The sequence below is a fragment of the Tinamus guttatus genome, unplaced genomic scaffold, assembly GCF_059628265.1.
Source record: "Tinamus guttatus ecotype Peru unplaced genomic scaffold, ASM5962826v1 Tinamus_guttatus_pri_ptg000287l, whole genome shotgun sequence".
NCBI classification, from domain to species: domain Eukaryota; kingdom Metazoa; phylum Chordata; class Aves; order Tinamiformes; family Tinamidae; genus Tinamus; species Tinamus guttatus.
The window spans coordinates 8,310,750-8,452,406 of NW_028288821.1; the positions used below are offsets into that span (position 1 = coordinate 8,310,750).

At 45.4% G+C, this 141,657-nt stretch overlaps 6 protein-coding genes and 1 non-coding gene across 7 annotated transcripts; 3 read left to right on the forward strand and 4 right to left on the reverse strand.

Moving 5' to 3' along the window:
- The first annotated feature begins 23,557 nt into the window (after positions 1-23,557).
- C1GALT1C1 (C1GALT1 specific chaperone 1) lies at positions 23,558-24,731 on the forward strand. Its single transcript, XM_010226588.2, has one exon. The coding sequence runs from the start codon at positions 23,575-23,577 to the stop codon at positions 24,523-24,525; it is 951 nt and encodes a 316-aa protein (XP_010224890.2). The 5' UTR covers positions 23,558-23,574; the 3' UTR covers positions 24,526-24,731.
- Positions 24,732-27,770: 3,039 nt separating this feature from the next.
- Positions 27,771-34,124, reverse strand: MCTS1 (MCTS1 re-initiation and release factor). The gene is made up of 6 exons (XM_088527556.1): positions 34,082-34,124; positions 33,356-33,508; positions 32,504-32,601; positions 31,204-31,337; positions 30,113-30,180; positions 27,771-27,995 (listed from the first exon to the last, which is right to left on the reverse strand). The coding sequence occupies exons 1-6, from the start codon at positions 34,090-34,092 to the stop codon at positions 27,914-27,916; spliced, it is 546 nt and encodes a 181-aa protein (XP_088383682.1). The 5' UTR covers positions 34,093-34,124; the 3' UTR covers positions 27,771-27,913.
- A 10,706-nt stretch (positions 34,125-44,830) lies between these two features.
- CD40LG (CD40 ligand) lies at positions 44,831-48,947 on the forward strand. Its single transcript, XM_010226589.2, has 6 exons — positions 44,831-45,154; positions 46,364-46,501; positions 46,990-47,035; positions 47,176-47,223; positions 47,443-47,505; positions 48,435-48,947. Exons 1-6 carry the CDS (start codon positions 44,999-45,001, stop codon positions 48,800-48,802), a joined length of 819 nt encoding a protein of 272 aa, XP_010224891.2. The 5' UTR covers positions 44,831-44,998; the 3' UTR covers positions 48,803-48,947.
- A 4,157-nt stretch (positions 48,948-53,104) lies between these two features.
- On the reverse strand, positions 53,105-86,609 carry ARHGEF6 (Rac/Cdc42 guanine nucleotide exchange factor 6). Its single transcript, XM_010226590.2, has 22 exons — positions 86,380-86,609; positions 85,327-85,410; positions 79,582-79,666; positions 74,734-74,861; positions 74,139-74,340; positions 71,701-71,771; positions 70,170-70,264; positions 68,482-68,577; positions 67,954-68,076; positions 66,480-66,618; positions 64,540-64,599; positions 62,265-62,411; positions 61,234-61,320; positions 60,136-60,214; positions 59,540-59,673; positions 59,084-59,209; positions 57,043-57,063; positions 56,110-56,203; positions 55,103-55,192; positions 54,231-54,330; positions 54,084-54,138; positions 53,105-53,527 (listed from the first exon to the last, which is right to left on the reverse strand). The coding sequence occupies exons 1-22, from the start codon at positions 86,542-86,544 to the stop codon at positions 53,387-53,389; spliced, it is 2,322 nt and encodes a 773-aa protein (XP_010224892.2). The 5' UTR covers positions 86,545-86,609; the 3' UTR covers positions 53,105-53,386.
- A 6,344-nt stretch (positions 86,610-92,953) lies between these two features.
- Positions 92,954-103,238, reverse strand: RBMX (RNA binding motif protein X-linked). The gene is made up of 8 exons (XM_010226592.2): positions 103,081-103,238; positions 102,768-102,874; positions 97,351-97,522; positions 96,139-96,255; positions 95,701-95,815; positions 95,471-95,596; positions 95,291-95,394; positions 92,954-94,797 (listed from the first exon to the last, which is right to left on the reverse strand). The coding sequence occupies exons 1-8, from the start codon at positions 103,217-103,219 to the stop codon at positions 94,490-94,492; spliced, it is 1,188 nt and encodes a 395-aa protein (XP_010224894.1). The 5' UTR covers positions 103,220-103,238; the 3' UTR covers positions 92,954-94,489.
- Positions 102,946-103,015, reverse strand: LOC148594197 (small nucleolar RNA SNORD61). Its single transcript, XR_015913555.1, has one exon. It is a non-coding gene; the product is annotated as a small nucleolar RNA SNORD61 (small nucleolar RNA).
- A 4,079-nt stretch (positions 103,239-107,317) lies between the features above and the next one.
- LOC104579008 (transmembrane 9 superfamily member 2) lies at positions 107,318-135,275 on the forward strand. Its single transcript, XM_088527557.1, has 17 exons — positions 107,318-107,467; positions 107,901-107,968; positions 109,250-109,343; positions 111,016-111,143; positions 111,369-111,498; positions 113,420-113,547; positions 115,666-115,777; positions 117,995-118,074; positions 119,438-119,546; positions 121,764-121,896; positions 123,088-123,207; positions 123,380-123,437; positions 126,137-126,296; positions 126,802-126,953; positions 127,747-127,858; positions 128,413-128,584; positions 135,015-135,275. The coding sequence occupies exons 1-17, from the start codon at positions 107,351-107,353 to the stop codon at positions 135,080-135,082; spliced, it is 1,941 nt and encodes a 646-aa protein (XP_088383683.1). The 5' UTR covers positions 107,318-107,350; the 3' UTR covers positions 135,083-135,275.
- The last annotated feature ends 6,382 nt before the right edge of the window (positions 135,276-141,657 follow it).

Sequence of the window (141,657 nt, forward strand, 5' to 3'; positions counted from 1 at the left end):
GGAAGATGCTCTGGCCACCAGGCTATTTAGGACAAGGGAAGGGCGACAATACCTACATTCACATAAGCTATGGCTAAACTACCCTACACTGATTAATTAGACATTCACTGACCACAAGGTGCAGCACCCAGGATACACTAGCAGAGGAAGACAGCAGGATCACAGGCCCTAGATATGTTGCTGTTTTATATTATTCAGCAGCCTGGAATCCCAGTTTCTCCCTTTCCAAATCACCCTTGCCAAAGCACCCAGGCAAAGCCATCGAACTTACTCTTTCCCCTCCTAGTTGTCCCCTGCTCCCCTTTCTGGAGGATGCACAGTGTAGCAGTCAGGGTGCTCACCTAGAAGGTGGGCAAAGGTGTCAGATACTCACAAACAGAAGAGAGAAGGAACTTTTCTAGGCCCCCTTTTGCACAGGGGCTCCGTGGGCTCTAACAGCGCCCAGGGGCTCCGAGGCTGCAATGGGACTGGTGGCTGCAGCGGGCGCTTGGCTGCACAGCTGTGACTCTGCTGCCAGGGCTGAGCAGCAGGACTGGAAGCACCTGTGGCACTTCAGCAACAACAAATTCAGCCCAAGAGATGGGTTCCTCCCAAGTGCTAAGGATCTTAATGTTGAACTTGGGAGTCCCAACAGCACCTTGTCCCACATCGGCTTTCCTGGGGAACTAAGCCCAAGTAAATGCAGAAATGAGGGAAATAAGCTTTGTTAGGCACCTCTGAGTCCCTTCGGTTCTTAAGCATCATTCATAGGGCTCACTGCAAATGGAGGCCCTTTGAGGAATACCCACCATCAGCCTTGTCCTGCACCCACTGACCTTGGCAACCTTATACCGCCAATTTTCAGTCAGAGATGATGGATTAATCAAGGCTGATTTGAACTGGCTGCTCTATCAAAGAGTCTCTGCTCTGATCTTCACGCTGCAGTAACTTTCCATTTTAACTGATTCTGTCGGGTGAGGCTGTTAAGGCAGCAAAGTGCTCTCTGACTCCCTTCCACCACACACACACACACACACACACACACACACACACGAAAAAAAAAAAAAGGCATCTTTCACTAATACTGCTAAGGAATTTTGCTGCAATAGTGAAACAACCGCTGTGACCCAATTTCTGCCAAATGCTTGTGCACGCGTCCGCATTTCATAGAATCATAGAATGCTTAAGGTTGGAAGGGACCTCTAGAGATCATCTAGTCCAATCCCCCTGCACACACAGGGTGTAACTTTCAAATACCAGGTTTGGTTTTAAAATCAATGCTAGTAACTAACACCTGCTCTTCCAGCCATGCTCCAGAATGATGGGAGATGCAAAACAACACCACTAGGCCAAGGGGGTCTCTGCAGGAAACCCACATGTGATAAGAAGGGCCTGCAGGTGCCTACGTGCCAGGGACATCACCACCGGCTTGCACAGAGCTAGGCTGTTAGAGCTTGGGAGGCCGACATCAAATTTTAAGTTCAACAGACCAGGGAGCAGGAAGAAAGGCTCACACCACAAAGACTCACATCTACAGAAGATTATTCACCACTCCCTCAGATCATCCTGTGCAAATCCATTTTAATGCTTGCTGTCTTGCACAGGGAGGAAATATTACTGTCCCCATTCTCTACCCCAAGCAGCCTCCACCACAACAGTTGCCACAAACGCAGCTTGCTGCTTATGCATCCCAGAGAGCACATTCTGGGGGTTGTACACCCCCAAAGCCTAAACCAATTGCACTGGATACCAGTCTTCCAGCTGTGCTGTCCCTCTCCCGTCCCGTGGCTGCCCCTCCAGCACTGGATGTGCTACTGCTGCCTCCCAACTTGCTGGCCCTTCTCTTCCTGCACTCAGTGCTCCCCCAGGCTTAGTGCATCCTAGACCCCTGCATTAGCAGCCAACCTCCGGCTCAGCCACCGCCTCCGTCCTCTCTAGAGCACCGCGGATGCAGCCGCACTGCCGCGAACTGAGGATTAAGAGTCACTTCCCTGACACAGGCACTTAGATCCTGGAAGGGTCCTGGGAACTGGCAGCATTTCCCAATCACTAAATTAAATTGTTTATCAGCCTGTTTGCACAGGGTCTGATTTAAGGCACTCTGCAGGACAGCATGTAAAGAACTATTAGCTCTCAAGCCAATACTTGACTTATGGTAAAAGCACTGGCGTCGGGCACTGCGAGAGCAGCCGCGGCACCTCTGATCCCATGGGAGCAGCCCCCTCGCAAGCAGGGGAAGGGCTCAGCACCTTCCTGAACTGAACGCACACACAACCAAGGGACCCGTATAACCCCATTCCCACACATCTACACAGCTGCCCAACCAGATTTGCTGGCTTTATTCAGTTTAAATACTAGACTGCAATACTGGAATATGTCAAGAAAAGGCTTAGACTCTCCACAACAAAGTCTTCCCAACTTTCTGGGTTCTTCCGGAAAAGCTTAAAACAATCTGAACACCAATCAGGTAGTGTTTAAAATGTCTTTGAAATCATCATAGCCTTTTTTTTCAAAGAGGGTAGGAGCTAGACCGGGTTTTTTGAATCCCAGGAACTGCAAGGCCTAGACATAAAACAGCCCCTAAAACAACTTCAGAAAAAGGTAAGTTAAGGTACGTAATTGGACAAAATGCTTTTAAATGCTACTCTCAAAGAAGCTTATCTGAAACTTTTGATACTGACCATGCAAGCTCTGAAGGCACCTCTGATCCTTGCATAAGGATCAGAAAGAATAAATAAATAAAATGATGGTCTCCACCAGGTGGATTTGGACCAAGGGACACCTCTGATGAGCTCTAAAGAACAGCTTCTCTCTTTGCGGTCCAGGCAGGGATCAAAGCAGAAAGAAATCAGGATACGCACATGCCCCAACAAGCGCTGCCTGCAACGTGAAAGAGATGCCACATGTGCAGCCTCTTCCAGCACATGAACAAAGCCACCTCCTCCCTCCCTGTGTCTTTTGACTGTGGTTGAAGTAGCTTACTAGCATCATTCAAATCTTTATACAAATTTTGGAATTAACTCATCACGGCATAAATCTCTGCAGTCCATTTCCTCAAATGTTTATCATTTTGGGCTAACTGCAAGAACAAGGCATTGCTTACAGGCAGTTCACATTTTTAATAGCAGCTTTATGAAGAATAGAGACATTTTACTTTTAGCAAAAATTTAGTTTTTAGGACACAGTGCAGCAGTTACCAGAAAAAAAAAAAGAAAAGAAAATAGTACTCTGTCAGGCCACTGTACTATATCCTGGTTTGGCCCCTGGGTCTAGCATAAGGACCAGCACCTGTGCAAATGCTGGGATCCCAGCAGTCTCAGGAATCCCGGCAAGTCACTTAATCAGGCGGTGCCTCCATCTCCTGCCGGAATAACTCACAGCTACTTCACTGGGATAAGGCAAAGCCGGTGTCATTAGCATTCACGAGCTGCTTTCTGCCAGCAGAAGAAAGTATTAGGGAAGCATTAAGAATCTCTACTGCTGGGCTTCTCTTCTGAACTAGTGCCTCTCATAAGTTATTTCCTACCAAGCATGCAAAAAATTCCTTCGAACCTTGTTAATCCTGAAAGCAAACACACCCTCAGCTGCCAAACCCTGGCTTTGAGGCAAGGACAGCACTTACACACATTAACATTGCCATGACCAAGAGATAACAGCACCGTTCACACGTCCCCATGCAAGTGACAGTGTGCAGCCAGGCAAACGCCTGGAAAGTCAGCCATGGGGCTCATTAAACTTTTTTCTTTTTTTTTTGTTTGTTTGCAAGACAAATGAAACCAAGAAGAAGCTTAAAGAACACTGCAGTAACCGGAGTGAGCAAAGGGACAGTGGTGTTTTAGTGCACTAGATATATTCTAAGCTATCTATCCAAATTGGCCCCAGGTACCTATAGAAGACACTTACTGGACTGCTAGACAGCTGTGAAGAAGCAGTTGACCTTCTAATCGCTGCCTCACCCGCTCCAGACAGAAAAACCACCTCAGAGAGCAGAGGGGCCTCGGTAAGCAAGGACGGCAAGGGGCAGCACAGGAGCCCCTAACCCGCCCGTGCTGGCGGCAGGGCACCCGCAGGAGGTGCCCAGCGTGGGGGCGAACCACGTCCCTCTGCTCCTGCCACAGACCAGGGAACAGCCTGGCACCATGCTGCCCATCCTGAATTAGCTTCCTTTCCAACCCCCCCTTTATTACAACAAGCTTATCTTTCCAATAATAATTTCTCAGCACGCCAGGTTAGCATATTATCTCCCGTTATTTCCAGCTATGCTGATTTTAGGAAATATAGAAGTAATCCCACGGCTGCTCCTTTGCTTCCAGACTCCATGACAAACAGCCTGCTACACACTGCCCAAGTGTAAATGATTTATTTATACAGAGTGCCAAGTCAAACGCCTTCCAGCAATTTCGGCTGCTACGGACTGTCAAGAGATTATATGTATTTGTACTACGAGATATAATAAACATTAGGTTCAACAGTTAAAGGCCTAGTTTCACTTCCAAAATAAAATAAAATAAAATCACAGAATCACAAAGTTACTTGGGTTGGAGGAGACCTCAGGAGGGAGAAGACTCGGTGCTCAGGGACTCGTCCAGCTGGGGTTTGAAGCCTCCAAGGATGGAGGTCCCACAGCCTCTCTGGGCACTCTGATCTGGTGCTTGACTGTCCTTGTGGTAAAATAAATAAGAGCTTCCCCTTGCCCAACCAGAATTTCTTAGTTTCCAAGCTATGCCTATGGCCTCTTGTGCTGTTGCTGCACAATCTCCAAGAAGGATTTGGACTCATCTTCCTCGTATCCTCCGATCAGGAAGTGACCCTGGGCCTTCTCTTCCTACTAGAAGTTTAGCGAGTAGAAAGTTGCCAGACTTGCAGTTCTTGTTAAACCAATTCCCCACCACCAATATGAAACAGGGAGATTTCTCTTGGCTTTGAATAGACAAACAGGGACAAAGTGGTTCACCTAGTCTTAGGCACAAAACTAAGCAGGTTGCTGTAGCCACATCTCCAGTATTCTAGCCACAGATGACTGTTCTCTACCAATAGCTACACATTAGGTGAATCTTTCTCTGAGGGACATGCAAGACAAAGCCCTTTCACTTTAGCAAAGGTTAAGATTAAACAAATGCAAAGCACTTGGATCTTTTTCTAAAACAAATTACAGGCCCAATATACTTCAGTAGATCTGGGAAATACAGGATATTTCTCTACACTAAAAGCAATATTGTTTTGGTTGTGCAATATTGCTACAGCTCAGTTACTCCAACTCCGTATTGGCACCTTCCAATATCTTTAAAGTTCCATCATGTTGCAAGGCTTTAATCATTTTCCTAGGTTTTTATCATTGTTGCATTGTTGATCTGCTACTCTCATTGCTTTATAAGTAATGCAGAACAGAGACATGACACGGGCAAATACTACTGACGGGGAGTTCTGGAGGGGGAGAGGAAAAAAAAAAAAAAAAAAAAACACACACACCTTGGTTACATTAATAAGCTTTCCCATAAAGCAAACTTAGCTCAAGCTGCTGTAGTCTTAATTTCTAATTTGTTTGGAATCTGTTTTGATTTTCTGTCTCCTGCTAAATGTAATTCTCTTCTGAACTCTCCTTTATGCATTGATTTTTGCAATTGCATCCATATCACACTGGGACCTAAATCTACAGCTCTGTAACTCAGGTTATACATCAAAGTTTAGCAAATAAACCACTTTTTTTTAATTGGGGAAATACTTTGTCTCTTGAACACAATGGGACTCTTATTAATTACAGCACCATTGGTTCCCATCATCAAGGATATATATCAAGAAAGGATAGAGAGGTGAATTTTTAAAAGTATACTATTAAAAAAAAAAAAAACTCTTATCTTTGAACCATACATTATACTGGAGAAACTTATGGCTTAATGAAGCAATCAAACTATTAGTTCAAGTAGCTCTGCTCCAGAATAGTTCTCGATGCTACACCAGGAGAGAACACAGACACTCTCCTAAAATCTCTTCCCCCAGGCCTCACCTGCAGAGCGGAACACGATGATTTTTCCTTCTAAATACCGAGAAGTAGGTTTGACACCTACATTTTAAGCAGGGTAATTCTTACTGATGTTTATGGTTCCGACATTAGTTTTAGCATGTATTCATCTTGCTAATACACGTGGAGAAATGAAAGATCATCATTACTGCATGAACCCGGTTTCTGTTCTGGCAAATCATCTGGGGCTTTCTGGAACATGTGGGCGAGACAGAGCCCAAGTCCTCTCCACTGCTCTTAGCCCAGTAACTCCTCTGCTGAAAGCTGCTCTCAGGTCAGCACAGCACTTCATCCACACAAATCCAGGTATATCCCAACTTGGAACGAGCCCCTCCAGCTACCCTTGTCTTCAGCTGGAATTGTAAGAAGACAACAGCCCTGAATCCGGAAAACTTCAAATTAATTGGGCTTGAGACTGTCTCATCTGTAAGGGGCAAATACCATTATCTGCTCCTTTGTGTCTGAAAGCTGAAGTTAGTGGTCAGCAAAAGTACTTGGAGGCTATGAAACGGAGGATGATATGCAAATAGACAAAAAAAGTAATATAGATTTTTCCTCCATTTTATCAAGTAAGAATCCCAGCTAGCAGCTGGCAATTTCTGCTGATGTAGAACAAGCTGTTTCAAAGGCAATGAAATCTTTATACCTAAACAACTTCCTTCATTGCCTGTATTCACAGGATGTGATACAATAGCTTTTGATCCCTTCTTACATTCAGTACATAGAAACATTTTCAATCAAAGACCAGAATACTGTCAAAGAGAAGAGTCTCCTTCCTCTTTCTCTTCTCTCCTGTGGTTTCTTCCTGCAATAAATATGCCACAAGTCAGAGATGCCAATGGGACTATTCCACTGCTCTGATATTAAAACAGATTTGGTTTCCCTTCACTCTGGAAATAGTCGATGAGGACTAGATGTGTTGCTTGCTTTCAGAATGACAAAGAAATTTCCTGATGGGGCTTTGAGGGTTTTGTTTTTCTTTTTTTGGAGGTGTAAATTGTGGGTCCCTTCTCACCCTTCTTCCAGCAGGACAAGTTCCGTATGCTCTTCTGATATCCTGTTAGTTGTCTCCATTTACTCATCACGTTGATCAAGGAGCCTGCAGTCAAAGTACCCTCAGTGCCTTGTCGGGGTTATGCAGAGCTCATCTTAATTTCAGAGATTGCCCTCTTTCCATCACCCCAGACAGAAGCAAGCAGAGCAGTCAGTGTGATGTGCTGCCCTGTCCTTGCCCTGATCAATCACACAGCAAAAGGCAGTGTGCATATTTTTCAAGCCAACTGATTTTTTTATTGCTCCACCACAGTGATTATTTTTGTGTCTCATTATTTCAAGTCCTTTCCATTTCATTATAAAAACACCATTAGCTCGAGTTAAGGTAACTAGCACAACAGCATTTCAAGACAGCAGGAATTAATCAATAGAGTCTCCACAGCTGAGCTGCACAGCATCGTGCTCAGTGGGAAGGTAGAGGTTTCATTTCAAGTTGCTCTCCACCCTCCTAATTAAGCCCTTTCTAACTCATCCTCTACAAAAGGTCTCAGCTCCCAGCTGTAAAAACAAACATCTCTGTTCAGAAACAGATCTTCAGGAGAAAAAAAAAAAAAAAAAAAAGGAAGAGAGCCCAACATGACAATCCTTACTTCACCTAGAATAGTTAGGTCTGACCCCCACTCACCTGCTGTTTTCTACACAGTGTTTCCAAGCCTCAGGATCACTTGTTTGATCTCATAAGCACAAGAGTGGTTTCTCATCTATCCTTTTCACTCTCTAAAGCTCCATTCCCCTTCCCCAGAGCTCCTGTTCTGGTACAGGGCTGTTGGGAGAGCACAGAGCACACAGACCAGTGCTCAACAGAATGAGGCACACATACTTCTATTTGCAATGCAGCCATTGAGCCAGGAAACTCTTAAGGGTTAAGGCTCATGGTGTCATTTCAGCTTCACTGAGCAACCTGTGTGAGCTCTACATCAGAATTTAGGCTGTTATTACCTGTACTTGCAGAAAATTGATTTTTGTTTTTATAATAGCATACTGCATCCAACTGCACCTTGAGATAATCTCCAACCCCCAAACCATTCAGAGCAAACCAGCCCAGCAGGTGCCAGCAGAGCCCAGAATTACACCCTGCAGGAGCTGCACAGCCCCAGGGGCACAGGCACCCCCGGCACACAGAACCCCTCCACCCACACAGGGACCAGGCCGCGGGTCTGCAGTCCCACACGGGCTCTTGTTAACTGCCCGGCCAGGAACCAGGGCGAGCAGCGCCAGCCTGCAGCGCGGGGCCGGTTCCCACCTCCAGCACTGTAGCCATATGGCAGCATCCTGCCTCAGGAGCAGCTCCCAGGAGCCAGGCCTCTCCTCATTGAAGGAGGAATCTGGCAAACACTTTGACCTCAGTCATCATACTGGTAAATGGGAAAACACATCCCATCTCCCTTTCCTCCCAATCTTTCTATTTATTCCGCAGTCAAGCACAAGAGAAAGGGATGCTGCAACCAGCACTTTAACAAGAAGTCTCCCCAAGTGCTTTTGTTCAACTGTGCTGTGTGCACATCTGTATCCAACCTCTCAGCCAGGGCAGGTAAGCAAGCAGGTATTTAAAATTGGTTCCGGGTCTTTTAGAAGGCAGTGCAGAGCTGAGAGAGGCAGCCTCACGTTGTTATTTACTTGCTTTGTGGAAATGCTCCCCACAGCCCGTGACTAACTTCACTCTGGGTACTGCATCGCATGGCGCTGCAGTCTGTCGGGTGTCATGCTGCTAGTTTCCACATTTAAATTAATGCAAGGGATTTTATCACTGGTCATTCAACAAGAGATTTCAAGCAGCCCAAATGAAATGGTTTACAAGATCTCTTACTGCTGAGAGCTTAGATGTGGGTTTGAAGGACAACTGGAGTTAAACTACAGCAGGCAGCAGACTAACTCATAGCTTAACAAAGCGTAAAGGCTTCCAGGCAGTTCCTTCTCTCGCAGGAGAGAGTCAGCTCCTTGGGAGTCCTTTTTGCCCACAGCATGGAAAGGTTTGTAACTACGTCCTAGCCCAGCCTTGGTGGCTGGCTCAGAACAAGATACAGCACTGACCACAAAGCCTGGGGTAAGAGGAACATTTTCCATTCAGCAAAAGCTCTGTGAGGGTCATGTTTTCCCTTCAGAAAGGGACATGCTTGGGAGCAAATGCAATATAGATACCAGACTGCTGACCAATTTCCATAAGATGGAAAGCATCTCAGCCCAATTAAGCAATCTGCTACACTTCAGCCATCCCACCACAATTCAAGGAAAAGTTTCATTTGCTTAAGTTTTCCAAGGCTACCTCAAAGCACTCTTCCATGCAACTGTTTTAACCTCTGCTGGAAGGTTTAAGAAGCAAATAGCTCTGGACAGGTCTGGACATTTTTTGGTACTTCAAAATTATCATGACCACTTTCAAGCCAAGAAATCTCCTTTCCTGGGCTCTGTCAGCTGTGGTAAACATGTGTTCTCCTTGGAGTTGCTTTTTAGTAGGGACAGTGCTATCAGCTCCTCATCATCCCTTAGTTTCTTTCTTACCAGTGGGAGCTCCACTTCCAAGTGATCTGAATTTTAACTTAGTACATGTTCCTATTCAGTGTCACAACAGAACTATATAAGCAAGGGCTGGACCTAGAAACTGCTACAGAGAGAGGGAATAGAAGCCTAGTCCTCTGTAAACATGATGATAGAAATAGTTATCTTCCAAGATAATTCTTGCAGGGCACATCTCACATATCATATGACAAAAGGGATACATAAGAGGAATAAAATAGTCAGGCATCCCAGTGGTCCAAGACTGACAACTGAGACAACCAGGGAAGGAAGATGTCATGGCCATATTTCCCTCCGTGGGGAATGATCCCTCACTCCTCATGCTGGATGCTCACTGACAGACCACGGGGCGCCCAAGCAGCGTCAAGGGAAGGAACTGAGCCAGGCAGGCAGCCCTCCCTCGCAAGCCGCTCTCTGCCTGGCAGCACAGGAGCAAACAGCCTCTCACTTTGGGTAGCCAGGCTAGCTCCCCTGTGCCAGCCTGAGAAGGGCAGTGACACCTCCTCCTGCCAGGCCATGATGGCACCCGCACAGCCCTGAAGCCTCGGTGGGCACAGCGTGGTCACTGCTCCAGCACCACAAACCCCATCTCCACGGGCAGCTGTGCAGCTGCCACGCCGCCCTCCTGTGCTGAGGCAGCCCCGTCCGCCTCACGCCATCCCTAGGCACGCCTGCGGCAGTGAACACAGTACAGGGGTAGCTGGAGCCGCCATGGGCCTGCGAGATGCAGCTTTGGCCACCCTGCCCTAACCGCAGAGGCATCCGTGCAGCACCTCCATGCCTGAGGCAGCACAGGTGCGCGCCAGGCGGGATACCCGGCCTGCAAGCAACGTGCTGTTTGCTGATCAGTGCTGGACAGCACGGGAGCTACTGCACCAAAATCCAGCTTTAACCCCCCTTGCAGGGAGACCAGGTGGGCTCAGCGAGGAGCCTCTATCATTATTACACATCTCCTGGGACACGGCGAGGCAAGTAAATCAGGAGAAGTGTCATTACTAACCCATAAAGGAATACGTTAGGGCTGGGCTGGTTTTCTAACTACAGCCTCAATTCACCTGTTTTCCTCAGCCCTGTCTCATCTGTCAGGCTCTCCAACCCGCTCTCCTCTCAGTGCCTAGCTGAGCTAAAGCTTCCACTATTTCTTATTCCACTTACTGCAGCACTCAGGCCTCTGCACTTCAAGCTGTGGTGGCACAGGGAGAGAATGGCTACATTTAAGTTTAACGCTTGCTACATCTAACCACCATTTATGTTAATAGACATTTTCTTAGCATTAATCTTCCCTTAGGATATTTTTGGGGGCCTAAGTCAGGAAGGATTATTTCCTTTATGATTCAGAACTGTCTTCTCAGATACTAAGAGCAGAGAAAGCCAAATCACAAGCAATTAAATTACCATATCCTAATGAATTACCAGTTGTCAGCTGAGACAGAAGAGTTGACCATCTGCAGTCCCCTCCTTGCCTGCACATAGCAGGTAAACCTCTGAAAGGCTTAAGGAAGGTCATTAAAGCCAATACGTTTAATTGTGCATTTTTAGGGGGCTGAAAGGGCAAGTACAGCCAGTGACAGTAGCTTGTCTTGGAGTCTATCAGTTGCAATCTCATCCCTTATGCGTTTTCATCCCAGCCTTTTCTGACCCTCCCAACCCTGGCAACCCCGGTCCCTTCCTGCTGAATTTCCCCTTGGCCTCTGAGCACAGGGGAGCACCTATTGCAGAGCAATCTTCTGAGGGCTGAATCAAGAATAACTGCAATGTGTCCGGCAATTCTGGGTAAGCCCTGAAGAAAGACACTGTCCTGGGAGGACAGGACATCATGACAAGGGTGTCACAAGGGTGACATCATGAATGAACTGCTGCAAAGACTCATATTTGAGACCACAGTCACCAAAAAAAAGAAATCCTCCTCTTCTGTCCAATAACGGGTTAAAGGATCAAAAAAATAGACTTAGCAATTCTAGGTGCAATATTAGTTCAGACACATGAGCTGAATCCATATGGCATATTAATGATTCCCAGCAAGGAAACAATTTCAGGAGCTATTCATTTAAGCAATAGTTTTCATTCTATCTAAATATTGGAAGCAATAAAGGCTTGCTCCTACACACTCAGGAAAATAGATGAGGAAATGGCATGGTATAAAAATCAAAGAATAGGAAACAGATGTCAGAGCTCCAAGGAATAGAAGGCATTATTTTTCCTACTCTGGCTTTGTGTGCATGAAAGGGGTACACACACAGCCTGTCTAGGTATCCAATTTCAAAAATGCATCAAAAGACAGGAGTTTATATTCCTCCTACCTTCTGTGGAGATGGGTGGGTGTTTCCAGCAGGGCCAGAACATGATTCAGAGGCCTGAATTACATGCCTAAAACAGGGAATGGGTGAATAATTCTGTCGCCTGTAAAGCAGCTGGACCTGTCTCAGCACCATCCCTTTAGATACTCCAAACGCTAGGGAAGTCTTGGGGCAGGCACTGCCCCACACACAGCATGGCAGCAACGGGGCAAGCTTAGCCTGGGTCTGTCACTATCCATCTGAACTGCCCTCCGCAAGGTCCCATCCACAGGGCCACGCCTCCCTGCTGGGAAAGACCTGATCTTGCAGGCAACAGAGGACTACAGGATGGTTCAAGGAACATACAGCTGGTCCATACAAGAAGTGTCTTACAGATGTGGAACACAAGTCACAGAATATCTACTTCTCCAGAGAATGATTTTTTCCTAAAAAGATCTGATCATACTCTGCTTTCCACAGTACCTGTGGAAGCAGTGCAGAAGCCATCACAGCATACTTCAGCTACAAACACTAAGGATCTGATCTTTCTGCCATAGAAAAGTGTCATCTCATACTGTCACAGAAAAGTTTGTGGGTATTTCTGCATCATATCTAACAGAAGCTGGGTCAAAAACAGCATGGAGGCCTACATTCCCAGCTGCAACAAAAGGCAACCGCGACCCAGAGCCATTTAATCTCCTCTCCCTCAGACCATCTCACTACTTTCATCAGCACTGCCCAGACAGAAAGAGGTTTTGTCCTGGTTTTAGTCACAGCAGGAATAACCACATCTCACTCACTCTCTCTCTCTCTCCATCTCCAGAGGATTATGCAGAATGCTGCAAGGTCACAAACCTCCCACCACTAATGCAAAACCAGCTAAATACTTGACTTTCTTCTGCTTGCTGTTGGGCCACCACTTTCGGCCACAAATAGAGGTAGGGTCCTAGATTTGATGGGTTCAAGGGTACCATGCTGCTTCTGCTTATAGGGTTTATATATACCACCCTTCTTCAAAAAGAACAATAACAAAACCAAATATTCAGAAATTCTGAGGCATTCAAAAAGCCTGCAGTGCTGTTCCCCAAATGCAGCGCTGTTAGTGCCTTGCTGTGTCTTTTCCCCTGCCCAGCAGACAGGCCGAGCTGGGCTTCGAACACCAGCTACTTCTGGAATCACCTCAGATATTCTTCTTGTTCCAGGAACACTGCACTGATGTTTTCCTCAACATTATCTCAGTCTTGCTGCCACCTAATCAGACTAAACAGATCAGCACCGAGGTTCCCCAGAGTCTGTAGAAATGAGCCTTTTAAATTCTAAGAGAAGGCTAAGGGCTCCCGATAAGAGCTGAAGCCTCCTCTGTCATGAGCCTCAGGAGGGACCGAAACCATTGAACATCTTGCAGAGAAATCTGTCTACATTTAGCAACCAAGCTCTGGGGTAGAATGTGCACGTGTTGTACACAAGAGCCTAATAAATTCACTTGCAACTTCTTTAATGTTATCATTGCAGGGAGGAAAGAGCACATAAAGAAGTCTCTTTTGTAAAACTCCCTTCAAACTAACAAAAAAAAAAAAAAAAAAGCAGGGGCAGGTGGAAAACAGACACTTACCACAGCCTCTGAAAAGGCTCTCCTCCTTCAGGAGCCACAGACACTTTTTACTTGTAAAAATGTGCAGTGCTGAGCTATAGCAAGGAAAGCTAAAGACGCTTTCTGCAATGCCACTTTCATGTCCTATTTTTCCCCCATCTCTTCTCTGCCCCCAGCACTCTGCTCCCCTTCTCCAGATCAGGGTCCTCTCTGAACAGCCCTTCTCTTCCCACAGTTGGGAGAGGGAAAACACGCTCCCCTCTTCCAACCTGCTCCTCTTCCCCACAAGCAAGGCTTCCATAGCTGCCCTGCAGGGTGTCAGGACGGAGCAGATCACATCTGCGGGAAGGGCTGCTCTCAACGGTAACCCCTGCACCTTGGGTGGCTGGGAGAGAATAGGGGAGAGGAACATTTCAAGAACGTGGCTCTGTGGCTTGGCAAAAGAGCAGCAGGGGCTGGAGAGCGGCTGGGAGGGAAGGAGAAAGCCCAAACACCACATGCAGAAGCCTGAGCACTATCATGGAGAGACAGTGCTGCTTCTGGGGAGGTTCAGTTGTCATTGCCCGTCCAGGCAGTGAATGGGTAAGGAATGCGTACGCACCGGCTACCCGCGCTCCTGTGGAACATGAAAACCAGGGGACAAACAAGGGAAATGAAGATTGGCCTCCCCTGTTCACTTCATAACTATTGTCAACACCGTCGCGCTGCCTTCAGGTCCTGCAAGCTTGGCGACATACAGCGTATGCTCCATCACACTGACACGTGGCATGGAGGCCTCGCACACAGATTTACACTCTCCAGAGCAAAGGCTACCTGTACTGCAATGCTGATTTCTGCAAGCTCCAACTTCCGGCCTTACTCAGCAGTTACAGGGATGTTGAGAGTATATTCCTGCCAAGAACCCCAACCACGAAAACAAAAGCCAAAAGGCTGAAAATAGGGATATTGCCAAAGGAAAAATCAGACCTTTCTTATTATAAGTCTCTGGCATATCATGAGCACTATATATGTTAAATGATTCTGCTCAAACCACTTGAAATTCAGCCATTAACTATTTTACAGTAAATCAAGTGCTGACTCGCTGCCCAGCACTGCAACTTCTTCCTAAGCTTAAGAGGCCTTACAAAAAGTTAGAGCAGAGGGACCTGAGGCCAACCATCACGCAGAGAAACGTCTCCATTTAAAAAGGGGACAGGACATTGACACATCCAGCAAACCTGACCTTGTGGGGAACACCACCCACCAGGAAGCCCAAATCCAGCGCAGTCACACGGCCTCGCGCGTCTCTGTGTCCTTGGTCCCTTCCTTTGAAACAAGTTACACATGGTCACAAAGCACTGAGCACATCACTCAAGACTTGCAAATTTAGGCTTAAACTAGCAAGGAAGCTTATTCCCAGTGCTCTATGAATACAGCATTCACGATATTAGTGCTCTGATGGGTAACTGGTTCTATAGAGTTTTTAGGAAGTTTTATATAATGCTTATTCTCTTTACAGCTCTACCTGCAAAGTGCCTCAAAAGACCCTCTGTTAAGACTACTGTGGTAAACCTGCTGACTCCATAATACAAATTCTAAGTAATTCCAGGTCAAACCTTTGATTAAAGAGACCTTCCTAAGCTTCTTCTCACCCTTATTAAAGGGATTTACAAAACCATGAAGGAGGTTGGAGAGTTAATGATGTGCCATTTAAAAAGGCTCTATTAAGATTTGGGTATTTTTATCTTTTAGAAAAATGCATTTGCAGATTATAATTCTAAAGAGACAATTATAAGAGCATTCTGAGAGTCTTTTCACTTGATCTATAAAGGCGAGAAATGGCACAGCGGAGTATAGCAAAGAAAATACACTGCCTAAGCCTTTTTCATGAATAGGATCCTAACTAGTCTCGTTGCAGCTGCAGTGGAGTGTCTTATGTTACTGTGATTTATTGCTGCTGGGGCCGCATCTTCTGCCCAAGTGCGCTTGAAAGAAATGAAATGGTTTCCAGAGGAAGCCATAGAATGGGACAGAATTTAGATTTGCGTTTTTAGCCTGATTAGTGCCTGTGAAGTTCCTTTGAAAAACTTTTGTATCAAACACAAATACAAAATTATTGCCAAACACAGTTTGCATTTAGAAAGGTTTCAGGAAGGAAGGCCAGTTACCATATGAAGTGGATGGGGAGGATGCTTACAGGAGTGGAAGCACAGAACAGACCTAAAAGAGAAATGGCAAACTTCCAACACGCTGTGCCCTAGACCAAATTGCTTTCTGTCTAACAAGTTGTTCGCAGACGGCGAGTTATTCTGTTAACCTCTTAGCTCGGCCTTGGACACTAAGCTTCAAATCAAATGCAAGTAACAAATTAAGAGCTTGATCATGTACTCCTACTTCTCTTTCATTTCAAATGGAGGAAGCAGGAAAGAGATTGGGTCCAACATTAATGTTTACATCCAAACAGAAAAAAAAAAAAAATCACCAAAAGGAAATCTCCCACAGTTAACATTGTTAGTCCTCACAGACAACTTGGAATCATCGCACAAGACAGAATGGTAATATTACAATAACATCCAAGAGCCTCAGACAGCCAACCTTGTTCCTGCAAGATGTTTGTATGTATTATAAGCATTTCTGTCAACTTTTACCAGTGTCTTGATTTCAAAAGGGAAGGAATTCAATCTCACTATTTTTTTTTCCTCACAATTATAGTCTAGATGACCAAGCCAAACTATGACAGAAGCGCCAATACTTCCATCAGAAAGACCTCAGGAATTTACAGTACACATCTTATACGCCTTTGTATTGGCCATTAAAGCATAGAAAGAGCGAAAACAAAATGCAAAGACACAGAAGGGGAAAAAAATACACAATAAGCTGAACAAATTGGCAAGCTGAAGTCATGGGTATTCTGGCACAAACACCTGGAAGTTCACAACTACTGACTGGCCAGAGAAGCTACCTGGTCAGTATCAGCTTGAGCTGCGTGGCACAAAATAGTGAAACACCAGCAGCGTGCAAGTCCTGACATCTTGCTGCCTGCCTAAGGAGGTGACTTGACTTGTAGATCTGTCAGTAAATTGCTCTGGCAAATTACTGCTGTCCCAAATAGCACAGCATCATTTAGTATAATTGCTAACTTTAATTTTCAAGGATAGCTATCATAAAGCACAAATATAGCTGCCATGAGACACTGAGAACAAAGCAGCTCTGGTAGTTAACAGTACTGAGCAGAAATCCACCCAAATCTCCCCTGAGTTTATATAGTCTTCAGATGGGATATAAAAAAAAAAAAAAAAAAAAAAAAAACAGGGAAATAGTCAAGGCAGGTACAAGTGCAAATATGTGACTGATCATTAAATAGATTTCTTTATGACCTGGGTCTTCCCACTCTTATGTGGATTCTTCCTAGAGTTTTGCAGGGTTTCTACAAGGACTTTTTTCTGGGTTTGGATCTGTGATGTGTGTGTCGCAGCCAAGAGCGCCTCTCCTTGCAAGCCATGAATACCTGCACGCACGTTCAAGGAGCACCTCAATCCGTTTGTTCTAACACCAGCCTACAAAGTGGTGATCTGCCAACTGTTCAGTCTCCCACCCACTTCCATTTCTCAGTTCACAGTTAAAGCAAGAACCTTACCTAAAATATTGCATATTTCTTCGGGTAGGTAGGACCACACTATGAATAGGCCTATCAGATTTATTTTAGAACTATAGCAGGCTCAGTCCATTGTAATCCTAATGCAGTTCTTATACATTATTTCTACAGGCCCATTCTAATTACCATGTCCCAAAGCCTTTTCACATAAAGCCTTTTCCAAAGCCACCTCATATTGAGAGGACAGATAACAAGAGAATCCACTGAAACTGTTTCAGCTGCCTTGTCTGGTAAGTGTCCAGGACATGCTGGTGACAGTAAATTTTTAAATATTTAGAATTAATAACTAAAACTGAGTCAGGACTAAGAATCTTCTAACTTTGTTCTGATCAGGAAAAAAAAGTCATGTTCAGCTATAAGATGAGTACTATCATAAAAATTATATTTCAGAGAACCACTGTTAAAAGATAATTCTGCTCTTCAAATTAGGAGAGAGAATTAATAATTGAATCCAAAGACCTAGTTATATATTTGGTGGGTTTGTTTCCTAATAGAGAGAATGATTTGAACAGAAATCCATTAATTTTTTCAGTATTCCCATGCTAGTCCGATTCTGAGATTTTCCATTAAGTAGCAGTCATAATGGCATTAAACCACTTTAGCAGCAAAAACAGCACATAATTATCACTTTTAATTCAATCTTTTAGAGTGTGAATAGATTCTGTATATCACTAACAATTCACAGTCATAAAGAGATTTTTTTCTGCTCTTTCATAGCTGCTTTGCAGCCTCTTACCTAAAGATAACTGACCCAAACATGCATAATTTATTCTCATGAAAAAATCCTTAAATCCTAAAATAATTGAGTCCTAGCCCAGAGGAAAGGTGGTGTAGCAATCAGCTACTGGGAAAAAGGGCACTATTATCCACCTATCAGTATACCAGCAACTGAAACTGAGTGCAGTCTCAGGATTTAAATAATGCACATATTTAAAAGGGAAAAAAAAATCCACATGTAGAGGATAAAATACACGAATGCTCTATGGAAAAGATGAGGAGAAAGCGGACTACAGAGCATGTAACAATCCTTCCTCTGCCTCTCACCAGATCCCTTGTATTTACCCCGCGATCCGATTCCCTTGGGAATCGGGGAGTGCGATGTCTCCTCTCTGCATGCTGGCCCGAGTGGCAGGGACAAGTGCTCGTCCCCTGCCAGCAAAGGGCAGCTGGGACGGTGCAACCAGTGCAAGAGAGACAATATCCACTGGGCTGCGCAGCCCTGCCAGCACTGCAGAGCCGGGGGCAGAGCCGAGCGCTGTGGGCTCAGAAACCCCTTGGGTGCCTTTCTCCTAGGTCTCTCCTTATAGGATTACACCGTATCTGAGGGACCCCATTTAAGCACTGCAGTGCTGAAGAGCAGAGTGGTACCTTTTTATTTGTATACAAGATACATAAAGTAAACAAATGGCAGAGCTGAGGAGCACCGTGGCTGCGTTCCGGACAGCGGCGCCACTGCTCAAGGCTGCAGCGCAGGAGCTGCAGTAACGGAAGGCTGTGCGGGGCAGGGGGGCTAAGGGCAGCCCCCCGTTTCCAAGCCGAGCGGCAGGAGGGCAGGCAGCGCGGCAGGGCCGGCCATGGCGAGCCAGCCCTGCCAGCAAGGAGCCAGGGTCTGACAGTCGCTCCCTGCTCACGCCGCCTTCCCGAGAGGGAGAAGCCCCAGGCTCCCCGCTGCCCTCCAAGCTGCAGTCCCTGAGCAGCAGCAGCCCTTCCCACACACAGCAAACTCTAGCGCAGCGCTCAGCTACCAGGTGGGGATGGAGCAGTTCTTTCCGCATCCCAGGGCAGGCACAGGATGTTTGCAGCACATCTGCACCACACTAAATCACAGACCTACAGCTGCAGTGCAGGGCTCCAAGTTGCATCGTTAATATCTCCAGTTTGCTGAAAACACATGTATCTGGCAGACACCTCTGCTTTGCCTCTGCACACACAGCTTGGGACTCTCCTATTTCAACATCAGGAAAGAAAAACAAACGTCTACTTTGAGTAGCTCGTGCCTCAGACCCCTCTCTTTCCCTGGGGGATGAGGAGGCACATCAGCATTTGCTGCACAACGCATCTCATGGAAGGCAAGCACACACACACAAGCCTGTCAAACTCTGCTATTTCCTCCCTTCCTCTTGCTCCCCGTCCCTTAACAGGATAATGTCAACAGAACTCCAAAGGCTATTCCATCTATTTACAGTAACTCCTCACTCACCACAACCCTTTTTGCAACAAACACTGTGCCAGAAACACCTGCATCCTTGAGATGCTAGTAACAAAACTGAGACCAAGGTCTAAGTAAGATTTTTATCAGACCCTGGATCAGGATTTCTGTAATCCAAAATGTGGATCTAGTCCTGCTCTAGACCCAAGACTCCTCACCTGGACCTTGTCACTGCTGCTCAAAGCGATGCCACCCATCAGTGCCAGCTTAGCCCAGAACCCTCCGAGAGGCACCATTTTGTGCAGAAGCACCTTTCAAACACTGGAGCCTCACACTGAGGAAAACAAGTGCCTTCAAGGCGCAGTGAAACCATTTCATCACCCATTTTTTACTTTAAAACATGATTAAGGACCCATTCTTTTCAATAGAATTCTATTTTTCTGCTCCACATTTTTTTTTTCTTTGAAAGCTTGACAAAATAAGATTTCTTTACCCCTGGCTTTTTTTTCCTCTCCCTGTCTGTGTTTGATCAATAACGATTCTTTTTTTCCCCCCACCATGTTTCTGAGGGAGATGACATGAACACAGCTAGTTTCTATTCTCTTTCCCTTGTATTTGAGCATCGGAGCCATGCGCAGGGACGTCAGCTCTGCTCTGGGCATTGTCTTCACTAGTTCAATTCCAGCAGAACTGCTGGAGCTGGGAGGACTTTGGCATTCACCCAGCATAGCCAGAGAACAAGGTGGCTTTTACATTCAGCTGCCCACATTAAAACAGAAGGAATTATAAAACAGTTCAAAGTGAGCACAGTCCGAGTCCCACATCTTTTGCTTCTCATATATCTTTCTGTGCTTGAGGTCATCATTTAAATAATGCCATTTTCTACGTCAAGCCTTTCCTTGACTAGGCTCATGGATGAAAAAATGAGAGAAAAACATTTTAAAACTACTGTTTAACATAACTTAGCAACTTAATAGATCTAAAAGTTAAAAAAGCCTATTATGTATCATCCCCTACATACACAGGCTATAACATTTCATTCAGTAATGCTTGCACTTAGTCCAGCATTTGGAGAGAACACTTTTTCAAAAGTGAACACCTCAACCTGGGTATTAAAATTAATATTTAAAAAAGAAAAAGTACCTCTTGCTTTCTTCCTATGTCCAGTGCCTACCACTGTTGAACTGCCACAGGATGACATGAGGCTGCACACACTTGCTGAAGATGCACATGACCCACAAAGAGCCCATCTTTACTGCCCACCTCCTGCTCAAAGGCAGCTGCCGATCCTTATCACCACTTGGAGATAATGAAGTTCAGGTGCTCCCCTCTTCTCCTGGCCAGGCAGGTGATTGCTTCAAGCTGACTCACAACAACCAGGGTCTGCTGTGGTATTCCTCTTCAGTGCAGCTTGCATGGATTACAGATCTTGACTGTAAAACCAAACTGGAGAGAGGGATGGAGGGCAAAAATTCAGGAGGGCTAAAATTTAGCTCCAGAATCCATACTCACCCAAAAGAAATGCTGAGTAGCATCCTGTGAAGTCAATTAAAAAATGTGGCTCTACATGGCTGCTAATCAGGATCTCCATTCCATCGATTTGAGGTTCCAGAACAAGGATTCCCAAACTTCTTCTACAGACCTGAGGGGCCACAGTTTGTTTGATTATGCACAGCAAAACAGAGAAAGTACCAGGCAGGTAACAGAGCTGTGATACTATGGCCTCTTTGTAAAAGCTGCTCCCTGTCTGCATTTTCCTGCTAACTGTAGTGGGAGTTTGTCCATCAGTGAGCGTGTGTAAACCTGGCAGGATAACTGTGCTTGACCGTCTTTCTTCAATCTGTACTCCAACAGCTTCACAGCCCTTTGAGACGCATGGTGCAGGGGGTTGTGTGTATTAGGGGCTCCAGCACATCCTCAAAACACCTAAATGTGGCTGGCAGGAGAGCCCGAGCATTTCCACACCATTTTACTCCTTTTAACACCAATTTTGAGCACCACAGTAGCCGGAAAAGTCTTTTCAGATTTATAACATGTTTTACATGCTGCTTAAGCTTTCTCTTCACTGATCTGCTGCTGGATAAAAGCAATGTTGAAAATATATTAACATGACACTCAAAATCCACGGCTACATTAGTCATTCTGTCAGAGCCCTGGAAAGAACCTCACTGAAGTCAAGCAGGGAAACAATTTGTTGGAGCATCAACCAAAGCGGTAAGTTGCATCTCACCAAGATATTTCTAAATACATGATTGAGCAACTGCAGAAGCTATAAAAGCCACAGCTAGTGCTGCAAGGAGGGGATACATAACCACCTGATTCTTCCTATTTATACTTCAAAGGCAGCCAGGTGGGAAAAGAGGATGAGCGATGTTCCTTCAGGGTAGCAACAAGGCTCCCAGAACATACAAACTGACAGTATATTCCCCTCCACCATAGTGTGCAGGTGGGGATTAGTCCAACTGAATAGAATCATTCTGGAGATACCCTGAGCTAACCAGAATCACCATTTTGTAATCCCTGAACGGTTTCCAGGCCCAGAAGAGTCAGGCAATCAATGTTCTTAAGAACTTTTTGCCAAAGATTACATTGTTAAATCACGCTGTATGCAGTATAGCCACTAGCCTAGAAAGACTCCTAGCCTAGAAAGAAGCTTATCTGAATAATCGAAGCATCTGGGGAAGCCAGCTAGATGCCAAGGAATCCAGAACAGTCGAGTTGTAAATTGACTTGAATGAAATCCACTAGGTTCAGCGAACCAGGGATAAAAAAAAGAATTATATACCTTCCAGTATAGGCAAACCCCAGATGGGACTTTATCCTATATACACTACGTTGGCCTTGGGGCACACTGCAAATAACTAATAAAGGGGAAAAATCTGCAAAACCTTTTTTATAAGAGGCTGAAAAGGAGCTCCGAAAGAGAGCAAATTGTTGTTCCTGCCTGCCCCTTCCAGACAGATGGCGGTTCTAAGTTTTTGAGAGGTGATGTATACAAAGCAATTCTGACATACTTATTTCAACCTGGAGCTCAGGAATAGTTATTATTGAAGGAAAGGTTAGGGTAGGTTAGTAAAAAAAATGTTCTTGCTTTGCTCCTTAAACATTAACTAATCATATGTGTGTGCATTGTGCTCTATTCTAGGGGCAGGAAAACAACTGATATATACTGTTGTTATAGTGTGCCTCCAGCACTGAATATTGTACTGGTTTTAGAATGCAGGGCAATAAATCCAATAGGGGTCAGCAAATTTATCCTGGGTACGGTTTAAGGCCGGTTCCTTCTTTCATTTGCTGTCCTGCCCCATTCATGTACCTTCTTATTTAAGACCAGTGAGTTTGTGACAGAAAATTAAACTGCCTTCCTAGCTAGTCACGTAAATACGTTCTGAAAGATTCAGAAGAGGAATATAGTAAACGGAATGCTAACCAACCTCCGCAATCGCTATTTTGCTGGTACAGCTCGCTAGCAAAGAGGGGAGCAGCCCTTGGCTTTTCTCGGTATTTCAGGCTTGGGAGTCTGTTTTTACTCCACGCTGACCGACAAATTCAGCGCGGAAGGAGCTGCAAGCCGTCCCTGCCCACGAGGTGGCAGCGTTTCTCTGCCTGTGCTTCTCTCCTGCAGTGAATTTGCTACGAGCCCCGCAGCTCGGGCTCGTTCATCTCCGTGGCAGCCACTTTGCGGGCAGCGAGCTGGGGGTGCGGGCCGCACTTCACACGTCTGCTCAAGCCACAAGGACACCCCGAGGCCGCCTCCCGCCCGCAGCTCCCTCACGGGCCCTGCCGGCGCGGCCTGGCCGGGACCAAGGGGATGCCCGTGAGCAGCGCGGGGCGGCCCCTCGCCGCGGGCCAACGCGCCGGGCGCCCTCGGGGTGAGGCGGGCACCGACTGCGCCCAGGGCAGCGCCGGGCGCGCGGGGGGGTGCAGGCCGCCACGACGGCGGGGAGCAGCCGCACCGGCAGCGTAAACGGCGGCCACGGGGCGGCAGCGGCGGCTCCGCGGCGGCCGCGGGCGGTGCTGGGGGCGGCGCTGCGGGGCGGCCCCGGGGCGGGCGGAGGGACGGGACGGCGGCCCCACAAGATGGCGGCCGCGCGGGGGCGGGCGGCACCGCGGCGCTTCCGGGGCGGCGCTGCGGGTGTCGGTTCCGGCGAGTGCCGGGCCGCGGGGCGGCGACGTGGCGGCTCCAGCGCCGGTGGAAACGGCCCCTGATTCGTTTTGTTCCGTTTTCTTTCCTCCCCTTTTCTCCGCCGCTCCTCAGCACGGCCCGGCGAGCAAGCCCCTGAGCGGCCGTGAGGCGGGCAGAGGCCCGTCCCGCTGGCGGCAGCGCTTCCCAACGGCCGCCGCGCGCCCGAGGACGCGATGACTTCGGAAAGCGGCTCCTTCGTGAAGGGGCTGGTGCTGGGCGGCATCTTCTGCGCCCTGGTCACGCTGCTGGGACACGTGCGCCTGGGCCCCGGCCCCCGCCAGCACGAGCATCACCACCTGCAGGCGCCCAACAAGGAGGACGTGCTCAACCTGTCGGAAGGGGAGCGCATGGAGCTCAGCCGCACCATCCGCGTCTACTGCATCATCCTGGTGCGGCCCAAGGACCTGGGCCACTGGGCTGCTGTGAAGGAGACGTGGAGCAAGCACTGCGACCAGGCCGACTTCTTCAGCTCCGAGAACGTGAAGGTGTTCGACTCCGTCGTCCTCGACACGAGCGACATGTGGGTGATGATGAGGAAAGCCTACAAAATAACTTACGAGCGCTATAAAAATGAGTTCAACTGGTTCTTCCTCGCACACCCGACAACGTTTGCCATTATTGAGAATCTCAAGTATTTCTTGCTGAAAAAAGACCCCTCACAGCCCTTTTATATAGGTCACACTGTGAAATCTGGTGACCTTGAATATGTAGATGGTAATGGAGGAATTGTCTTAAGTATTGAATCACTAAGACGACTTTCCACCGTTTTTGAGGACACCGACAAGTGTCCAGAGCAAGGCGGAATGATTTGGAAACTTTCCGAGGATAAACAGCTCGCCGTCTGCCTGAAGTACACGGGAGTGTTTGCTGAAAACGCAGAAGACTCGGAAGGAAAAGATGTCTTCAACACCAAATCAGTCGGTGCCCTCATTAAAGAGGCCATGTCCAGCCACCCGGACCAAGTGGTCGAAGGCTGCTGCTCGGACATGGCCATCACCTTCAGCGGCCTGGCCCCCAACCACATGCACGTGATGATGTACGGGGTGTACAGGCTCAGGCCCTACGGCCACACTTACAACGACGCCCTGGTCTTCTTGCCGCCTCCGGGTTCAGACAATGATTGAGGTCCCCTCGGACAACATGTCACTGTGAAGGGAGCCCTTCTTGGGACATGCATCTGGACAGACATTCAGTTTTTGGATCAGGTGGTACTGATGAACACTTTTGCACAGTGGTTTGGCAAAGTTTTACATTTTAAAAGTGGAAAGGAGAACTTTTTTCTAAGTCTTTTATACAGAAATGCTTATGGCTTTTGACAGTGCTGGACTGAAATGATGAAGGAGGTGTTAATGTTTGTGATAAAGGAAATTAAATTTATAGGGGGTGTTTATATATGTAAATATTTATTAATGAAAACTCAAGCAGACAGTCTACCGCTACAAATATATTTTTGCAGAATTTTGATCCTTTGATTCTTTCAGGCATTTCTAGAATGTCTTTATATCTTTCTAAGCTGTACCAATAAAACTGACTACAGATTCGTTATCAGAGGTTTACTTTAAGCTACTTCCATTTCATTAACCTAAAAATTCTTTACCAAAAAAAAAAAAAGCATTGTGCTCTTCTCAAGAATCACATAGCAGCAAAAGAATCAACTTACGATATTGCACATACTACTATCTACTCTCAGGGGGACCGCAACCAAGGGTGCATATAGATGGGAAGTTTATATAGTTATATATAAGTTTAAGAAAGTATATCAAGTGCCACCTTAAACCTAAAACTGGGGTATTTGGGCTGCAGTAAAAATCAAGCTCTGCACTCTGTTTTGGGGAGCATGATGAGAAACCAAGCAAGCTTTCTTTGCCCTAGGCACTAACACCTACAGTGCTGAGCTGAAATCGTGGATTCTCCACTATTACTTGATGCTGTCCTAACACACAATTAAAAAGGGTTCCCTCTATGAAATGCTTTAAACTCACAGCTTCCCCCCTGCCCCCCCCCCCAAAAAAAAAAAATAGGCACTAGTGCCAATATGCTTCTACTTATAGAAAAGTGGAGGGGGGAAAGTACTTGAGCAATGAGCAATGAAAAGACATGTGTCTTGTGATGGAAAAATTTCTCAAGAAAAATCTCATGGCTTCTTCTCTACACAAGCTTGAGCTATGCTGGTTGTGCAGCAGTGGCTCCTCTCACCTTATGTCCAATTTTTTTTTAAACAGACGAGCAGGAAGCAAGCAGGGTTATAGAACAACCTTAACAAACTTTAAAAGTGACCTTTGGACTTTCATTCTTAAGTGACCAAAAGAAAGATAAGCAAAATCAAATAAATATTAACAGGGCTAGGTGGCCTGTTAACACAGGAGTAATTGTGCATTTTAAGTTTTGCTTGATATATAAGCATATTAAAATTCAGGTCTATTAGATTTCACTCGTGTTAGTGGCGCTAGTAGTATTACAAGGAAGAAGCTGCTTAGCTGTCAATGAAAGTGTAGAATACAAATGTATTTACAGATATTTTCAACACCAAACAGCAGCGTACCCTTGCACTCTCAAGCCTTTCCTTGAGAGTGATTCAAAATAGATAATTGCACAACAAAGCAAGAGGCAAAACTCCAGTGCCCTTTTTTTTAAAAAAAAAAGGAAATAAATGCATTTGAAAGTGCACTAAAAGTTTTAGATAAATTACTACTACAAGTGGCAATGAACAAACTTCAATAAGTTTACTCCATTTAAAATTCACCTAGATGACCTATACATTTCAAGGTTTAAGGAGAGTCCTGAAACTGTAAACTGCCTCTAGGAGCATTACAGGCACTGTTACTATTACAGAATCCCTTAAACACACAGGGAGGTACAGATACTAGTTTACAACACCTTTAGCAGACCTTCTGTGGTATCTCCTTTAATCTTCAACTGCAGGGAAATACACAGTTGTGAAATGGCTGCTTCAGACCTGATGAGAATAACACTGTTTATCTTGATGGTGACAAATCCCTCGTTCTCTACAGGAAAGACAGCCAAGCAAGCTCTTGTGCTGATTCCCCACCGAGCTAACAAGGAACACATTTACAGCAGTCTTTAAACTGCAGATAAGTGCTCACCAGCATTCCAAAGGGAAGGTCTGACTGAACTTCCTTTTCCTGGGACACTACTGTAACAATCAGCTTAACCTGTGTATTCCTACATTAGTAAACAGCTATATAGCCTGTCATTTTCTGTTCAGATGTTATAAACCTTTGCAGGGAGAAAAAAAAAATAGCACAGATTAGGTAATACATCACATCTTCCCTGTTGTAACTTGCCTTTCGGACCAGACTGAGAAGACCTCTGCACTGGGTTCTGCAGTGGTCATAGTGCAGGGAAATGAAACGTGCAGAACAGCACTGAGACTGCATGCACAATACAGCCCTGTCATTAACAAAACACAGTGTTAGAACAGAGGCTTGAAACATTAATAAATGCTTCCAGAGACAGAGTGGTGAGTGGTAACCTTGAAGTTTCCTTACTTTATTAAACGATTCCACGGCACAGGCTGTTTTCCACACGCACAGCTCTGGGTATGCGGTCCCTGCCCAGAGGCGGGCTGGCTGGACAAGCACAGTGCTCCTCAGCTGGCACTGCAGACACAGCGTGTGTGGCAGTGTGCACAAACCAACGTCTCTTCTGCAGCTCCACCTGAAGAAGAAACTCCTGGCTACATTGATAACCACACTTGCTATCATGCCTTTGTTAAGCAGCAATTTTGTTTCTGCTCCTAAGATACGAAGGCAAATAAGGAGTAGAGCATCAGGCACTGATTGGCACGTATTCCGTTTGGTGCATGCCCACCATTACCATGAGTTCCACTGTAAGGAGTGATATCAGACAGTGTCAGCAGGTAGAAACTCAAACATATATGTTCTTTAGATATGAACTAGCAAAAAAGAATTTATAGTTCACAAACTATCTTAAGTTCATCAATCCTATGCAGATAGATGCATCTTAAAAAGAGAAAATTCTGAAGTAAAAAAAAATGAAGTTAATGCTGTTAATAAATTAGATTAAAAATAACCCTTTTTTAAAAAAAGATGTTTCTATTTTCAGTAAACAGGTAGACTAAAGAGATGTTATTCAGAAACAAAAACCCTAAAGTGTCAGTTGTATAAGCTGTATTAATTATATTTCATAAATGCTTTACATTACTGTTAGAAGAGCATAAAATGTAAACATTTCTTGGCTTTTTCACCTTCTTAGTTTGAAACATTCTACTCAGACCATGAGTGATCTTTCCGTCAGATATCTTCAATGACTGAAGACTTGGGTTTAAGACAAAACAAGTAAGAACTATAACAAAAAACCCTAGAAAACTATTATAGCCTAACAGTACTTTCGCATTCACTTGATTTATTTAGCATAGCCACAGAACAAAGTAATTTGTACATTCAGTCACATTAAAAAACAGAAGGAATTACAAAGCAGTCCACATTTAATCTAAGTGCATTCCTTTGGAGTAACACAGTTCCTTTTGTTTCACTTGTACGTCTTCATATGCCAAAGGCCATCATTTAAATAATGAATATTTTCAATACCAATCCCTTTGTTGACCTTCTCACTGTAGAAAAAGATATAGAAGCATGAGTCAGTTACGTTAAACACTAAAGCAGTAAAAAGACAATAGTTAAAGTGAAAATATAGTATTTATCAATTGAATAGGCAGAATCTATCATCCCTAGTGTCATAATATCACACAGGGGATATAGAAGAAACAACATTTGTTATTACACGTAACCATATTGCTGTATGACATTTCCTTCCAGGCTGTCAGCAACTACACACCAGTATTTTTTTTTTTTAAACTGGTTCTTTGTGGAAGGCAGTTCCTCACACAATCCTTCTGCTACTTTGTTAACAGTTTCATTCCTCTATCCTATTAGTCCAGCAGCTGCAAGCACCCTGCAAGCAACACTGGAAAGCAGAATGTGACAAGTTCTGGTTCTAGATGTGCCACTGAATCAACACTGGCCGTCTGCTTTGCTGCTCCTTGCAGGACATCTAGCTGCTTCGCAGAGAACTGCAAACACTACATTTGCACACTAAGGACTTGCTACATGTTACAGTAGTTGGAGATCATCCCTCAAACTTTTGTAAACATGGTCTGCTGCAGCTCCACGGGATTTGTGTTCATCTTTTCTCCATCAGACTAGCGCATGGGAGTCTAGCTTCAACACAATAAGCAAGACCTTCTGAGGCTGAGAACAGGTTTCATTCTCCTGCACATCATTTATTGCATTTGCACTAGAACACTCCATTACCCTGACAACTTGCTCAAGAGTAAACAGGAGAATAAAAAAAAAAAAAAAAAAAGGCTTACTGGAAATAACTAACATGATGCTTTATACTCCAAACTGCAGAAATCACACAATCTCAGGTTTTAGTTTTAGAGTATACTATGCAAAACATTATTCTAACAGACTACACAGATAAGTATCATTCCATTTTCTTCTCCATGCATTTTTTCCCCTCTTCATTTTATACTGCTTCTCAGAGGAAGTGGCTATTAGGCTGCTGAATCTGAACATGGGATCAGGATTAGAGATATTCCAGCCCTGCAGTGATATGAACAGGCCACACATGTCAGGACACAAGTAGCTATTCTGAGCCTTTTGAAGGGACTAAGAGCATCCTGAGGACTGTATGAGCTCCTCAGTAGCTGAAGCAGATCCAAATCCATGTGGCCACTGCCCTGCTCTGCCCTTGTCCTCACTGACACTCTCCCTTGTGCTCCCCTTACCATCTACGTCAGAGCAGTGACCCCAGGCAGGAGATGACCCAGCTGACAATTAGCCTCAAGAAGAGTGACTTGTTTTCATCCTGGTCACCTTTCTCACACGCTGGAAGGGGCTGGGACCAAAGCAGGCTAGACCTGCTGGGGGAAACTTGCATCTTACTGCTACAAGTCACAGAATTTTTTAAAAAAATAAAATAATAATAAAATAATAATAAAAAAAAACACAAAAGGATTTAGTTTAGTCCTGTTAACTTAGCATTTTGAATGCTAAGGACAATTAGCATCCATTGCCTTCTAATTAACATCCTCTTGGCCTTCTCAGGCAATTTTCACTTGATATTTATCCCTTGGATGAGCATTTCACAAGTAGCTTAGCTAAGCTATTATACATGTCAGGCAGGAATGCTGCATGGGCGAATAAGGCAAAGACAGACAGAAGGTCACAGAGAAAAGCCTGGCTGGTCGACCAAGAGCCAGCAGGACTTTAATCTCTGCTATCCCTGCAAACAAAAGCACTTCAGTGTTTTCAGCCCCTCAATTCAAATGGCATCTCTTGCTCAGTCCTGCTGGTAACTACTCCATGTAGGCTCCACTTTTGTTCAATTGCTGAATAAGAATTGTTCAGCAAGATCTTTGAAAGAATACAATCAGTGAGGAAGAAATATTAACATTCAAGGGCATTGCTCATGTGTGTTTTAAAATCCATATTCACATAAAAGAGCTGTTTTGATTCCATTTGGTAGATAAATGAGTAAGGAAGATACTCTCTTCTTTTCCAGATTGAATATTAACCAACAGACTGAAGGTCTAAATAAATTCTGTATTTGAAAGAAGTGTGCTGCAACAGTGATTCAGTACCTTGGCAGTGCTGCTTCTATACCAAACTAACAAAGGAATTATGACACAGGACAGCTAATATTTCAATTTTTTAAGATACTTACATATCCTCAGCTGACATCTTCATTACTCCCACACATAATGCATGCTGCTTTCCCTCTGCCATTATTGCCTACAAATCACTGCTAAGGAAAATAGATTTTTTTTTTAAACTATTACAGAAAAATAAAAGCAATAACATTAGAGAAAAATGGCTTCTCAAAAAGTATCAAAATGCCCAGTTGAACTTTGCCCTTCTGGTAATTCTAGAGCACTAGATTTTAGGGATAAACAAAATAACATTCAATATTTAACAGATGAATAACCAAGCACAGAACATAAAACATTCGTGATGTTCAAACAGCAATTACCTTAAGAAAAGTGTGTGTGTATATATGTCTATCAGCACTACACTTGATTTCCTCCTTTGTGCCAAACAAGGAGATGATAGTGCCTCCCTTTTACAACAGGGTTGTAACTACACAGAGGTCTATTTTAGATACCAAGGTAGAGGACTAGGAAAAAAAAATACCTCGAAGAAGTATTGAAATCAGCTGTGTCTTTTGTAATGCTCAACAACATGAGATGCTAACTGCTAATCTTTCCCTACAGCGTCCGAGTAACAACAAAAGCAGCAGGGTCTGGGATTATCGAGGCTGCTTTTGCTCCTAGTTCCTTTCCCAGTAAGATAATAGGCGGACTGAATTAGAATACACAAGTCCATCAGACGCACGGAGCAAAGTTCTGAATACAGCAAAATTTAGCACCAACCTCTCTTCAAATTCAGTCAGAACAGGACCAAGTTCTTCTACAATTGTAGAGGTAGAAGACTAAGGGGAGGGGGGAGCACAGATTCTACTGTACCTCATTTCTTTGCATAATTCTGCATAAACTCACAAATGGGCTCCACCTGCCCATTAAATCAGTGGGAGAAGCAGCAACAGTTATTCTCAGCTTGGAACACCACAATAAGTAGAAAGAATTAAGAACAATGTTACCTTGCTAAGTAACATCACATTATCTGCATCTCTTTTCAGGTTATTAGTTATTCTGTGAAATACTGCAACAACCCAGAGTAATTTGGACTACAATCAGCTGAGAGAACACAAAAATTCATTCATCTCGCAGCAAGCAGCAATTCCTCATTAAAGGATACAACAACTGTATCAATGGCAGCAGGGTAAAGTTTTGCTCCAGGAGATGTCAGGCCAGGACACATTATATTTGCTCCACTTAGTACAAATTTAATCGCTCCTTTATCGACCTGCTGATGTGGCAGAATAAATGGATCTAGGAGGGGAAAAACACAGCATTACAATTAATACGTTACGATTAAGATGACAATATGAACAACTCCTGACCACTTCAGGTTGTAAGGGGCAGATAGTTGTTTCTGTAACTCCTGACTCCATCTACCAGAGCTCCTGGGCACAATACTGTTCCCAAAGGGCAGCAGTTCTGCTTTCACTGCTCACATCTTTTTTCCTCAGAACCAAAGATTAACCAAAAACTAAGCCTCCTGAAAACATCTGCAGCCTCTACACAGAGCAGCAACTTCAATAACCTTTCACAAATTAAAACAAGCACTTAAGTGCCCACATGCAACAAGCCTTGAATTCCCCAAGCTACAGGTATAACCTCTTAAAAATATAATTTAATGCTAATATGACAAAAAAGGCAAAAGACTTAAGTTTTCAAGGCTGACTGTCAGCCCTCACAGCTATTCCTCAAGTGTTCACAACTGCTTGAACTGTACCAAACAGCTTTAAAACATAGGAATCTGACTGAGTATCTTCTTTAGCAAGACCTGAGCTCATCAGAACCACCGCAACACCATCAAGAACAGCAATAAGTTCTATGAAGTTAAAACCATGCAGTATAAAATCTTGAAGAAGCATAATAATAAAACACAGACTGATAATTAAAGAATGTTTTTGTAGAAAGAACCTAGAAGCATTTGAAGACAACAAAGACAAGAAAAAAAAAAAAAAAAAAAAAAAAAAGGAGGAAGGGGTTAGAGAACATCGCAACAATAAAAATATATAGCATGGGGCAACAGGCCCAACAAGAAGAAATTTAGACTCAGTCTTAGGGAAAACTCTCCCAAGAATTTTTATTGCACTTTAATTCTTTAAATTATTTTGCAATTGCAATTTAATTCTTTTTTTTTTTTTTTTTTTTTTTTTTTTTTTTTTTTTTTTTTAAGTCTGGGCTGATTAACATCTTCCATTGCAATAATTCTGGAAAACAGAAGCAAACATAGAAAAACATATATGCAGCTGAAATATCAAAGCAATACAGTACATCATCTAACCCCAATCTTATCCTTAAGATCTAATCTGGAAATTGTATATGCACGTAAAAAAGTTCTTTTTAATTCAATAATACAGATGTCTTACTGATTCATCCACTTACTCTTTCACCTCCCTCCCAGAACTGTCCTCAGAAAAACTTACATTTGTGGAGTAACCTCAGTGTTGGGTAAAAAATCCCTTCTCTTTGCCTGAAGAACAGCAACTCCCCATTCACAGTGAGGATTTCTATATGTTCATGACTGCAAGACAAAAAAAGATATTTGAATAACTGATTAACTCTTTGATATTTTAAGTGAAATACTTTAGTTTATTCAGTTCAGTCAGTTCATTCTATCTTAGCATCTGGGAGATAGTAAACTAAGAGGAAAAAAATGGAACAAAAAAGATATCCTGTAGTATGCTCTATTCTTCAACATTTGCCCCCTGCACATTTTCTTCCTGTCAAAAAAAGATATGCGGAAAAACATCCAGCAATGCTCAAGCTGTTTTTCCATATCCTCCCACCCCCAATTCCATATAGGGGGAATGCAGGGGAAATATATGTATATATACACACACAAACATACTACACCCTGTATTTAAAAAAGAAATGACAATCACATTAAAAAAAAAATCTAATCATGTAAGAAAATGTAAAGTTGGTTAATAATAATAATAACAGTGCAGCAGAGGCTATCCAAATAAGTTTGAGCTTTTGTAGCCATAAAGCTGAAAGCTTCACTTGACAGACTGATAGCTGAGGAGCCCCTCAATGTGCTGCACGTGTGTTCACTACTAAGTGATATTTTGAATCTCTTCAAGCATCCTCCTAACAGCCAAAAGCACACACAAACTTTATGGTTTGGTCATAACATACATATAAGAAATGATACACATTTCTCAAAAACATTCAATTAATTTACCATCAAAAAGGGAGCACACAGACAAAGCAAGCTAAATACCATAAAAGCACAGGTTCGGAGAAGGAAAAACAAACAAACAACAACAACTTACCATCTTACTATTTTGACGGGGTCTTTCTTTGGCATAATCTGGTTTAGCCATGGTTCAATAACAGGAAACTGATCTATCAGCTGATTCTTAATACCTTTAATAACCGATGTCTTCAGCTGGATGCAGTTTGATACATTCTCCTTTTCATCAAATCTATCAAATCAGAGAGAATATTAAAAAAAAAAAAAGGCAGAATTTACTGCCCAAGAGAGGCCACACCCGAGCTGCACGTTAAGAAATGCAGGTAACCTGCCTGCAGGATGTCACAGTTGCCCAACCTCAAGGCTCAGGGACTGTTTAGGGGGCTTAATTTGGCCCCTGAGCCACTGGACTGGAGTCGGGGGGAAAGGCGGAAAGAAACGTTTCACTAGCAGCCTGGTTTCACCTCAGAACTTCGCGCACACTCATAAAGAGTTTTTACTGCTCTTTAAGCTACTTAACGACCCCCACTTAAATGAATGAATAAGTAAATGGATGAATAGGAATAAAACCAGCCCCGAGACGGCCCGGCCAAAGTCGAGGGCCCGGGGGCAGCGCCCCGGGCCCGGGGGCAGCGCCGTGGGCGCCCGCGACCCCGCAGAGGCCGAAGCGGCGCCAGGCCGGAGCCCGGGGCCTGGAGCACGGGGCCCGGTGCAGCGGCGGCCCCGGCGGCGGGTGCAGCCCCGGCCCGAGCCCCCCGCACGCTCGCCCCGGGCAGGGCGGCGGGGGTGGCGCTCCCGCACTCACTTCTTGAACATCCTGGGGGCGGCGGGGGCCGGGCGGGCGGCGCGGGCGGGCGGGCGGCAGCTCCTCACACGAGGCTCCCGCCCCGGCCCTCCCTCCGCGCCAGCCGGAAGCGCCGCGCGCTTTACGGCCCGTCGCGCGCTCGCGGCGCGCGCAGCCTCCGCGGCGGGGACTACCGCTCCCAGCGGCGCGCGCGGCGCCCCGCGCATGCGCGGTCACCTCCCACCGCCGCGCGCGCCCAACGGTCGCCCCCTGCTGGCCCGCGGCGGCTCCGTGAGGTAACGGCCTCGCGCGCCGCGGTCACTGAAAACCCTGCGCGAGAACAGAATTCCCACTTGCCTTTTCAGGAGTCGAAACTCAAATTCTCAGGAAAACTGGGAAAAAAAAAAAAAGAGAAATTCACACCAGACACCCCAGCACCCTGCAGTCGCCTGTATTTATCTACATTCTTTTAACCAGAAAAGCCTGTCTGCATACTTTTGGCTATGACACAACTGCTTTAAAACTCAGCAGATACCAATGAGTATATCAAAGGGAAACATTTTATTGTGATTTCTCATTGCTGGTCAGCGCAATGTTAAAACATTTGCATTTACCAGCAAGCTGCACAGTTCAGATAATCACATAGAGGCTAGTGTGAAAGGGTGAAAAAGTCTGATCTACCTCTCCACCAAAATAAGATCTGTTCCTGCATTGAACATCAGTGCTTATTTTCTACCTAAACTTCCAGTCAGTTGCATTAGGCCAGTAAACTCTACAAAAGAAATAGTAAAAATCTTTTTTCCTGACTCATGCACACACCCAAATTATTTTTCTTTCTTCACAGTCCGTAAAAATTACTTTGTTCCGCAGCAGGCTACATCTCACCTGGGCTGCCAACACATTGCTCTCCTCATCCCAGTATGTTCTCAAGCTCCCTCACAATAAACTACCTGGAGGACCTGATTTACCCCAAAGCTGTAATCAACCCTGTCGCCCCTCAAATAGGAGGGTAGAGCAGCCCAGGGAGCAGGTTCAGAGAGCTCCATCTCTTCGGCAAAGGATGGGGGACTTGTGAGCAGGGCTGCAGCCGAGGCCCTCTGCAGAGAGCGAGAGGCAGCCTGACTTCAAACCTGGCATCGCCCTATTAAGAAACTATTATTATGCAGTCATTTTTGAAAGAATAATCATGTTTTCTTTTTTAGTACCTTTTTTTTTTCCACAAAAGGAATCTCAAACATGGCACTTTAAACATGAGTTAAACTGTTTACATTGCATTACATACGGCTTTTCTGTTTTGCTCCTTGGAGGCACCTGTGACCTCAAGCTCTTTCTCCACCTGTCCGGTGTGACACTGTGTGTCCTGGTCATGCAGAACGTGCTTCACATCTTCCCTCTTAACTCAGGGATGAGGGAGAAGGAGATTTGGGAGCTGCTTGGCTTAACTCCCAGAGCTTGCAGGATTCTTTGGAGGCTAGATCTCAGCATTAGAGTCCTGAATTCTGTTTTCCTACCCTTCAGGATAAGCTCAGAGGCTTTTTCTGGCAAAAGCAGGCCAAGAGGTCATTTCTACCCCCAAAAGCCTCTGAGTGCATTTTGAGCAGCAGCTGATGCTGGGAAGCGGAGCCTGGTTAGCAGTAGAAGAAGATTGTGTAATTGCCTGGTTTTGTGGTTCATCATAGTTTTGCATGGGTGGGCACTGTGGTGTGAACCTACTTTCAGTTCCATTGATGTTCTTGCTTGCAAAACTAAAGAAAACGAAAAGAAAAAAAAAAACCCAAGAGGCCCCTTCTCCAAGATGCTGATGACCTCCTCCAAGGCTGCGCATTCTGCTAATATATATGTGGTGGGAGAGGGAATCGAGGAAAACCCGCCTTCCTGCATCAAATCCTGTCTGCCATTGTGATTTGTTGCATTGCATGCAGACACCCTTGCAGCCAGGACCCTGGCTAACAGCAGCGAGTGCTTCAGGAGCAGATGTGCGGAGCAGTGTGTGAAAGCACGAGACCTGCTGTGGCAGTCGGTCGTGATTACCTCCAGTGCTTCTGCTTGGTTCTTCAAGGATGATGGCGAATTTGCTGGCCGGGGACCCTGCGAGGGCACTAGTGCTCTTTAGCAATTCAATTAAGTGTGGGAAGCAAGTGAAGCTCTGGGGAGGGCTGAGATCTGCAAGGAGATGAGCTAAGTATACTGAGAATCGTTCCTTATTTTTCACCAGAGTGTGCACATGCTGACGGAGCCCATTGCGCTACCTTGAAGACCCGGTGTGGGAAGATACAGGCTCTGCATGCCCTAGGTCCTGTCCTGGAGAAGCCCTTGGCTTGCAATGTTTCCAGCAGGCTTCCACTACAGAATCTCTCAATGCAAGAAGAAGTAAGGGGTAAATCCAGCACAACGTGTAGCTCCCCACAGGCTGCATCTGCCATTTGAACTGAGAAGGTGGGAATTTTTCTGCTTCATGGAGCAATTCTTGCGCTTTGGGTGTGTTTGTGCCATCCGTTTCTGGATTCGTCTGTAGCTCTGCTAGTCCTGCAGCCTTGCTTTTACACACCCTGAAATAATAATACCCTTAAGCTTAGAACTGGCATGGTGATGTTTTTCTAAATACCTCAAATATATTTGGCTGTTTCCCTCTCTGGACCGTTAGCTGACCAGCATTAGCAGACCTAATATGGAGATGTCCCATTTTACTGGAGATGAAATTGAGACTAGTTGACTGACTTACGCAACACCACGTGAGTGACCAGACACAGACGGGAAGGGAAAGCCAATGTCCTGCTTTCCAGATCTGCTTGTCAGTGACTCAAATCTTTTTCACCTCTAGGCATAGCAATAATCGAGGCAAAAAATGCCCAATCTTTCCATAAGCCATCAAGAAGCTGCCAGTTGCTAGTCTAATGTGAGCTGTGTTTTCCTCCTCAGTGGGTCATCTCTCCACCTGGTGCCTGCAAGTCTGGGTGAGAAGGTTCATCCATCTGGGCTCCTAATGGAGTAGGGAGCGTGAGGCCGAGACTGGGAACTGCTTTGGGTTAATTTTCCTTTCTCTCATGTAGCCATTTCCTGCACAGTCCCCCCCAGTTATGGTCATAAGGCTGACGACACTCAATATTTTTGTGGGTAGGTTTGCTTGTGGCTCAGCAAGGTGATGATGCTTTCTTGAGCACCTCAATTATACCCTGAATAATCGAGGGAAACGTGCAAACCCCGACAGGCATGTTTGCAAACTGACTTTCTTCAGCTGACACAGGCAATACAGGGGGGCCCAAAGGGACATGGGGACATGCTGAGAATATGAACTAAGGACGTGCCCCCTGAACGTGGGCCGATCAGCGGCACCTCCCTGGGAGGCACGTAGTTCTGTCTCGATTTGTCATGCAGGAGATGGAGCTTGGAGCAGTGCTTTCTGGATGGAGCTTGCTCCTCTAGTGTGACTTGACTCTGGAGGAACTAGTCATGGATAGATGTTACCTGCTTCATTTAAGGTTTTTGGCTCTATCCTCTCCTAAACTGGAGTGTTAAAACAAACCAAGTTTTTTTCTATAGTTCCCCCAGGGCCTCATTGCTCCAATAAAACGTGTCCGATGCCCTTGTGCCTGAGGACCCCGCTGTGGCTTCACGGCATAGCTGGCGTGGCGAGGAAGTAGGTGGAGGCAAGAGAAGCTATGAACCAGGCAAGAGAAGCTATGAACTTGAGTGGTTCAGTGGCAAAGTCTTGATCCACAGGGTGCTTCGGTTGTTCCTGTGCTGTCACCCAGCAGAGCAGAAGGAAGGTGATGTGGCCCTTCCTGAGGTCTTTGGAGCTCCATGCTGAGAGCCCAAGCTTGCCAAGGAGCCATCCCGAGGCCCCAGTGCCACAGTCCAACCCATGTGAGCTGGTGCCGTGTGGGGCTCCCTGCAGCGTCGCTGCCCCTCGGGGCTCCCCTGGCCGCGTGCCCAGCCCCTGCGGTAAACGTGAGACGAGCTGAAGCATCGCGGCCTCTGTGAACGAGGTACAGGCAACCGCAGAGTGCGCCCTGGGAAGTCGCACTTCGTTTGCACCATGTCGCTGCGGGTCACGGGGCCCTCTCTTAAACCGGCAGCAGTGCAAGAGGAGCAGGAGAGTTTCATGCTCTAGATCTGCCCTCGAGCTGGGGCTCCTGTGATGATGGTATCTGTGCGAGCTCTGAGAAGTCCTGCGCATCTGCTGGGCAGGCTGCTTCTACCTAGAAACAGCAGCAATTTTTTTCAAAAGTTCAGAGGGTCTGTAGAATTTCGTGTGTGTGATGTTCCTGGAAGGACAGGAGACGTCCTGTCCATGCAGCAGGGAGAGCTTGCACGGAGGCTGGAGACACCCTTCTTGGAAATGCCTCTCCCTGTATAGTGAGCATAGGGAGGCCAGGGTGAGCCCTGTGCTGTGCAGAATTGCTCTGTTCCATCCCTGTGGCTCTTCAGAGGAGCCAGGGCAGGAATTGCAGTGTTCACAGTGCCCAGCATCGAGCTGCTGTTGAGTCCCAGTGGCTGCTACCGAGGCTCCTCCATGCTCCTGACACCCTGCATGGAGGACCCTGGACAGAGACGGTGGCTCTTGGACCTGTGGTAGGATGTGGTTTGAGTGGCAAAGAGAGAGATGAGTATTAAAATCACCCAAACTGTGCGCTGTGTCCCCTCCCTGCACGAGCCCCTTTTACTCCTGAAACGCAGGTGACAGAGGAGATTAGCCCGGGGGAGACGCCTTTGCAGAGGGGACACACAGCACAGGCAGGTGCAGGGGCGCCCAGCCCCGCGTGGCGCCAGGCAGTTCCAAGCAGAGCTTCTTCCCTGGGGACAAACGTGCCTGGCTGAGGGAAGTGCTGCACCAAGAGGAGGGAGAGCTGCCTCTGCACAGTCCTGGGTCGGAGGTGCCTGTGGTGAAAAGAATGAAAAATAGCTGAAAAATACTGAATTTGTGAGGCAGCCTGGCTACATACACACAATTTTAGCTTTGTGCTACCATGTTTTTAGCTTTGTGGTGCTGCCCTCAGCTGTGGCCTCCCAGGGAACACAACGAACCCCAAAGGAAAGGCTGCCACGGCCAGCGCTGAGCCGCGGCCGCCGTCGCTGCCTCCTGGTACAAGCTCAGGGCTGTGCCGGGGCTGCTCCCATCTGGAAAAGGGGACGTCTTGACATCCCTCGCGTTGATGCTCCTGGTGTGTGAGGGTCTACCCTCACCTGGCACCTCCCGCGGGGGCTGCGTGGGGAGCCAGAACTTGGTCCCCAAAGCTGAGTTTGGTATTTGGCGTCGTAGATCTGCCTTCCTCTGCCGAGGAGCCCCGGGCTGCTGGGGCCTGCGGGTCGGAGGCTGGGGGCTGTGCTGTGAGGCCGTGGCTCTCTCTGGAGTGGGGCATTGATGCAGAACAGCCTACAAACCATCTCCACAAGCTCCTCTGCTCTCCATTTGTAGCTAGGAGCTGCCTTGCTGGAGAGCAAGTGTGGGTGGTGCATGGGATGCAGGGAGAGAGAGAGGGATGCAGGGAGCAAGGGAAGGGAGCCCAAGGAGTCAGTAGATGGCAGAGTTGGTTTAGCATCTGTTCCCTGCCATGTCCCCAGGCAGCTAGCAGGGTTTTCATGATGGATTTGTTAGCAGAAGCCCTTTCTGGAGCTCGGGCCATTGCAGGTGGCCGAGGAGCAAGTGTCTGAGACTTCTGCAAAGCGGCTGCGCTGGGGCAAGTGCTGAAGCACGAGGGTGCCAGCATGGGCCGGGCTAGCACGGCTCACACTGGGCTCCTCGCCTGCCTGTGATGGCAGGGGCTCCGCGCTGCCTTTCCTCGCCTCACGAGCCATCACTAACTCGTGTTTTGGTCAGCTCTGGCCAATTGTATCATCCTGAGGGGCTGGGCCGCACGTGGAGCCAAGCGGAGCTGCATTGAGTTTATTGCAAAAGATGTGAGAAGAGCAATTTGCATGAAGATTGTTTGCAGAGGGGCAGCATGGGCCTGGAAGATCCCTTAGCACGGGAAAGAAAGGCTGGTAATTAAATCTGTGGCTGCCGTGGATGGTGGAATTTCCAGCTGCTGGTGTTTTGAACCCACATCCCAGGCATGGGACCATGGCTGGGAATTTGGGCAGGGGCCTGGGCTGTGGGCCCTGCTGTCGGGCTGAGGCAGCTCCATCCCGGCTTTAAGCTGAGCCAAGCTCGGAAATTACAAAGGATGTTTAAAGATCCTCACCAGCCGGGCAAGGATTTGTGTTATGGCACCAGAATGGGGAGAATCGGTCTTGCTTCCGTGCGCTCCTTCTTTCCCATTTCCCCTCTGCAATGGATGGGGCTGCCCGGGGCTTTGCTGGAAGGAGGAGCTGGTTCCCAAATCCAAAGGGCTCCAGTGCAGCTGCAGCAGCAGCAGCGCCTGGCTCCGCTCGCCCTTGTTTTGCTTGGAGTCGGATGCAGAGCCGCGGCCACGTTCTGGTGCCGGGGCGGGAGGGAGGCGGAGGCGCCACCAGGATGGGACGGGACCCCCCCCGCCACCGCGTCTCCCTCATGCCGAGGGCGGCAGCGCCCCAGCCCTGCGCTATTTTTAGGGAGCCGGGAGCGATGGGCGCAGCGAGAAGTTTCTGGTTGCGGTTTCACAGCCTCGGCAAGGCTCGGCGCTGGCGGGGGCAGGCGCAGAGCTCGCCCGTGGCTCAGAGCAGTGCAGCCCACGTGTGGCACCCCTTTGGGGACATCCATCCTCTGAGACACTCCTCATTTCCCTGCTCTGCATCTAGCTGGATCCCCCGGGGAATGGCCAGCTCCATGGATGGAGGGACAGAGATAGGGTGGGGGCAGAGGGACTACTGCATCCTAGTGCCATCTCTGGCAGTCTTTTCCTACTGGCCCTCCATGCTCTATGGGGTGGCAGCAAGGAACACGTGTCCCTCTGCGCTCCTCAGCCCGGGCTGCCCTGTCCCCCTGGTCTGGCCACCTCAGATCTGGGGACGCTGCAGAGGCACCAGGTACCACGTGCCAGGAGCCGCCAAGGCTTTTGGTGGCCTCTGTGTACAGACCATGGGTGCAGAGTGCAGAGGCTGCAGCCGCTGCCATGGCAGCTATCACCCCTATTCCCCTGGCTTTTCCTCCCAAAAGAGCTGTGCTCATCCCAGTAGCAACACTTTCTCCCATTCCCGATGCTCTGGGCTCTGCAACCTTTCTCTAATTAATACCAGATTAAAAAAAAAAAAAAGAACGGAAACTGCACTATAACCTTTCTCCGGATGCTGGTGATGTTTGCTGTGGGTTTCTGGCTAGATCTGTCCTCTCCTTCTATTGGCAAGGTTAATCCTGGAGATATTAGATCTCTGCAGATGCAGGAGAGGGAAAACTGAAAGAAATTACAGAAGAAAACATGGAAAGCTCATATTTCCCTTCTGACCATAGTCCTATGCTGGAGGGACTAATTTAGATCTCACAGGTTCCCTTCCGAATCCCTCCCACGGTGCTGTAGGCAAATGCCCTTTGTGACTCAGAATAAAATCTTCTTTCTGAATGTATTGTTCTCAATACCCAAACTTCATTAATTGTAAAGAATGTGTAGGATAAGCACATTTGAAATAGCCAGTTCCAAAACCACAGAGAGCGCCCAGAAAAAAAATCACTCTCTTTTCATCAGCTTTCACCTTACAGCTCAGAAATGCAGCCGGCATTTGACAGATCACCAGCGCAGGCAACCGGATATTTTCTCGGTAAACAAAACTCTGCGCGCCGAGCGCAGCGGAGGCAACTTGCTGATCAGCGGAAATACCACAACTAGGTCAGTAGGAATGCAAGCGATGGATCACATTTTCCCATCGTCTCACCCGGCGGTTTTCTGGCTGTAGGAACCGTGTGGCTTGGGGCTCACGGGTGCATGGAGAGCTGTGTTGGGAGGACTGAGCCCTCTGAACGTAGCCGTAACGCTGTTGGTTTCCTGGTGATGGGCTCGCATTGAGCAGGCTTCACCTTCCCTGGAAAACGTCACATGGGCAGGCACTTTGCTCCAGCATCTCATCGTCTTCCCACTGCCAGCGTCTCTGTGGACCATGTCCCTCTCTCCCCAGGGATGTGTCCCCTCCGCTCTGCTTTCACTGGTATCTACAACAGCCAAGCGGCCCAGGAGGAGCAAGCGCAGAATTGCCTTGAGCCACCACAGGCTAGCACCAGCTTTGGTCTTGTTCCAGACCGTGGGGACACAGGGTGTCTCTCCTCACCCCCAGCCCTGTGAGCAGAGAGGGGCATCAGAGCATGTTCCCTGGGCCACACGGTGGCTTGAGAGCCAGTGATGCAGCAACCCCTGCTCTGTCTCTGCAGGTCCTCCGCTGTTGGATGACCAAGGTGACGGGCTGGTCCCAAGGGACCTGCCTCCCCGCCCTGACGTAGCCCTGCCAGGATCCCCTGTGTCATATTTTCCACGCGTTTCTGTTCGTCAGGGTGCTAATGACGAGCAAGTCTCAGTTTCCTTGTTTGCAGAACACGCTTGCCAGCCCTCCTTGCTTCAGGTACCCCAAACGGGAGCTTTCGCCCGGCACCGCATCAAACTCTCCGGCCCCTGCGGGCAGGAGCCCCCTGCTCCGGCCTCCCTAGCAAGGTGCGTGCTATGCGGGTAGCAAAATGCTGAGGTTTCCGCTGTTACTTACGGGTTCTTCTCATTTCGGTGAAACGGAGACGGGCAGCTATCCAGAACTGCCCGAAACAAGTTTCATGTGCAGGTGACAGCCAGAGCTTAGGAATATCTGTGCAAGACCTCACTTGCAGTTCTCTGCACGACTCATCACTGTGGTTTCACACATTTCAAGACTACCTTGATACCCAGGATTTGAGGAAGGTACTAAGTAATGACTATACATGTCATTTTGTTTCTCATTTAAAGAGTTTCCCCAAATATGACTGTTACTTTTGGAGGAAACGCTGAAGAGCCTTGGAAAATGCTGATGAAGTTGACCTGAAGTGGTTGAGCCACAGCACTAGGACCCGGAGAGCAGGAGAGGATGGTGATCCGTGGCATCCTTTTGCCTGTGAGGGTGGCAGGCTGCCTGTGCTGGGGCAGTGTCTTGTTTCACCTCTGATCCCAGGCGGCCGGGGTGGGCGTTCCCAAAGACGACGCCAGCTGCGGGGCCAAAGGGAAGGAAGCCCCTGGCTTGGCCATGCCCTCAGGTGGCACCTGGGCTCATCCCTTGCACCACAGCTCTGTGGGCTCTGGCCAAGTACCAGGGCCAAAGGCTGTTTCTCACCAAGGGGAACCCCTTTTACCAGCCAGCACTGTTGGAGATGCTGCTCCTGCGCAGCTGTAAAGCCAGTCTCGTCCTGGAGAGCTGGCAGAGCCCGGCATGGAGGGGCGGGCAGGCTGTGCATGCCCACGTTGTCCCCTAGGGAGCCCACGCAAAGCTGGGAGTGCAGCTGCCTCCCGCCCTGGCGGCAGCACTGCCAGCCCCACTCCGACGCTACACCACGTGCGAGGACACGATGGCCACGGGATGGCGAGGCCTGCACGGCACCAGGGTGCGCAGCGAAGGCACTGGCACATGCCTGTGTCTTGGTGCTATATTTAGGCCCATGGTGACCTGCCAGGGCTTGGTTGCAGAGCTGTTTGCACTCTGCTATCAGCGTTTGCATCCGCAGCTGAGAGCGCCCTAACCACCAGGACAGGATGCGCGCGGGTAGGCGGCGGCACTGGACTCCATCCTGCGAGGCTCCGCGCAGCCCGCGGGGTGCTGCGTGCCCGCCCGCCCGCCCCGCCGCGCGCAGCCCCTGCTCAGCACCCTGCCTGCCGGCAGGATCCCGCCTGCCCTTTGCTTCATGCACATCTGATAAGAGCGGCGCCTTTGGCGTGCTGCTTTCAAAACAACTTCACATGCTGGGCTGATCAGTGCTTCTAACGCGGCCGTGCAGCCTGTCTCCTCTGCACCCCAGCAGACACCTGGGCCTACAGGATGGCAGGTCTTCTCCTTGCTGGAGCAGGGAGGACCCCTCTGCAGGTCCCTGACCATGTCGCATGAGTGCCACGGGGCTGGACGGGTGCCACGTGCCTTGAGGAGCTCTGAGCCTGGGCAGGTGGCTGCAGGCCGCTCCATCCAGCCAGAGGAGCAGGGGCTCAGTGGGACACGGGCCCAAGGGCACCCAATATTGCACAGAGGTTGCCTGGGTTGGGCAAGAGCACCCAGAGGCCATGAGAGCCCTCTCCTTGTCTATACACATCAATCTAGACGTACATGTGTAAGTGAGGACATAGCCTGAGCATCCTTGTGCTCTCAGAGGCAGAGGCACCTCCCTGGGTGTAAACTTGTGTCTCCAGGAAAAGGGCCAAGAGGCACCTCGGGACCCAAAGTCCTGGGGCCCGCCAAGGAGCACAGAGGCCAGACCCGCAGTAGGCTCCTGGATGCTCCAGGAGCAGCCCGTGTAACCCAGCAGAAACCCGTGCAGAGCAGCAGGCAAGGCCAGAAGCCAGCACAGCCACTCGCCTTAGCCACAGCTCAGCTGCAGCCTCATCCTCCTCGGTGCAGGAGAGCCAGAAAGCCTTTCCTCCCTCCCGAGGAGGGAGCAGCTTTCCACGTGCTTCCTGAGCCCCAGCAGTTCGCTCCGTGTCCAGCAGCCCCGCACATGGAACCAGTCCTCATTTCTTTGAAGACAATCAACCATGAAACACTCATTAGCAATGGGAAAAAAAAAAAAAAAAAACACTGGGGAGCAGCCCGGACTGCTTCGAAGGCAACTATGAATATACGGAATAAGAATTTCTAACTGCTTCTGGTAGGAAAAAGCATGGAAGTGCAAAAGAGAAGAAAGTCTAAGCAACCTTTCTTTTTTTTTTGTTGTGGGAGACGGTCGTGAACAAACGTCCCCACGACGAAGGGTTTTTTCCAGGAAGTGTAGGTTGCTGCACCCTGTATGCCCCGCGCGCGGCTGCTCGCCAGCAGTTCTCATGCTCGGCGCAAGCGGCGCGCTCGGAGACGGAGCCCCGGCCGCCCGCGCGGAGGATGAACGAGCCCTACAGCCCCACGGCGCCCCGGCCGCCGAGCGGCCCCTCGCCCGGCACCATGAAAATGCTCATGTGCTTCCTCGCAGCGTTCGTCGTGGCGCAGACCATCGGCACCGCGCTCTTCTGCCTCTATCTCCACATGAAGACGGACAAGGTAGGGAAGCAAAGCCCGCTCCACTGGGGTCATGCCTGCGATTTGCCTTTGGCGCGGGGGGACCCGATACAAACACCACTGGAAATGGCACAAGGCGACGCTGGCCATGGGGCTGGCACAGGAGCAGGCACTCTGCCTCCTGCTGCTGCCGAGCGAGCCGGGCGCTGGGTGCCAGGTGGGCGAGGAGCCCTTGGGAGCAAAACGAGCGGTTCAGCCGCGGGAGAGCGCGGCTTGACCACACACCAGGCTGCCTCAGGCATTTGGGCATCTACGTGGTGGCTTTCCTGGTCCTAGAAGTTGGCTGCGACACTGAGGAGAAAAAGCTCCAGAAATGACTTTAAAAAAGTATTTTCTTGTATTAGAGTTACAGGCAACTCACTTCAGCTGTTGTCTTTATGCTCTGGGAAGAGCAGATTGCGATACTTTTCTGATGACACTTTATCAGTGATCCTGTCTCACACTTGGGACAATCCTTACCAAAAAAAAACATAAAACCAAAAAGCTGTTTTACAGGTTGCCATGGCTGTCACTGCCCCAGGCGATGCTTAGGAGCGTTCACCTAAAACTATTTTCCTCCAAAAAGAGGCTACCACTTAGAGACGCTAAACGCGTATAAAGCCCAGAGTGCGTTCTCCTTTCCAGGCACAAATACAAGGTCTTTCTCGCCCTCATTATAAACGGGGTGTCTCAGGTCACACTGAAACCCAGGCAGGATCTGTGACCCCAGGGGTGGGCAGCAAACCCCAGCGAGAGCTGCCTGAAAGCGAGGGGGGCAGAAGGGCCACGGCAGAGCAGGAAAAACTCCCTTTTTCAGCATTCTTTTTTTTCCCTTTTCTGTCTTTCTTTTTTCATGTGAAGCTCTTGGGAGCCTTGAGCCACAATTCGCTGGTCAGTTTGGTCCCTCTGGCTCCGGTCCCGGTGCTGCCGGTGGGAGCGGGATCCAGCCCCTGCCGCTTGCTGCCATTGCCCTGTTTCCATAAATACCTTCGGGCAAACGTTTTCCCCCCGCCTTATGGAGACACATGAGGGCAAAATGGGACGTAGGAGGTGATAGGAAAGGGGTCTGCCTGGGATCCCAAGGAATCTTCTTGCCTCTAGCGGCCACACGGGCAGCCCGGCTGCCTCTCACCCTGGTGCTGGGGCTTCTCCCCGCTGGGGGAACCTGGCCTCGCAGCATTCGCTGACCCTCTCACTTTGCCTCACTGGCAGATGGAGGAGACGATGAGCTTAAATGAAGATTACGTCTTCCTGCGGAAAGTGCAGAAGTGCCAGACGGCAGAGGGGCACAAGTCGACCTTGTTGGACTGTGATAAGATTTTAAGCAGCTTCCAGGATCTCCAGTGCAAGGTAGCCGGCTCTGGGAGGGCGAGTGGTGTGGGGGTCCCCCATGCACTGCCCATTTAAACCCATGGGGACACTTTTTCCATATATTTTCTTCAAAACACTCTTGGCAAGAGCACACAAAGGCCGTGGTGAATGTCCTCGGGAGTGAGGGCAGCCCTGCTTCCCGCCAGCTGCGAGCGTCCGGCGCCGAGCCCCGGCGGAGCCGCTGGCAGCGGATTTGCAGTGGCACCTGGATGCCAGTGGCCGTTCTAGGGACAGGAGCGCTGCAGCCGTCCCAAAAGGCCGGACACAACTTGCTGGGAAGCAGAGGCGGCCTCCCAGGCACCAGCCCTAAATGTCCAGAAAAGGGGTTTTCTGCTGTGTGTGCAGTGCAAGATGCTGCAGCCCCAGCTGCCACTGCTGCCAGCTGGCAAGGCCAAGGGACACAGGGGCTTTGAAACATCTCGAGCTGCAGAGCATCATTTTTTTTTTCTTTTTTTTTGCTATTGCAGGACGGGGAAGGTAGCAAGCAGCAGCCCAAGTTTGAAATGCAGAAAGGTGAGGAGCTTCCCTGGCTTGCAGAGCGCGGGGCGGCCCATGGGGCCACTCACTAGGCACGGCTGGTTGCCCCCGGCACTGATTTGCCCCAAGACAGTGGAAACAGCCCCAGAATTAACGTTCACCCTTTCCCCTTGCAGGCCATGAGCACTCCCACTCCAAGGGCAAGAACGAGACGACGGCAGCAGGTGAGACGCGGGGCTGGCACGGATGCTCCCACTGGGAATGCCGCTGCCGGGCACATCAGGGCTGAGTGGGGCTGGCTACTGCCTCACTTGGGGCTGGGGGCGGATCTGGACACCAGAGGTCCCAGGGGGCCGGATTTGTCCCATAACGGAGGCCGGGCTGGGCTGTGCTGCCCAAAGGGATGGCAAGGCAGGAATAATCCTGGTGTTTTCCCGTTGCAGCGGAGAGGAGGCAGCCGATCGCAGCCCACCTGGCAGGGGACATGAACAGCAGGAAAGTCTCAGGTAGGAGACGTTTCTATTCAGAGCTGAGCTCTCGTTTTTCTCTTGGATCCGAAACAAGGCCCTTTTGCTCCTTAGCAAGTTCCAAGCTGATTTTGGCCAGCTGCACCTGCTCCCAGCTGTGCTCTGCAAGAAGCAGGGGAGCCTTGGCTGCCTGTGCACTGTGCAACTCGCTGCACCGATGAGTTTGGCCTGGAGGGTCCATCCACCAGTGCCAGAGTGACCATGTGTGAGGCCAAGCCCGGCATTTCTCGATCCAAGCACGTGTGATTTCACTCTGGAGTAGCTGCCAGGTATTGGCAGCTGCTCTTTCGCCCTGTGACGCAGCAGTTCCCCCCAGCACAGGCTCCCTGTGCAAAGCTTCACCTGAGATAAGATCAAAGTGAGCAACGTGCTGCACGGTGCAGCTCCCTGCTCAAGCATGGGTTGGAGCTGCGACACAGGGACCCGCCTGGAGTGCAGAGCTGGAGGAAACGGCTGCAGGGGATGGGGCTCTGTGACACCTTGCCTGGGCCTTTGTGGTGGCTCTCAGATGGGTCTCTCCAGACTGCTGCAAAAACCCTTCAAGATCCTGGCCAGGCTCAACGCTGGGTTTTTGCTTCTGTACTTGACCAATCCTTGGCGCCTGCAGCAGGTGTTTTGGTTCCCGAGCCGCTCCGATGACACATAGTGCCCCAAAGCTACAACAGGAGGCTGGGGACAGCCCCACCTCGCACCCACTTCGCGTAGGAGGCGCTTCCGCGCCCGCGTTGGCCATGCGAAACCCCGTGGGCCGCTCGCGTTGGCACTTCCTCGGCCTAGGGCCGCCTTCTGCGGGAGCTGGAGGGGCCGGGTGGAGGGACAAGGCACAACCACGCACCCGTGACGGGCGGTGGGGTGGGATGGGCTGTCCCCCAGGCTCCCAGCTCACCTGCTGTGTTTCCCCTCCACAGTTCTACAGTGGAGGAAAACAGGCTACGCGCCCATGAGCAGCCTCATCTCCTACCACGAGGGCAAGCTGAAGGTGGAGAGAGCGGGGCTCTACTACATCTACTCCCAAGTCAGCTTCTGCACCAAGGCCACGACTTCGGCCCCCTTCACCCTCTATATTTATTTGTACCTCCCCAACGAGGCCGACCGGCTCCTCTTGAAAGGCCTGGACACACACAGCACGTCGCAGGCCTACTGCGACCTGCAGTCCATCCGCGAGGGCGGCGTGTTCGAACTGCGCGAGGGCGACATGGTCTTCGTGAATGTGACAGACTCAACGCAAGTCAACTACAACCACGGCAGCACCTACTTCGGCATGTTCAAGCTGTAGCGGGGAGGCCCAGCTGCCTTGGCAGAGCCAAGGGCCTCTCCCTCTTTCCCCTATTTATATTCCTCTGCATCTTTATTGCCTTGTTTCTTAATTTGTATATTGTGTTATTTATTAATGAGGGCCTGGGGGCCCCCGAACAGAAACAGAACCAAGTTTGACAGTGTCAGTGTTTGCACTTGCCTTTTTTCCTTGCCGCTGGTTTGTAGGCGCTGGCATCAAGCGCCCGAGTCCTCCCTGCCATGGGCAGGGTGGATGTCCCAGTTGCATCACAAGTGCTCTTTAGCAAACCCTCCCATAAGGGTTTCTTTCCTCAAAACATAGAACATCTTAGAGTGCTGCAGTTGAGTTAGCTTCGAGCTGCACATATCTCCTGTATCAATCTGCTTGCAAAACTGCAACGGAAAAACATTAAAAGGCTTAGGAACGTTTCCTCTAGAGGAATCAATCAGCAAAACGCTGTCCTTCCGTGGTAACGGCCGGTGATGCATCGTTGCCATCCCAACTGCCTGCTTGATCTCGAGAACCCCCTTTTTTCCGCCCGTTCCTCTCGGCAGAGCTCAGCAGCCTCCTTGCCACGCGCGGCGCTGCCTTGGCTGCAGTTGGCCTGGCCTGGCCGAGGGGTGAGCGGGTTCGGAGCAGAGCTTTGCGGGGCTGCCGAGACCTCCTCCTCCCGCGGCTGCAGGGAAAGGACCCTCTGCCCGCAGTCATGTCACTGCCCTGTGGAGGGGCATGGGCCACAACCATCGAACCTGGCCCTCTTCTGGGGCTGGAGGAACAAGAAAGCCCTGGCTTGGGTCAGGAGCTCTGCTCTTAGTGCCCCAAGCAGTGTGAGCAGAGCAGCTTCTGGCAGCGAGGACGCGTCCGTGTGGGGTCCCTGGAGCTCCAGGAGAGCAGCGCTGCACAGCTCTGTCCTGGGTGCTCCCTGCCCTCCCTCCCTGAGCTCAGCGGCGGGAGAGGACGCCCTGTGCCACAGCAGAGCTCGAGGATGTTGATGCAGCACTCGCTTTTTCACCTAAAGAGGCCAAGGGGTATGAGGTTGAAGTGGTCACTGCTTATCTGAGCACAAAATCTGGAAATAATCTTGTCCCTCATCAGCCCTGCAGGTGGGAGTGCTCTCAGATTCGCATAATCCCTAGGGTTTGCTCGGAGCCAGGCTGGGGTCGGCTCCTAATGCAGCGCCCGTGCGTGGGACTCGCTGGGAAGGACGGGGCTGCCGTGCAGGGTGTGCGGGGGGCCAGGGGTGCGCAGGGGGTGCAGGAGCGCCCAGGGCAGCATCAGGGCTGCGCGGGGGAAGCGCCGGGGGAGAGAGGGAAGCAGCGGGGTGGGAGCAGCGGGGCGCAGAGCGGAGGGACGTGCGGGCGCGGTGCCTCTCAGGTGCAGGAAACCCGCGGGAGCCCAACTGCTCTTAGTCATGGGCAAAGGGAAAACGTTGCCCGTGCGCGGCCTTGAGAACACCCGGGGGAAAATCCCCAGCAGGCTGCGAGCTTCCCCGCAGGCAGCCGCTTTCTCCCGAGCAACTTTTGTTTTCCTGCCCGGCCCCTGCTCGCGGCCTCATGCTTACCGAAGCCCTCGGAAAACTCGCAGGTCACCCGTACGACGACTTCTTCCCCTTCCCGCGGGGCGGCCGCTCCGTTCCAAGCACTGATCCAGGGCTCCCTCTTCACTCCCTCTCCCCGGCAGCCGGTCGGGGGCTCCCTGCTCCTCGGTCATTCCTAGAAAGCTGCAGGAGGCTGCGGAACGTGGCCAGGCAAGAACGTGGGCGCTGAGCCCTCCTCTGGGTGCTGTGGAGCCGCGTGGGCCCCGCAGGGCTCCCCGGCCCGGCCCTGCCGCTCTCTGCGACCCGCTCGTTCCCCTGGGCTGGCTCTGCTCCCCGCCAAGGGGCACCCGGGCTGCGCCAAACCCCACTGCTCACAGGATGCTAGTGCATGGTATAGATACAGATATTACGTGTATATACATACATATTATATATACATACATATTACATATATGTGCATATATGCAATATATACACATGTATGTATATGTTAAACACACATAACATGTATGCAGTGTGTGTGTGTGTATATATACATATATATAATGCTGCTGCATTATTGCTCGGTCCTGCATCAGGCCCCGCAGGGAGGATTTGGCTCCCCTCCTACCTGCCGTAGGGAAGTGCAGCTGCCTTCAGCCTCCCCCTCATCCTCAGCCGCACTTTGGGGGCCGGCAGCGAGCGCAGTGCTACCCAACAACTCCAAAGAGAGCAGAGTGCAGGAGAGGTCTTGTCCAAGGCGTAGACCAAAGGAAATCCTGTTACCACACCTAACCCCCCTCCCCAAAAATGTGCATGAACTATAAAGAAAATTAAAAAAAAATCCCTCAAGCAGCAGGAAGTGATTTACGTCCAGGGAGCGTGAGCAGCACGGAGCTGCTCCTGCCGCTGCCGCATCCTCGCGGGCAAGGAAAATGGGGCTCGGAAATAAAGGAAGCGGCACGGCCGGCTAAGAAGCAAGTTTTATCCTTCTTTATTTGTTGAAAATGTCAATTAAAAAACTGTTCAAAATAAAAACATGTTAGAAAAGTTGACCTTGCATAAGTAGTAACAGTAAATAAACCTACATGACCAAGATAAACTGGAAGGCAGTTGACAACATCCAGCTAAAGACAGACTCACTGGAACATATTTACAAAGCGCTGTAAACAAAGTAAATATGGAAACATTGCTGTCCATCCGGCATGGCTTCTTTTCCTTTATTTTTTATTTTTTTCTTGTCTTTTTTTTGGCTTCTAGCTCTTGACAAACGCTTGATCCAACGTGTCCCAGTGTGCCCTCCATCGCGTTACATCCTGCACCTGCACCTAGCACAGCTCTCGGCTCACCCGGGGACGGCCTCTCTCGCCTTTCCTGGGAACACTCCTGAGCCGGGATTTGCCTGGCGATGCCAGGAGGCTCGGCCTCGTTAACAGGGTGTCTGGGTAAAGCACCCCAGAACGGCACCACAGCCCGACTCGGGCAGCCCAGCGCGAGCAGCAGAGCGACACCAGCCAGCACAGGGTTAACCCGCACGGTAGCTCTGGCTGCTGTCCCAACACATGTCCAGCGCGTGCCCAGGTGGGGACGCAGAGAGCTGCCACCCAGCTGTGATGCTCCAGGGATGACAAGTGTGGCCACAGCAGAAAAAAATCCCCTTTCACCCCCAAAACAGCTTAGAATTCAAAGGGGATGCAGTTTAAATTCCTTGTGATGCTTCTGGAGCTCAGCTCTCCCCGGGCACCGTTTGCTGTGTTCGGCTGAATTTGAATCGCAAGGAGGGAGTGTGCAGCTATTGCCTCTATTTTATCCTTCATGAAGAATATACTGGTCTGTGTAACGAGCTGTGGTGTGTCTGCATACCCTAGGACCACGCTGCCCTCTCATATTCATAAGATCTATCATTAACAGAATATTACTTTTATAATGCTGCTAAGAGGAAAGGAAAACACCCGTTATAAACTAGGGTATAACACCAAACAAGATGAGGATATCTGATACATAGGCATGTTGTCTGTGTGCTGTGCTTGAGGAGCTGTGCAGGGATCCGGAGGGGTGTCACACGTCCTTGCCACAGAAACGTCCCAACAGAAACAGAAATGCCTTCCCTATCCCGGGAGAAAGTTCCCTTTTCCTAGAACAAGCCCCTTTGGGGCAATGGGAGAGAAGTGGCCGTCGGGAGCAGAGAAGCAGCACGGGTGGATTTGATTTTGTCAAGCAGAGTTTGCATTTCATACGGAGGAAAGCAGGTACTGCAAGGGGGAGCACTGCAAAACTACCAACTCATACAATACCGGGACACTCAGAGTGAAAATGCAGCAGGGTGCAGGAGTTACACATCATGCAGACAAGGTCCTGGGGGCAGAAGAGCAGGTACCTGATGTGCTAATCGTGAGCTGTTCGGAGGCAGTACTGTGCAACACCCCTTGCCCTGCGCTCGCACGGGTGCTCCACATCTGCCTTCCCCAAGGACTGGAAATGGCTGTGCGGAAACGGCGCGTTTGCACCAGCACCAAGGCCACCCGGGAAGCACAGTATTGCTGGGGCGAGTTCGCTACAGGCAACTAACGGGGAGAAAGAAAGCGGATGGGAAAAGCTTCCCCAGTCGTGATTATCTGCGCAGAGGAGCATGGTGCTTTTTGGTTTCTGCTCGATGCCAACTCAATAACATTTTCATTCAATAAATAGGTACCGGAGCTTTTAAAAAGAACGAAAGCATTAAAAAGTGCTTACACTTCCTCTCTAGGAAATACTGCCAGACCCTTTCTGAGCGGCGATGATTGGCAGAGCTTGCATTTGCTCCCAGTAGCAGGTACGATGAGGTATTAGTTGCTGCAGATGAATTGTGAACCGTGGACCGCTCGCTTACCGCTTTACCTGTGATTGGTTCTGTGTTTGTTTTATTTCCTGATAGGATGAAAAAAAATTTTGTTTCCTCTCTGACTTATTTTTTGGTAACGAAGTCCCCAAAACCAACAAAATGAGGAGCAAAAAGAGGCAAAGGATCCAGTTCTACTTCCCGAAAAACACCTGAGGTCACACACCACTGCCAGCAGCTTCTCCCAGCTTCAGGCTATGAGAGACGACTTGCGGCCCGTGTCCTCCCTGGCGCACTCGTCCGTCTGCTTCAGCAGCCTCCTAACCAGCTTCTCCAAATCTTTCCTCGATTTAAGCTCTTCCTCCAAACACTGCTTCATCCTTTTGTTCTCCTGTCAGGAGAAAAATAAAGGAATAAAGACACAGCACTAATGCCCGCGCACTTTATGCTATGATGTACTTCATGTCTGCCTGCCTGTGGCTTGGAAGTGACCAAATACAAAGGGTTAATGGCAAGGACAAAAACCACAGCTCACCTGCAGTCGGCCAGGCCCAGGCAGAGCCTCACCACCTGAGACCTGCACAAAACCCGAGCGACTTCACAGCGCTAGAAACACTCTCCTGCAAACCTTACTCCAAACCTGGGTTTGAGGGCACTGCTGGAGAGAAGGCTTTCCCCAAGCCCCCAAGAACCTGCCACCTACCATATTGCTGCCAAAAAAAGAATAGTCGGAGGGGAAGGAGAATTTTGGCTCCTGCATGGACACGCTACCCAAGCAGCACGGTGGCCACGTCCCCATGCAGCTCCCAACGCAAGCAATGGGATCGTCTCTGCAATCTGCAGGGTCTCTCGTCAGCCCTGGCCAAACGTGACATCCCCGAGCACCGAGGTGCTGGTCTGGCTGGCTTTGGGTCTCTCCACAGCACAAACAAAACCACTTGGATTACCTGCTTCAGTTCTTTGACTTCATCTTTCAGTGCATAAACCGTGTCAACAAGGCTCCTACAAAAACAAGAAATCCCCCAGAACTTAGTTCTTAACATCCTTCCCAAAAGCAGCAAGGGAGTCTGCGGGGGGAGAGCAGCCTCGCTTACTTTTCCTCCGTGACAGTCTGACCGTTGCTTCTCGTCTCCTCTATGATGATCTTCTCTTCCTCGGGAAGAAGCACTTGGGGGATGGAGTCTTTGCGGGAGCCTGGGTGCAAGAACGACCCATGAGGACGAGGCATGGAGGCTCTCCCTGCCGCGCACGGCGCCCTGCACTAGCAGCCCCGGCAGCTTTTTGCACGAGCCCAGCAAATACAGCGAGGATGGAGCCAGGGAACGGCTGCTAATACTAGAACAGACCTGCAGCCACAGCAGCAAGCGCAACGGTTGCAAGAACACTCAGTGCACCTAAAGCAACATCATTAGTTATAAATGAAGTTATTTGAGTGGGGTCAAGAGCCCTTGGAAGAAACTCAGCTCCCCATCTTCAAATGCACCATCATTTGCTATTTCACTGATTTAATTTGACATCTCACTAGTGGTGATAAATAGTTTTATTTCCAGAGTTTAAGATGTTAGATAGTTGGGTTCTTATGAAGCTGCTTGTTCTTAAATACGCGGCTGATTGAGAGATAATATTCATGTTTCCTTTCTAAAGCTATATGCAACCTGAGATTACCATCAGGTTTTCATGCTGACAGCCACAGGCACTGACTAGGTTTGTTTAATTCCTAACAAGTGCCGCTCAAGTAGCTGTGTCTCATCTACCCTCCTACTTACTCATTCTCTGTGTTTAGAAGAAAAACAATGGCGAATAAACCACTAGGCAGGCGAAGCTTCCTTATCTTGAAGATTGAACACCACACAGTTTCCTAGCAGAAGCCTGATTGCTGTATGATGCAACCATCTGTTTTTTCCCAGAGGGGTTATCACCGCGGCAGACGGAGCCGAAATATTAAATAATGTGGTTGTGCGCCCACCTGAGCTGAGCGCCTGCTGGAAGCCGGCCCCGGTGCAGTACGCCTCGATCACCTTCAGGATCTGAGCATCCTCCTCCAGCGCAGCGGTACCTGTAAAGCATCGCGGGCAGCAGCTGTCACTAAAAGCCAACTGCTCTGCTTCACGTCCCCCAGCCCTGGTTCCAAACCCCTAAAGTGATGAGTGTGTCGCTGCCCTGCTGACACCGTCTCTGCAAATCTGCCCAATTCCTTTTGCAGCTTCCTTACGTTTTCTGCCTCTGTGCTGTCCTGTGGCGTTGCACACCATGACTGAAGGGTGGGAAAACACTCCTCCAGCTGCTTGTCTTAGCAAGCGTCGGAGTGGCTTTGGCTGAGGGGAGCAATGGGGGGCGGGTAGACAGAGCAGCCCTCCTGGCCGGGGGTCCCAGAGGAAACGTGCACCCAGGAGACCTGCTACAGCGCGGCAGAGCAGGACTGGGACATGGGAAGCCCTCACTTCAAACTGCATCAGTACTGACTTCTTGAGTGAGACAACTGACCTCCAGGTTTGTACCGCAGCGACTCACAAAGTGACCAAGGCCTTTCACATGAAACCCACCAGAAGTTTCCCAAAACAGGCTCCAGGGAGGTGTCGGGATGACTTTCTTTGCAGGCGAGCACCCCTGCATGGCTAGGCCCTTTTCTGTTCCCTGGTCCCCTAGCAACACCGATGCAGGACCTGACGACATGGACAGATGAGAGTTTGTCCCCGCTCGCATCTTGCTCTCTGTGATGAGTTCTATGCTCTCCAGGATGCCCTTCCATGACTGTTTGCTGATGTGCTTTTAATGCAGCTTTTAACAGCTTGGAAGTGGTTCCCTGACTCCAGAATGCTCTGTAGCCACTTCCAAACACCTCCCGTGAGCAGCAGCCTGTGGACCTGCTCACGTGTCTCAGCATTTACTGCAAGAAGGGAGGCTCTCAGAGCCCTGTGGAAGCTACTGAGCAAACAGAAACCTCAGAAAAGAACAGAAAAATTCAACACTTACTTTTCCTAATAACAAACTCTTCATCAGAAGCTTTTCTCTCAGTTTTCCTTTTTGGAAGAAACTTCTTCATTGTTTTTGGACTCTTGCTAGAATCCTATAGAGAAATAGACTCCTGTATTTAAACAGAACCAAAGGCATCTTGAACGAAGGAGCAGCTTAGGCAGAACACAGCTATCCACGTTACGCACAACACGAAAGAACTACAAAGCAGACAAGGACAAAGGTGGGGAAAATGATGCTTTTGACTTTCCCCCCAGGGGCAACCACTGCTCCCTGCAATAGCAGCGGGAATTGCACCTGCAGATCTGGGACACGGCACAGCCCTTCAGCAAACGCGACCCCCGGCCGGTATCCTGAACCTAAAGGATCCAAAAGCACTCCCAGCACTCTTAGTCCCTTTACCAACCCTGTGGTACTTGTTAGAAAACGCTGCAATAATGTTTATTTCCTTGACTCTGTGCTTATTTCTAATATAAAACAGTCAATAAATGGCATTGTTTCTAAAGGCACGCAATTTATTTGAGAGTATAAATACCCCATCAAAATATGAAGGGAAGGAAAAATAACACACAAAGTTAGTGTCTACTATGACTCCATAAGCAAGAAACAAAAGCTTTTATCTCCCTCACTGGGCTATGAGTCTTGCCAATTGGACAGAATTAGTACATTAGTAGGTTACATGCAATATAAATTCTAAGGATTCCCTATAAAAAAAAAAAAAAGGCAGAAATGCATAGAAATGCATGCCAGGAAGCTTCAGTATCATGGTCCTAAATTCTTGTTGAGGTTTTTCTCCAGATATATTTGCCAGTCACAGCTGACTGTCATGTTAGCATGCTGGTATTGCCAGGCAAAATCAGGGTCATGCAAGCAGGAGAAGCATGAACGAGAGGAACGAGCCACAGCAAGCCAGAGAGATGTATCTACTCTTACCTTTAAGATATAAGACATCCTCTACAATGAATATGCAAAGAAAGAGAAGATGAGTGTGAGAGGCTGATGACTTTATTGACCAAGTCCATTAAATCCACAGTTCTACAACACACTTAAAGGTTAGTGTTGAGATTAATGTTCACCCCCTCTGGCCCGGTTTTAGAGCACTATCGACATGCAAAGAGCACGGTGTCATGCAAAACCGAAAGGACGGCGCGTGCAGCACGAGGTGAGCGGCATTCAGACACCCGCAGGCGCCAACCAGAGCACATGCCCCTCGGTTAGTAGCAGCCTCCCGAGGCGCCGCCTGCCCGGGAGCCGCTCCTGGAAGGGCAGCGCCCGGGACGCGTCCGGTCCCACCGCGCCTGGGACGCCCCGGGGCCGTCCTGGATGCCCAAGCGTGGCCGCCCCGGCGCAGCGGGAGCCGGCGGCTCTGCTGCACGCGTGGCCAGCGGGACGAACGCACGCCCAGGTTACAAACCCTTCACCTGCTGCCAAGCGGGTTACTTGACACAAATAAAGAGAAAAGAAATCATCTGCAAGGCTGTCTCACTTTGCTAACCTGCATCCAGATACACCGCTTTACCCACAGCACCTGCTTTGTCATTTCAAATGATTACTGGAAACAGAACAGGAAAAATGACCCAATTTCAATGGAAATAACAACAGTGATGTGCGGTACGTAAGCAGGTTCTGGGGTTTCCTGAATGCAGCAAGGTATGAGGAAATGCGCACAACTGTGCCATCCCATCCTGCACTATTAGAAGCCAATTAAAGCAACACTGGATGTCTGAAAATGTTTAAACTTTAATCAAATCCCCCCACTCCCTTCCCTGCAAATAATCCTTGAAATTCATATTCATTAGAGGTTCCTTCCAATCTCAACCATTCTGTGATTCGGATTTATTTTATCTTTGTAACAAGACTCCACTTGCAGTCTAGGGCCACCGGGTCCCGTCCTACCAACCAACAGCTGTGGCAAAATGACTGCAAGTCCAGGCCTAATGCAAAGAAAGTCTCTTCACTGCCTGGGGACTTTCTAGCCTTAGCTCTGCGGGTAGGGAATAGTTGAGAAAGTGCAAAGGATCGTGGTATTAATGATATCGCTCCATCTGTGGTTTTGGCCTACATTAAACATAAATGCAATCTTTCTACTTACATACAGGAAAAACTTCTGCTCAAATTAAAGCCCCTTCCTATATTTTTTAATTCACCATGCAAACAAGAAACTGTTTAGTTTATGTTACATATTTAGAATATGCAAAGATTAAGGGTGTTTTTTTTTTATTATTTTGGAGTAATTTGATTTCCAAACTGAAATATATTATTTTACGGATTTTGAGAACCAAAGAGAACAGAACATCACAAAAATCTCTGTCCGGAGCAGCCGCCCTGGCGGGAGTTGGCTCCGTGCGGCAGGAGCCAGGGGCTGAGCCCGCTCCAGGCCCGGGCTGCGCTCGGAGCGCTGGTACCGGCGCTCCCAGGGCTGCGGTACCGAGAAAGGCCGCTGACTCAGAACCGGAGTGCTCTATCAGCAAGGGGAACGTTACCCGAGTTACGGGTGAGTAATCCCAAAAGTTTAACGTGAGGTAGGGAAGGAGAGCACTGCAGTTACCGCAGGCGAGGAGAACGGGAGCTGGGGTTTATTTTGGGTTTCCCCACGCTCCCGGGGGCCTCCCGCCTCCCAGGCGTGGGTTTGTGCGAGGGAAGCAATCCCGCACGCTGCTGCATCCCAGTGGGTTTCATCCCAGCTGCATCCCTGGGATCCCTGCACCGACCTCCGACGGAGAGAGCCGGGACAGCCGGCCGAAACCCCCGAGGAAGGGCCCCAGCCCTGCAGACCCACACGCTGCGCCTGCGGCACGGAGCCGGCTGCAGGGACAAGCATCCTTCATGCACGTGTGCAGGACGGGGCGCAGCTCCGCACAGTGTTTCCTCTTAGCATTCCCATCGACTAAGCAGCAATAAACACAGCCATGGGAAAAGAAATCTGGGCATGGACACTGGAGCCTGCCATGAAATGATGCGCAGGAGGGATTACCTCTTTGTAACTCAGCGCGGCCGAGGGCCTGAGCGGAGGAGCAGGACGGAGGCAGCTCAAGCTCCAGGGCTTGAGGATTTTGGGAGGCTCCAGCGGGCCACGAATCTGTCCAGTTGAACTAAATGTCTGAGAAAATAGGTAAGAAACAATGAAGGGTGTTAGCCACAAGTGAAGCATCCAAACAGAGGGCAATGACAAAGGTTCGCTATGGACTCCTTTGAGACACAGAGGTTGTAACCAAAATGGGACAGGATATAAAAAAAAGTTATGTGCAGCCCTGACTGTGAACATCATGTTACAAACAACATGCACATAGTTACAAACAAAACCGCAGCATTTATACAACTGCAGTTGTATAAACATGTACATGATCTCACTACCAGGGTGCATGGCAGAAGAGACAAGCTGGTTCTGAGAAGCCAGAAGTAACAAGACAGGCTGCGGGGAACCACTTACCGAATGCGCGCTCCAGGACTGAGTTTTGGATGTGATGTTGCACGTCCCTTTGGTGAGCCTCTGCAAATGGTCAAGCCATTCGTGCAAGTCTTGGCTGCTGCTGCAGGACACAGTGATCCGCTCCATCATGTTCCCTGCAGCGAAGGGTTAAATAACCTTCTTGAGAAAACAGCATAGACCCAGCAAGAAACACCAGATACGCTCAACTCCTCATGACAGCAAGCAGCTCCTCAGCTTGCAAAGCCCAGTGGTCTCAGAGAGGCCAGTGCAAAAATGTGACTGCCTCGGGCACCCAGTCCACACAAAAAAGCTGTGGAAACTTGAGGAATGAAAGTGTGCAAGGTTGTTTAAAGTTAAGACAAGCAAATTCAGTGACTAATGGAGCTCTGACATCAAATAGCACCAGGCACAAAGTGCCACTGGGGGCATGATCGGCCCTTGTTGAAAGTGTGTCCCTTACGAAAGCTTTTGTCTTAGCAAGCAGCTGGGCGCTACGCAGAGCAGGGGGGACCACGGCTCCGGGGGACGCAGAGGCTGCGAAGAGCAGGTGCCTCCGGGGGCAGCTGCTCCTCTGCTGCGAGGACGGTGCCACTGACCTGCGATCTCAAACGTGTGCTCATTCCCTTCGGCGTCGTCCAGCTTCGTCAGCGTCATCCCTGTCAGAGGCAGCCTTCCCTGGGAGGATTGAGGAAGAGTCAGTGTCTGCATCTGCCTCCCAGGCAGGTCTTGTCTTACTCGTTCCTGCCGATTCCCTTCTCTCTAGGATTTGCCATTAAGAGCTAATTTGTGAAGGCTCCAGAATACACAAAAAGCCTCCTTTAATTTATGGATCTTGATTTCTCTGCACAACTAGGTCAAACGCCCGAGAAGAGGCTCCCATGACAACTGAGTCATTCCTGGCTCATCTATCACCCTTGAAACTCGCTAGGTACAAGGCCTTTTACACAGCAGTTGGGAGCACGAACTTCCCCTGTTCTTTCTGAAAGCCTCCCGTGTCCCTCTGCTTTACATAGTGAACAGCCCACTCCCCTTAGTTCCACTGCTGGACATAATCTAAGCCCAGCAAAACCCTTCCCAAACTTTTCCTGCCTCCCTCGCCACCCTCGTACAAAACAAATGACACATCTGCACAACAGCAGCCTTTCTGGGAGGTTATTTATTCCTCCAAGGAATTACAGTAAGACAAACTCCAAACAGTCTGACTGCAGCCATTCAGGAAGGTGAGACACAAAAAAAATGCATCATTTAGGCTGCCTCATACAGTGGAAATTTTGCCTGTTTACAGTGGCCTTTAAAATAAAGGAATATCTTCCAAAACCAGCACAATGCTGTCAGTCAGCTGGCTCTTCATGCAGAGCAAAATCCCACAGCTGGGTCAGGACTCCTTGCACACCACATAATTCTTGAGAATAGCATGTAGGGCAACGGCAGGGTTTGGTTTGATTTTTTTTTCTCTTTTCTGTAATTCCATAGCACTGACACTTACCATAAGCTGTTTAATGGGCTGACAGGACCCAGGTGCTTTCAGCAAGTGCCCTGGCACGCACGGTAAAAGCGAGCCCTGCTACCTCAGCGTGGAGCATCAGCACCATGGCCGAGAGCTTTGAGCAAGCAGAGCATCTGAACTTTATGAGAGATATCTGATTTCCTTTTTCACACCTAGCACCTTGCAACTTCAAATTAAGCAGGCCTACCTGATATATGAACCCGCTCATCCGTGGGCTTGCGGACAGCATGAGCAAAACGTTCGCAAACAACAAGAAATAGCGCTCTTCTTTCTCCTGTGGGTACAGGAATTAAGGTCAGTGCCTTCTGCAGCCTACTGCGAGCCCTCGCCCGCAGCAGACGGAACTTGTGGTTGGCATCACAGCCTTAGAGAGACCAAGATCCGAACCGATTACTTGGGCTTATTTTCTTTGCAGCATTGCTTTTCTGTATTAACTGCACTACTATTTTTTTTTCTCTGAGGGAGCCTATATACATTTTTGCTTGCAGCTTGCTAATCCCAAAGATATTACTGACCTCCTCTTTTCCAACCATTTAAACGTGCCTCAGAAAACCTTATGTCTCCCAACATTTCATATCCCAAATGAGACAGGAAGGACTACAAATTACGAGGTTGTTTAACAGATCTCCCTCCCCAGGGGAAGTCGCTATAGCAAGAAAGCAATCCAGTGGTAACAGGTCCCAGGTAGTAAACACTCAAAACATGCAGCGTTCATGGGTTTAACCCTTCAGGATGATACCTGTTAAGAACATGAATGTGATGTTTCAGGACCAGCACCTGCACTTGTACTGCAGGAATCCCTCCAGCCACTTCCACAGCACGGTCAGCTCTGCGGCGGGTCACAGCAGCTGCCAGGCTGGGCACAGGACCTTGCAAAATGCTTACGCTAATGCACGCTTTAAGGCCACTCTCAATTCTCCGAGTAAGCCACAGGGAGCAAGAAGGGAAATTGATGTGCTAAGTGACACTAAAACTCCTTTTTCTGTGTTTGTTTGAAAAGCGTGCCATTGCCAGCCTGAGGCTAATCCCTCAGGACTGCTGTGCGTGGCTTCCAAGACACGCACAGTCCCGCTGTGCAGCACTCACACGGATAGAACTAGGCGTTATGTGTCAGCACTGGGCCAGCCTGGGGTCAGAGCAGCTGTCACCTGGTACAGCTGATCCCAAGAGCAAGCCAGGATCTATTTTGCCAGCAGAAGGAAGGACTGTTGCACTTACCTCGCTTCCCCCGCACTGTACCATAACCTGGGACATGTAGATGATGCTTCCCATCGTTTTGATGTCCTCGCCTTCCCAGCACTGGATGGATTCGGAGAGGATCTGCAGCTCGAGTTGTTTCCTCTTCCGCAGCTCCTGGCACTGGGACTGCAAATCACAGTGGCAGCAGTTTTTATCAACAGAAGAGCAGACTTGAACGCGGAGCATCCTCACGAAGACAGAGCCACCAGCCTTGTCCCCGGCCTGACAGCTTTAGCCAAAGGGGCTCAGTGCTGAGCGCACCCAGGGATTGCACCACAAGCAGAATTTGCCTGCGGGGCTCAGATCGTTAGCCCAGAAGAGACCCATGGCATAGAGAGACCCACGGTATATGTGTAACTATATGTGACTATATGTCTCACATAGTGACACATAACGTACAATCGGGCCTACTATTTTGCAAAAGCTGCACTAACCTTTGCACCAGAAAAGCTTGCATGGAAGTCTGCTTTGGCTCTGCCACATGAAGTTTGTTTAAAATCACATCTTAGCAAAGTCCTAAATCCATTAAAATGTCAAAGAAATTGCGAACTGCACTGAGCACGCTTTTCTTTCCAGACTAGTTCTGCCTCAGAGCACAAGGTTGCATTTTCCACACCAAGACAGTCACAAAGGTAAACGTTACTAATTTTGCTGGTGTCTGGAGACACCCTTCCAGTTCTGCCCTTCCAAAACCCAAACTGGGATCTTGGCACAATGTTGCAGCAGTGCAGTGGAGCAGGACAGAAGGCAGTTTTGGAAGCTACATCAGTTCAGAAGGGTGCAGCAGCTCTGGGCTGCTAGAGCTCCGCAGAGGGGCTGCTCTTCCAGCAACTTTCAGCAAACAGAGGGCACTGCTGACTAAGCAGAGATGACCCTGCAAATCCCTGCAAAATTTGCTCTAACCGACCATTCTGCCAAGAGGAAAAATTGCTGCAGGACCAAGGCTGGGATGAGTTTTCACCTACAGAGTTTACAGTGTGCAAACTGCTAAAAAAAATCCACAACGATCCATCACAATCTGTAGAGCAGACATCACTGCAAACCACACAGCTCTGCTCAAGCTGTGGCTCTGCAGTAACATCTGCCATAACTGTGTTCAGGAGCCTCTCTGATCCTGGACCCTGGGAGCCACGTGCATGTTGCAGAAGGGTTTTCTACCATCTCACCTCAAATCCACAGTGAATCACTTTAGTTATGCCACAATTACACTGAAGTGCTAAGTGCCCAAGTATACATTTCAACTAAAAATCTCTATCATTGACAAGTATTTCTTAAGATTAATGACATCTTTCAACTTAACTGAATTATTCCTCTATTATCTACTAGAATAAATGGAAAGGGAGTGGAGTTTCTAAGTAAATGTAACACGATCGTCCTTTCCTGTTTTCTATGAACTTTCTCCTCCCCATCTTTTATCTACACAGCTAAGCACTGAAAACTTGTATCTGCTCTGCTAAGGAAGGAAGTTGGACCACATCTGGAGTGGTTATAGTGAAAGGCATTTAGTGGCTACAGAGAGAGAACAGAGCATCTCATTAACCGAAAAAAAAAAACCTCTGCCGAGTAAAACATTGGTGCATGAGGATAGCTTTTCCCTGTCTTTTTCATCTCAATGCAAGGGGACTTGGAGGGGTGCAGGTAACTCAGCTCACTGAAATAGGCTCAGTCTTGCTCTCTGACTCATTCCCTTGCCGCTGTTTGTGCAGGTTGTTCCATTTGCTGCCGATGGCCAGGGCACCTGCAGTGACAAATACCTGCGACGCAGCCAAAGTCTGCTGATGCCCACGGAACAAATCTCTGCAAAATCAACAGCCGCTCAGTGGGCTGGGGGAGGCCCTTTCCTTGCCCCAAGGGTTGAGTCAGACGCCAGCGTTAACCTTTCCAGGGCTCATCTGAATGAGCAAGGGCTGCTACGGTTCCGTGTGGCAAATGCCGAGGGGACGGAGGTAAAAGCAGATGAAAGAGGCCCCGCCACCAGCACTGCCCACACGTGGCTTTCAGCCGCAGCGCACAGAGCAGCGAGAGATCCTCTGCTGGGGGACCACAGAGCCAGCGTGAGACTGCTGGAACGTGCAACCAAAGGGGCAACTCTGGGCTCGAACCTTGAAATTAAAGTAGTCTTTATAAACCATCTTTTCCACTCCAAAAGACTTTTTTTTTTTCTTAAAACAAGGAGACAAATGCCAAACTTGACTCATTCTTTGTGAAACGCAGCCCTGAGATGGGGTGCTCTATTTTAAGAATCGCCACCTACCACAAGAGACTTGAAGGATGTGACTGCTTTCAAAACCTCTTCATGATCTGCATGCGCCTCCTAGTGAAAGGAAAGAAAAATCTCTGAGGCAAGAGCAGCAACAGCCCAGGGAAGCGCAGAACTGTCCCTGGGTACCCAGGGCTTCCGGGCTCTGGAGGAAGCAGGACCCAGGGTGCCAACAGCCAGGACAGCAGGAGGGACAAAAATTCCCCTGGTCCCAGACTTGGCTTCCTCACCACCCTGTGCAGCTTATCTCTAACTCACCCGCATGCTGCTACTCTCCAAGCACCTTCTCCTGCACATCTAGGGCCCTACATCATAAGCTCTTTGCCATGCAGACCCTGTGCCCAGCAGCCACACAAACCACCAGGAGCTGGGGCAACGACACAGAGGTCCCCGTGGCTGTGAGAGGATGTCTGGGGCCACCTGCCCCTCAGTCCTGGATGTGGGCTGTCCTGAGCAGACCTGCTCTGTCCCCAGCTGAGCAGGGGATGCTAGGGCACACATCCATCCTGCATACCTCCCTTCTGCATGCAGCTGCTGCCCATGTCCAGACTCTCCCCAGGAGACCACAGCTCAAAACCTCACCCCTAAGGACTCAAGCAATGAGACCCCTACCACCATCCTTGGCTTAGAAACTAAGAAAAACAGCTGATGTCTATGTCCCCAAGTGCCGCGCTGCCTGATCTCTCCCTGGCTGGCCTGTGGCCACCACACCTGGGGGCAGCAGCCACAAAGGTGGGCAAGAAAGGCTCCGAACCTCTGTGCAGCTTGAATCCAATATTAAGAATCTCAGGGACTGGCCAAACCAAAGCGAGACCTGTGATTCCTGGTCTTGCTGCAAAGGTCCTGAAGTAGGAATTCAAAGGCAGAGGACAAAATTCTGGAAGGCGCACCCTCCTCATAAGGCCCTGGTGCCATACGTCCTCTCTGCTGCATGTCTAAGGGTACGTAGGCACAGCTGCATTGCCACAGCATCGCAGGGATGGTTGTCTGCACCGCTGCTGCAAGGCTTCACAGAGATGTGGAGGTACCAGCAAGGACTTGGCACTAGCAGGGGACACCCTCCTGCAGAGGGCACTTGGGTGTCTGGCTGGGCACAGTGGCCATACACAAGCTCAGCTCTGCCCTTGCTGTTTAGCTTTGCCAGCGGGGAGCAGGACAGATCTGTGCAGAGTATTATGCCCCCTCTTATACAGAAAAGCCTCTGTCTCGAGGTTTTAATCCTCTGGCTGTGGCCTGGATTTCAATGAGCATGGCTAATTTTGCCAAGTAATTAAGTGGTAAATAATGTTGGAAGAGGGAAAAGCAAAACTGGCCAAAAAACCTGACTGTTCTTTCCGTCTTCCTCACCTCCCTGTGTCCTCCCTGGAGACGTGCATCGCCCTCGCTGAGCACAGCGGCGGGTGGGCGGCACAGGAATGTCCAAGAGCTCCTCTGTCACCCACTGGGAAGGTTTCTCTTCCCCTCGCTGCGCTCGTGCTCCTTCCTGCCCTGTGGCCACGCTCCGAGCCACAGCGGCAGCTCCGGGAGCGCTCTGGCCTGCGAGCCCAAACCTTGGTGGAGGGGTGGGCAGGGCCAGGCCAGGAATGCCAGAAAATCCTAATAAAAACGCTGCATTATTACCCACTGTGCACATAAACATCAGCTTTAGCCTGGCCCTGACCTCTTGCTTCAGCTTGAGCTGGAACTGGTCCATCTTGTGTGAAGGACACGGGTGCAGAACAGGCACTACCTCCCGCAGATCCCCCTCGCCACCCTCCACTGCTTTCCTATTTTTAAGCTGAAAGTTTCCCATGCAGGTGTGACTGCCCTTTCCTCCTCCTAGGGGATTTTAGAGCGTGGTGCTCAAGTGCTAGAGGAAGGGGCAGAGCTGCCTCGTGTCACTTGGGGCTGGCTCCTGCAGCACCACGGGACACGGCCGTCCCCACGCCGCCTACCTCCATGTGCCGCTCCAGCTCCTGCAGAAGCGTCACGTACTTGTCCAGCCGCACGAAGGGCTTGCTGAGGCTGCTGGTTAGGAGGAGGATGCCTGGGTTGGCCGCACCCTGGCTCTCCATAAACTTTTCCAGCTCATCACTATAAATAGAGACAAGTATGAGAGCTTGCCGCTGCCGAGGGCTCTGCTTTGCTGCCTCCCACACTCTCCTGGCGAGCTACGCTGTTTTAAAAGCAGCCCAAAGGCCCTTCCAGGGACTCCCCAGCTGCAAACCTGGCCAGCCAGGCAAGCAGCAGCGAGCTCAGCGTTGGGCAGGACCAAACCTCCTGGGGAGGCTGCGTGGCGGCTGCTCCTGTAGCCCTGCAGTGTCCAGGGCTACACGGGTGGCAGTGCCAGTCCCCTGGCACAGTGAGGTGGCACAGGGGCTGCAGGCCCTCACGCTGCGCTGCAGGATGTCACAGCAACATCAACACAACAGCAACAGCAGGATGTGCTGGTTGGGCACAGGGACCGTGCTGGGAGCAGCGAGGCCAACGGCAGCACTCACATGGCTTTGGAAAACACGGCTTGTGCACGGCTGCGTGTCTGCCAAAACTGATTGTTTGCTTGATTTAAGAACAGGGCTCAGACTAATGAGCCAAATGAATGAGTCACTTTTCAGGAGCCAGGCTTTTCATTAGGCTGGATTAAAGTTGGATTTCAGCAGGTGGGTAAATACATTGCAAGCTTCCATTACAGAAAGGGAGGAATGAAAGAGTGTGGCTGCAGTCCTGGCTTTCCCATCACCGTGGGAAGGACGGCTAAACTGCATTAGACATGACATAATTGTAGCCTTTCAGCTTGCGCACTCTTTAGCCTGACATTACCCAAATTCAGGTGTCTGCTCAGGCAGCATATGTGGAAGGAAGATGCGATTACAGCAATGTACCAAAGACCTCTGAGAACAGCAGCTCAGAATTATCAGAATTGAGTAATTCTAGGAAATTTTCTTAGCATCTTCTATTTGCAGTGATGTGCTCCACACCACAGTGCCATATGTAGGAAAACACTCCCATCTGCAAGAATTTGAGCATTTCAGCATCGGGGCTGAAAGAGCATCTGGGTCCTTAAGCAAGAAACAGTTGGAGGAGATGCTGCTGCATGGGCTGAGCGAGGCAAACAGGAGTTTCCTGTTTTACCCATCAAATGAGAGTCTTGCACATATAGACTGAACCTGCGAGCCCAGCTCTGAACACTGATGGCACAGTTCTGTGCCCAGCACAGCTCCATGAGCTGACTGAAGCTGCCGGAGCTGAAGCTGAGGGGCTATGCCCAAGAGACCAAAGCCCCCATCCTCTTCCCAGCAGCAGGATCTCCGTTATCTCCATACCCTATTGCCAAGATCCTGTGCAAAAGCCACGATGGTCACATATCAGTAACATAAGTGACTTTTTAAAGGGGGAAATTCCACCCCAATCTCCTTCTCCCTCACTCACCTGTGCTGCGTGAGGACGCTGACTGCAGACGGGTGGTTAGCACAGTACGTCAGGTACAGGGAGCGGAACTGGGGCATCAGGTTCATGAAACAGCCTCCCACTCGCTGCTGGTTCTCAGGGAGCCTACGAGCACCAACACACCAACCATCACATCAAGGCTCTTGCCCTGATAGGTCTCCAGCCTCCTCGGGGGATGTTACCACCTGGGATAATTTCCCCTCTTTCCACTGACAACCCTACCCTCATGCCTGCCAGATCTCCCACCCTGCCCATGTCTGTGTCGTTAGGCTTGTGGCACTTCTGTGTCGTGTGTTTCAGCAGACACCTTAACAGTAGAAATGGCAAAGTTTCTCCTGCTTTCCCTCCTCTCAAAGCACTATCTGCTGCCTTTCTTCCATCCTGTTATTTTCTTCTGCATGTGACAAGCCTAAGACAGCAGCCAGGATGAATGTTAACGAGTGGGTCTTTCTATTATTTTTAGACACAGTCTAATAGCTTAACACCCCCAATGCCACAGCAGGAGCTTACTTTGCAACTTCTTCCAAAGCTTGGTTCAGCGTTTGCTGAAACGCAGAGATTTCTTCCACATTTCCCAATAACGCCGCGATGTCCACAGCACTGAGCCTAAAAGGATAAAATCACAATTAGCATCAAAGAAATGCTGTGCCTCTGAGCAGACCTTTTAGGAGGATCCCCACAGCATCTGTAAGCTGTCCTTTCAACAGGGCCCAGAAATTTCCGTTTCCCCCAGATACATCACTGAACATGATAAAAATACCAAAATCCATGATCTGTGAGCTACAGAGCACAACCTCCTGGAGAAGATGTCTGCTGTCAAGGATTAACTTAATTGGATTTTAATCACACTAATCTTCTCAGAAATTTAGCTGTCTAATAGACACAGACAGATGGGATTTCTTAAAAGGGTGGGCAGGGAGACATGTGCACAGACACAGGGACAGCTTTGTCTTCACAGATTCATGCCGTGGGTTTTCCTACGCGAGGAGGGTCTCCTAATGCAGCCCCTCACTAGGGTTTGCTCTGTTCCGTGTGTAATGCTGGGTTTTTCCTAGCCAAAGGTAATGCCCTTGCTCCTGTCATGCTCAGAGCCAAGCGCCTCACTGTCACTGCCTCGCAATCGTAAGCGATTCGCTGCCTGCGGGGTAGCGAGGCTGAGAGGATGAGAATTTTTCATAGCAGAAGATATCTCATGCGAAGATTGGGGGAAGGAAGGAGAGATTTAAACAGACGGGCCTGAAGACACGGCTGTCTCCTCTCGCCAGAGCGGGGATGTGTAACCGTCTGCCTGCTGCCCGCGATGCCGCGGGGCTGAGCGCTCCTCCGGGCAGCGCGCTCGGCCCAGGGGCTCCTGCCCCAGCACCGCTGCAGCTCCACGGGCAAGGTCCCGCGCTGGGCACTGTTGGGGCAGGCAACTGCAAAGCTGAGGTGAACGGCCCGGGATAAAGCTAACTACACTGAGTATTTTAGACATACTGAATCTATTGGTGCAAATCTGTTGATATGCAGCGAGCTGACTGTCATCATGGCAGGGAGCATGAAGCAATCCCATGGACGTGACTGGGTGTGTGCTGACTCCAGAGCACGCTTGCCAGCACCGATGGAAAACACAGCGACCTACTACCATAGGTAAACCTTGAGAGAGGCACTTGGTTGTCCAAATGTTGCTCTGCCCATGGGGGACAGCAGCATGCTCTTTCTGAACAAGGAGACAATTTAGGCAGATCACAATATAGATGGGGACTCCTGACTTGCTCAGCAGCAGTTCGGACTAAGCGAGCGGCAAGCTGACCAGAGAGCATAAACCTCCTGGCTCGCTAAGGGAAGAGATGACTATGCGATGCCACTTGGGGCTGAGAAGCCACAACAAGACACATTACAAAGGAAGAAGCCATGCAAGGCATGCCGCCAGGAAACATGCATGCCAGGACAGTCACAGATGAGCTTGCAGATGAATTGTAACAGTCAGCAACTACCAAAAAGAAATGCCCATCTCGAACACAACTGAATGCCTGCACAACCACTGAGGAATAGGGAAGAGCAGAAACCTGTACAAACATAGTCTTTTTTCTTGTTCACAGAGAAGTTCTAAGGCTTTACAAGAGCAGTAACAGGCCCTAAACATTCAAAAGCGGAAAAGTAATGAACTATGGTCAATTTACAGGGTTCTGTCCATCTCAGATGTCCTTATATCTTACTTATCATAAGACTGGAGGGGTCTTAAGTAAGTTCCCAGAAGTGATTGGAGTTCCTTCGCATAATCTCGTTCTGTTTCCAGAATATTTTGCAACACCTAGGGTGAGAGACAGAGGACCGAGTAGAGCTTAGTACTAGTGACTAGTTACAGGAATATGACATCAGCTTCCAAGCATGGGGCAACCACGGAACTGTATGTTAAGTCCATAAATGCATTTACATTTGTTAACACAGAACCCAGAATGCTCAGAAAAGCCCTAGGGATCCAATTTATGGATTTCACTTTGCAAACTGGGGGAGTCCTGGAAAATGGGTGTTAAGGGCTGCTCCTTCTTCTCTGGCAAAGCATGAAGACAATGTGAATTCAGATTTGAGGTTTGTATTTGACCCCCAAAAGCCTCATGCCTAACCCTGCATGCATAACTGGCTGCCAAGGAATGCAAACAAATGGTCTGTGCATGCATCCTGGGACCACCGTCTGCACATAGGCAGGCAACGTTTAAATGAAACAGTGGCCAGAACGAAGACGGCTCCTGCAACACTTCAAGCCAGAGCACAGCTCGCTTGCCCCTTTGAGGAAGGGCTGAGTTCAGTTTGGTGCTGCTAATTCAGCTCAGCAGCGAGGTCGTCTCCAGCAGAAGGGTAGTCGAACCCACTGCCTCCACGATCTCCAGCTTCACAGTGTTGATGGGGCTTTGGAGACAGTGGAGGTGGTTCCCAGCTTTCCGGGCACGCTGTTCCCGCTTTGCTTTCTTTCAAAATATATTCTGACATGCTGATGAACACGTTTCACCCCTGGAGCCGAGAGCCAGGGATGCTCACATGCAGGCATTTTAGTTCTCTTGCACCAAAGGGCTTATTCCAGGCTGGACACAGCAGGAAGGTACCTGCCCCCGTTTGCTAGACATTACTGCTCCTGGAGCAGGGTGGCAGAAAAGGAGATGTTTCTCTACCCCTTCTGCTGCTGCAGTTCGGGGCCTGGCATGTTGACCTCCAGAACCAACTCCAGTGAACAGCTCAGGCTGTGAACTGCAGCAGCTGCCCCTTCTCCAAGGGCTGTAACTCCTGGCAAAGCGCAGGATACACAGCTCAGAGTGCAACATCTCCAGCCCCCACAGCTAAAGCAAAGAAGGGGATCGTGGACCAGAGCTCTACTTTGGCTTGCTTTGCTCTGTGACACAATTCATTATCTCCCCATCTCTATTAGAGGAAGATAACTGACATTCAAAGGAAAGGACTGGAACAGAAACGTAATGACTTTTTCTCCAACACTGATCTCAAAATTGCTGAGTTCTCAGTTGTCTACTTCAAGCTCTCCTTTAGAGATCTTGCAGCATCTTCCTTTTGGGGTTTATTGTATCGACAACCCAGCAAGCACCCTGAATCAAGGAAATGGCAACAGCTGCATTTAAATACAGAGTCACATCCCCAATTGTTACAAATTGCTTCAATGATTTCTAAGGGAAGGAGCCAGTTCAGAAGATTAATAATATGCTACTTATTAAAATGTACAATCAGCGCTTTAAAACTTACCACAGGGTAATAATTCTTTGTCAGCTGAGTGCTTTCAAGTCCTTTTAATGCTTTGGGAGAGAGTGGTTTATCTGCACAAAGAAATACATCAATAAATTATATTGCAGAACCCCCATTATCCTACAGGAATGTTGCCGCCCTGGCATGTCCAGCAGACTGAAAAAAAAAAAAAAAAACCAAAAAAAAAAACCCACTAACAACAAAAACTCCACTTCTGTAAACACAGAAGTTCAACTACAGGGCTTGTTTGTCTGCTTTTCCAGAAGCAGGAGCAAACTGAAGGCGTGCACGACATGGGCAGCTGGGGAAGTCGCACCAGGCCCAGAGCGCAGCCTCCGTCGCTGCCGTTTACAGGTTTGCTCCGATATCCCTGGCAGCAGCTCCGTGGCTGGTGCTCTTTGGAACTCAGCGTGGCCTCCCCACCCCGCCAACTTCGGGTTTTAAAACTGTAAGTCCATCCAATGCGCTGCATAGCGGGTTGCTCCAGGCAGTTCGCAGGTATTTGTCACTCCTCCAGACTCACTCGGGTCCCTGGTGCGAGGCCCTGCGCGCGGGTCCTGACTGCGACCCTCACCCACTGCAGGCGATGGGTCTGCGCGGCAAGAGCCCGAAACCCGCCAGGCACTTCTGCCCTGCATTGCAGCTACAGCGGCTCGCAGGCAAGCACTTCCACACTGACGGCAGGGGAGAAGCTGAAGTTGATAGATCTAGCCCCTGGAAAGCACAGCTTGATGTATTTTCTAATGACTGCCCTTGCGGAACTTCCTGTCGCTTCCGGCCCCTGAGCGCTGTGCTTCATTTACAGGCTCGCGGGAGCCCTGCTCCGGGCGCACGAAGGGCGCCGCGCTGCCCCACGACAAGCTCCCCCTTGTGTCCCCTACTGCTTGAGGAGACCAGGCCCGCAGCTCGGACGGAGGCTGCGGAGAGCAGCGATGCAGCGGCCGTGGCAGGCGGGAGCGCTACGTGGGGACACAGTCCCTGTGTCAGCCACTTGCACGTGTCCCGCAGCAAGCAGACAGTTTGCTGGCTTTTTTCCCTGTCACCCTGGAGGAATGAACCCTCCTGCCACATCGAGGCTGGAGGGAGGACTCAGGGGGCAAGGCTTTGCAGAAGGAAAAATCTGGCAGGCACCCATAGGGAGCAGTGGGAGCTTCGTCCCCTGCTTCTCCAAGGTGCTGCTGTTCCATGAACTCCCGTCTGACTTCCCCCACGGGACCAGGGTTTGCTCTGCTTTTCAAAACGTTTCCCTTCTCCACTCGCTGACTTAATTAGTCATTCAGAGGCTGTGCCAAACGAGCCTTCCATCTATGTGTAACATCCGGCTCCAGCTCAGACATCATTTCCCAGAGGAAAACAGTGGGAGATGAGATATTCTAACAATGATTTTCCTTTTCGTTTAGATTTAAATAAAATCTGGCCTAATTCTGCAGGATCGCTCATTAATCTTATTCTTCCCTATTTTGCTTTTTTGCTTCCAAGCATGGGAGCAGGAGTTATAAATTCTGCATTCGCTTTGCGAACCACTCCCAATGTCTCCCAGCGTTTGAGGTCAGGGCTGATCCTGGTCCCTAAGCACAGCACCTGACACATAAAGGTTCTCTGTTGAGGGTAAGTCCTCAATGCAAATGAGGAGATTTAAGTTGGATGTTTTAAAAAACAAGTTTACTACCCCTCAGTGGTGCGGGAAACCCAGCCGGGTGAGCGGTTTGAATGGACACGGGCCACCACAGGGCAGGTAGCCAGGGGAATCGCCCACGTCATCATCACTGCACCTCTGGTTAAAAGCACATCTCAGAAAATGCCACCAACACTCGAGGCAAAGCGCAATGAAGGCAAATGGCATCAGACCAATCATTCCCTCTCTCTTCTTTTCGTGACACTGCCTCCAGCTTCGCAGCAGAAGATGCATCTGGAGGGAAAATGTACTCTGTGAAATCAACCATAGCTACACAAGAAAACAGGGAATTGTTCCCTATGGCCACATAGTTTTTGTTGGCTTATTCATGGAGATCACAAGCATTCATTCTGCCACTGCCAGAAATGGCAGGATCAGAGCCAAAAACATAGGCCAACAAAGGCCTTAAACAAAAGGTAACTCTGTGCTTAGCTGCTGGAAAGAGCCGCTGCTTCCCCACGACAAAGGGAGCGAGGCAGAGCCACAAAGCGAGCTCGTCCGCGTCCTCCCGTGCTGGAAGCTGCCCCTGCTCCTGCCCGTGCTCCTGCCTGGACAGGGCATTGGACACGCAGCACTGGAGAACAGGGAGAGTCACGCGAAAGGCGAGTCTTCCCCTTCTGGTCCCATTCATACCTCCATTAGCACGCTTGCTTTGAGCACACTAACAGCCCTTAATAAATAGCAGCAATTTCCCAAAGGCATAAGGATCTGCACTGCATTATACTGCTGTCATTCAGTCAGCCCTTGAAAGCAATTTGCTTACCGGAGGATTTGATTTCTCTGACGTAGTTGCTTGGGAACCAGCCTGTTTTTCCATTCAGTGTCCCTTCCCACCAGCCCCCTTCTTCAACTCGGGTAACATAAATAATGTCTCCCTTGTTAACAGAGAGCTCATCCTCGTTGGTCTGCTTAAAATTGAACCTGGCCTTTACCACCAGCTGATGACTGCCATTCTCGGTCATCTCCTATGGAAAGAAACACGGAAAAACATTAGCAAAGAATCCAAAAGGCAAAGCACAAGGACCAGCCACTGCTTTTTCTTGTTGTTACAGCTGGCTTTTCAGTATTGCATTTTTAACACCAATAGTATTATTGCTCTTCTGTAAGTATTCCCATCAGAGATTCAAAATGTCCCTCCCAAATATTAACTAAGCTTCATAGTGCACTGCAAGGCAGATAAGCATGGTGCTCCTCATCTCACAGAGGAGAACCAAGGCTTGGAGAAGCTGCCGGACAACCTCCAGCTGGGGCAGCAAAGCTGTGATGGAGCCCAGGGCAGAGGGTCATTTTGGCAGGCTCGACCCACAGGCACCACCCACACCCCTCAAACCCTTGATTAGATTTTAAATAAAGGTTACCACAGCCTTGGACTGTCTCCTTAACACCCTTGCGGCCCGTGAAGCTGTGCCGTTGGAGGTAGCGTGGGGATCTTCAGCTGTGGAGCTATGGGACGAGAGCTGAGAACATGGTCTTTTGGACGGCTGGTCTGCTGAGGTAAAAACAAAGCCTGTGTTTCACCCGCTGTGCTTCACCCCACCATCCACGCTCAGCGACTCAACAGCGGCACAACGGCTGCAGGAGCATCTAACAGAGCAGAGCGGCTGGTGCACCTCCCACGTGGGCACCCTCGTGGGCAGGGAGGGCGGCTGTGCAGAGCTGACAGTTTTGCTGACTCTCTTCCACGACGGAGTAAGTTGAGCTGCATCTCAAGGCTCCCCTAGGCTATGTCAGTCTAACTAACCCCACACTGAGCCAAGTGCTGCCCCAGTGACAATGTTGGTGGCATCCAGGCTAGCACTGCTGAAGGTATTTCAAAGATTAGCTCACACGTGAGCATCTTCGGTCGCCACTGCAGCTGCTGGGGGCTTCCTGGCAGCGCGGGGAAGAGCGCTGAGCAGCTGCTCCACACAATTGCTTCCCTATTTAGACGAGTCCTCCTGGGTTCATTATACAGCTGGAAAACGCTATGCGCAATTTTGATTACTGTTCATGGACTGCTGCCATTAACCATGCGAGTAACGGGTGCAGATTACACGGAGGAAGGACAAGAGTGTCACCCTCAGGAGAGTGGCAGCTCACAGGAAGGACCGAGCCTGACCCCTCATGCCTGATGCTGGAGATGATGATGATGCTCTGACACTTACTTCTGCTTCACGATTAATTATTTGTTTCTATGTTGCTACTGAAAAAACTTGCTGGATGGTTAAAAAAACTTCCCAGTCACAACTGCCTTGGGCTGAGACTGTTATCAGGGGCCTCAGCACAAAGGGCAGTATCAGCTACTACAGAACCTCCTGCCACTCAACGCAGAAATCTGCTTGGATGCTGCAGAGCAGCAAAAACACAAGTTTCAAGCCACTGCAATTTCCAGTAGTTCTCTGCTACTGCCTTTCATACAACAACGTGGAAAAGCAATCAAATCATCTCCATCCTCTGCGCCATCAGGCACAAACAAAGCAAAGGCAACTATTACCATTTCAGTAAACTGTCGTGCATGGTTAATTTAGAGTTCTCCATGCCTTGTTTTTAAATTTAGGAACATTTCTGTATTCCTAAAAATCTGCTTTCTATCTGTGCCTACGAACCACCTGGGAAGCCTGGGGAGAGGAGACTGCAGTCCACTGGCTTCCCTAGCCTGGGCATGCAGCTCCCCTGTAAAATACAGGGTCTTTCTGTGAATGTTTTGCACCAGGACAAGGTGACCAAGCTCTCTCCAGAGGAGCTGCTGCCACATATGTGTGCAGGAACTAGCAAACACAGACCATAAGGCTGCCATGTGCCCATTATCCTCCAGTCTCAACGTCAATATGGAAAAAACATCCCGAAAGGGAAGTTTGGTGGGAGTTACAGGAACTCAGCCAGGCCCTTTCTTCTCCCCAGAGAATTGTTGCTTAAATAGAAAAACATCTCGGCCTTGCACCGGACCAGGAGCAACACAAACCGCGGTTCCTTTGGAGGGGGGCTGCCTTTTGCTCTGCCCTCTCCAACGCCTTGCACAACAAGGACACACGAGGCCTGTGACTGCCAGGCACTGCTGCCTGGCAAACCAGCATCCCCCGCGGCCCCGGCCTGCCGGGATGAGGGACAACACCCGTGCTAAACGCGGGTGCTGTCGGTGACTCAGTTCGGCCTCTCGCCTTGTTACACAACTGCCCGATGACCACGCAGCGAAGTCTCCGCTCTCCCCACTGCAGCAGCAAGAGCAGAACCCTCAGCACGGAAAACCACTTTGTAAACACAGTTTTTCCCCTCTGAAGCATCCTGCTATTTGAGCGGGAGTGGTTTCAGCTGTTCCCAGCGCCTCGCAGACCAGGAGGGGTGGACAGCTGCCAGTTTGAGATGTTCTTCCCTCAATTTGTTCTAAAAAGGGAGGGCGTAAACCGCGAGTCTAGACTTCGCCACTTATTCAAGCGGCGAGCAACAGTCCCACGGAAATGACTTGGTTACTGTAGATTTTATGCTTCTCCCCACCCCTCCCTCTCTTCCAAAGCTTTTATAAATATCTGCAGCAACCTAGAAACAAATGTAAAACTGACTTTGACAGTTTGGCAGCAAACCGTATCATTTATATTGCATCATGACAGCGCCCTATTTTATGCCTGGTCCAGCATAGAAGGCTGCTGCCATACGTTGTTTAAACTATGGCTAAAATAGCTGGTTTTTCTGTTCACATTCTTACAGTATTTTAGGCAGATCAGCCCAGCCTCATCCACGGTGGCTGCGTTTCCTCCCCTGCCCTCTCCTGCAGATAAAGCATCGAGTTCTACATTGCTGGTGTTTGACAGACAGCTGCTGCTCTGAGTTTATACATTACAAAACACGCTTCCAGTTATGTCCATAACAGGATCCATGAAGACACAAGGACTTAGGCTTCAAATGGATCCTCAGAAAGACACTGTCACTTGACTTCCTAAGCTGTCACCTACTTGTCTCTGCCTCCCACGAGGGCGTCAGGATGCCGCGGCACCAGAGGTAGGGGCTGTGCCACAGCCCGCGGGATATGGGGCTGGAAGCAGCTGGGAACAGGCTCGCAATCCCTCCTGCAGAGGGGCAGCACCACAGGGAAGCAGAGGGATCACTGCAGGGAACAGGCAGCCAAGCACCACCGGGACCAGCTTCCCTGCCCGGTCCTGCTCCCCCAGCTCAGCCTGCTCAGGGCACGGGCGGAGAAGGGAAGAGGAGGAAGTTTGATCCCGACCCTGCCTTCAGCCCTTGGCCTCGCTGGTGGGAGGGACAAGCTGGGCCAGCTGCAGCTGTGGTTTGTAGGACACAGGCTCCTGCTTCGCAGGAACTTGGCCAAGCCACCAAAAAGGCAAGCGCTCCAGACATGCAGTTTTTTTACCCTGTACTTTCCCCAAGGGTGCTCTCTGTCTGAGCAGCTAATTATATCGCGGGCTTTGCGCTTTTTAACATTTAAACAGAGCAAGCATATGTTTAAGCAGATGTTTGCCATGAAACCAGGAGGATCCCAGCTTTCCTGTAGCCCCTTCGGTAATGTGCGATAGAAACTATCGCGCAGTAAAGCCGTGTCTTGAGCCTCGTGCAGTGCTTGCCAAACTGAGCTGGGAAACACAGATTTCTGCAGGAAACAGTCCCCTGTTAACAGGGGACTCCTTCAGCAATGGCACCTGCCGCCCCATCGGCCTCCTACCCCTTTCACTTTCAGAATAATGAGGCTAATATCATAATTACATCGTTTGCAACGGCTGTCTAGGTAACCTGCATTTTACATCCCCATCCCACTGAACTTCAAGGATCTTCTGAATCGGCTCGCTGGGAATTGTCATTTAATGGACCAAGGAGAAGTGCTGGGGCTGAACTCCCATCACAGCCTTCTCAGATCTCAGAGCCTGCATTTCCTTACTGCAGAATTCAGCAACTCTCAGGTGTGTGTGAGTATACACATATGTACTATATTTTGCATTACATAAATGCACACATATGTATGAGATGTTACAAAACACCAGAAGAGAAAAGAGAAAAAAGGAAAGGGGATTCAGTTCCAGTAATAAGAATAATTGAACAGCTGAGCAGCTTTCTGCCAGCAGAAGAGAATCCAAAAGCAAAAGCTAAGTAAAAAACAAAGAAGTGAAATGACCGAGAAAACAGCTACAAACCAAGAATGGGAAAATGCAGTAAGCCAAGAGAAGATCTTTCCTATGAAAGAAAAAAAATGGCGTTTGAGGGTGGTGGGGGTGATTTCTCCTACTTTTAACCTCTGAAAATGCAATATACAGCAGCTCTGTTCGAGCTCTGATCCTGATCTTGGATTTTGGTGGATACACAGGACTCTTCACGTAAATCCGCTTGTATGACAGAGGGACATAAATGCTCCCCCCCACTACACTTGTTTCGGATTAATGGGGACCTGCTCTTCAGTCCCCCATTAAAGACCACAGACCTGTCAAGCCTTCCCAGATCACTACATTGCTGTGATTTCCTCAGGTCACTATAAAAGCAGGGAACTCTCTATTAAAAAAAAAACAGAAAATCTGTTTTTTGCTCCCTATCAAACTTTCCCCTTCAAAGCCTGTTTCACTGAACATGAGCACGAAGCAGCACGTACAGAAATGCTAAATGTTTAGGAAGGGGGAAAAATAAAAGGAGGGGACTGATGTGCTTTGTTTTGGCAGCCTGTTCCGCACTAAGTGGAGCAGGACAAGTCAGCAGCAGCAGTTGTCAGCATTTGATTTCCAATTATGCGAATCCGCTCTGCAGCGCGAGGGAGAGGAGAGGAAGAAATATCAATACAGCTGCCTGAGCATCTGGCGGCTATGTGTGCTTTGACATGTAGTAGAGATTTCACACAGATGGACCTATTTTTCTATTCAGCCTTAAAATGTACTATTTAAAATCAGATATTTGCATTTAGGGAGATACATGCTCATTTATATGCAGGCTCCTTTGCAATGACCTACTTTGAGGTTCCTTAATACTGTCAAAACTGTCCAGAGGTCCCTTAGCATAAAGCAGTAAATGAGCTTTGTCAAGCACATACAGCTTTGAAATATCACATTTAAATCTAAAGGCAGTAAAAACATGAAATGCTGATTTTGCTGTCCAGGAAACAGCACTGGCAGGACAATTAGCCAAGCCTACAGAAAATCATTATAAACTATGAATTATCAAAAAAACAAAAACAAAAAAACAGCTTATGTAAGAGACAGCACTTGAAAAGAAGATAGAAAAAAAAAGCTTTTTCTTACCTTCAGTAGCTTTATTTATAGCTGTTAATGTACTCAGGACCTTGGAGAACTGTTCTCCTGTGTACAAATCATGTGGATCAAACAGCTGTGAAAGAGGAACTCGGTCAGTTTAGCATGAAGCATCTCACGATCGTCTGGCCAGCCCGCGGTGGCACCGAGTGACAGTGATGATTAAACAGCCCGTACGTCTGCAGGGACGGGACACCCACGCAGGGCTGACAAGGCCAATATCCTTCCGAGCGGGTGAATTCCTGGGGCGCAGGGGCCACTCGGGGCGGGAAGGACAGCGGTACCGGTGCCCGCAGGAGCAGCTCGGGGGACATGGAATCGGTGCTGGCTGCATGGAAAGGCAGATCCCGGTCCTTTGGAAACCACCGAGATGGTTATTGCTTGCCTTGAGGGAAGGAGGCTATTTTTGTTATCTAAATCTATGGAGATTAGGGCTGTGTACACATGCGTGTGCATATATATACATAGGGATGTATGCAAATATATTTTAAAGCAGAAGAAATAAATGCACAGGATTTTCTGCTATTGCAATATGGCAAACAGAGGGCATTTTCACATTTCTGTGGAAAGGCAGAAAAGGCTATTTTATGTGCAAAAAAATCCATTCTAAATATTTTTTGCTAATGAGTGGGAGATAAGCATAAGAATTAATTTATGCATCATAAATTATCCTTTCTTTTACACCTCAATTGAGTAGCATAGATGAGGGGCAATGGAGTTTCCAAAACAATGCAATCCCCTCCAGCCCCTTTGAAATACTCTCGAGTTCAGAAAGCCCCTGCAATGCAAATCGTTTCTTTATGAAGCAGAGATAAGTAACACAAAAAAAAAAACTTGTGCTGTCCGCACAACCATCAAAAAAACTTGCTTTAAACACAAGGCACCATCTGCTCATCCACAAACACACACTGTCTTGCAGATGGAGACCAGGGATCTGCAAATCCAGGAGGGAAGACGACTTTAAAGCGCTCCTGTCAGATACTATCTGCTTACAGATTCTTCCAGCGGACTGAAGAGCATACCCGCCCAAGCAAGTATAAGAGCATTAACTATCTTAAAGACAGCTCTGCCCTTTAAAACGGCCCTTCCTTGGCTTCCAGGTGCTGCTCCCGCAGAACACCGGGCAGGTAGCGCCCAGGAGGGGATCGGCTTCTCGGCACGCAGGGGTGCCCAGGGGTCTTGCTCTCTGCACGGGAGCTGCGCGGAGGTTCAGCGCGAGCAGCGCAGAGGCTGCTGCGCGGGGGGAGGATTCCTACAACTCGGCTCGGCCGCAGCAGTGGGACTTGACCCCATCTGAGCCGCGGGCAGCGCAGGACGAGGCTGCCGCGGCTCGCGCTCGAACAGCGCGCGTACTAAAACCAGCAGCTTGTGCATCAAAGCGCAGCGCTCCAGGGGCTCCGCTCGCGCCCGCAGCTCCGCGCGCGCCGGGGATGCCCCCGCCTGCCCGGGGCTCTTCCGAGCGGATCCGCTGCCGGCAGCGCTCACCTCTATCTGCCCCCTGCCCCGAGCGCCTCGTCCCGTTCTCCCTCCTTGCAATTGCAATTAAGGGCACCTGAAAGCTCAGGCTTGAAATAGCCATGTTGGAGCTGTAGTTTTTCAGGACTAGTCTTTTAATGCACAAAATAAGCTCAGATTCATCAGGCTGGCAGAGCCCGGAGGGAAATGCTGGCAGAGGGGGTGCAAAGGAAATCCCAGGACAAGGCAAGTGACTTTTGACACTTTCTTTATAGAGAAATCATCTGGAATAGCTGCTGTGGAACAATGCGACTCTGTAGAAAGCATTCTGAATCAGCTACTGTTCTTTAAAAATACTTCACACCCCATTCCAGAACAAACTCAGCATGGAGTCCTCACTATGAGCTAAATAATGTATTTTCTCCAGTGCATCACATCCAGAAATTCCAGTGTTAGTTAAAAGACAAGCTGAAAGGTTGGAAGGTAAAGAGGGAAGAGGATTTCACCGCCAGCTCACGGAAAAACTGGGGTGCAGAAATAAAACTCTTAAACCTCGGGTTGTCCTTTGAGAATCTCAGTTAAAATGCGCTTTTTTTCTTCCCTCAGAATCAGGGATTGCAGCTCCCGCTAGTGAAATATTCCTGTTCTCGGGCGGGCATCAGGCAGTGGTGACACCCGTGCCGGCTGCGCTGGCTCTGCTCGCTGCACAGCGGCGGGGAGACGCGGCCGGGCAGGCAGACGGAGGGCAGCCAGGGACGACACCTCCCTGCTCCGCACACCCGAGGGATGCTCGGGACACCGCGGGCGGCCAGGGGAGGTGGGCGCCGAGCCTGCGAGAGCCGCGTTTATCCGCACACGCCGTTCCCAACACCAGAGCCGCGCGCGGCACCAAGCTCGGCTGCCAGGACAGGGACAGCCACCCGGCGCGGAACCGGGGGCTGCAGCCGGAGCGGGTCCGGGCCAGGCAGCGCGGGAACACGCGTGGGGTCAGGCGGGGACACGCGTGGGGTCAGGCGGGGCCGGGGGGCAGAGGGGGCACCGGAAGGGGTCACTCCGGGGGAGCGGGCGCGGTGACAGCGGCGGGGCCGCGTGACGGTACCCGGGGAGGCTCCGCGGCGGGGCCGGTACTCACGGTGCGGGGCCAGTGCTCGGTGCGGGGCGGCTGCTCACGGCGGCGGGCGGGCGGGCGCGCAGCCCCGGGACATGGCGGCGGCGGCGGGCGGTGCTGCGGCCCGCGGGGCGGCCGCGGCGCCTCTGACCCGGAGCCGGATCGCGGCGCGGGAAGGGGAAGTGGGAGGCGGCGCCCGCACCGCTCCGCCCCCACGCGGCCCGCGGGAAGCGCAGGGGAAGGAGGGGGAAATGCAGGGGAAGGGGAAGCAAAGGAAAGGAGGAGGCAAAGGGAAAAGCAGAGAAAGGAGAAAGGGAAAGGGAGGAGGAGTGAAGGGAAAAGGAAAAAGAACAGTAAAAAAAGAGAAGGGCAGGAAAATAAAGGAGAGAGGGGAATGAAGAGGAGAAGGCAAAGTGTGTGGGGGAAGACAGGAAATAAAGGGAAAAGGACAGGGAAAATGGAGGGGAGAAGAGGAAAAGAAAAAAGGAGAATGGGACAGAAAAAGAAGCCAGGAAAGGACAGAGAAAAAAAAGGAAAATGCAGGCTACTAAATTGGCAGCTGCAGCGCGTTTGCAGCCCTGGGAAGCGCTGTGACAGGGTTCCTGTGGATGGGCACCGTTCAGGCGAGGCAGCTGCACGCTCGGAAACGGCCCGTCCCCAGCGCGACGCCTCCGCGGCCTGCGCCCATCTGCGCCGCCAAGGCTCCCGCCGGCAGCGCGGCGCTCCCCGGCTGTCCAGCACCGGCTGCAATATGGAGAGGAAACGAAGCCCGGGCTGAGATCCAGCGTGCAGCCAGGCTCTAGTGATACGTGGCTTTCTGTGAGCAGGAGGGCCCCGGGACCTCCTGAATTCTTTTTCATTATTTTCCTTCTTCATAACAACTTTCCTCCATTTTCTACACTAGACCCTCGCAACAGGCCATCTTGCCCTCCGATTCCCACCTCATCCAACTTGCATCCAACTATCAGTACTTCAGCAGTACTGCCGCTGGAGCCGCGGCTGAAAGGCAAGCGGCAACGGAGCGCGCTGGCCTCGCTTGCCTGTTTTGGACTAACATGTTTGAAGCAGCAAACCTCTGCAGAGTTTAGCCCCAGGTTAAAACTAGGGAAAAGTGAAACTTAGGTGTTTATACCCTGAATAAGATGGACTCTTCCAGCTCACATGGAAGCCATGTCTCCGAATGGAGCCACCTCAAGAAGGAAGGTCGCAGAGTCCTTTTCCGTCCCTTCCACTATGCCCAAATGTTTCACTGTTCCTATAAAAAGGGAGAAGGGGCTGTTTGCCTTGCTGTGTCTTTCTTGCACTTCCCGAGATTGAGAGTTACCAGGACAACAAAGAAGAAGGGTAGGAGGGAAGTGCGTAGATGGAGCTCTCCAGGGGTAACCTCTCCAGTGCCCTCCCACGGGAACAGATTGGAAAGCAGCAGCAATTCTAGGGAAGGCCACACATCGGTTTCAACCAAAATGTGCTGAAAACACCACACTTTCAAGGGGTAAGCTTCCATGCATGCTAGCAGTGCTCTGTGAAAGTATGTGGCTCCAAATGGCAGCCGTACAAATATTTTTAACAAAAAACAAACAAACAAACAAACAAACAAAAAAGAAGGCATAGTATAAGAAGTGGCCATTGCTGTAGCAAAGTGTGAGGAAGCCATGGGGAGCTAGGATGGGATGCTAATATGTATCATGTTTTTCATGCTCGAGATACCCTGCAATGAGGCCTTTTGTAGAAGACAGGCTATTCTGGGCTTAAAGATGAAAAGCATTTTGTGAGGGGGGAACTCTTTTCTTAAAATAAAGACAGGAAAGAAAAGGAACAAGCAAGATCACAGCAACATCCAGGGCTGGATGCAGAATATTGCTTCTCCCTAGTGAATGAGAATGGTGAAGTGGGCTGCAGAACTGGCTTAAAAACTATGAGATTTTAAAGCATGACAGTTCAGAACTGTTCTCTTCTCTTTCTGCAGTTCGATTCCTATTTTCAGTTATTTTCCACCACAAAAACTACAACTAGTCCTAGTTTTTAAATACAAAAATGATTTCTCAAAAAAGCTAAAAAACAAACAAAGACGAAGACCCACAGGGTTAAGAACCAGAAGACCAGCAACACTAATTTCTGACAGCCCTTCAGTCGTTCTAGTATCTGCTCTTAAAACTAGGATGTTGCAGTAGGCTTATAGAAATGGATCACTAATTACTAATAATTTGAAACGGCAGCCAAGTTAAATAGTTAAACAGGAATGAATGAAGGTTCTTGCTGGCTGGCTAAAAAGCTCTGGAGAGAAGAAACATTCTCTTTGCTTGTTTAGACCTCCAGCGCAGCAACAGAGCTGTCCTGGGCTCGACAGCTTCTCCCTGCCGTGCATAAAAGGAATTGGGGAATGCTCAAGGATGCTGTTCCCTGCTTCTAGCAAAACACATCTTCAGATTATGTATATTTTTTCAGTGTGGATAAACTTCAAGCAAGTTAGTGGCAGCTTTTAGATACATGGTTGTTTTTACTTTAGAAATTTAAGGATTATATCACAGTTTAAAAAAATATTTTAAATGTATATGCACTTGTAAAAATATAATGGCAGAATTACTTGAACTCCAAGTGAAACATTTGGATTCTCATCTTGTAAATATGAACTATGCTTACGCATAAGAATTATATAAGACCAGGAATAGACACGGAAGAGGTATCTTTTGTCTACATTAGGATTACTTGTATGTATAAGAACCAATTTATATGATGCATTTGGCAGAATCTTCCTCAATACTTGTAAAGAGAGAAAAATACTGCAGTATTAAGAACATTTCCCCTTTATCCTAAAACAAGACTAAAAATGGCAATCTCTAGTCTCTAATAATGAAAAAAAAAGCAAACCAGTTACACAGGTTATCCCTTTTTAGACATTTTCTGTTATTGCTATGTCTGTTCTATTTGACTGTTCAGATTTCTCTCAAAATCTTGAGGGAATCTGTTAAGCTCACAATCAAAATACTCCATTTCTAAGCTCTCCAGACAGAGTATTAAATTACCTGCATTCTTATTCATGTTACCAACACATGTTACTTACCACAAAAGATTAGGGATGACTACCTGTCCCTCTAGTATTTGGCTTCCTTTTAGAGTATGTATTAAAGCACATTATGAAAAGAAAATAATGCTCAAGATGCAAGTTGACTTACCTCCACTTTAAGAAGTGCACAGCCTTTTAAGAACTCTTCAATGTTACTGATGCATTCAGCTTCATTTTTAGGCTCCAGACAATACTAAAGGAACAAAATCCACCAAGATCACTACGTTATCTTCTGTATAGCCTCTACTCAGAAGGCCTGCACGAATATTGGCATGTGCGTTTTATACTGAATTAGGGAAGCTTCTTAAGGGGGTGGATGGGGGTGGCAGGCAAGCTGTCGAACCAGGAAGACAGAGCCACTGAGGAAGTGATGCATAAATCGAAATGGTCGGCATCTTGTTTTGAATGTCAACATATGACAGTGTCCTAAGTGACAGTGAGAAACTGATAACTTTTAAGAACGTACTGTCCCAAACCATTACATAAAAACAAGGGATAAGAGGCTAACAAAAGTGTTTTTGCTTTTAAATAAAGGCTCCTATTTTACAGGGTGAAGAGGAACCTGTTTTTTTAAAATTAAAACAGCTTCTGTTTTGTGTTGCCATTTCTCATCATACTCTTCCGCTTTCCCCCCTTTATCACTATTTTGAACCATCTGCATATACACGTAGAAAAAACATAGTATGAGGCACTCAGATTGCTTAAATGTCTTCAATATGAATGTATTTGCTGGACTTGAGAAAAATGGCATGGATGCAAGCTTCATTTATTCCTAACCATATCCTGTTCTCCAGCAAGGTGTTTTACAGTCGGAGTTCCAAAGACTGAATAGATTTAGACCGTTGCAATTTATTTACTTACATACAGGCAAGCCACAAATCCATCTCTTCAAAAACAAGGTTATTTTTGTGACTTCTAGTAGTCCCACTGTTTCCTCCGCACTGAAGGACCTGTATAACTGGCCAAACTACTAGGGAGCGTTCAAGAGACAAAATGAAAGACTGAAGGCTGGGATCCTACTCCACCCTCCGTTAGAATTAACTGGTAACTTAAACTAGTTGATACTCCTTGCTGAAGAAAACCATACCCTCAAATGACCAGTGCAGCATTTTACCAAAGGGTGTTCTAGCTTCAGGCTAGGAAAACGTATCTAAAAGGTTACCTTTTCTGCAGATCCCGGAAGAAGTCGATTAATGAGTTTACAGAGTACTGTTCCATCTTTCAGAGAAGTTTTCAGGAACTCCTCCGGATCCTCTACTACTTTCTTGGGAGAATTCAGAACTCCTAATGAAATAAGCCATGTTACGGTTTGCTCTTCGGGATTCATCGCTGAGAGTCCTGCCTGCAGCCACGCTGCTGTGAGCGACTGCCCAGAACCCACATCCGCGATTGCATCTTCCTGCTTCTCCTCGCGTATACAGAGCTTAAGAGTGAAACAACTTCCTTTTTTTTTTTTTTTTTTCCATTAGCCACTGAAACGCGCCAAATTTTAAGAACCAGTTACTCTAATGCAGGAAGCACCCTTGCATAATGGTATCTAGCACTTTTTTAAAAGGGTTATAATGAAAGCAAATCTGCTACACATTTTCAGCATTCCTGAAAACAAGTATTATATGTGGATACTTACATTGCACCAATGCCTTTCACAGTTAATTTTCTCCATCCTACAACCTAGCAAACTTGGTCTTGTGGCTATTGATACGTCCTAGTACACGGTGGTATTTACAGTACTAAATTACATTTCACACTGAAGATTATTTGGGGGAAAACACGTCATGTAACTTTTCAATATAATCTATTTTTTGTGTGTGTGTGTGGTAAAAGTGTTTATTTAAAATCATTTCTATTTTACAATACTTGTGAGATTCCAAGATCTGATTGTGATTCTGATCACGCATGTTGAAATCTTTTTTTTTTTCATTTTATATAATATATAGATCCAAAATATGCTTTTGCAAGTTTATAATCTGTCAAAGCAAATTATCTTGGGTAACTGTGAAAACTTCATAAACCAAAATTAAGTCTTTTTAATATAAAGCAGAGAATGAAAAATTCCAACTATTTTACTTATCCCATTAAAGCATCTCTATCAGCTTTCTACAGCATCCACTACATGAACAGCTTTTTGGAGTTTCTCACCCTAGTCTAGGGTAGTATTAGGCAGCACTTAATAGAGTTCAGTCATCTCACAACTTAACTGTCCTTTCACTAACACACCCAGAAAGCTACACCTTTTCTAGGCAGCTCATGACTCCCAGTAAGTTAATTAGAGCATCAGGGATAGGAGCAGTTAAATAGGAACTACAGATCCCAAATTCTCTGACATGTTCTGAATTATAAATCAGTTTGTGGGCCTGTTCCTTCAAGTAGCTTATTTGAAGACATCGGCTCTTTTCAACTGCTTAGGCTTATACTTTGAGACAAAGGGAGAAAGAGCAAAAGGAGAAGTTACACACAATAAACAAGCATGTTTTTCTGTGTCCATGCTGGATTTGGAACACACCTAAGGTTCATTTTTAATAGCTACTGGTAAGAACTCACAAATATCCTCAACTTTTGGCCAGAGGATGTGGGGAGGAGTTATGTTTTATATGGAAATAATAGCAACACTAGCAGCTGCCAGAGAGAAGGGTAACGCTGCGTGAAGCTAAATCACAGAACTCTTATTGCCACCTGGCAAAGTTCACCTTTAGCTATCCACGTGTGCACAGAACATTTACTCATTTTAGCTCTTATGAGCAGTACTACTTTGTGGAAGAGTATACTTGCAGTCTCCACTTGCATAGCTTGCCATTTCTCCCATCTGCAGGAGGCAAGCTAATTGGTAATATTGATCATATCCTGGGGATCACCAATAACAAATGGAAGAAACCCCCTCTGGTGCTCTTTATTAGAATCCACCGCGTTCTGAGGTAGAGCAAGAAAAGTACTTCAAGACAGGGAAAAATCCACACCTGCTTCATTATATTCAATATTAGCCACCTGAACACAAAAGACTACTCTGTCCATTCCCTCCTCCAAAACAATTATCTAACCTTTTTGAAGAGCTCCAAGCCTATTCTGCATGCATCAGTCACTACTATGATTCAGTGAAAATACCTCCCACATGCTGGACACTGGATCCTGTTACCAACAGCCTGAAGGACTGACCCACAGCCATTTGCTTTCTCACACATTCACAAAGCCTCAAAAATGCTGGGTACTCTGATTACTTAAAGGCCATTTTTAACATCTTCCAGAAGAAGATAATGACCAAAAGTGATTACGTGCTAATATCTTCACCCACCCTGACTCGTAAACTCTGCAGCAGAATCATGGGTAGCAGGTAGATCACAAAGCAAGGAACAGTTTGTTTGGTCTTTCCTTGGAAAAAGTTTCTCTTATGTCAACAGTAGCTATCTGCTCGCAGGGACAAATCAAATGTATTGTCAATCACCTCTTGCGGAATCAACCTTCATCACCAAGTTACTAACAAGCTATTATTAAGGACTGTTCTGACTACATTAGAGAAAAAAGAGTGTTTTTCTACATCCAATCAGCAAAGGACACTGATGGCATATAGAATGTAACAGGAGAGACTTAGACTAACTTTAGAATAAACATTCTACATTTTGCGCAAAGACAAATTTGCTTCTGAACTAGAGACTTTCAAGAATGTAACGAGACATTGCATAGGCTACTGGGAATGCAGCACTAAGATAACATATTTACCATTTTAGGCTGACATTTTTTAATACAATAGCTCATGTGCTGGGATTACATTTTAGACAAAATGATCTGCTGCAGCGTGAACAGCAGCAGCAAGATTACTAACTACTGCTGAAAAGGTGTCTTTTAACAGGACAGCATAATACATGTTCTTCAAGAAATCAAGTCACGCTAAGACTGCCTCGTAACAGCAAACTGCCAATACCATATAATTATAGTGATATTTTCTACCATGTAAGTGTAGCTAAGCAGCAGATTTTTTTAAACAAGTCGATGATACTTTTGTTTAACAATAAATTTATTAGCTCTTGGAATTAACGCAGTTCTGCCCATCTGCTTGATGCACACAGGTAGACTCACTCCTAGAGTATGCGGTCTGTAACGGAAGCTCAAAGTGATATTCTTATCCCAAACCCAAAGGCAGTTTTAAATCCTTTATGTAAGAAACGAGAAGAAACCTTTTTAAGCTAATCCTTGTAGACTACATGTTCTTTAAATGAAATCATTTTATTTCTACTGCACAAGAAGTCGATATAAACTTTATTGGCTACTACTGTGCAAGAATTTCCATCAATCAAAAGTTAGGTTTCTACGTGAAAAAAGTGATGGTTACTCTCATATATATTTGCATATCAACACATATGAGGGCATAAAAGTACCAAAACACCTTGTTTCTATGGAATTGTGCATGTGTAAGAGGAGGCACTGCTGGCTGAAATTTTTTAAGGATGTCGTCGTGGGGATTTATCACAAATGAAGTCTCATCAACACTTCCTTCCTCTCACCAAAAAGGTTTGGACAATTATGCCACCGCTAATGTAAGAACGCCAGACAATTCTTAACAGTCTCTTTCTTTGTGAAGGATACAATTTTCTTTTGTATTTTGAAGGGCTCAAACTCACTTTTATGCAACACTCCTTTTTCAGCATACGGGGAAAGCACTTTATGTGAAGAGTAAGGCTGGAATGTTCCTCTGCTGCCTGATCCACTGACACACAGATTGTGCATGGAAATAATAATAATAAAAAAAGGTTTACTCTTGATTCTTTGAAGAGGTTAGCTACAGTAACTGGTTTCCACTTAGGTAAGAGCTTCTTCATTCAAGAGATCAGTAGCACTACTTTCACATGCAATTCCTGAACGAAATACACCACTATAAAACAAATACTGGTCAACACCGTATTCAAAGCCCAGTTTTTATCAGTTGTGTTTTGTTATCCTTCCAACACATATCCACTGCTTCACTGCCTTCTTCTTGTCACTGTAACTGAAAAAAGAAAAGTCAAGTTAGTTCACTCTCAGAAACCAGCAGACAGTCAAAAAGGCTAATTATCTTTGGGTTGATCAGTTATATTTTACAGACATAATGCATATATTTGAAATATATATGAAAATACTTTAATACCTAACTACAACAACCAAAATGGTCTGAAGTTTACTTGTATTAATATTGTATGACAGTGACTCCAGAGCGAGCAAATAAAGGTTCTGAAATTCCAGTGTACATTCTGTCAAAACTGCCCATCCCACTGGCACTCAACCTTTTCAGGATGATATCCAGAAATCCATAACATAACATACACACATCTGTAAATAATGATGTGTTGAGACTTGAAATATAAATGCAATTTTTATTAACTTATAATTAAGAAAAGGCAAATAGCTTACTGAATTAGTACGACATTCTTCTATTTAGAAGGACAGTATTAGCTTTCCTGCTAGGTAGTCAGTTAAATATACATTGTCACCACTCCTGTCAGAAAATTCAGAATTGTCTGTAAGCTGCAAAGCAGGCTAAGGAATTGTGATTTTATCTTGAATATCTCTATTAAATACCACATAGTCTATTAAGTACTAGTCTATAGTAAAACAAATCTGATTTTCTAAGAGAGAGGCTCTTTCACTTGCCAAGGAAAATTTTTCTTCTGCTTCCCAGATGACACAGGAATTGAGAGTTACTGTGGGACACACATATCCAAAAGTTGAAAATATTCTGACAAAATCTTAAGGGTGATTTGGCAAAACCAAGTCACCATGGATGCAGCATATTAAAGACAATACCTCCCAGTTTTATTAGAGGATTAATTACCTGGGCCAGCCTCAAAATGTGGATTTTAGAGTTTACTAGTTCTTGGAAAAGGAAAAAAAGTTTACTTATAAACACATTTCTCTAATCAAGCACAGTGTCATACTACTGAGATCTTTTTTTAAAAATGAAACCAGATTGCTCTATTCTTTAGAAAGATGCTGTAGATCAAACTGCATCTTTTCTGGTAGCTTTTATGATTTTAATTCACAGTAATGGTTAAGAAGAACATGTAGGCACTTTTGTTGAAATTTTATCAATGGTGACAGAAAGTGGAAAGTTGGCCAGGCAGATTTTTTTTTCAATGGATTTAGTTCTGTGCTTCCTCTAGCTCTTAGCAAAAAAATACACAAGGTGCTCCTGTTGTTTTCATAGGTAAAATCCACAACCCTGAAATAAATGCATACCTTTTCCTCTATATCCTCTACAAAGTAACAGGAGTAATTTGTCAAGAATCCTCTGACAAGAATACTGCAGATATTTAGTTGATGAGGATTTAAATAAAAAAAAATCTAAAATTGCAAGTCTGCATTATGCAACACAACCTATCCTCTTCACGATACAGTGTTTCCTGAAAATCATTAAGAGTGCATCAGATGAATACTACTATATCAGCTAATGCTTTTTCCTTTCGCAATTTAAAAAGTTGGTGCTTAAAAGCAGAGATTGACATTAACAGTAAATTATGTTCTTGCATTTATCGAGTACTTTGAAAGTTAGTTGTTACATAAAAAGACATTTTCTCGCAAAACTTCTGTAAATGCACCTTTTTTACATAAATGCTTTCCTTGGAAGAGAGATTTGTCATTATCGTTTACTGTAAGCTGATTTCTAAGAGACACCACACACACCAAAAGGTAATTTTGGATCCTTCCGTGACAACTACTTGGTAGAAGAGTTTTCTACACGGTCGTATTAGCATGACGGCATCTACTGCTCCCCCCTTTCTTTTTTCCTGGTGAGTACCAGACTAACTGAATCTGAATCCCTCTTTATATAATGAAGTCTGAAGACAGTTGCTCCTCTATCTGCTTGTCCCTACAGTCACAGAGAATACTAATGTGGTAGTCTTTAAAGCCATGAAACACAGCTGACCTACAAAGCTTTGATTCATTTTTGAGTTGCTTGGACATCTACTATTTATTCTTAAGACCTTTTTGAAGGTAGGAAACAAATCGTCACTGAAATCTATGCTTAGTTTGGTCATTTAATTTCACATTCTTTCTATCGAATAAGACTGATTAAACATCTGTACAGACATTAATTATTCTAATTCAGTTTTTCATTTTTCATTGTCTTACTATATAATAAGATTCCTAGGTTAAGTAAATTTCTGCAGTATGACTGAGGTGCATAAGAAGTCTCTCCTTATCATCCTTAACTTGGCAATTAATAGCCCTGCTTTAGTCTTCTAAATTTGCAGGAATTTTGCAGAAAAAGCAGACACTATTTAGACTTAAAACTAAAGATTACACCATGAATGCCCACCTAGGCTATTAACACAGAATCTCCATGAATCTTCTACCCAGCTATTAAACTAGGATGCTACTAACCTTCTGTACACTTGACATAGGTATCATTCGTCTCTGTCATTAACCCATATGAGCTGGCATCATTTCAGAGGTTATCTTCAAAAACGGTATCAACCTGCAATTAAATAAGATAACAACAAACTGAGAACAAGCATGTTTCAGGGTAAGAGGCAATCCATAACACACCCCCCCCTTCCGAAAGAGTCACAAGTTTGGGTTTGCAGATTAGTCTGTCGCAAGTTTTACTATTTCTAAGTGGCGGAAGATTCACTGGCTTGGAATGGACTGGAATGGTTTAGTGATAAGTTGCATGGCTTATGGATTCTCATTCTTTTCCAATGGTGCACTGCCATCATAAATCCATAAGTTGAACGACAAAATTTATCGAGGACTAAACAGTAGTACAAGGCTTTTGTACTTTGTTTTTTTTTTAGTTGGAGGTCTTCACGTCTACTACATTCAAGAGCATCTTTTGAACTTCATGGCTTTACCTGAGTCACGACAACTTGCCACAGGTTCTGCCACATGTACTGGAATATCCCTGCAATGCAGTGTCAAACTAAACAGTCAGGCATCCAACTAAACGTCAAGTTTGCAATGGCTTTGCTTCATATTCCCAATAGCCGAGTTGATATTCGTCAATCTAAACCAATTCCTCATTTCACAGGGCTTTTGTTAAAATATACTATATGCAGCCTGCTAAAACATCTTCACTGAAAGACTCTTTGAGTAAAAAATACCCCCTCCCAACCCTAGTTTGCCATATTCTATCTACAGTGAGCTGCATTCTTATGTCTTTAGTTTCAAAATTGGTGCCATAAATGCTTTTATCCGAGCAGAAATGTTGAATTTGGAGAACTTCTAATGTACTGCAACATTTTTCTTTTTAATCTAGACAGCATTTCCATTGCCATGACGTGCAGCTTGTTTGACTGTACTAGAAGATAACTTGGTTCAATTCTGACTTAGACTGAAAAACTAGTTTGCTTTGCTTACCATCTTTGCTGTTTCACAGGCATTTGATGCTTTAAATCAGTTGTGGAATGCTGAAAGATTCACTTGTTTTTATGAAGCCATAAGCCTTTGAGAGGTTGGAGAAAGACTTCTTTTGCTTATCTGATTTTCTCCTTTGGAATCAAAGCTGTTCCTTTAAAAGTGAGACACTACAGAGTTGCATAAATTTGAAACAGTATGAGTAAGCACCATTTTGCAGCTTCTTTGATGGAATTGGTCAAACTTTTTTATTTTACAGTACGCTGTAGCTGACTTACATGTACATGGTTTTACTTGTTTGGGAGATCTTTTCAAACGCCCCAGCAAACAGTAGGAAGGCAAAGAATAGTATTATCCATTTGCTTTTTTTTTTTTTTTTTTTGGTTATAGTGACCGATATGCTGAATTCCTCTTTACACAGACATTTGAAGGCATTTGGTATTGGGGACACCATGTGACTTCAGTTTGTAGCCAAACTGAACTTCTAAAGTGGAACAGCCCCACCACCCTCCAACTCACAAGCAACTGCTTTGTTTAAGAATGAGAAGCTGAATATGCAGAACATTCCATCTCCATGTTACATGGCTGGATATTGTGTGGAAGATCTTAAGAACTGCTTGTTCCATTCATGAGGAAAATCAGATGGGAAGTGTGCATTTCAGGGAAACTTTACTTTGAAAATTACAACACTAGTACACAGCTCAAGTTTTATACAATTAACATCTGCTTTTTGAAAGAAATGTTAACAATTTTGAAATGAAATTAAACATTGGTTTAACTTTTCCTCACAAAAGCATAAAAGTCATGGAGGGGAAAACTTAACAGGCAACAATAAAAAAAAGGTAAAAACAACTTTTCCTTTTAGTAGTCCTCTGGTAGCAAAGATAGAACAACTTCCACTTTTTGTTTGTTTAAGAAGTAATTTGTCTTGGTCCAAAAGTTTAAGAATGTTTTTAGTATCTGCTTCTGCCTCCTCCTCTATCAGATCGGCTTCCACCACGGCCACCACCTCTGGGTGCTCCGCGGCTTGAACTACTGTATGAATCACGAGGAGGTGGGTAGCCCCTTTCCATGGATGGGGGCAGACCCCTGTCTTGTCTTCCAACACGATCACGGCCACTTGAGTAGACATCACTTCTGCTGCTTGAATAACTTTCTCTGCTTCCATATCCATCTCGTGTGCTGCCGTAATCATCATATCGACTGCTTCCACCATAAGATGGCGGGGGCCCTCGTGCAGGTGGAGCACTACGTGAGTTACCTGCAGGGTCAATGGTCAGGTAATATGGCAACACTATAAGTTATATATAACAAATTTCATCTGAATTTACAGAATTGCTGTATTAAGTGTTTACTGTTACTCTTTGATATGTATTGAGAATAATCTGCCACATTAGGGGTTTTTAAGGTGGGGGCTGCATATCAGGCAGCGAGTGGATTTAAAGACTTTGAAGGAATGAAGACGGTGTTTATTCAGGCAGGCTCTTTACTGGGTACTCCAGAACAGCTTGTTATTTTAGAGAAGAAACTCAGCCATATTTTCCAGAGACAGTTGCAATTCTGAACTGTAGACTTTGCTTCTTTAGTTTTAGCTTACTTAACAAGATGATCAAATGATAACCAAAATGCACTTTCACTGTGGGAGGGGAAAAAAAGGAGTGCCATTTTCCTAAAACATAAGCAGTCTCGTGAAAAAAAAAATCAGGATGACACCTGTATAAATAACTACATGATCCTCAAAATGTAATTCTTACCATAGCTCTCATATGAATCTCTGTAGGAGCCTCCACTTGGGTGATCCGAGTAGTCCCTGTCACGCCCGCCGCCGTATCCATCACGATCACTGTAGGAGGAAAGACTACTAAGATTTAGTACAAGTCAGTAGAATCATAGCAAGAACAAATGATAAGAAAAAAAAATCCAATGCTAGATACCTATATCCTCTAGAGGGATACTCATCACGCGAACTGGAATGACCATAATCACGATATGCATAGTCTCGGGGAGGGGGCGCATAGTCCCGTGTATCCCTGGAACTAGGGTAGTCTCTACTTGAGTACCTACAAAAGAAAAAAGTTATTAGCTGTTATGTTACACTGAAATCCAAGACGTTACATGGAGAACTACAAACATTAAGTCATGCTAAAACACTAAAAGAATTTACCCGTCCTTAGTGCTATAGCCATCATCTCTCGGAGACATGTAGACATCTCTTCGGGATGGCATTGGCTCTCTGCGGGGAGGACCGCCATAGCTGTCCCTTCCACGTGACACAGGAGCTTAAAAGAAACAGTTCCAATTGAAAGAGTTGATTAGCACCAACCACAGAGTCTTAAGGCAAGTATTAGCAGACTGCATCTATTTCAAAACTTAACCACTGTAGTCAGTATTCTTGTTATTTTATGGTTCGGCAAGTATGCTTTTAAAGCAGCATTAAAGGAACGTGTTCAACAAAATGAATGAAAATGACATTTTTATATGGAGAAGTGATTAATAAAAACACCACATCCTCCACACAGGAGGTTTAAAGTCATCAATAATTTAATTCATGCTTAAAGACATATCACAGTGCTACAAGAAAATAAATTCAGCAAGTCCTTACCTCTTCCTCCCATACTACTGCTACGCACTGGTCCTGAAGGTGCGGATCTTTTAGGTGGTGGACCTCCACTTCGCGGAGGTGGACCTCTCTTCATAGGAAGCGGTCCTCGAGAAGATCCTAGAGAAAGGTGTGCACCAAATTGTTACTTGCGATGTTCATTTGTAAGCCCCTATAATCTGAACTGTGACAACCTGAAGTGCTGTATCGTCACACTATGATCATCTAAAATTAAGACCTCAGAAAAGCCTTTTCTTTTGTATTTTGGTCACAGCTAGACACTACAGGCACAACTGAGAGCATACCAGATTAACTTTAACACAGTCTAAATTCCTGTCAACATCTGCCTTACAGATCTGATCCAGAAAAGCACAGGCTGTGGCACAAAAGGAAAAAGACAACTGATGCTTGCAGATCAGTCACACCTCAGATGCTCAACAAGTTACACTTCTCAGAAGACAGGAGTCACTTGGAAAGACGACTAGAAAAGATCCTGCCTTAAACAGGGGACAGAGGCATTACACAGTCTGTGGGACTTAGTACACGGACTCCTCAAGAACAATTTTCAGCATTTCCAGGATTTTTCTGCATTTAAACAGCTTTTAAAGTTAGCTTCAGGTGCTGCTTGCCTTTTATTGTGTTTTGATACTGAAAAAGTCTCTGAATCTGAATGAACAGATATATCTTAAGTTAAAGGATATCCAGTATCAAGCATTGTACAGATCTTCCTACTTCAGAAAGCTTCAGCTCAACACACTATTTATTAAACAACAAGCAAGGCATGCTTCCCAAATTCCCACTAGGACTTGGAAGGATCAGTCACTTTAACAGCTATAATTTAACAAGTTTATATCTCTTGCTAGAAAGAATGAAAGGCAGTCTCCTCTCCCTGGTAGAAGAATCACTTTTTCGACTTGAATATCAGAAAGCTTCCTTTCTCATGTGCAGGGCAGGAGTTTTGCTTTCCTTTCATAGCCAAAAGTCAAGTGGAATGTTAGATGTAGAAGGGAATCTTCATATTTGAAAGCCTTTTCTTAAGGTGTACTTGCCTAATCAAAAATGACACAACTGCCGGGATATTTCATCATTTAATAAAGAGCATTGAGTGCACTATTCAGCTGTTTGATTTTTTTTTTCCAGTAGGATTATTGTCATCTTCCAATGAGATTGTCTTGTATGTTGTCCATGTATATAATGAGATAGGTAAATACATACCCAAATGACTCCCTCTTGAAGGTGGTCCTCTCGCGCCACTTCCGCCTCTTCCACCTCTAAGGCCCCTGGGAGGACCTCTGCTTCGTGGAGGGGGTGGCGGTCCACGCCTGCCACCACTTTCAAAGGATGGCTTGGTTGCTTGTTCCACTTTAATTGCTTTCCCATCTAATGACTAAAGAAGAAGCTGCTTTACTTACTGCTCAGTCATGTTTGTATTTCTTAAATTAAGCCCCTCTTGTTTCACTATTATGGGGCTTCCATTTCATAAAGTTAGAGCAACTCTAGAACTGATTCAAGTCTTCAGTATTAGTCCCCATATACTCAGCAGCATTGTTGGGCCTAATTTCTATAGTACTTCATTCCTGTGGTATTGATGAAAAATATCTAGAGCAGCATCAGAAAGAACTTTCAATCAAAACTTAAGTGTCCAATGGTTACGGCAGCCCCATGTCATTTATTGTGTAAATAAGATATGATTTATGATCTCCAATTTATTTTCAATTGCCATGGACTTTTGTACCAAACTATGACTGTGCCAGTAGTTATAGGATTAAGCTTAAGGTATCTTAGCTTCAGTTGGGGTTTCTGGCAATGGGGAGGCCGTTTAGTACATTTTCTTGATGTCCTGATAAAACGGTGATGACTGAAGTATGTAAAAGTAATTTGAGCATCTACAAAGCAGACTGAGTTCACACCTCTTTTTTACTGTTTCAAGTTGCATATTCAAAAAAGGGTGACTGTCATTTTATTCTGACTTGTTTTTTCCCCACCCAGAGCAAGCTTTTTTTCCTGAAGTGGAAGTGAAGTGGAAGCAATAACAGGAACTCTGTGATCACCTACTATATCTCATCCATGAGCAGGTGATAAGACACTCAGTAATGCAACTTAGCTAAGCTAATTTCTGTGCCATCTGTCAGTCACCACATTTGTCAATTAGAACAGAGTCAGGATCACAAGCCCTACAGAACATCTGCCATTTAGGTTACTGTACTTCCATTATGGCAAACGTGGTTTTATTTGCCTTTTAGAAAGCTAATATTTAACTCAATTGTGAAAATTAATAAATTAGTCAAAATTGTTTATTGCATTTCTTTGCTCCAATAAATGAACAAGAACATTACTGCTAGTCATGTCCAGTTACTCTGGACTGCTGGTAGTTGCTTAGAGCTTTTAAGCTTTTCCCTTTTCCACTGAAATTCTTCTAAAAACAATTATCCACATCAGCAGCTCAAGTAGTCTACCAGCACACACAGGACTAGCTAAATATTGGAGAGAGAGAGAGAGATAAAAAAAGCTGTGTATAAGCAGTGGTTCAACTCAATACATTGCGGGGTTGGAGGAAGGAAAAATGCACTAACAAAGCCATATTGTTTCTGGCTTTAACAAAAATACTTATTAATGTAAGGTTCACCTAAAAGCCTCTGGCATAACTAGCTGAAACATTCCAGGAGTGAGCATTTGTACCTATAATCACTGGAACTTATTAAATCTATTTTGCCATCATCTTAGTCATCTCTCCCATAACATGAAAAAGCAGGCCTGAAGCCTGGAGTTTTGCCATCATGACTGCTGTCAGCAATTTCATGGCATACTCCTGACAGCTTGTCTGAATCTTTGATTTTTTTTTTAAACTATTTCAATTTCATCTTGCCTTATATTTAAGGTATTTTGCCTCAGTAAAATGCTTTTGTATTCCTCTCAAAATCTGGGTTTGCTTTATACAAGCAATCTTTAAAAGGTTAATCTGCAGGTCTAAGACAACCTTTTGTTAAGTTCAAGGACATCTTCCCCAGTGGGTAGGAAAAAATTCCTCTTAAGTTTGTCCTATTTTAAAGGAGAGGGACAAATTTATTTCATAGTTTCTTAGACAAAGAAGGGTCTCTCTCACTGAAGAAAGAGCTCAGACAAGCCATCTCACAGTAAGGACTTTTTTCTATGGGCCTAAAGCACCAGCTTTCGGTATAAACACTCACTTGCTGGCATTTACAACCTTGATTCAGTGTTACAGGAATATTTTTATATGATCTGGGCACCATTCAGTTTTATCAACTGGATGTAAAAAAGCGGGAAAATCTACTATACAAATCCATTTAAGGATAAGATATATCCTTATGGATAAAGATATGAATGGCAATCATAATTAAAACTCCTGCATGAGGAATGAACAATCAATACAACTTTGTAAGGATGAACTGGGGAACCACAAACAGAATTAAAAAAAACTATCCTGCACACAGCTGCAGATGTCACAAGTTAAACCAAGTGTATATATTTGAAGTTTTAGGGCTGAGGCAGAATTTAAGTCTCCAAAGAAAGAGTAAAAAGAAGCTGGTGAGCAGCTGCAGGCTGACACCACAGAGGCCTCTCCTCTCCAACAGATCACTTCTTTGTTGATACTGCAACAACTTTGATTTCTGCATGCTTCTTGACAGCAAGAGGATTTGCATTCACCAAATACATTCAAGAAATGAAGACTTATTTCAGGCTGAGCTTCTCCATGCTTTATCACTTCTGGAAATTCTTTCCTGTTGATTAGCAGAGGACAACCTTCCGTAGCACTGAATACAGTTCAGACTGTCTTTTGGATGTATTTGCTGCCAACTTCTAACACAGTCCAACTGGCTTGGCAAGTCTTGACTTGAATTAAACCTTTGGCTCATTCAGGATATTTCCTCTAAGGTCATATTTTATCCATTTTATCCTAGACGCTCAAAACCAAGAGACCATTAAACTGCCTAAGGCACAGATGTCCACTGAAGTATTCATACTTGTGTCCAGGTGCAGATTTGTATTTCATGACATCAGGATGCAGACTTGACTACTGTACAAGTTCCTCTTAAAGAAGGCTAATATTTTGCTATGTTAAAATACTTTTAACTCATCTTCTGAGCTGCTCAATCAGGTTTAGTTAGGTCTGATTCTGCAGAAAAGGATCTTTGCTGCTGTCTCTCCCTCCACACCACACATTCTCTTGACCTCTTTCTAGAGGACAGAAATAAATCCACAGCAAGCACACTAAGACTGGTCTAGGCTTGCTGCATTTTAGAATGAAATATTAACCACACTCCTTTCATCTGTCTAGACAAGACATTGGACAGATGTTGTTCCTGAACATCTGCAAATAAAAATGAACCACAAATTTGCTCTTACAGCATTTACACAAGTCAGTCTCCTCTTCTACTGGCTTCCATTTTAAATTCCCTTGAAGTGACACAGAAAAATGGAGACTGGCTATACAGAACTCTCTCCATGGCTGAAAAGGTCAGCTAACTACTTACAATAAGCAGATTGCTTAAATTGCCTGAACAGTGCTTCTGCTTCTTCTTTAAGTGCCCGGAAATCTAACAAGTGCTTTTACTGATCACTTCAGAATACGCCCCCAAAACTCCAAATTCTGTTTGATCAGAAGAGTCTCTTCCAGCATCATGTCTCAAGCATCATTCCTCCTCTGATGTTGGATGCAGAGTCTCACTGAGGCACAAGCAATCCTTATTCTCCAGAAGGCTTTTTAAAAATGACAAAAGACCACCTCACAATCATCTTCCAAGTCTTTGGAACTGCACAAAGCTTTGAGTATTGTGTTTAAAAAGGTCATTCTTGGCCAAATCCTGAATAGGGATTTTTTTCCCCATACACTATTTGCCGTAAGTCTTGAGTAGATAGATGAAGATACTTCTACATTTGTAATTTTAAGACAGAAGCCATGGAGAATGATGGCCTACAAGGCAGTACTTCTAGTAGTTCTTGAAGTAAGGTAGGTGGTACATTCCAAATCATGTAGACATTGCCTCGGACAAGCTTTAATTCTGATTCAGCTCCTTTACTAGCTACCTCTTTCCTGCATGTTTCCAACATCATCAAGTGCATGCCAGAAGATTCAAGATCCAAAACGGCTGGTGATTTATTTTCAGCTGGATTTTCAGTTAAGTGCACTCCACACATTTCTTGGGATTAGCAACTGAATCCTTATAGTCTGTCAAACAGTTGATAGTGCTTGAAGCTACCTTACACAAAGGTATGGCTGAATTACTTCAGAGCAACTGAGGGCTTAAGAACTGCAGACAACAAGTCTTCGGTACTGCAGAAAACTACACAACCAAGGTAAATTCCAGTAACAAGAGCACCTTTAACCATATTTAGACCAGTACTTCAGTTTTCACTTGACTTTCAGTTGTCACCCTCCATCTTCTCAAAAAATTATTGACTTGTTTAAAGTTAAGGCAAGCCTCCAAAAGAAGTCACAGAAATTGTCTTAAGACACAGTTGTCCACAAACACCAAGAAATTAAGCAAACACAGCTGCAAGTTTGATATCACATTAAATATAAAACAAGAAAGTTTTACAAGCAGTTAGTGCTCACTGTGAACTTACAGAAAACTCATTTTCTCATTTTCAACGTGCAACTATTCATTGAGTTTATTTACTGACTCTACAGTGACTGACATTTTTCTTTCAATTCAATATGTTTTGTTAAAGAAACATGTGACTATCAAGAGCCTGAGTCCTTTCTAATATAAATAGTACCAGTAGAGGCTTCTTCACCTTGCATGAGCATTTAGACCAATTCAATTGGATCTTAACACAGCTGTTTAGACCATACAAAGAACAAACACAGCCTGAAAATCAAGTTAACTGAGATGACAGTTTGCCTTGTCTAAAAAGACACAGTACCTCTTAAGCGAGCAAGCTGTTTACCAGTAAATTGCAGACTTGCAACTGGCTTTTCAAACAGAAATTGAATGAGACCTCCAGAGATGACAGTAGCCTACAACCATCTACAGGACATCTAAGATTACTCTCAAAATTTATGCTCCAAGTGCTTATAAAGATGAATGAAATATGTATTTCCACTTTAAAACCCATGGTTTCACTGTACAGTGTAAACAAGTTAATATCATTTCATAGAACTGGCAAAATGCTTCTCATACATGCCAAGTGAGCTATGCAACTCAAATCTATGAAGATACCTATACACTAATAAATAGTGTATCAACACTCAGCATAGTGAGCAGGTCACATGAAACTCGTTAAGGGAAGCATTAGTAATTCCAGATGCTTCACTTCCCACAATATATCATTTGGACAGTACTACAATCAAATACCATAAAACAAAAACATTAAAAGAGACCTAGAAGAATAGACAGCTGCCTACCAAAAGCCCTCCATCACCAACTGGGAAAGAAATTTTAATGTCTTGCTGTCAGTTAGACGACTTCTGATTCTGGATTTGACAGGAAAAAGAAGAAAGTGATTCCAGCTTCACAGAGATAAAACAAGTGATAGTTTCACTACATTGTGAATTATGACTTATCTCTAAGATCTTTTAACTCAGTCTTTCCAACTTTTATTGATTTACACTACAGATTGATATTGCTTATCAGCAATAATGACAACATATGATTGGCCTTAATTCCTACCTTTCCATTCATGTCTCTGGCAGCATCTTTTGCATCAGCTGGACTCTCAAATGTGACAAACGCAAATCCTCTAGACTTGTTGGTTTCACGATCTTTCATCAGGAGTACTGCAGAGATAAAACTACACGTTACTCTTTTCTGGAGTTAGGCAACAACACTTAACCTTTATTTAACCTTTAGGCTCAGAACTTCTTAGAGGACATGAAAGCATCATCATTTCAGATGATGAACACAAAATTCATCATAGCCTTCTTTTTTCTTTTTCTTTTTGTTCTTTAAGCAGTCTTACAAGCCACCAGCAGTTTTTCTTTACCTTCCACAATGCGCCCATATTTGCTGAATACAGTCTCGAGGGCCTTTTCATTAGTCTCTGTGTTCAGGCCCCCAATGAACAATTTCCCAGGACGATCTGCTTCAACCATTTTGACTCTGTAATGACCTATTAAAAGCATAAAGTTGTTATTAACAAAGCATTCAACTACAACAGAGACTTCCAGACAACCCCATGGAATACAGCCTCTTCTCTCAAACATACAAGTACTCTCTTGAACTAGATGTCCATGAAGAACTTGGAGGCATGAAGAACAAGCTAAGTAACAGCTGCTAGACCTAAGAAACTAGATGAAATGGTGCCTACAGCTATGCCCCCACATTCCACATTATTTCAAATATTCAATTAACCTTGAAAAGGGACACCAAGTAGAAGCAGCAACAGAAGGCCTTTCAGTTTCCTTCATTTTGTCCTCAATAAAAAGACTAACTTCCCCTCCCCCAAAATCCTGCATTAGATTAAGAAACATACTTATATCAAGATAGAACCAAATAGTAAATTTAGAGTCAGCTGCTGTCGACATTTTAGTGTAATCCATTTTTTTGGAGTAATTCAAAACAGTATGACACCACACACCAATCCTGGCCTAAATCACCATCCAACCTGGGGGGATGCCACCCCATCCCTGCAGCTCATCACAGCGCGGCCAGGGCCGCAGAGACCCTGCCGAGCACAAAGGGAGCCGAAGCCCGCAGCCCCTGGCACAGCGCCCGGCGCCTCTGGAGCAGCGCTCCCCGCTCGGCACTGGCGGGAAGGCGCGGAGCGGCGCGGGGGGGCAGCGGCGCGGGGACAAAGGGGCCCCGCGGCGGCGAGAGCGCGGGGCTGACCATTCTAGGGGCGCGAAAGAGGCGCGCGCGGCCGCTCCTCTCCCTTCACCGCCCGATAAGGCGCGCGCAATGCAGGGATGGCGGCGGGAAGCCGGGGGTCGTCAGACCCTCTACAGCTTCCAAGCACCTCCACAAAATGGCGGCCACCTTTGGCAGGGATTCCTCTCGCTGCCGACCCATCGGCGCTAAGCGCCCGCGCGCCGCAGCCCAGCTCGGAGTTGCCCGCCCGGCGCTCCAGGCGAGGCCGCCGCCTCTTTGTCCTGCTCGTGAAGCAGGGACCCCGCGGCGGGCCGCCGCCGAGCACGCCCCGCATCTAAAATGGCGGCGAGGGCGCTTCACGCGCGGGACCCCCCCGCGCCCCGCCACGGCCACGCGGCTCTCTCCACCCGGCCCGGGGGCCGCGGCGGCACAGGCCGCGCCCAGGTCCGCCCCGGCGCGCGCGAAACGCCGCTCCCTCGCCACCCCGCGGCTGCACGTCCTTCCCGCTGCGCTGCCGTCCGGCCTCCCTCAGCCCCGCGGCGCCCGCGCTGCCCGCGGCGGCGGCCTGCGCGGCGCGGCCTGCTGGTCATCACCCACCTCCGCTCCGCCGAGCCGCAACTGCGCAATGAGGGCGAACAAAGGCGCGCCGGGCCTTTATACCGCTGACGTCACGGCCGGCGAAGCCCCGGATGCTCCGCGCCGCCGCCTGCGGGCGCGCGCGCCTCCCGGGTGCTACGAGCGGCGCTGGCTTCACCCGCGGCGCAACTGGCACGGTTTAGCCAAAACCGGCTGTAGGAAGGAAGCTCTGGGTTAGTTCGGATTGATGTGCCTGTCCAGGCTCCTTCGCGGGGCCTGACAGGAAAGGGAAAGGAAGCTTAGCTAAACTAGTACAAAACTTTATGCTATGAACAATGTATGTCACTCCAAACTATCACATTTTTAACTACACATGAAATTCAGTTGTACCTACTTTCCCTTATGGGCTAAACCCGATAACTCAAAATGGAAGAGTTAGGAGGAAATCTATGGATACAGAAAATTGGCTTTTAAATTTGTATTTTAGCTGACTTGGTCACTCAGCAAGGCCCACTCAAAACTTTTAAGGGAATGTCTTTGCGAATCTGTCTTCATTCTTTATAGAAAATTAATATGCAGTGTGCATATTGTCACTGAAAACTGTTAGCTAGAGCCTAAAATTAACACCTATTCCCATTCTTTGAAAACTGTTAGGGTTACTTCCAGTGAGATGCAAAGTCGAAGGAATTGCAGGTTCCTAGAAGGGTTCTTGGATTTAAAGCAGCTCCAGGTTCCCATGCTGAAGTCACATTAAGATTAACAAGGAGACTTAGGAGAAAACCCCAGGTGAAGCCCCTGACCCCAGGTTTGACTAAGTGGATGCTTGGGCCATCCCCATGCATTTCAGGGGGAGCTGTCTCTGCAGACACGTTCCTATCCTGCACCTGCATCATCTGCTCAGGTCCCCATGTAGCTTTTCTACAGCTTTTCCAAGCGCTATATAGTAAGCAGAGCTGCCTGGCAGCTTTCCAGGCTCTCACCTGTGCGTACAAGGATATTGGCTGTCATAGCTGAGGCTATGAAGTCTCTAGGGCTGGCAGGGCTCCACAACTAGCCTGCTGAGAAGCAGTAAGAAAGTGTTACCTGCCCCAGCTGCATGGAGGAGCAGGAGGTGGGTTGGGTTGAAGCACTCGGAAATGCTGCCTCCATTTCCCAAACCACATTGTCTTATAATAATCATAGGAGACAATGAATATGATCTATTGGCATATTACCATGTCCACCATTCTAATGCACAGGACAGGCATTGCTCATTCCTTTGTGATTTCTGTTTTCCTTCATGGTATTCTTCATACCTTGCCTTCTGAGAGGTTGCAAAGGATCTGTAGCCTCAGTTTTTTCGTAGCTTTCACCTATGTCACTCTCTCAAACGGACTCTGTGCATTTAGCTGCAAACCTATCCATTTGAAGTGCAGTAATTTAGATCTTCATACCTTGCTGCCTATTTTCATCAAGACATCTCACTCTTCTAGCAGGCTCTGTTCAAAAATAAATTGGTTCATTCAGTTCAAAGATAAATGCTTCCGTGATAGCCTGCACAAAGATCAATACTCTGGACGGTTACAAATTCATAGATATTTATAGAAATTCAATACCTTTTGTGCACAAAACTCAGACAAGGAGATCAGAGCAGCACAAACCAATAGTTTCTGGCACAGATTTTGTCCACTCTTTCCGCACTGCAAGTCCGTGACCTGCTTTTCCCCAGTCACCCATTGGGATTTAATTGTGGCCATCTGCAGTTCAGCAATATAGGACCACAGCTCCCTAAGACATAGCTGAGACCTGTGTGAAATGACCACTCAGTTTCTCCAGCTTAGGCTGCAAAGAAATGCAAGAATTACCATCCCCTCCTTCATTTACCTGGTGCTGTCCTATGGAAAAGGCAGTTTGCTCCTGACTGCTGAGTTGGGTAAAACAATTTTACACGGTCATTTTGCAGGGGTAATGCCAATGTAGTGTCAGAGGTAGAAAACGCAGAGGCTGCAGCTTCTGGATGGGAAACATGTAGAGGAAAGAAGAGGTGTTGTCTGCTCCGTGTTGACAGCGATGCCGTCACCATGATGCCTCAGCAGGGAATATCAGCCTTGCCAAGAAGCTCAGCTCGCAGTCACAGCTTGCCTATCATGGAGAGCTTCTCAAACAGGTTCTGCAGCCATCCCCGTGTGCTCCTGCCATGGGCACCCGAACCGGCCAGCCCAGGGCCCCGGGTGGAAACGAGCCACAGGGCCTGGAGAGCTGCTGCGCATCCTGCTCTTGAGGGCTGTGCACTTCACAGACCACCCAGACAGATGTGGAAAACGGCTTTAATTGTAAGGAATAAAAGTCACTAGGCGTAAAACAAGGGGTGCGAAATAAAATCTCGGATTTCCCTTACTAATTTCTGAGTGGGCAACATCTTATCTAAGCCCTTCTCTGTCATCCTGGAGGCTAAAAAAATAAAAAGTGGTTCTGCTAAGTGTCACCATAAGGGATTTTGCGAGGGAAAAAAAAATAAAAGTTGTTTATTATGAAAATGGATAGAATTCAGGTATTCCAGAGTGCAGCTGCGTGGCGCCGAGTGCAGGGTGAGAGCAGAGGAGTGAGAGCCATATGCCTGGGAGAAAAAGCGAGGACCGAGGTGACCAGGACATGCGACGCAGGGCCCCGCTAACGGCCGCGCGTCAACGGCCGCCGTGAAAAGCAGCCGCCGCCCTCGCGCCTCACGGTGCCCGGCCCCAAAATGGCGCGCGGAGCTTCAGGGCCGCGCGCAGGCGCAATGCCCTCGTGACGCCGCCGCCAGCGGCCTCCGCCCGGGCCGCGGCCGCTCCGCCAGGCGCAGGGGCGCCCATGCTGCTGCTGCTGCCGTCGCCGCTCGCGCAGCGCGCATCATGAGGCTGCCGGCGGCCGCCCTCCTGCTGGCGGCCCCTCTCTGCGCCGCCTTCTACCTGCCCGGCTTGGCGCCCGTCAGCTTCTGCGAGGAGGGCAAAGAGAGCGAGGGCTGCAAGGTGAGAGCCGGAGGCCCCGGCGGGCTCGCCGCGGAAGCCGGGGAAGCTCCGAGCGGCTTCCCCGGCGAGGGGGCTGCGCTGAGCGTCCCCCTGCAAGCGGGGCCCCTTCTGAGGGGCAGCCGTTGCTGCGGGGAGTCATCCACCCACCGCTGTCCGCTCCTCGCAGCACCCTTAACTCCGGCGTCGGAGGGAAAAATAAAGTAAAAATGTTCTGCAAGCCCTCCTTTTTTCCTCTGAACTTTGCAGTCAGCGGCAGCAGGTCCCCTGCCGTGCCCGGTGCCGCCGCCGTGCGAGGGTGACTCTGGCGCGGCCTGTCAGCTCCGGTGACCGCCGCGGGTGGCCAGCTGGGCTGTTTCTAACTTCATTTGGATTCCCCTGACCTAGCCCCTTCCGTGTTTGGGTTCTCATGTGCTTTTTGTCCTCTCCCTTTCAGTCCCTGATTGAGCTCTTTGTGAACAGGCTGGACTCGGTGGAGTCGGTTCTGCCCTATGAGTATGATGCGTAAGTAGAGCACGAGACACAAAAAATGTGTTTTCTGCCTGCCTCGGGGAAGCAGTGTGATTTCTAAGTTGATAAGCCAAGTGTGTGTTTGAAAATGTTATTGTGGGTGTGAGAAGAGAAAGACAAACCCAGCACACAGCAGCAGGACTGAAATACAAGAGGGTGCAAAGGTTGGGGCTGCTGTGTGTGCGTCTCCTGACTGTCCTCACTCCTCCCTCCTTTCTAAAGAGGAGGCTTCTTTGTGGGTTTCTAAGGGGTGTGTTTTTTTGACCCCAGGTTTGGGTTTAGCGTAGGCTTCTGTGTTTCGAAGTCCTTCCAGCCTGTCCATGCTGGGAAGGCAGGAGCTGTGTGTTCCCTCCTTTGGCAAATAGAAGTCAGAAAGGACTGTTAATTTCCTTTTCTTTTCCTCACAGCTCTGTATATATTTCCTGAATGCTTTTTCTTTTTGATTCTTTTTGATTTTTTTTTTATGAAAACTGTTATCTGACTTTGAGGATAGTTCTAGGCTTACTAAACAATCATATATAACTATTATTATTGTCACTCCTGAGGTTGCGTGTACAAGAGACACTTGCCAGTGTTGTAGCTCTCACTGTGTGTCACACAGCAGTGACAACAGTGTCAAAAAGGCTGGGGAGTAACTCAAAAGCCAACACCATCCCCCTTACGTTAAACTTTATGAAAGCCAATGAATTTTGGTCTGCACGCTGAGAAAAAATACTTACTCGGTGCTGACAAGTGGACTTCTTTTTTCATAACCTACTACTACCAGTGTGTAAATAATGCAGGTTCAGAATGCTTACATTGTCCCATAGTCAGCAGTCTTGAAATATAGGTAGTAGAAAAGAGTGAATAGCATCTTGCAATATGGCCTGTTAATGATAAAAGTGCTTCCCTTCTTTGGAACATGTTCCTGTTAAATACTGCTTATAAAGGCTCTACTAAGGATGGGGCAATAGGGGTCTTGTTTTCTTTTTCTGGCAAGAAGAGATAATAGTCCTTCATATTATTGTTTAAATTGTCAATTGGAAGGGGTTCTTGGATTAAATGTGCCATTAAAAATACTTTAGCTATGATGCATCTTGGTTGAAATTGATATCAAAACAGAAATGTTTCAGTATAGCAAATGCCAAACTTCTTTGCGTAGAGAGGCAAAGTTTTTTACTGAAAATGGCCGATGCACTGAAATAAGCATGAAAATGCCAAGTTAAGGATATAACTTGAGAAACTGATTTAGGTGGATATAAAGCTAAGGTAATCTTTTTCACTTTTTTTACCCAGTTTTGATTTCTGCCAAGATACAGAAGAAAAAAGGCCATCAGAAAATCTTGGACAAGTATTGTTTGGGGAGAGAATAGCGTCATCTCCGTATAAGGTTATTTTTTTCTTGAATATGATCCTTTTTAAACTTGACAGTTGTCATTTTGATGTCTGTAATCTTGTTTTAGATGATGATCAACTCTTCAGCTGCATCCTAACTGTAATAAAAACAAAAACAAACGCATCCCCTTGAGACATCTTATTACAAACCAATTAAAGTTAGGCAACTGAGTCAGCAAACGTTCTTCTATTCTTCTGTGGTATAGAAATCCAGCTAAACTCTATGTGAAACAGGAATTGAACAGCTGGGCTTACAGCACAGTGTGTTAGGTAATTGAAATCATTGGATTTTTAGCTCTAATTGAAGAGGCTGCATGCTGGTGATTCAGGAAATGTTTCTTGTACAGATTTGTGGTGTAGCTTCCAGGGTAGGAAGGGGCAGCTAAATTGAGATTCACCTCTGACTTCTATTTGCTTGCTCACAATTAGTTTCTGTTGCCTAACACTTAATTTTTCATTGCTGGTGCTTATTACTTTTCTACAAAACAAAAATACAGAAGCATTTTATAAACCAGGTATAAAGTACAGGTATAAAATATTCTTGCTTTTCACTGGTTGCCTTTGCCATCTTAGAATCTATCAAATATTGGCCAATTAAAATCAATTTGTGGAAAATTGTTGGCCTTAATGGAGATGTGGTCAGACTATGGCTCATACTTGGAAGCCGTATGCTGTTCAAGTGCAGTTTCCAGGTTAGGATTTGCTGGTGAAACAGAGAACTTGGCTATGTTTGTGTGGGAGGGTTGCTAGATAATACAAATCTCTCTGAGGAAATGCGGCAGCAGAGTTTCTGAGTCTATTGCTGCTCAGTCACAAGGGACCTAGTTACATTTTTTCAAAGGACTGTTAAGCAGGTGATGCCTCTTATAATGTGTAGACTGCTCCTAGAAGCCTCCTCCTCTCTGAGCTAATGAAATTTTAACTCTTAAGACTGTGGGCCATAAGACACCTTTAAGTATGTGGCATGATGAGTCATTTGAGTTAGATACCCATTGAATAGACTGGTAAATTGTAAGAATTACTTCCTTGAAGTGGCTAACACTACAGTAATTAAAGATACTTTTTTATTGTTACCACTTAAAACATAACTGAAAATTCTACGTAGTCAAGGCCTATGATAGCTTACTAGCAACTGAGCTTTAACCAGGTTTTAGAGTGCAAATTTGACACACATATGTGAACAGTTTTGTGCTGGGAAGTGTCTGCACTTGAAACGCAGATGTTGTGCAACATGTTGCATTTTGGCAGCACTAACAACTTAGTCATGATGGGGAAATGCAGCTAAAAATTAACATGGATCATTCAAAAACAGTACTGTTAAAAGCTTACTGTAGCAGATGACGAAATTATCAAAATAAAATGAATATAAAACCCTTTTTTTACTAGTTTGCAAGATTCAATCTTCAGGGTTTATCTGAATAAGTTTTATCTGGCCTGTTGTAGGCGTCTTTAGTGATGCAGAAGGCGAATGCTAATGCTGGATGTACAGAATTCTTGAAATTTAAGTTAAAATTGCATGAGAAATCCTGGATTCAGAATTTTTATAGCAAGAAAGTGAAGCTTCAGCAGAGGGAGGAGGAAAAAAAAGCTAGATTTATATTAAAAGTAAGTCTAAAAAGATATTATTGCAGCAAAAATATATATTTTTTTTGGTTCCCTTGTAACAGTTCACTTTTAATAAAAAAGAAACATGCAAGAAAGTTTGTACAAGATCATATGACCCAGAAAACGTTGTTGACAAAAATAAACTGGCTTTTTTGAAGAAAGGAATGCAGTTGAATTATCAGCATCACTGGTAAGTTAAGATCTGTGTTTGGACTTTTTTTCCTCTGCCGTTCAGCTGTTTGCATCACATTAATTATTTTCCAAGTGGTGACTTTCTTTTATCTGATAGCTGTCCTCTACTGTGCATCCTGTGGTCATTAATTAAAACTATGTGCATTACATGCATGTTTAAATGTCAGTATGAAATAAGGTAGGTCTTTTTCTGAGGACCTGTTCTTTGGCATTTTCCATCCAGGATTATTGATAACATGCCTGTAACATGGTGCTATGATGTAGAAGATGGACAAAAATACTGTAATCCAGGCTTTCCAATAGGATGCTTTGTTACTCCGGATGGTAGAGTTAAAGATGCCTGCGTTATAAATGTAAGTGATGGAACTTCTTTTTCTTCCCATTTAGTAGAGTAGATGCAATTTCATTACTAATTTTCTGTTTTTCTTTTCTTGAATAAAAAGAACAGATATTTGTAAACATCACAACATGGACAGTGACAAAACCAAATGCTCCTGTAGGCAATTTCTCACTGACGCCATATTTTTGTAGCGTTTTTGACTAATGTAGCTGAAGCATCTGAATGTTTTGAAGATTTGAATTTTTGTTTTGGAATGTTTCATGTGTCTCCTTCCTTGTACTTGCTCTCTATCCATACCACTAAGATATGTCTATAGGCAAGACCTTTGAGAGAGGAGCTTTCCAGTGAACATGTAGAAATGAGCACTGTATTCTAGTTACAGAAGTTGTGCAGCACAGATTACAAGCCAAATTTCTCTGGATTTTGCCAGGTAGCTGCAAAATATCCAACACAGCTGTCACAGGGAAAGAATTACTGACACCCATTTGAGGTGTCTTGTCATCCCTGGGTTGCGTGGTAAACTAGTGTAGTTTCGCTTAACAGTGATGCTCCTAGGATGAGGGACCGTGCTCATCTCCTCAGGGAGAAGAGCTGTTGGCTCTGTCACGTAACTTACTGCTCACGTGCAGTGCAGTTGGTTTGTTGGTAGTCAGTAGGTCTGATGCTTCTTGGAAGTGCTGCATTTATCAGGTAGAGGAGTTGACTGCACATGCCTGCACAGCAAGTCTGCCTGCAGTTAGTCCCTGCTTGGTTACTTCTGACTTCCCTAGAAAGAAGGCTACTGAAAATGGTTTGTGGGTTGAAGAACCTGTTCTAGCGGGCTGTTCAACTATAGTGCTTTTGGTATGTGATGTTATACTGAAGGGCAGTGGGGGAAAAGCAGCTTGTGGGTTAAACTGATGCTATTATGTTGTGATGGAAGCTAACTAGTACATGGAAAATGGTTTTAGTGAAGTCAACAGATAAGTTGAAAAGGTTAATTCTTGTGAGGGTCTTCATATGTAGCAATGGTTGAATTTTTTTAGTGATTGCTCAGAAAGCTTGTACTGAATATCCATGAAGAGCTGTGCAAATAATGCATGGTAATGGTCATGTGAGTGCTCCGCCAGAGTAGCTGTCATGCCCAGAATCAGTTTTTGTCTGTATGTGAAACGAGTGTGTTACATGGCACAGCTCTAGAGGAGCAATTGGTACATGGGCATGAGACAATGCGTCACCCTGAATGCGACATTTCATCCTAGTGCTGGATTCAGAGGAGGCCATCCTCTTCTAGAAGTTTACCCAAATACGTATTCCAGCAGAGAGAATTCCCCCCTTTAAAAAAGCAGCGGGAAAGGGTTGTTACTGGACAGATGTGGCACTACGGTATATCCTCACTTTTATGCGGCTAGTGGATTGTGCTGCTCCTCAACTGTTGCTTACAAATTAGAGAAAAGTCTCTGAAGACAAGGGTATAATGGAATCCAGATAATTTTAGCACAAGGCTGCCTAACACTTTGGTGAAGGGCAGGACAGCAAGGTTATATGTCAATTTGGAACAGCTATTTTGAATGTTTTAAAGGTGAAGTGTGTTTTCTTGAATCAGATCCTGGTTTGTAAACTGCAGCCCTTGGAGAGTCTACCATGAAGTGTGTACCATGAAGGGGGGAGCAACTGTGAATCTGAGTTCATTGAATAATAGATCTTTGAATCTGATTTGGCAGCTTTTCATTGTAATTTTACAAAAATGGTGTCAGATGCTTTTAAATCTACTAGTAAGACATGTGACATTTTAACAATTTTGACTGTTACATGTGTTGATTTGTTTTTATTAAAAAAGTCTAGTATTTTCCCCTTCTTTTCTGCTCTTTGATGTGACAAGTCTCATTTTGTTCTTGACCACATTGCACCCTCTCCTACTGGAGAAGTTTTTCAATCTCTTGATGTTTTTGTAGTCGGAGTTTAACAAGAAGAACACTTTCTACCTCTTCAACCATGTTGACATAACAATCATGTACCATAGTGGGAAGGATGAAAACTGGCCTGGTGCAAGATTGGTGATGGCACGTCTGAGACCTCAAAGGTAACTGCATGTAATAGCAGCAGGAGTTACAAACTTGGACATGAACTTGGTGTAACACAGCTTTTCACTTCTGAGGAACTAATTCTTCTTAACTGTGGTAAAGCTTTCAGTATACTGGCTCACAACTGGATTTGTGTTTACAAAGAAGAGTCTCCTGACTGAGGGACACTTGAAAAGCAAGGTTGTGTTACAGATGTGTCCCTCCTGAGGAAAAACAAGTGCTTATGCAATGTCTTACAATCTGACATAATTGATAGAAGTTTCCTAATATTTTTACAGGATTGTGTCTAGTTACAAATTAAAAACTTTTTAAAAAGACAGTTTTTTTTTTTCAAATATCCTCTAATTGTGTGACATTTTCCTACATCATCTCTTAGTCTTGCTGTACTGTGTGTTGAACATACTTTCTCTGTACAAATGTATGTTAGTTTGAATACTGAGGTGCAGAAGAAATACCAAATTAATACCGATACTCAAAGAAACTAAACATCCAAGAAGACTGATTTACTTTTTTTAAACCATAACTTTTTAGTTTCTGCACTGCTGTGCTCACCAGAGAGGAGTTAGCAATCAGAAACAGACTTAAGCAATTTTTGTATTGGTCCCTATCATACTGTTCATATACCTCTTTGTTTTTAAAAACTGTAATTCATTTATACAATTTCAAAGTAGGTTGTTTTTCTCCTAACCTAAGCTTTTCCCTCTTACCTATAGAGATTGCATTTTTAAATTACATGGTAATAATTGTTCAAATCATACAGCATTCCTGTATACCACATGATTGGGTGTAGTGCCTGGGTGTGTTTTTTTTTTTTTTTTTTTTCTTCCAATTACAGTGATATAGTGTGTTTTCAGTGAATTAGACTTCATATTTAAGTTTGTTCTTGCCCTTTTCACCTGGTCCCAGGTAGTGGCAAGAAGATTCTGCCAGCCTTCCTCATTTGAGCTCTTTGGGTTGTGTACTGAATGGGTGAGAAATAGCGGGGTGAAGTTGCCTGTTCATCAGGAGTGCAGACCACAAGGGGGCACGATTAGGTTGCACATAAAACCTTAGGTTTTGCCTTTCCAGGCTTGGTATTGCTGTGAAAAACAAAGCTTTCCTGATGGAATATTTATGCTTGGAACACCTTAGCTCTTCCATGAAAGTTTTTATTGTCTTGTGGCTTGGCCCAGTTATTAACATGTAGTGTATATATAAAGTAGAATTATGAGAAGGAAGCTATTTTCTATTACAGGAGACTTATAGGAGTGAAATCAAGAAAACCTTAAGGTTTCTTTGCTTATTTTTTCTTTTTGTGCTTCCCCAGCTGAAGAATTCCTAAGATATTGCAGAGAAGGATTTGCATGCACGAGTTTTATAATGCTACTGTGAATTTGCTTGTTCATTTTCCTCTGGAGTACGCAAGCCTGAAGAGGGGGGAAATTAGACTAGTGGCACATTAAGGGAAAATGGAAAGGTTTCCACAGTCATTTTTGTTACCCAGTGTGAAAAAATGTATACAAGTAAAATACCTGAAATCCACCAAAAGAAAAGACACTCTTCCCCATGACTCTTGAGGGAAGGTGAGAACCCTTTGAAGATTTGTCAGAAATCCCTTGTGTTCCTTGACAAACGCACTGACGTTAGGGCCCCCCCCAATAACGCAATCTTGTTAGAGATGTGGAGCGAGATAGGGTGGCAGAGAAGGTGGAGTATGTGTTAAAACTTGCTGCCTTAACAGCTAAGGATTTCCAAACTTCACTACCCAGTTCACACAGCAGCGTGTTAGCTTAGGGCTTCTCTCTGATCATGCCAGAAAAGTGAGTTGGGTGAAACCACGTCCTGTGACCTTCGAGTTCTGTTGTCTCTGTCCCGCGTGCTTAGCAAACAATTTTATCTGTCATGTTCTCACCTGCTCAGATCTCTAGGCACTTATTAACTGAGTTTAGAGCAGTGAGCCAAGGCTCCAGGTCCCAGGACTCTTCCCATGGAATTTTTAGCTCTCACCACAAGTGCTGATAAGGGCTAAAATTCAGTTCTGGTGTAGCTCAAGGACTGCTACCGAAATTCTGAAGTGTGTGTTGTACACACATGTATGCAAGTCTTATTTAACTTTTTTTTGTTTGTTTTCTCTTTAGTTACAAGCATACAGATGAGAACAACTTGAGTTGTAATGGTCCACCTATGGAGATTCCTGGAGAATTCAACAGTAAACTGAATTTGATCTACACTTACTCTGTGACATTTGAAGTAAGTATCTTTGATCTGTTACACAAGTATGTAATTCCCCAAAGGAATGAGCTGATTTTGTATATGGAGTCATATCTGGAATAAGGTAGTATAAATTGCTTCAGGACTATCTTGCAAAACAGTTGTTTTTCCCCCAAACCATTATATTTCTGGTACACTTCCAGTAGTAGACGTTTAAGTGACACTCTCCCTAGCATCCCGTTTCAGACGGGACAGCATATATCCTTTTTCCCCTTGAAAACTACAGTCCTGACTTATAATGGAAAACTGTGCTGTTGAATTTTCTCATTGTTATCTTTCAGGATTCTGTGCATCTAATGTTATTCCCAAACTTTTCTTGCAAGTCCTGTCTTATTGGGAACCATCTCTTTTGGTGTAAGAAAAGCAACATAAGAATATAATTTTGCTCCGTTAGGCATATTACCAATTGAAAGTTCAATAGATTGAATAACTGAAGGGGTTGCCTGCCTTGAGATATGTTTTATTTTTTCAGAGCTCAACTCTTAAGATGTAAGTCTCATGATGAAGAAGAAATGTCTGTGTAATACTAAAGACAAAAATGTTTCCAAATACAAATTTAGAATGTGCATATTATAAAGCTGTTTTTCTAGTGGAGTTTTCTCATTCTGAAGCACTCTTATTTCAATCACTAGCTTTTTGAATAGATGGCTATTTGTTGCTTAGAGTGCAGCACTTCATTCAGCGTGTTACAACTCTAGGAAGGAGGAAATCAGTTTTACTTGCAGTTGGTTCTTCATCCCAGCCTGGAAAATCTGCCTCTAGTGGAGTGAAAATAATTTGGTTTGTGCCACTGCAAACCTTGGTGTCTTCATCCCAGTCTGTCCTGGAAGCGCAGTCATTTTTGTGCTTTAAGATGCCCATCTCCTAGGATCTGGCCTGAGACCACCAGCTCCTTTTGCATGGGCAGCCAAGCAGCTGTCATATGGTAGCAGCTCTCATTCTACCAAATTGAATTTGATTTGAACCAGTGACCTTGAGCTGCAAGACTCTATATCCTGTTACTTTTCCCTTGAGACACACAATCCTCCCTAGGCTCTCTAATTTTACTAAATGAATGAGCCTCCTGTCTGTTAATCCTAATGTTTAAATTTTGATGATATATTGCAATTCAAAATTGCAATGTGAACTTTATCCAGTGTTTTATGAAATGTCATGCATTTGTACTATCTGCTGCCTTTTTGTAGAAGAGCAATTCAATTTTAATTGCTATTGGCTCAGGTACTTCCAGGAGATGGCACTGTGTACATCTGAATCACAAAATGTTTCAAACTCACTTTGTTACCTTTATGCTTTGTTTTGGAATGAAAGCATACCTGGTATGTTTTACTTTTCAGTAGTTTCAGAATAACTTATAAGGGAGCGATGACCAGTGAAAAATATTTTTAATGGAAAAGGAAAACCTTAATTTCAATAGGCTTGAATGCATAAAGCAGAAAAAGGAATAATTATTGTCCTTTCTAATATAGCAGCTGACTTCTGATGAGAAAGCTGTGATCGCCATTTAATTCACTGTAGCAGGCAAAGCATTCAGCCCTGAGTGCATGTAAAAATATAAAAAGTTGTGCCTCATGTTTAATAGAGAAGTGTACAAAGATGTAAGTATTCAAATAACAAACTGTAGAGCCACCCTTGGGAAGGTCTTTCCCACCAAGGTATGAACTACTGATCAAAATGGACTGGTAACTAAATTAACTAAATTAGCTAGTAACTTAAATGACTAACTTGTGGCAATTTCAGCCTCTTACCCATGTTGGTGCAGTTCTTCAGTGAAACGTGTTTTTTAATTCCAGGATGCTAATTCTCACTTCAAAATTCTAAGCCATTGACTACATACTTTAAATTTGCAGAATTAACTAATGTCTGGTGAATAACCTAGGATGTTCAGCTGAGCATCCTTCCAGTCAGGAGATTTGATAAAAGGACGGAGAACATAGAGTCCATTAGAGAAGCTGGTGGATGACAGAAGTTGCAGGTAGAAGCATGGATAGGAGACTTGGAACAAATCTGAGATTCTTGGAGCAGGTCAAGTACTAAAAAATGATTTAATGCAAGAGGGAAATGGAATGCCTAGGGCTGATACCAAGTTTAGGCAGTAATGCTGAATGGAAGGTTTATGGAAGAAATCCTATGTATTTATTCACTCTTGGAGACTGTAACAAACTTGTACTTGTTTTTATTCGTTTCTATTTTTTATAGGAAAAGAATAGTATTAAATGGGCTTCCAGATGGGACTACATTTTGGAGTCTATGCCGCATACCAATATCCAATGGTTTAGGTAAGACTTACATTTATTAAATGACTGACTTTTAAAAGGGAGCACAAAGATTTCTTATCTGTGCTTGTAGGGATATAGTAACTTCTGCTGTGGTAAAACAAAGTCTGTTAGTTTTCAGGCCAGTAAACTTTCTTGTTTCCATATGTGGAATAAATTTTATCGGTCTTAGTTCTCTCGGGAGCAGCTGTAGTATTGCCTTTCACTAAAGGAATGTACCATTAGTATCCAAAAGGAAATCAACCTCCATGGTTTTACTTTATCATCTCTATTCTGTAGAACTTTAAAGATGTTGCTGCTTTTCAGTGTTCTTATTGTTGCTATCTGGCTTTCTCTAGCTACCAAGTGAGAGCTACATATGTACAGTGGCTGTTTTGTTCAGCAGCTACTTACAGGAAAGAGAGGCTCTTTTTTTTAAAGTAAACGATTATTTTATATATATTTACATATATCAAAAGCTCTCACTTGTTTTCCTCTGTACCCCACAAATGGTAAGTTTATAACTTGTTATGTAGAGATTATAATATTTATAAGTGTAAATTGTTTGAAAAGGGTAATCTGATTAAGTATGTATCCACAAAATACTAAATGACATGGCATAGATCTGATTTGATTTATAAGTACAAAAATCTAGTTGACAAAGTCTGCTTTGAGAGCCTTAGCTTTGTCACTGGGAAAATTATTTTTGAGCTACATAAAGGGGAAAATTACCCAAGTGTGTGGTTTTTGATAAATGGTAAATATGGTGGTGAAGAAACAGAAGGGCATGGCTGTGGCATGGCGTTAGTTTCCTAAAGTTTCTCAACAAGCATCTGTCTTTACATGTAACTGCCATTTGGAGGCCATATTTCCTTCTAGGAACTACTTGTGCCTTTTGCCTGCTTCTTTTTGTTATTATTTCCCTGCCTCATGATAAATGGCCCAGACTTATGTGATTAGACCCATTTATTTTAAAGGCACTTTTTTTCTGAGCATTTGCAAGCTTTGACCATTTCAGCTTTCATTTCCAGTTGTGCTCTGCACTGTGTATCACTGCATTCACTCCAGGGCTGTTCTGAAAGCCACTACTGAAGACACCATTTGAAATTTGGAAGTGCAACCTAGCAGTGCTTGACATGGAAATTGAAGGCATGCAGATGTGACTGTCTTGACAATAAGCAGTACATCATAAAATACTGTTTTCCATTTGTAAATCCCCAACAAATCATATAGGCATACAGTAAAAGGTCTAATGGGTTACATGAAATCTGAGTATCTAAGGCTCTACAACAGACTTGAGCTGTACATGTGGGATGAGCAGAAGCATGTATTCCTGGGATCTGAGGAAAAACATACTAAAAGTTTCTACTTTTTTTTTTATCTGCAGTATAATGAATTCCCTCGTAATTGTTCTCTTCTTATCTGGCATGGTGGCTATGATCATTCTGAGGACTCTTCATAAAGATATTGCAAGATACAACCAGATTGACTCCTCTGTGAGTAAGATTTACAGCTTTTCTATGGGGACATTTTGCAGCAATAATGTTAGAATTATAATTCAAAATTAGTTTTGAATATGATAAAAATATATCACTCTTAAACTTGTTACATGTAAAAATATCTGTGAGTTAAAATATCTTTATTACTATTTCATCTTTTCTGGTAGTCATATGTGACAGTTCTTTAGCATAGTTTTTTGAACTTGTAATATGGAAGGGACAAAGTTTGGGTTTATGAAATGTGTAGGTGATTCACAAAAACCTCTTGATAGTGAACAGACTTGTATTTAAAAGCAAGTGTCTTCATTCTAAGGTCTCTAACAAGAAAAAGCTTTTTTTATATTTACACAGTGTAACAATACAACAGCCAAGATACAGCACAAGCATTTGAAATTTGAAGGGAAAGTTCTGGTTGTGGTTCACCATCAGTATGTGACTGAGTAAAAATTGGCTCTATTTAATTGGTAAAAATGGTATCTGCAAGCCAAAGATGAAAAATAATGTCAGATACTACGAAGATTTGAATTTCTACTGGTGTTCCTGGCAATCTCGTTAAAGAAATACTTTAAAAATGCACAGAAATGTTTCATGTTGAAACTAAAACATCTGAAAGTACTTTTATTCATATTTTTTTTGATATTTAATATCCTTAGTTAATGCAAATCCAGACAATAATTAAAGTGAAAGAATTTTTCACATCTTTTAACTGATCATTTTTGTAAAACTCCTCTTTGATCTCTCAATTAAATTATGTTCATTATCTTATACTGTGTTGTCTTTATTAGTTGGTCATTCTTAATGTAATAAATACTCTGACTTGTAGGAGCTTGATTAGCTTTTATGGGTAATAGTGAGAATAGGTGTGACTTCTTTCTAGCTTCTTACCAGTTGCAAGAGACTTAAGATCTACTGTAGTTAAAAGATTTTTGATTTACAAAGCTTGAAATAATTGTGCGAAAGAAGACCCAAGTTGAGGAAGCTACATGTAAGTAAATTACTATCTCACACTTGAGGAAAGCTGGTGATTCCACTTGAAACCTGAGGATCTTCATGAATGAGATCGTAGTATGCATGTTTAAGTTTCAGTTAACACCAGCTGACTTTTAGCATAATCTGAGTGAAAAATACATTAATGAAGGTTAAGAGTTTATAAGATCATATTTAAGATTCTTAAAACTAAGAGAAGATATCTGAATTAAGAAATAGACTTTATTTTCTTAACCACAATAATAACTGAAACTTTTTAAATAAATTTCTAATTATGATTTTGGGTGTAGATGACTTAAGTCTTTAAAATATTTTGAGAGCCAGTTGAAATTAATGGATGAGTACTGCAGGTGCGCAATAGTTGCTGGACAGTTGGTATTAAAAGTCTGGTACTTGCAAATACATGAGTTCCATTATAAACAATGCATTGACCCTTGTACTTCTGCCAAAATGTGCATCCTTTTTACTATCCTAATTCAACTTTCCTATGAGATACCAATTAGTGCAACTTCAGAAGATGAAAGAAGTTATTGAAGGGAGTTAGTTTGGCATGTAGGTGGTGTTTTTTTTTTTTTTTTTTTTTTTTTTTTTTTTTTTTTTTTAAATGCTTCTTAACAAACCATAGTTGTTTTCCTGGATAAGCATGTGTGTGCTGGAATATAGCGTAGTCTCCAGATGCCTAGATCTCAAGTAACAATTCTTCTGTAGGCATAGTTTTTTAATCCAAGTGTTTTAATCAAAGTGTTATCTCATGTTTAGAGGACAAATTGTATTTAGTGATTTGTAGGGAGCAGATCTTCTACTGGAGTAGAGGGAACAAACTTCTTTTTCACTGTTGTCATTGAGACTGATATGTTTTCTAGTGGAAGCCACAAAAGATAAATGTTTGAATTGGAGTGCAGTGCTATAATCCAAGTTAAATTAATGCTTTGTTTTAGTTTAAATTTGGAATTATGTTGCGTGATCTTGGTCTTGGCTAATGACACTGTTTGTTTGTTTTCTCTCACTCTAAAAGCTGAGGACTTTCATGATAAATTCTTCCTTTTTCTTTCAGTGAGCCATTAGGGGGTAGTAAAAATCAATGAATGATGAATCAGTGCAATTAGGCAGTCTTTAGGAATAAAACGAAAGTTAATCAAACTTTTTAATATGTATTTCACGTCTTGCTTATATTAATTTACTACAGGATTAAGTGTCTTTGCTGATGACACTGTTGATTTTATACAGGAAGATGCCCAAGAGGAGTTTGGCTGGAAGCTGGTTCATGGAGATGTGTTTAGACCTCCAAGGAAGGGGATGTTACTGTCTGTCTTTTTGGGTCAAGGAACTCAAATTTTCATTATGACATTTATCACCTTATGTAAGTAACTTTTGCACATTAAGACAACCTGTTTATAGAGTAATATTCCAAGAAAGACACAGCATTATGCAGGAAGCGATAGAAGCTTTCTTTTGGAAGCGAAGTCCTTTCTGTAATAAAGGAAAATGTTAATGCTATTTCATAACAAGCATTTAGTTTCAGTAATGCTGTTGTATGTGGTAATGTTTAGAGTTGTGGTATGTGAACTAATTCAGCTTCTCTGACTGTAGAAATGAAACTTTCCTGTCCTTAAACATGCACTTTTTTTGTTTGTTTGTTTGTTTGTTTGTTTTTAAAAAGCAAAAACTTTTTTTTGTCATGCTGTAAATTATCCCAAGATACAATAATACAAGTTCAAAGACATCAAATCAAAGCTTTAAAGTTTTTGGAATGCTTTGTCTAACACATTTGGCACAACAGCATGCAGCCACACAGAGGTAAGAAGAGGAAGGCACACCAGGGGAATGCTATTGACACGAGGCTGGGACAGGCAGTGAGCTTGCCACAAGTAGCTTGATAAGTTTGTGATACTGTAACATGCCACAAACCTGTGTTTTATTATATGTTGTCTCTTAACTCGTACTCAGACAACTTTCTTTTAATAGGTTTATTTGCAAGATAGTGCATTATTGTGGGTGTTCTGTCTGTCACAGTGGTTGAGAGCCTTTTTTTGGAACTCCAAACAAATTCCAAAATGCGTATCTTTTAAGATTGTTTATCTTCACATTGATATCTACCTTAAAAACAGAAACTTAGATTTGTCAGAGTCTTGGCTTCTCCAGACTTATTGTTCTTTGTTGTCCTTTATGCCCCATAATAAATGTCCATTACATACTATATACCAGTTGTGACCATGTATGTTTACAGGAGCACCATAGGATTTCAATAGAAGATTTTTTTCATCAGGAAGTTTAGTTCAGGTTTGTTCAGCCCTGTGTGTGTTTAGTTTTGTTTTTTTTCCTTAAAGCTATGAGAAACTTTCTTCTTAAGAGATGATTTGGAAATAACGTGCTCCTTTCTTCTGAAATAGACCTTGAGGTTAAGGGTATGCTCATATGATTCATACACTCTCAAATGTCCCATATTTTCACTTGAATATTTATCAGGGATAAATATTTCTCTGCAGCAGCACGTGTTACAGGGAAGTTTGACACGTGTTGACAAACAACTAAAAGTTTTTTGTACCTTTAGTTCTAGCTTGCCTTGGTTTTCTGTCTCCTGCCAACCGTGGTGCTTTGATGACCTGTGCAGTTGTATTGTGGGTTTTACTGGGAACTCCAGCTGGTTATGTCTCTGCTCGCATGTACAAGAGTAAGTATATTCATTTGTTTAATGCCACACAGCAGACTAAATTTACACTTATTGGGCTTAATATAAGCCTCAGGCTGGAGCTGATATCTCAGCAAATCTGATGCTTTCTGTGTTACTGTTAAACAGTTGGAAAAAGTGCTCAACTTGAAATTGTTTTTACTTTTTCCCTCAGCATTTAGAGGCGAGAAGTGGAAGACAAATGTTTTGCTAACAGCTCTGCTTTGCCCAGGGTTAGTATTGCTTCCCCTCTTTTTTTTTTCCTCTATTTTTCAGTATAAATTAATCTGAGATAGGAGGGAGTTTGTGGAGTTGGTTTATTTCTCTCCAGACTACTGTTCCTTTCACATGAAGTCTGTCTCTTGAATATAAAATAAACCAGATTGAGGAATTTGGACTTAATCCTCTAGAATGTCGCTTCTTAGCATCCTGTTTGGTTTATAATCACCGGTGGGACTGTGAAGCATGCTATGACTCTTTGTTACAAGGTAGCATCACGGCCTCTGAGAACCAGTGCTAGACTAAAATTACCCCACCCTTTTTCCTTAATTTGATACCCCAGTGCTGAATCTGCTACAGACATCCTGTCTTAACCATTAATAGGAAGGGTCAGTTCATTAAGTAGTAGGTAGTTTTGTGCTAACTTCAGCATGTCTGTGGTGCTTTTCTGTGAACAGGGACATGTCCTGTTCTCCAAGTTGGTCACAACATAGCTAGAATTGAGTCTGGGGGCTAACATGGGAGATGTGAATTTAAAGGAAATACCTAAACTGCAGATACTGGTTTTTAGCAAGATAATTTTGTTAATGCTACACTCTGTCCTGTGTCTATTACTGCTAAGAACTCTGGGTTCAGTTTTGGGTTACCTCCATACACTTTTTTATGGATTCCTGTAATATCTGAGTTTAAACCTTCTGCCTTATGAGGCCTACTTCAGTGGTAACTTGGAGTATAATGATGGTGAGCTGCAGGAAATATCTTGTCCTGTCCCCTTCTGCCTGGGAAGGGTGGATAGCTCTCCTTTCATTTTGTCTTAGTTTTCGTTACATTTTCTGCAACTGCGGTCAGTATAGAAAAGGGAAAAAAAAAGGTGATTTCTTGCTCACAACCTTGTCTATATGGAATATTTCTTTGCAAGGTTAAGGAAAAAATATAAATCATTTTGAAGATATTCCTACCCCAAAATACAATGAATGAATAAGATATGACCTACTTTAAAGTAGAATTTGATCAAATGAAAGGTAATGTATTTGATAACAACTGTGTGTTGTATTTCTGTTTAGAAAACTTGTTTCTACACAACACAAGCTTCAATCTCCCTGCTGTTATTTAGATACTTCCTTGAGAGTGAAGAAGATATTTATCTGTGGAAGAAAAATTGTGCTGATCATTTAAGCTCACAAATAAATGTAGTTTCTCAGAGGGAGTAAAATGATTGGGGATGGTAAAATGGGAACAGATGTCTTGATTATACAATACCAGATGAGTGAATTTGCATGGCATCATAAACAACTAAATGCAGTAATAGGCTCAGACTGACAGGAATTCCTGTTTGGAATACTTTTCCCTACCTTTGACGAGGGTAATTGGAATCTGTCTTACAGGCACGGGCAGCTTATAAAATTTGCAAGATTTTAGAAAGAGTTCACTTATTTTTTGTCAAACAAGATGTTTGCCTGAAAAATAGGTTGAACATGCTTATTTTATAAGTTTGTTCCCTGACATAGTTATGGCAGGTGTAAGACCTCTCCTAGGAGAGGAGGCCCCCATATTTGTTTGTTTACTTTGAATTAAATACAATGCAGTATGTGTGTTCCCTTAAGTGTAGTGTGAAACTTTTTGAACATACCCCAAGGAGTGGTGAGGTTGGGCAGAGGCCTTTCTTGAGACTGATTCTTTTCTGTTGCATCTCAGAAGCCACAAATAATGGACATTCAAGCAGGTTTCTGTGTGAGGCTCCCTTGCTGTACCTTTTGCTTTGCTCTCAGAATGGGATGTTCAAAGTCTTCCTTGTATTTCTTGGAGCTGTTTTTTAGTAGTTCCCAGGATGTTTAGGAAACTAAGGAGGTACTCTTAGTTGAGGAGGGAAGAATTGGGCTGGAGACAGGCTGTAAAACACCGATAAATCATCAAGACTTTAGGTGTATCTATGTCTTGAATAATTTTTAGAGGAGTTTTACATGTTTGAATGATGAATGGAACTTAGTGGGGATTCATTTGAAAGGCATGTGCACATTATTAGAATAAAGAATACTTCAGGTTTAAAAGGCTACTCCGGACAGTTTAAAGATTGCTGAGTAGCCTGCGCCTCTCATGTTTTGAGGAAGCAGAAATCTTTCTGCTGAAACTAGGGAAGTCTTTATTTAAACTTTCCAAAGGCATGGACTGTTCAAAATGCATGAGAAGTTAATATGATTTAGAAGAGCTCTCTTTAACCCGTCCCTTTGGTGCCATGATACTATGACACAAGCCATAGTATGGTGTTAAATTTATTGTGAGACTGACCTGTGGGCTGCTAACACCAGATTTTACTATCACTGAATGTGTTTTGCAGAAAGAATGCTCTGGTTTGGAAGCAACTTTGTGAAGGAATTAAATGACTCACGGCAATAGGAGAGATGAATCAGATTTAAGCATACTTCTATATACAATTTTTAAATCTTTTTGTTTGCTTGTTTTATGTGCAGAGTCTGTATTTAAGTACTGGCCTTACCATAGATTATCAAGTAGGAGGCATTGGACTTAGCAAGCATTTCTATGCTAGCTGCATTATGAGAGCCTCACCTACTGAATTACTGCTGAAAATATCTAGGACTATGAGAAAATGAAAGAACAGAAAGCTACACTTTTCCTGATACAAACTCTTTACAGATTCATGTTTTTACTAGTTTTCTTTCTGAATATTCTAATGTGCTTGCTAATATCATTTCAGGATTGTCTTTGCTGATTTCTTCATTATGAATCTTATTCTGTGGGTGAAAGGATCCTCTGCTGCCATCCCCTTTGGCACTTTGGTTGCTATCCTGGCCATGTGGTTTGGAATTTCAGTCCCATTAACCTTTGTTGGTGCATATTTTGGCTTCAAAGAGAAGGTAGGGTTTTTGAATATGGTTTTGAAATACACTTGTCCTCTACAGTTGAGACACTGAATCCACAAGCCTTCAGGAACTGATTTGGTTGAAGAATCTATGGCCCACTGATTTTAAAATGATGTTTCGATTTCTCCAGATTTTGAACTGAGATCGAGTATAGTCTCATAATGTGATACTAAACCTTTCTCTGACCATTCATTCAGAATACAAATTCAGTAGTTGTCTTGCAAGTCTTGAGTGCTTTATTTGTACTCCAGTAGTTTGAGGTAGTCAGACAAGTTTTTTTTTTTTAATTTAAAAAAAAGGCTGAAATAGTTGTTTTTTTCATGATTAATAACAGATTCTCAGTGTTTTGGCTTGATACTTGTTTTTTTTTTTTCTTGTGATGGCTTATGGATGAGAATAACGGAGGAGTCAGATTATCAGTCTTTACGTAATAATATTTGGGAAAAGTAGTTTATGGTGAAATCTTTTTCTCTTCTGATCATACTAATTTCTTTCAAAGCCTATTGAACATCCAGTTCGTACAAACCAGATTCCTCGCCAGATTCCGGAACAGTCCTTTTTCACAAAGCCATTGCCTGGCATCATCATGGGTGGCATTTTGCCCTTTGGCTGCATTTTTATTCAGCTTTTTTTTATTCTGAATAGCATTTGGTGAGTATCTTGTTGTTGTTGTTCTAATTAGTCTGACTTGATAATAAACATACAATGAGTTTGGACATCCCAAAACAATGAATATGAAATATAAACCAAATCTTAAAATTTCTGGTCTTTAACACCTTTCATATCTCTGGGTTTATTCCTATACTTAAAAAAAAAAATACAAATATATTTTTTGTCGTTGACAACTGTGAAGGATGAAATCAGTCGTGTCGCTTTTTATCTTTCAGGCTCTGAACAGCACGAACATGGTTTCATGTTGTTGTGCTTCCATGGAGCCTAATCTGTTATGGAACTATACTATGTTTTATGAAACCAGTATTATCTAGATGCTTCAACTGTTAAATCAGGCCAAAGTTTTGGGATTCTGTGTTGTGCAATATGATAAAACAGAATCCCCAAATACCAACAGCACTCCTGAATCTTGCTAATACCTAGTTAAGCATGCGTTTTCAAAATTAAAAGAAGGCACTCTTTCAGAACTTTAACAATTACACAGGAAATGTGTACTATCCAGAATTTTGTTTAATCTCTGTTCTCTCCAGAAGCATCTCTAGTGGAAACTGTCCATAGCTGTTCTCCATGAAAGTCTTATAGAAGTTAATTTCTTGGGAAGTACAGCTGAGGAATTTTAACATTGCTTTGGGGATGCATATTTACAGAGTTAATGCAAACAAGAACTTTTTTTTTTAATCTGCCAGGAGTGGTGTAAACAAAGTCGCACCTCGTTCTTTTAAATTATTATTACCTTATGTTTTGGTGATGTAACACTGTGTTTTTATTTCAGGTCTCATCAGATGTACTACATGTTTGGTTTCCTGTTCCTAGTTTTTATAATTCTCCTAATTACCTGTTCTGAAGCCACAGTTTTGCTGTGCTACTTCCATCTGTGTGCCGAGGTAAAAAGCATAGCTTTGACAAAGCTACCACTTGTAGCTGCAAGACGTTAGAGATAAAAGCAGCTGAGGATTTCCGGAACTCCTCTAACACCTGTTTATATCCTCAACGTGCTTTGCACTAGCCACTCTTCTGAAACATACCTTTTACTTTAAAAAAGTCCTTGCAGTTTTTCCCACTACTGCTACAGCCACCTGCATAAAGTGTCTGCCCCTTGTTATGGTGCAGGAGCGTTTCTAAAGGGAGTTGGACATGAGCATTAGCCTGTGGCAGGACTGCTGTATTCATAAGTAGCCCGGGGAAGGGAACTGCTGCACATGCTCGTTTTGTGCAAAGCCTCCAACTTTGTTTGCTGTGATTATTTGGTATGGTGATAGAAAGCCATGACTGTGAAAGGAAGAAGATATTTCAAGTTGACTCTTTATATTTTATTTCTTAGTCTTTGTTTTATGTTACTGTTTTGATGCTGCTGTGGGGGGACGGAAGCAAAACATGATTTAACTTCTATTTTTTTTTATATGGGATCTCTTACTGAATGGCTTATTGTTTCTTTCAGGATTATCACTGGTGGTGGAGATCATTCTTAACAAGCAGCTTTACAGCTGTTTATCTCTTTATCTATGCAGTCCATTACTTCTTCTCTAAACTCCAGATAACAGGCACTGCAAGCACCATTTTATACTTCGGTTATACGTTGATCATGGTCTTGATTTTTTTCCTTTTCACAGGTAAGTGCAACAGTTGCTGTAAATGAATGCAGGGGTTTCAGTATTTGACTTCTGCTTTTTAATATTTTAGAGCTGGAGTGAAACGAGAAATGTTAAATGAAATTTAGAACAACTGAAACATGAATACAATTTATTACTTTTCTGGTGTAGTTTTTCTTCTGATTTGTGAAATTGCACATCACAGTAAAATATCCTTTGAGTTTGTCTAGCCTGAAATTACTTTTATAGTGTAATAATTTTCCTTTTTACTTATTATAATAGCAGTGAGTTCAAACAATTGTATGTTCAAATTTATCTTGTTCATTGTGATGCAGTGGGCTCAACTTCGTTCTGAATCTCATAATCCATTCTGGAAGATCTGTGTTTAGGGCCATTGCACTTGGTGTATGGAGAGTGAACAAGGTTTTGGACCTTTGCTTGTTATGAAGTGCAGCAGGACTGTTAAACACAGGCCATCTCTACCTGCTGAATTGTGGTAGCACCTCTTAATGACAGGAATGTGTCAGCACCAACCTGTCTTTTGATGTTACTCAAGCAGAATAAGCATCTTCTACATAACTTCTCCAATGCTCATAAGCATTTGGCTTAAACTATAATTTTGAGGCTGATGAATTGGAAACTGGTGTCAAATCTACCATGTAGCAGATGAAGTTAGAAGCCCTTATGAATCAACAGGAGCATCTGTTTGTACTAGTGCTATTGTATATGTAGTTTGGATGCATGAAGTCAGATCTGCTGTATATGATTTTGTACTACAGTGGTGGCAAGGCCTAGTACACGTATATAATGGGTTGTTCATAAAACCAAGCTTTACATTTGTAGTGAAGATCCGTAAGGAAGCATCTCCTTGAGGATGGCATAATGGTTCAAGATGTTGCTTCTTAATGTCTTTTACATGATTCTTGAGACTTGCTGTAAATGTTTTATGATGGATTGAGTTGTTTAGCAAGCCTTTCTTTAACGGCATTGAGGAGATTAAATAACTATAAAAACAAAAATCCTAGTATCAGACTTGCAAAGCCTGCCAGGTCAGCAGGGAGGACTTCTTTCATCTTTTTGCTCTAAAATTGAATGAATGCTTGAAGCAAAAAAATAGCATTGTTAACACTAAACTACCAAAGGATATTACTGCACGTGTCTGAGCAAAGTAAATATGCTGTATTATAGTTAGTAAGAGTATATAGCACTTACTGATGGATTTTCATTGTTGTTTAGAGCTGTGTATCAAGGGGGGAAAAAAGGCATTTGGGGCAGTTTTCATTGTCTTTAAAAATGAAAAACTTGGATGATTTAGTTCTTCTAATTTTTAATTATTAGAAGACAAGCATGGAATTTGGCATTATGCCACTTAAACATGTGCTTTAATCCTGGCAAAGAGACCAAGCTCCAGATGTCCTCTATTATATATCTATACACACACACACATATTTGTATATATGTGTATATAATTAATGTGATCAATTTATATATTAAATCTACAATAGAATGTTTTAATTGCCTTTGAACTAAAGCAATATATTAATGTGTTTTGGGTCTTGGCATAAACCAGCTCTATTCTGGTAATTCAGATTTCACTAACAAGATGCAAATTGGTAGAATTAAAAATATCCTTTTCATATATAAAACAATAATTGAGATTGTCATGGCAGCTGTTGAAATGGTATTAAAGGCTTTAGATGTGCTGATCCTGGAGCTCTTGATGTAGAGGTTAGTGAGACCCAAAAAGTAAATTAATAAGCTGTGCCTGTTACTCTTTCATTTTCTTTTTACAGAACCACATTGATGCTGGTTGTGTTGTGCTTGCATATTTATAGTTCTTAAAGGAAGCTGCTCTATGGTCACCTTAATTTTTTTTTTTTTTTTAGTTGAATAAAATGTCTTCTATCTTTGCAGTGACTAGGTAATGTGGAATGCTGTGATAAATTTCATTCTCGTATTTAGTTTGACAGTTGATGCTAAGAGGTGAGCTACTACAGCTAGATAATTCAAGCCAAGCTAGATATTTTCTGCTTTCTGTTTGTACAATGTTCCTTAATAGCACTTGTTTTGGAAAGCAAGGGTTCAGTGCCTCACAAGTCTATGGAGGGGAGGGGGTTTGCTGTTGCTCTACATGCTCTGTGTGGTGGTAGCTTTCCTTCAGTGTGCGTGTCCCCAGACCTGGAACCTTGATCTCTTCCAGTTAAGTTAGCAGTGGGTACTTTGTTTTGCTGTGTTCTTGCATAGTAGGTCTCAGCAACTGTGACCGAGAAATCTAAAGGGCAAAATTAATACCTCCTACACAGCAGCATGTTGTGTTACTGAGGACACCACAAAAGAGATCATAATGAATAACTAAAAAGGAACCGAATGCTTTCATGGCAACAGTGACAATAATAAAATCTGACTGGTGAAATTTAACAATTAACACGCGCACATACACAAATGAGACAACCTATTTTAATGTACAAAGTACAGTTCATTTTTCAAAAAGTAGTGAGTCTGGTTGAACGGGGATAGTTATATGATTGCATGCATTTTGTGCTAGGAGGCAAAAAATTGCTGAATGTAGTCAAAGCATGTTGCTTTACAGTGACCTCTATTTTTGAACATCATTTTCACTTGTGAGTTAATGCCATTTTCAAAATTGAGTTTTGATCTTCTGGGTAGATTGTGTTTGGAATCCAAGATTCTGAAGCACCCACCACTGTGCAGTGATTGAAAGCAGTATGATACAGAGAGCTTTTAAGGTACATAAGAAGTATCAGCCAAGTGCAGAGTGCTTTTCTATTTGCTTCCTTACAATTTGTTCGTGCTTTGAATTCTTGTTTCTTCATTAAACAATAAAGCTAGAAGAGATGAGTAGAGTAGAACAGTCTACTTAAAGTGTCTTGGTATTACTCTGTGATAATCTTGTTTTTAATATTGAATTCCAATTAAACTAGTATACTAAACTTTTCCTTACCCAGTTAGATACTAGCCTCTGATCTTCTTTCTGTGTACAAGAAAACTCTTGCTGGGGGGTATTACAGAGCATTCAAAAGTACAGGAGTTAGAGGACAAAAGACCTAGAAATAACTAAGATGTCAGTGTCTTCCTAATAATTATTAAGGCAAGTATTGGATGCAAGTTGTTTCTTAACTAGAGAAATTACTCGAGATATCTTGACTACTAGGTTGACTTTTTTTTTTTTTTTTTTTTTTTTTTTATAACACTCCCACAAAAATGATCTTTCAGCTGTGCCCCTCTAGAATGAGGATTGATATGCAGTGGGCTGCACTCCACTGTGATGGCATCAGTTTCCTAGACTATTAGGGGTTATTTAGAGAGGCAGAATCTTAAAGTATTGCCTAGTTAGGAAAAATAAAGATTTGCTGCTCTCTCCCCAGCATTTTTTTTAAATGTATTTACTTCAATAGCTCTTTTATACAACTCAAGCTGGTGGGTGGTTAGAACCAGGTAAAGTAAACATTGGCCTAAAAAATCCTTCATAACATTGGATTTAAAAAAATCAAATCAGGTTTTACAGCCTCAGTGGGGCAATTGGCATCAGGCTTGATGTCTTTGTGCTTCTTTGTGCTGTGTTGTTTGATAGGGATGTGCTTTTTAAATCTCTAAAAACCTTATAATGGAATGCAGTGTAGACTTTCAGAAAATAATTTTAGAGGTCAGTTCTTTGAACCAGTGTTTTCTAAAAGCAGATTTCTGTTAAAATTTAAGGGATCTTAGAAGAAGGTTTGTTTCCTGTCTGTGTTCATTACTGTGCATCAACGAAGCAGTGAGGCCAAGAGGTGGGTTCCTGGTGGACTGTGCCTGAAGACTTTGGTTTCAGTTTGAATATTCAGAGAAACAAATGTTGTGAGCAGGATCCTTGAGGGATTACAACTTATCTAAACAGTGACTCTCCTAAGAGTCACTGGATGATTCTTGCATTTGGTGCAAGGAAAAGTGCTCTAGAGCTGAGCATGTTCTTCAACAACATGCACTTGGAAAACCGTGTTGTTTTGGGTTAATAGGTGGTATTTTGAATAGTGCAACTGGCAATGGCATTTTTAATGGGTAAAGCTCCATTTAAGGAGCCTATGGTCATATACTTATCTGTAATTTAAGACTGGCCTTAGAATAGCTAAAGCAAAAGGGGAATCTGAGAGCCTGCTGCGTACATCAGCCCTGGCTTAATACTCAGTGAAATTAGGTGTTGACCTGAGCTTTCAGAAGCTCTTAGTCTGAGGATTTGCCCCACCTCCCTCCATTTTATTTTTTATTTAAAACTCCTATTTGATTTGCTGTTGTTAATTCTTACCTCTGAATTTTTGAGGTGGATTATCAATCTAGTAACTCTGCCAGCATCTTTCAAACCATTTTGTTTTTTGTGTGCTGGATATACTGTTAGGAGGTACTTTGGTCTGATAATGAGATCCCTAGGTTTCCATCCTCCCACTTCCTCCCTCCCCAAAAAAGTTTCTAGTCCATAGAGCTACCATGTCCAGAATTCACAGGACAGGTTTGTTTTTGGAAGAAAGAAGGAATTACAGTAGTGGCAAGCCCTAGCTGTCGATGTGTGAATAAAATACTGCCAAAGTAAAAATGGAAGGAAACTCTGGCGGAGAAGGTAGTGCCTACATAAGGCTGTACTGAACAGGCTCTTTTAGGAGGAATGTTGAAAATCAGTGTTGTTGAAACCTATGAAAATCTGTTTGTAGATGAAATGCTCATTCAGAATCTGAAGTCTGCAGATTCTGCCATGAATGAGGCCACATAATAGAGAGCCGGTGTGCCTGAAAGATTCAGGGTGACAAGAACTGGAGGAAAATACTGTGGATTTAAAGTATATTCCTATATTAAGTTATAGCACGATCCGAAGACTGCTGTAAGTCTTATTCAGTTGCAATTTTTTTTCTTATGATACTATGATTTTGTTCTGGAACAGGAGATAGATTTCTTTAAGATAACCTCATCTGTTAAACATTGGGAAGAAACACTGTTTTCAAAGGTATAAAAGGCTCAAAGTGGCTGTATTATAAAAACAACTAGAAAGCAGATGCTGAGAACCATTATTAGGAAAAAACATGAAGGTGAGGCTAAGAGTAACAATGCTGATATTGGAGTATTGGACACAGTAGGAAGGAGGGAGAATTGACCATAAACTGTAAAGACTTAGTGATGTCAAGCCTACAAAGGAATTAAATTCCTTCTGTGGTTGGAGTCTGATCTTCTATCAACAGCAGTAAATCTGCCATCTCCCACTGTTTCAGAGGATGATAACTGCAAACTCGGAGGGAAAGGGTAATCTGTGGCACATAATAGTAGGCTGTCAAAAAGCCTTTAGCCTCAAATATACATGGCAGCATGAAGGACATGAGAATTGGCATATAGATAATAAGCATCCAAAGACAGGTTCCTCAATTATCAAATGCATAGATGTCGTCTGGAAGACAGAAAATGTAATGAACGAAGAAAAGGCAAATGCTTAATAAAGAATCTTGCAAAGAAATAGGAGTGAAAAAAGTTGGAGCAGGTGTTAAACATGGGCTGTACAAACAGAAAATTACAGATGTAAATCTGTCGGTGCTGAGTGCGTGATCTTGCAGGAGAGTAGTGCTGCTGGCTGCCCGCGTCTGCCCCAAGAGCCAGTCAGCCAAAGCTGACATCTTTTAACTGGTCAGGCTTAAAGTTTGTGTCAGTTTACCCGTGGGTAAAAGCACATGTATCTCTTGGTGACGTATCATTTAGAGTGGAGCCTCTATAATTAATAGCCTTTGGATTTCTTTGTTCATGAGTTTGTTCAGTTCTCTGAACCAGCAGGATCTGTACTGACCTAGAGCAAGAAAATCCCCAATGTAAATATGCATGATGTGAGATGGTTCATTTTGGATAGAGCCTGTCACAGCTAGTTTCGTGTCATGCTTGCTCTCAGCTGCCACGGTGCTCAGAGCATAGCTGTAGCAAAAGGAAATAACAGGATGTTCAGCCTTGAAGTCGCTGTTTTTGGCTATTATGTCTAAATAGCCACAATGAACAGAACGCGATGAACAGAAAAACAGGCCAGGTGACTTCTCCCAAAGTCACATTTGATAGCATAACTCATAGGTGGCTTTGCAAGGTGGTAAATCTAAAAATCCATGAATGATTTCAGGTAAGTCTTGACTTTATGTGTGTATGAAAGTCTGTTTCTTAACGGTGCTTGTGTGCCTGCTAGTGGTGTTATAGCAGTGTATTTAATCATCACCTGGTTTAAATGTACATCATTCAGTCTGGTCCTAAGAGTCATCTTTGATCTAAATCAATAACTTAGCCTAGGGATGAATGTGTGTTGTTAAATTTAACAAGTGTTATTATTCTGGATAGTTAGCTGGATTACAATGTTATGTTCTGTCCTGCTGTGAAATGCTTAAGAGTTTTCTCTCAGAGCAAATTGGAAGATAAACTAACCATTTTAACTTTCTCATTTTAGGGACTATTGGATTTTTTGCCTGCTTCTGGTTTGTAAGTAAGATTTATAGTGTTGTGAAAGTGGACTGAAGAATTCCAAAGTGTCTTTTGAACGTATCTCCCTTGCTGTTTGATAATTTTTACCATGTATCGAGAAACATACTGTGTAATTATTCTAATTTGTAAAAGCTGAAGAGCAGACTACAGCCTAAAATACATGTTTTTTATGGAAGGAAGTGGCACCACTGGAAAAATGTTTACATCAGTATACTCACTGAACATGTAATTATTCTAAAAATTGTATCCAAAGTATGATTTAGAACAAACATTCTGTAAACTAGTTTATTTGAGCAATGAGTGCATTATACAACTTTCCAATTGAAACTTCTTGTTTCTTGTGATTTTTTTTTTCCTTTTTTTACTACTTCTGGTTACCAGTTATACCATCAAAGCATAAGCCTCTAGAGAAAATCATATGTAAAATGTGAATTTTTTTTAACTTAACTATGATTGTACATATTATCCTGCACCTTCTTTACAACTAGGTTATCTTCTTACAAATGTACATGCATTTAGCATAATGTAGACTTTATTACAAATATCGACACTGGTTTGGTTTCAATAAACCTGCGAAATTCCCACTGAGTCGTCTCCTTTCCTGTTAGTTAGGTCTTTGCTGTTTGAATGGCAATTGCACAAGTCTGGCTAGTTTAGCAGGAGCCAGCTGATAGCTCTTAGGTCTCCTATCACTAATAGGCTCTTTGGGTATCACTTCCATGTGTTAACTCTGTGTGCCTGGAAATTGCCTGCACTGGCACAAGCACCAGTTAGTAAGTAGGATTCGTGACTACAGAAGTGGCAAAGACTTTTAAAACTGCTGCTATTGCCTGTGTCTCAGCTGTGCACTTAATCCAATCTTTCCCCAAAATACTGCTGCTAGGCAAACCATCTCCCCAAGAGCAAAAACCTTCCCCTGCACTAAGCCCTCTAAAACACGTGTCTGCCTTGGACCTTTGGAGGTCGTGCAGCTTGCCAGGAAGCAAGGCATCAATCTTAGCTGGGCTTGAGAACAAGTGATTCTCAAAGCTGGAGCTTCCCTTCCTACTCTGCAGAGCTGCCTCTTAATGCTGGGCTACAGAAGGAAGAGTATTTTAATAACCTCTTCAGATACAAGATTGCAGGCATTTTTTTTTCTTAGGCATTTCAGGACTTTTAAGAGGTTCCCCAACATGTTGAATTGCACTAGAGGCTGAATTCCACTGCCTGTGTACCTGGTCCCATTGGAGATGATCAAGGGGTTGTCTGGTCAAATTAATGGGTGAAATGCTTAAAGCTGGTTAACTGGGCCTATGGAAACATTCACTGCTGGAAACTTTTAAAACTTTTTTATTCTTTCAACAGTCTAGCCATCAATTTTAATAACACCCTGAATGACTGCATATCTGTGCCCCTAGTTCACCTAGTATTTGTGGTTAATAATCAGTATTCTTTCCAAAATGTAATCTTTGATATGATGGTCAGATCTCTCCTTCCAGACTCCCAGTGTGAGGGCAGATGGTGCAGCCAAGCTGGACAGTTCACTCGCCTGGACCGTGGCTGCCACAAAGGGAGGTTCTGATGCCAATTGCTGCCAGACAGGGTGCTGCAGTGTGGAGTAGATAGCGACTATTCTTGACTCCCTTGGAGCTGAAGCAAGAATTCTGTCATGAGATAGGCTTGTCAAACAGAAGAAACACGAAGTTCCGTTCTGACTAAGGAATTACTGAGGTGAGCATCTCCGGAGCTGCAGTCAATAGGCTATGCCTATGCCTTTTTTATTCTGCCCTCCTGGGCATATAGAAAAATATATAAATAAAAAGAAGCATATAAAAACTTAAGGTTGTAGAGCAGTGAGATCTTTAGTTGGTTTGCTTTCATTATTACCTTGACTTTACATCTTAAAATCTATCTGCAAGTTATTTCTTGCTTTATTTTTGAACTTGTATTTGTCCAAGGAATTTCTTTCAATGCCAGTGGTCATAAAGTGATTATTGAGACTTGTCAAGAGCAGCATACTTCAGCTGCCTCTTGGAGAGCAGTGCAGAATATATATATAAATATATATATAAATAAATATATATATATATACACACATACACACACACATATATAGTTAATGGGGAGGAAGCTTGAGGGTGGGAGGAATGGCTGTGCTCTTCAAGGTTATTCCAAATGAAAACTTGAAGAGTATGCATGAGGGGAATACATTTTACTCCATATGGTCATATGGAAAAACCAAGTGTTGCAATACAGTAAATTTTCTTTCATGGAAGTCTGGGTTTAAATGGCATAATAAAAAGAGCCAAGTACTTTATAGCTAATGTCTGGGAAGAATTGGCAGCAGTTGTGTGGTGAGCTTCAGGTGAGTTTCTGCTGGCAGCCTGGTTTCTCAAATGTTGTCCTTCTCCAGCACCAAAATCTTCATTTTCCTTCTGTTCTTGAGTTGCAAAACTTGAGTGTTGCAGTAGAGAAATCAGCTTATGCTATCTGCTGGCTATCTGCTTGTCACGAGCCAACATGCAATCTAATGAATACTTTATCTTCATATTGAAAATAGTGCTGCTCTCTTAAAATGGTCCTTCCTATAAAATCTTGTATTTGATTTTTTTTTGAAGAGCTTTTTTTTTATTTAAAAAAAAAAAAAAAAAAAACTGAAAGAAGTGTTGGCTAAGACTGCCTTTGCATTTCACATGTTCAATAGGAAATGAATTCATGAGACAAATTTGGAGCTACACTTGGCATAAAATCCCAGCAGGAATTCTTGCCAGAAAAATAAATACACATTTCACAAGAGGCAAAATAAAATGAGTCGTAAAATTATATTCACAGTACTTTCTCTGCTTTTACTATGCATACTGGTGGGTTAAAATATAGAAACTGGGTTAAGCAAATTTCTGAAGCTTGCAAGTAGATGAGTCAAAGCCATAAAGGGCAAATCCTTCTTGTATGCAGTTATTGTCAAAGGTCTTTTTAAAGGTTTTTGTAACAGCTCTATCCATGCATATCTGAAACTTCACAACTAAATCATCTGTGGTGAAGTCAATGTTATAAAGCAGAAGTGGCTATTTAAAGCAATCATAAAAAGGCTTTATGATTGCCCCTTTTTCCCAGAATAGATGGGTGCTGTAATGGAGAAGGCAATTTCTCTGATGTTAGTGTCTGCTACAGGCTATATGTTTTAAATAAGTTTAATCTGAATTCTTGAGTGCACTTTTTTTGCAGGCTGCAAAATGACGTAGGATGGGCAGTATCATGGCTGACTGAGTGTTGTGGTCAACTACTATCTCAGCTGTAGCTGTTAAAACAGAGGGAAGAAAGGACAGTTGCTATTATATGTTCTAACTGGTCTCTTTTCCCATCAGTGTTATACCTGTGAATTTTGGTGCTGGATTTCCCATTCACAAGAGATGCTGCCCCTTGTCTCTTGGAGTCCACTCTAGTCAGAGCAGTGGATGCAGTAAAGCTTTCCCTATCTGGTTGCAGATACTTGAATCTTCCTGTCTTTAAAAACGAGAAAAAAAATCAGCTTTTCCTAAGTGGATGTATAAACATCTACGTTTCATCTTTGCAGTGCTTGCAGTAATGGACTTGCATGAAACAAAGTAAAGCATCTGTTTATGTGTTGTAGGAATCTTTCTGTAATAACCACCCCATTTTAGCAGACTGTGTTCAATGTCGTGTTTGTCATATTTAAGTAACGCTTGACAAGTTACAACAGAATCTCCAAAGAAACAAGGAATTTCAATCTGGGTGTTTTACATTTAATTCTACTTGCTCGGATAGTGCTGAACAGATGTAGCCAGATCTCCATTCCCGATCTGGAGCGGGAATGCAGGGATGAGGCCATGCAGATGCACAGTGTTAGAGCAGCGTTGAGAGAGGACAAGGCAATGTGCCCTTGCCTCTTTAACTGTGGTCCTGGAGAGGAGCACAGTTCTTGGGGAGAAGGCAAGTGACTGTTGAAATGGATGGCGTAAGGTTAGGTCAGGCTATCACCGACTGCGTGGAGAGGGTGGCTCTTAGACTTGTCATTTCCTCATGGAGGTTGGTCCTCCTCGCTCGTGATGGCAGATGCTCTGACATTTAATCTCTTGCCCATGAGCTGTAGCACCGAAGCTAATGGAAATGGCAAGCTGAGCACGGGTATAGCTGTTTCTCTGACTGGTCTTATGGTACTTTACATATGAGTCGCATCAGAATAAATTCATTTTCCTTGAATGCAGGAATGAAAACACTGCATTCCTGTAGAAGCGTGGCTGTTGCTTTCAGAATCGAGAGCAGAAACAGGAGGCTGCTATGCTCTTCAAGTACAAAACTGATGTGCTTAATTCAGCTAAACTCAGATCAAAACCAGTGTCTGCTGAACTCGTGTCAGTGTGCTCAGTTATTTTGGTATTCCCATTTCTATTAAATATGAACTATATGTAAGAGGTAACAGGGATTTGAGCTGCAAAATACAAAGGCTGTATGTACAGAAAACATCTACTGACAGAGAAATGGAGAATTTAATTAATTTAATGATTATTTTGACAATACATGCATTTCCCCAATCAGTAAGTGTATGTGTTGATAAAATACATTAAAAACAATGAGCAAAAGCTTTATTAAAAATCCTCCAAGGCAAACCTTGTCTTGTATGCTAATCTTCAATGTGAACAGCCCTATTATTTTTTACAAGGTCCTTGCATTAATCAGGGGTGCATGCTTGCTTTAAAATGCTGCTGACTGTAGATGCAAATCCCACGTAGACTGATGTGCAGGGAAGGGGGTGAGCAGGCTGAGAAGCATCTAAGCCTCAGCTTCCAAAGGCCAAACCTGGGAGTTGGCCGCAGCGTGATTTGCTTTGCAGAAAGTTTTTTTTCGCTTGTGTGCTGGAGGCAAAGGGGTTAATGACAGTCTGTGCTTTTGAGCTGGATGTTGAACCAGTGATGCAACTTTCCTGCAGTCGTGACACATCCCTCTTGGTGTGTTTGCTTTCCACCACGGTGGGATGGCCGTGACTTGCCACGATGAAAGGAGGCTGTTTTTCATGCTGAGTAGCTGTACCTGTACCTCTAGGTCACTGTCTATTTTGCTACTGAAAATACCTACAGATCCAGAGTTCCTACTATGCTGTTTTATCTTTCTAATCTACATGCCTGCTAGTTAGTCTACACGCTAATTAGCTTCACTCGTACAAAACGGGAAGCCCTTAGACTTTCTGTGAAGTTATTAGTGCCAGGATTTTATAGATAACATTAGCGTTGGCAGAGTTTAGCCAAGGTAATTTATGTTCTATTTATGGCTGAAGGAAAACTCTTAGATGTTTGACATCATAAAACAGTAAAACAGGGAGATTTATTACGAGGGCAGAGAGAACAGGGCCCTCAAGCTGCTTTGTTTATCATTAAAAGTGGGGTTAATCGGAGGTGCACATGTGCCTCCCATATTTTTTGGTCCTGTTTCCCTCCTGTGCTGCTCCTTGACAGGGTTTGCAGTGCATGGGAAGGCAGGGGAGCCATCACATGAGTTCCTGGGACTCCGGAGGAGGAGGAGGATTTTTGGATATTTCCCTCTTTCCTGAGCTACCATTAATGGGGAAGAAGCATAGGCAGATGAATGCTCAGTCAAACTATAATTTTTCTGGGAAAGAGAAGGGAGGATATTACGTTGGATGAGACCTGCAAGAAAAAAAAAATACATTAATGAATTTTGGAAAGGGAAGGAAGAAATGGCTGAGTGCAGGTGGAGTTGGGGCTTCCTTGCTCCTTGGATGAGGGTTGGCGGTGGAGAAGAGCTGGGAGCAAATGTGGCCGTATGGTGCTGGCACGAGCCAGGGGCATCTCCAGGCGTTCAGAGGGTGTTTGCAGGGTGTCTGCAGGGGAAGATGCTCTTGTGACCTCCCAAACTGCCCAGAAACGTCTGGCTTGGTTTGACCGGCAGATGCTGCTCGTGGCTTGGCATCAGTGTGAAGGTGCCTGCTTTGGACAGGCCTTGGGGTTAAACTTAATCCAGATTAGGAGACAATCTGCCGAATTGGCAGGGAGGGGTGTGCTGTGGGTGAGCAGGGAGTGTTTTATCTAACAAATTCCTGGTGATGCTGGGCCTGGTCTTTGCTGGGTCTCATTCGCCCGGTGGCCGCAGGACGTGCCCAGTAGATGCATCCTGAGGGTCTCCTGGGTTTGTGTCTGCGCTGCTTGTCCAGGAAGGCAGGGGAGCTGCTTCAATGAGCCAATGGCCCCTTCCTCCCTCGTGGGGTGGGAGCTCTAAGGAGAAGACCTGCAGTGCCCTGGCCCATGGGGCTGTCTGTCTGTCTGTCTGTCTGCATTGGGGTGGCTATGGGCAGGAGAGGGCTTTCGGGATGGTTTCTCAGCAGGGGCAGCAGGAGAAGCTCCGTGAGCATCGGGCTGCCCTTTTTTGTTGAAATGGTTGAAAATGGATGGGATGCATGTTCCTTGGCGGGTGGTGTGTGCTAGGAAATATCAAGGAAGTCATTAAACTGGCAGGCTGCTTAGAAACATTAGAGGAGGATTTCTTGTCCCTAAAGGCAAGGCACGTATCCTGTTTCTTTTCCTCCTTTTAGTTTAGGAAACGTGGGACCCTGATGGAGAGACCCAGACCCGGGTTTGCTTGTCCTTGGAGACACC

Bases quoted from the DNA above. Each gene is read 5' to 3' on its own strand.
- ARHGEF6 (XM_010226590.2), bottom strand. From the start codon at position 86,544: ATGAATCCCGAAGAGCAAACCGTAACATGGCTTATTTCATTAGGAGTT. The intron at 68,578-70,169 runs GTAAGATATAAG...TTATCCTTTTAG, and splicing joins CCCCTCCAGTCTTATGATAA to GCTCAGTGCTGTGGACATCG. The intron at 66,619-67,953 runs GTGAGTGAGGGA...CTCTATTTATAG, and splicing joins AGCGTCCTCACGCAGCACAG to TGATGAGCTGGAAAAGTTTA.
- CD40LG (XM_010226589.2), top strand. From the start codon at position 44,999: ATGAACGAGCCCTACAGCCCCACGGCGCCCCGGCCGCCGAGCGGCCCC. The intron at 47,224-47,442 runs GTGAGACGCGGG...TTCCCGTTGCAG, and splicing joins GAACGAGACGACGGCAGCAG to CGGAGAGGAGGCAGCCGATC. The intron at 47,506-48,434 runs GTAGGAGACGTT...TCCCCTCCACAG, and splicing joins GAACAGCAGGAAAGTCTCAG to TTCTACAGTGGAGGAAAACA.
- RBMX (XM_010226592.2), bottom strand. From the start codon at position 103,219: ATGCTTTTAATAGGTCATTACAGAGTCAAAATGGTTGAAGCAGATCGT. The intron at 96,256-97,350 runs GTATGTATTTAC...ACCTTTCTCTAG, and splicing joins TTCAAGAGGGAGTCATTTGG to GATCTTCTCGAGGACCGCTT. The intron at 95,597-95,700 runs GTAAATTCTTTT...TTTCTTTTGTAG, and splicing joins GGCTATAGCACTAAGGACGG to GTACTCAAGTAGAGACTACC.
- MCTS1 (XM_088527556.1), bottom strand. The intron at 30,181-31,203 runs GTATCCTTTAAT...AGTGATTTGTAG, and splicing joins CTGCCATTGATACAGTTGTT to GCAATAATGGCAGAGGGAAA. The intron at 27,996-30,112 runs GTAAGTATCTTA...CTTTTTCTACAG, and splicing joins AAGATGTCAGCTGAGGATAT to TGAGAAGGTCAACAAAGGGA.
- LOC104579008 (XM_088527557.1), top strand. From the start codon at position 107,351: ATGAGGCTGCCGGCGGCCGCCCTCCTGCTGGCGGCCCCTCTCTGCGCC. The intron at 127,859-128,412 runs GTAAAAAGCATA...TGTTTCTTTCAG, and splicing joins ACTTCCATCTGTGTGCCGAG to GATTATCACTGGTGGTGGAG. The intron at 128,585-135,014 runs GTAAGTGCAACA...TTCTCATTTTAG, and splicing joins GATTTTTTTCCTTTTCACAG to GGACTATTGGATTTTTTGCC.
- C1GALT1C1 (XM_010226588.2), top strand. From the start codon at position 23,575: ATGACTTCGGAAAGCGGCTCCTTCGTGAAGGGGCTGGTGCTGGGCGGC.